Below are 144,179 nucleotides of genomic sequence, written 5' to 3' on the forward strand. Positions count from 1 at the left end.
TGACACCTTAGCAGGAGGAGAGTGACAGCAAACACAGAAACACATGGCCATGGCCTGCGACCACAGGAGGTGGCAGGTGCCAGGAAGTAAAGCAAAGCAGGGGAGAGATGGAGAGACCAGGGTGGGCAGGCGCCCCCTGAGGGCGTCAGGGGAGACCTTTCTGGGAAGGCGATGCTGACAAAGACCTCAGGGAAGTAGGAAGCACAGATACTTTCAAGGTAGGACAGACAAGATCTCCTCATGAACTGGACCAAGTGTATAAGAGAAAGAGGAATCAAGGTGTGTGGACATAGTCAGACCAGGAATGAGAAAGCAATTTACAAACCATGAAGTGCGAAACAGGACCCAGCAAAGGGCCTGGTAGACAGTGACTGTTTGGTGGAGTTTCACTAAATGATCAGTAGTGTTCCCGGAGTCCCCAGGTGCCTGACCCGTGAAATGACGCTGTCGGGCTCAGCCACAGTGATGATGACAGTGATGATGATGATTCTACTCACCTCTATCATCACCCCCATGGTTTTCCAGACACTCGCCCCTCCCCCACCATTTCTTTTCCACAACAGCCTTACAGGTGCCCCCCGCCCCCACACGCCGCGGGGCGGGGGGGGGGGGGGGGGAAGCTATCCCTGGAGCTACCTGCGGGTGGCAGCTCACTGGTGGGGCACTCAACCCTCAACACGGTTTGACCCAAAAATAAGTACTTGCTTCTCCTGTTTTCTTCTACTATTCAAAAAAATATATCACCGTATTGCTAATTCTTCCAATTTGATTTGACTTCAAATATGCACCTAGACCTCCACTCAGTTTATTAGAGGAGAAAAATGTGGGACAATTGACTCCCAGTTGACACCTGCAGGGCCTAGGAAGCCTGCCCTCATTTTCTAGAAAAGCCATGGAAACCCAGAACTCAGGGGCCACACTGGTAGCCCAGCAGGAGCCCACCCTCAATTTCTAACACGTGGGACACATGACTGCCCTAATCCAGTGGTTTTGCCCAAAGAAGGGTGGATGATGTGATCAGTTTAAGGAAAAGTGGTACAACAGGAACAGGGCAGTTCTTCCAATATTAAAAACCACATTTCTATGGGAACCTTTTTATTCCTTCTGCTGGGACCTCTTTCCTTCCTCTTCTGATTTCGTACAGAAAAACAGCACCACAGCCTGTAGAAAAAGCCCTGTCTGTAACCACCAGCATCTAGATTTCATTTTCCATATCTTTCTCACAAATCACAATCCATTTGCCTGCAAAAATTACTCTGAAAACTTCAATTTTCTCCCTTGTTTATTTCTCCCCATGTTCTAAAGTCGCATTTCTTGTTGTTAATAAAAATGGTTAAACCATTCAGTTAACTGTTTTATTATCAATTTCTATTTATTGTGAACAAGACGGGTTATTATGTTATTCAAAAAGCATTTGGTAAGGTGCTTCTGAAAAACAGCTCTACAAAATAGTTTATTAGTGCATTAATTATATGACTTTTGAACCCCCAAACAAATGTAATGTTAATACGAAATATGTCAGCCTGGTTTGCCAAATGCAGAAGCCTGTGATGTTTCTTATCCTATGTGCCAATAATATAAATAAGTTTGTTTTGTTAGGCAGGCATCTAACTAGCATATTCACTTCCAAATAGCCTTAATATTTATTATAATGCCAAAGTAATGTCAACATTATTTACAGATTATGAAAAATAATTTAAGGCTTGAGCAAACTTGCTGTTGGACTATAACAAGTTTCCTGATCACAGAAATATTTATTGTGATGCAGTCGGCACACACACTACTGCTTTCAATAATGAGCAAATACGATGAAACTTTAACTGTTTGAAGTCTTGTCAAAATATTTTTCTGTAGGACTGGAATCTTCCGATGTACCGAATAACACTATTGATTATATTGTGTAGTTGGTATAACCTCACCTTTTGTATCCAAAATTTTACAGTAAATTGTTAGCTTTCCCGAAGAGCAAATAAATCATTATCCTAAATATAGGCTGTCAGGCTAGCTCAGTACTTAGCACAACCTTAAAAATTAGGCGTCTTATCTGTGCTTTTTGTAGAACGACTACTTTATTTAGCAACGCATTAAAATAAAGACTTCTTGATTGGCTCGGTAGGAAACAAAGGAGGTGAAGCCGAGAGATAAGCCGTATGAACACATCTTAAAAATTACACAATGCTGCTCAATAAAAATGAGTTCTGTTTGGATATTTTGGGTTTTCACATTTGGTGCAAGGATGAGGGAAGTGGTCCCTAAGAAACAGAAGAAAACCAGCTTATCTGCAAGGTGGTGTGAATGGCGTATCAGCCTAACAAGAAAACCAACCGGCCAACGTCAGAGACATGTTAGAAAATGTAGTTTCCAGCTTGGTGTGTTTGACTCGCTCAAGTCCACGGAGCCAGAATCTCTTCTGCCTTCCTTTGACTTTCCCATAAGTATTTTCAGGTTTGTTTGTTTTCCTTTTTCAAGTCTCTAGAGTCACATTCCTTAGCATATAGTTTTCATTTGGTTCAATTCTTCTTTAAGACAGTCCAACCTGTTCAATTTTAAAGATGTCTTAATTAGTCTAATCCTGATTGGGTTCTTTCCAAAGCTCCTGTTGGCAAAGTCAGATTTCAATTAACATTCTGCTTCCATACTGCAAATGCCCTTGCTCAGACTTTTTTTTTTTAATGTGCTATTTTGGATGCTACCTCTCTTCGGCTTTATTCTGCCTCAGAAATCAGACGGCTCCTAAAATGTTTCAAGGCACCAGGCACAGGGAAGTGCTCTGACAAGGACTGTTCTTTGAAATGCTCAAGAAACATCCTTCTGTTGACCTGCATCTCGTTTGCGCGATTGTGAGCTTCAAGAGGATGAGGTATGCACATTCTTCTGGGTCTTCAAAAATCAGGCATCAGATCCTTTCCTTTACTGCTGACAGAATGTTTAGACCAAGGATGTGGCAATACAGTCCTGCCTCAGATTTATCAAGTACCCGGTGGATAGGTGTTAAAGGCTTCCAAACACGTTAATGTGTTCAATGCCCACGTTAATCCTATGAGGTGTGATTAGGGCCCATTTTACAGATGAAAATGCTTCGAATTCAGAGTGTTTAACTGACCTGCCCAAGACTACAAAGCCTATCAGTAGCCACATGAGACTAGACAGTCTTCCACTTGACCATACCGATGTGATGAAGTAAACACCCTTAATAAAAAAAATTCAAAGAGGAAAGAGGAGTACAGTGGTGCTATGCTTATTCACCAGCAATTGCTGATGAGATCTAGAACTGAAGATAATGCCAAAGCTTACTTCCATGTAGCCATTCTCTCTCTATTCTTGACTCAGACAGCCTGAGTTTGAAGCCTAGCTCCAGGACCTTGGACAGATGCACCTAACTTCTCTAGACCTCAGTTAATTCATCAGTAATATGGGGATGCCAATAATGCCTATTTCATAGGGTTGCCCTGAAGATGCCATGAGGCTCCTCACACATGCCTGACACATAATGAACTCCATGGCCCCTTGAACAAACGTTAGCTGAACACCACTGTTTCTCAACCTTAGCACCAAAGACAGTCTGGGCTGGATAATTCTTTGCTTGGAGGACTGTCCTATGCAAATGTGGGATGTTTTGCTACATCCCTGGCCTTTACTCACTAGGTACCATAGCATCTCCTCTAGTGGTGACAACCAAAATGTCTCCAGGCATTATCAAATATCCCCTGGGGGACAAAGGGAGTACTACTATGATATGACACCCCAAAACTGCCCAGTCCAGTACGGTAGGTAGTCACTAGCCACATAAGGCTATTGAGCACTTGAAACGTAGCTAGTGTCACAGAGTGAAATCATAGTCTGATATACTGGGTTAAATAGGATATATTATTAAAATAATCTCACTTGTTTCTTTTAACTCATGTCTTTACTAGGGCCACGAGAAGTGTAAAAATGACAATTGTGGTTTGCATTAGACTTCTGTTGGACAGCGCTGTGCTAAAGGCATCAATCCCAACTGCTAGGAAGACCACTTCTGATGGTTATCTCAAGCTCTGACCCTTATTTCTACTTGGCCGTCAGGCACCTCAATTGTCTAACAGCTCTGTGTCAGGGTGAGCAGAGTCGCCACAAAACTCATCGTCTTTCCTCCACGCCACCTCAAGTCAATGGAGTCACCTTCATCCTGCCAGGTGATCAAAGCTTGAAGACCTGATGTTACTCTCAGCTCATCCCTTCCACTCATCCCCTCCCTCCCAACCGAAGTACAGTATTCAATTTTCCAGTCTTTCTAAATCTGAAAAGGGAATAACCAAAGCTCGTGTTTACAGAGAAAAATTGGAAATGACCTAATTGCCAATAATAGGGGCCTGGTGAGTAAATAACAGCCCATCTCAATGATGCAACACCATGCGGCAATTAGAATCACAGGTAAGAATATTTAATAGCACAAAACACATTTAGGATGCACACGCAGAAGGGAATAGATTAGGACACAGTATAAAAACATGATCTTATTTTTGTAACAAAAGTGTATCCATCGCTACTCACCAAGATGCATGCATAAAAAAGGCTAGATCTCTTATATGGCAGTTTATTGATGGCTGGTGAGAACACGGATGAATTTTAGTTTGATTGTGTGGTGTGCTCTGCTCCCAAGTTTTACAATGAACACTTATTACTCCTATAATAAGAAAAGAAAAAGTGGATGTTCCCCTCTTCACTGTTTCGAGGTATAATCCCCGTCCCACTCATGGATTGTTGTAGTGACAGCATTACGTTTGTGAAATCTTTTAAAAATAGGGGCTGATAAATGTCACCCAGGTATTGGAATCTGGTGGTCAACAAAGATGCTCTCACTCAGAGGACATCCACAATTCCTGGAGACGTTTTGGTTGCCACAACTGGAAGAGGCATGTAGTGGGGGGCAAAGCCAGGGATGTGGCTTAACATCTTCCGATTGGCAAGAAATAGCTCCCCCAAGCAAAGAGCAATCCATCCCCAAATGCCAAGAGTTGAGATCACTATTGATCAGTATCACTGCTGAGAGACTGTAGTCTATAGCTAACCCTTGGTCAAGGGGGCTTGGACCATGTGGCCAAACAAAGAAGTAGTTACACATGAGCTACAAGCCTGCTCAGATCCTCCAAGTGTCTCTGACTGCATCTGCCTGACACCAAAAATCCCAATTAAAATCAAAACTAGATGACTTATCCAATTACTAACTTGCGTGAGGCTAGACAATCTGCCTGGAATCGCGTGGTCACCCACAGGCAAGATAGTGAAAGGGGAGTAAACAGGAATTGCCTTTTCACACTGAGAGGCGATGTCTGGGCGCGTGCAAGGCTGGGAGGGCAGAGCCATCTGCCGAGAGCGGCCCTGCTGGACCTGTTTTGTCGAGAGTCTACAGTTTTGAACACGGTTTGTCTGACGCCCTTCACAAGAACTATATTAACTTGCATTCATTTGAAATTCATCATTTCCGAAGAGATATGAGACACTGGAGGCTTGGTTTCCAGGATTTTAAATGTCAGGCATCCAAAATGTGTGGTGGGCACACAGCAGCTGGAAGACGATGTTTTTGAAATTTATCTACAAACAGAAGCAGCTCCCCGAGCCGGGCTTTAAAAAAAAAAAAAAAGCATTCCTTGGAACACACACGACCAGAACCCTGATGGGCATCCTGCTTCCAAAGACAGAAGAGCTCAAGTGAAAGAGGAAGTGTTCATTCTCGGGCTGACCTCTCAAAAGTGCGAGACAAGCCAACGTTGAGCAGAAGTATGCACCCAAAAAGGAATCTTCCTTCCACGCTTGAGGAAAAATTAAATGTCGGGCCCCAGCCACACCGGCCTCCTTGCTGGTCCTCAGACATTCCCAGGACACTCTGGACTCATGGCTTGTGCCTGGGGTGGTCCTTCTAGAATGTTCCTCCCCCAGATAACCACATGGCTCCCACGCATAGCCCCTTATGTCTCCCTTCCCTTCACGATGAGGCCTGCCCTGACTCTACTCTTTGATATTGTGACCTAACCCACACCCCTCCCCCCGCCAGCATTCTCCCCTCCTTACCCCATTCTGACTTTTCCTTTTCGTAACACACTACACAATCAAATTTATCATGTGTGTCATTTATTGTCTCTTCCTTTGAAGAATACAAGTTCCAGGAAGGCAGGACTTGTTTTAGTCACTGGTGGATCCCAAGCTCCGAGAAAGGGGCCAAAGAATTCACTGAGCATCGTCTCTGGGCTCAGTGTGATACTCACTGGCGGAGGAAGGACTCAGCACAGGCGCCTACTGCCGCGTGTAAGGAAATGACAAGCCAAGTGAGTGAAGGCAAGTATCCGGGAGGCAAAGGTGACTAGAAGATGCTTAGACCCGCTTGAGTTGGTGTCTGTTGCTTGCAACCAACAGGCATCTGAGCAGTAGTAAGACCCCCACTATCATTGCTGGTTCTCAAGGACTACTGCGGGAATCTGGGGAGAGGGTGAACGTGAGGGTGGGTTGGAGCCAAGTCTTTGTGGAGGAACCATGCATTCTCAGGCCGTGAAACAGCCTGGGAGAACACCAGCCTCCCATTGAATGCCCAGATCTCCACCTCCATTGCACCACCCAGCACTTGATCAGCTCACGTGACCCAGTCCTCTGAACCTGCTCCAAGTCAACACTGCCCCTTGAGACGTCCGGTGCCCAGAATGGAAACGCAGAATTGCAGGCAGAGTCTGGCCATCACCACTCTGGGGCTACAAAAGGTACCTCATTAATGCAGCCTGCACGGCATACCTGCAGCTGCAAGTACCCTTCACCAGCACCAAGAAGATCTGCCCAGAACACTGAAATGATTCACTGAACAGAGCAGACAGGTGAGACCCTTTCCTTCGAGGAAAATGCAGCAGAGGCACAGCAATAAGCTCAGAGCTTGGGCTGAGGACCGTATGCCAGAAAGCCACAAAGCAGCAGGACCCCAAACATCAGGAGAGCTGAGGCCAAGAGCTTGGAGGCCAAGGGCTCGGAGGCAGCAGTGGGGGCTAGGCAGGTGGTTTCAGCCCCTGAGCATCAGTTCCCTCCCTGTCACATGGGAATTTTCACTGCGGTTACCCCCTAGGGTTAAATGAGATAATACGCACAAAGCCAGAAGCTCAGAGTGAGCACCACCTATGACCAGCTCTTCCTGTGATCATCACGGTGGGGGGGGGGGGGGGGGGGTCTGTGGTAGGAAGCTTAAGAGATAAAAGCTACATTTTAGGGAAAATAACCAGACAAGTATAAAGAAGAATTGAGGAAGAACTGTCAGATGAGAAATGGTCGGAGATGTGAGTGACAAGGGTGGCCATGACCGTGGGGGGAGGGAGGGGTAGAACTAGAACAGAGGTTGGGGACAGATTCGATGTTAAAGCTGAAGGAAAGCACAGAGTTTGGAGAAACAGCAACGCCAAGATTCCTTCCGTCCCCTCTGTCCAAAGCATATCAGCATATTAGCTCATTATCACCCTAGTCTGGCTCCTTCAGCAGGTGAGCTGCATAAAAGAAGAAAGCTACCCTGTGTGTGGCCAGGTTCCTGCCTGGCAACCAGCAGGTGCTCCGTAAATGCTGTTGCGTGGATGCTGGAATGATTCATATATCTGTGTGCGCATATATTCATGTATGCATGTGTATATAATACATATGTATAAAAACACACATAACCATGTACTATATATAGTTAGCATTTATACATATATACATACAAAAATACATATTTCACTTTCAAAAGGATTTGAAGCTGTTTGTAACAAAAACACACACATGGGATGGGACAAAACAAATTAAAAGAGAGTATAAAGGTTCTGCTTTTAGGAAAAAGTAATGGGCCAGGAAGCTCCCTCCTTTGGTGACAGCGTGTATTTCTGAGCTTCCCACTGGCCAAGGTGATAAAGGAAATCCACTGTGTTACTAATTCCGTTGCTCCACCAGTAAGCCTACAAATTAATCCGGAAGAACAAATGTTATCTTGAAAACATCCGGGGCACACATAACTCAGCTCTTTGCATGAGGCATATTTGGGCAGGATGGTGAGCAACTTCACCAAGAGTTTCAAAAACTACAAAAATGGTCTGAAATTTGATTTCTTTTTTATATCAAAATCTCTACAACTCAAGGGTATCGCAGGAAATGAAACCTCGGCATCAGCCATTTTTTCCCCTGATCATGGTATTTTTAAAAATCTTGAACTGGATGCATTTCCCTTGCTGCTGCCTGTGATTTGAAGCTCGCGGGCACAGGTCATCGCCCCACTGAATGCCAGCTGACAACGCCCTTCCCCGGAGGAAGCTTGAGACCTTTTCCCACCCTTCATTTTCAGTGTGCTTGGGGGCCCACCTTCAGTTACTAGAGTGAGCAGCACCTCACTGGGTGCAGATAGGCAACCCTGTATATCCCGGTGTGTCCGTGCATCCAGGACAAAATTTGTCAGGCACTGAGTATAACAAACATTGGATAAGATCTACCACTGACCTTCTATTGTTTTGTGGACTCTTTTGTGGTCTCATTCGGTAGTCAACCACACTGCTGATCTCCAGCGAGGTGGCACAGGCACCTGGGGTGCCGAGTGCTTGGGGCAGGGGGACCTCTGTGCCCTCAGCTCGCTCACCGTCTAGACCGAGATGGGAAGAACGTACAGGAACACTTGCTCAACAGAGGTGCAGGCAAAGCCCCGTGGGTGCTCCTAGGGGTAACACGATACCCCACAAGGACCGCTCATCTTCCTGCAGATGCCTATGAACGAATACAAAGGTCATTCCCACCCGCAAGCTCGCCCACTGACAGGAGATGTCTCCACAGGCTGGAATGCCACCTCATGTAGTAGAATTAAAAGAAATAGCAAAAAAGTCCTTGCCCCCCTCCCTTGAAAATCAGAAACCCAGACAGCATAAATAATGACAAGGAGTGTCTTTCAGGCACCAATGACAAGTGGGGAAGTTGTGCTCCCAACAAAGGAGGCATACAATGGCAAGCTCTCGGATGAATAGGGACAGCGTCTGTCTAACTTTGTACAGCACGCCACAGACTGCCAAGTACCTGTGGGTGCTTAATAAGTACCTTTGACGGATGATGAATGCCATCATTATTAAATCTGCCATTATATTTTTTAGTGAATGAACCTTCCTTATCAATCTTTATAACCACGATTTCAATGGTATTAATTCAGTCATTTCCCATACCAAGTGCTTTTCTAAATTCGAGTCCTCAAGCCTTGTCAAAAAACAATGCGTTTGGTTTTTGCAATGTCACATGCCAGTATCCAAGGAAATTTAACTTAGATGCTATCTGCTCCAATGGTTATAGCAGAATGTGGCTCCTAAAGAAGATAAAAGAATTCTTTTCCAGCTTGTGATCTACAGCAGTACCTTTAGTGGAGACTCCTTTCAACATGTGAGTGATTTTAGCAATACATGATTTTTGAACACAAAGAGCCATTGTTTCTAGGAGTGGTTGCTTAAAACGTAAATACTTGGATATTGCTTGTGAACTGTCATCATTTCCATTTTATTTTTTTTAACACTCCCCACATAAACCAGGGTGGGCACAAAACTGAAAAACACAGATGCCTTGTCATAAGCACAAAACAGGGCCCTTCCAATTCTCCTGGTCACTTTCCAGTCGAGCTACCTCGTTAGCTTTCCGAGTCAAGCTGAGGACCCTTCTCAATCCAGCCCAAATAATCTCTTTCTCCCCCGAAACTATACCACCTATTATTTTTAGCATTCATTTGTCAAAATACAAGAAGTCCTCTCTTCCTCTCCCCCCTTCTCCCTCCCTCCTCCCCTCCTCCTTCCGTCTCCCTCCATGGTCCTTCTTTTCCCCAGAGAAGGAAAAGGAGACCAACTGGGTAAGCATACATCAGGCTCAACATTCAGCAAGATGAATGGGGATGAGGCTGAGTCCTCCCAGCAAAGTGCTCACTGTTGCATGGGGAAGACAGAGCATCAGGCGAAGTCTAATCCTACGTGAGGGGAGCCAAAACAGGCTGAGCGGAGTGCCAGGGAACGGGGCGTGGGGCGTCATCAGTTGTCGGGGGACTTGGGGAGAAGGGGCATTTGAAGGCGGTGGCAGAGGGAGGGGGTGGAGGAAGCCTGCCGAGATGGAGCGGAAAGCGCAGTTAACGAGGACGTGGGGGTAATCAGGGCACAGTGTTTTCGGGAAAGAGTAAGAGCCCAGCTGGGCTCCAGAGAGCACTGAGGCCAAAGGTAGGACCTGGTCAGGTTATGAAGGGGGTTACATCCCATGCTGAAAGTCTGACTGTTACTTGGTACAAACTTATACACCGTGTGGCTCCTAGTAGGTGCTTTGCTTGGAACACATGCACACAATGTGTGGCTCGTAGTAGATGCTCGCTGTTCAGAACACAGGGAGTCGTGAAATATATTTGAGCCCCACAGTGGCATAACGGGGGCAGAGCCAGGCATCATGAAGCCTAAAGCTTAAAGTAGTTCAGGGGGAGTGTGGGCGGCCGGGGTAGGGGGTATAGGAAGGCTGGGTGGTTCAGTTGGTTAAGCGTCTGCCTTCGGCTCAGGTCATGATCCCAGGGTCCTGGGATCGAGTCCCGCATCGGGCTCCTTGCTCAATGGGGAGTCTGCTTCTCCCTCTGTTTGCTGCTTCCCCTGCTTGTGCTCTCTCTCTCTCCGACAAATAAATAAATACAATCTTAAAAAAATAAAGTATTTGGGGGGAGGTCTCTAGGAAAATGAATTTTTAAATTTTATTTATTAATTTTTTGAGAGAGAGAGAGAGAGAGAGAGAGAGAGAATGCATGCAAGTAGGGGGAAGGATGGAGGGGCAGAGGGAGAGAGAGACTCTTATTAGGCAGGCTCCTCGCCCATATGGAGCCCAACACAGGGCTCGATCTCATCACCCTGAGATCATGATCTGAGCCAAAATCAAGACTCAGACGCTTAACCTACTGAGTCACGCTGGCGCCCCTAGGAAAATGAATTTAAAAACATACGACCCCATGAAGATGTTGAAGGAGCCTGTGCCAATGAATGCCCCCCCCCCACATCGGGCTCCCTGCTCAGCAAGGAGCCTGCTTCTCCCTCTCCCTCTACCTGCTTCTCCCCCGGCTTGTGTTCTTTCTCTGTCAAGTAAATAAATAAAATCTTAAAAAAAAAAATCCGGATGCAGTCGAGGACAACAGTGCTACAACAGAGAGGGTAAAGGGGCATGAGGGGGGGATGCAGCTAATCCCGGGGGTCAGGGAGGGCTGCAAAACGGAAGGCTTGAGCTGAGTGTTAAAGAATCAACAGAAGTTCACCAAGCAGACGAAGAGGAAGGAAAAGCATTCAAGACAGAGGGAACAGCAAGTGCAAAGAGAAAATTCTAAAAAAACCACAGCCTGTGGTTTCATGCTCTGGCAAAGCCACCTAAATAGGCCATCACTTGTACCTGTGAGGGGACAGGCACGTGGGACCTTTCTGGAGCAATTCCTCCAGGCAACAATTAAGAGATCCAGCAGGGAACTGTGGCAATGAGGAAGTGAATGGGGCGGATGTTTCCTTTGAGTATAATTCTTCAGGAGCCCAAATGAGGCTAACAAAAGAGAAATTACACACAATGCTGTGTCGTGGCACTTTGACATACGTGTCAACTTAGAATTTCAAATAAAATTAGAAGATTCTTCTAATAATTATATAGGATGGCAAATAAGGTCCAGGGGCAGGCACATGTGGCAAGAAGTGACTAATCATATTTTGCAAAAAAGCATCTGGGGCTGACCCTTCTTGGGATAATATCGCGGGGAAGTCAGACCAGAGGAAAGGTTGCCAGTGGTTAATGTTAAATAGTAATCCATCCACCACGCACCCGCTCCTCCATATTCATAGACAACTACCCTCCATCCATATTCATTACCCTATAAAGAGTTTTAAAGTAGCAAATGCAAGCTTGGAAGATTTCAGTTCTAATAAAAGTGTTTCCGGTGACGGACGCCACAGTCTTCCCCCACCAACCTCAAAATTAAAGTCAACTAATAAAGGAGGCTGGCAGGTGGTAAGGCTAGGACATGCCCGGTCTTCCTCCAAACAGCAAGAAATGCCTCCGTCCATCGGGTGCTGGCCGGGTGCCAGGCACTGTGCCCAAGAGGTTCCAAGTGCAAGTGCAGGCTCTGGGCTCAGATAGCCTGGGTTGGAATCCCACCTCCACGGCTTAAGTCACGGGGCCAAGCTATACCAACACACTGTGGCCCTGTTTCTCCTATCTCAACTGCCCTTAACAGGTTGTACCTCAAATGAGACCATCCAGGCAGCCACCCCTTTGGCCCCGTGCTTGTCAGAGGGACGGAGGGCTCAGCAACGTAAGAGTCTTGGTGATTCTTGTCTGGTGCTTTAACACAAAATCAGGTGCCCTCGGCCCCGCTGTAGAGACGAGAAAAGGCACAGTAACGCGCACAAAGTGGTTCAGCCAGCCAACAGCTGCAGGTGGGTCTGCTCCCCCCCATGGCGCACCATGCCTTTCAACATGAGGAAGTGTTGGAAGTTCTTGAGGAACTGAGATGTATGTAGGGACGTGCACCCCGTTCCGCCACCAGTCTCAGTAAATGTCCAAAGGCTTCGGACTTCATTGTAGAAGTAGCTTCTGAAAAGACCAGAACGGAGTTAAAACTCTTCCAAGAATAGAGGTAACTTCGAACATCCCCTCTGCCAGGCACGGTGGGGTTTTGGCTTTTCATTTTTAATTTAATTTTGGCTTTTCTGTGAGATCCCTTCATTCTTCCACGTGTATTGCACACCTACATTCATCATAGCTGGCCTTACCTGTATCGCTTAAAACTGGGTGATTTCCAGGTTTTCAAAGGGCCCACAAATGCATGAGCGTCTGCTGCCCTCATAACAACCCAGGTAAGTGTGTAGTATTGTTGTGTGTGTGTGTGTGTGTTTCAATTTCACAGAAAAGAAAACAGAGACAAGAAAAGTTAAGGAATTTGCCTAAAATGTCACAAGACAGTGGGAGATTATCAATCCAGGATTTTTGACCTGGGGAAGGGTGAGCCTCTAAATTCTGCTTCGGAGCCTGGCAGGGGATTTGGGGAAGATCCTATGGAGCGATTGTAGCGGTGCTAGTTAAAGTCGAGCTAGAGTAGACAGCCTTAAAACGTTTTCTATCCTACATTCTCTAAAGATCCCAAGGGCACATTGTCTGTTTGGCTATGAAGCCTGACCTGTGGACAAGTGGGAGGTGGTGCAGGATAGAGGTGCAGGCTCATTGCTAGAATCACAGGAGGCTGCCTGGAACTGTAGAGCTCAGTACAGGGAGGAGAGCTTTGTGGCCCCCCGGGGATCATCAGGCTAGAAATATATATATATATATATATATATATATATATATATATATATATATATATATATATATACACTAAAGACAACTGAAACAAAGGTCTAGGCATCGTGGAAGGACATACTGAGGACCCAGGACACTGACCTTTCTCTCCAAGTGGTGTTTGCCAGGGTGAAGTAAATCCCGGCCAACAACTCGCTCCCCTCCTCACCCACACCTCCCAGATTTAGACAGAGGAGGGAGAATTTAATTCACTTTCACCTGAAATGAAACCCACCCCCGTTGCAGAGTGGGTGGGAAGGCAGGAAGCTGCGATTGCCCCGAGATAAAGTACAAGCAGTGGCACTGGCAGATATTGATCTGGAGACGCTTCTCCTTTGTCATCTCCCCTGCGGCCGGCCCGGGCGTCCCTGCAGCGGCCAGAACGCCACCGGCGTCTGCGCCCGCGAGCGCTCACCTGCGCCTGGCCCGGCGCCCGAGATGGGGACAGATTAGGGGCGCGCAAGGCGGAAGGGCGGATTCGGAAAGGAAACGCAAGAAGGGTGAAAAATGGTATTGAATTCAGCTCAACACGCGGGAGAATAAAAACACACCTCGCTCAGAAACAGAACACAACAAAAAAGAACTCCAGGGCCTCTGGCCACGGCTGTGCCCCAGTCAGGCGCACAGGCCTGCAGTTCCGGGCCAGCCTCGGCGTCCCCCCAACCCCCGCTCCCCGGTGGCAGGGTCCCCAGGGCGGACGTGCGCCCGCCCCACCCCCACTTCCCGGCAACTCCGGGTCTGGAGACCCCGACTGAGTGGAGAGGAGAAAGAATCTGGTCAAAACAGGCTGCTCTAAAGAGAGAGAGAAACGTTCGTAGTTGGGAAGTTCTCCAATCTGGGCAGATTTCGAAGGCGCGCAGGGGCGCTTCCCGGGCAGCTGGCCTGAGCCGGTGGGTTCTGTCCGTCTGGGCTGTCAGCGCAGGACCCGCGCGGCCCCTCGGATGTCACCCCCCAACCGGCAAGGCGGCCTGGCGCTTGTTCGCGTTTGCAAACCCCGGCGGGGGAAGAGAAGGACTGCCCCCTGTCCAGGGGACCAAGCCCCTCTGGGGGTGGCTGCTCGCGCTCCCCACTGGCACTGCCCCGGTGGGAGAGGCCGCGAAGCCGATACAGCCTCGGGGCCGCGCCTCCGGAATCCTGCGTACTTCCGCTCCGGGGAGGGCGCGCCACCCTGGCCCAGCCTGGCCTTCCCCATGTCCCCACGCTGCAGGGTTGACCCGGGTGAGCGCCCTCGTCCCCACGGTTCCGCCCCGCCTGGCCTCCTTTGTTTTTGTGCGTTTTTTGTTTTTGGTTTTGGTTTTTTTTTTCTTAATGCATTGTTCTTGTGGTTAAGTTCTGAACAGCCACGAAATGAGAGAACGTTCCGATCCGGGCCGGGGGTGGGGTGCCCACCGGGACCCTCCGCCACACCAGCCCTGGGGCCCGCTCCCCAGGAGCCCAGGAAACTGTTGCAGCCCCTTTGCCTCCGCTTTCGCCCAGTCTTCCTTTCTCCACTCAGCTTCAGGGTTGCAAAGGCAGAGACTTTCCGCAGCATCCACAGCAACAGGTGGCTGGAGGCATGGGCTCTTAAAGCGGGTCGCCACCCCGTCCCTTTCTCCGCACCACACCACCGTACCCTCCCAAGGGCGGAGGACGTCCTTCTTGGTTGTCGCTGCGCACTGCTGGGTGTGCGTGGCGTCCTGCGGGGTGGCGGCTCCTGCAGACCAGGGCAGCGGCTTTCCAGCTTCCCTGAGCATTTTGTTGAGAAGGGGCGTGAGCCGGCTTGCTGACATGACATAAAAACGCCACCGTGATGGGGCGCTGGCTGGTTCGGTCAGGGGAGCATGACACTCTTGATCTCAGGGTCCTGAGTTCAAGCCCCACGTTGGGTGTAGAGCTTGCTTAAAACAAAACAAAACAGATAGGAAGGGGAAAATGAAGGGGGGGAGGAATCGGAGGGCGAGGGGAACCATGAGAGACTATGGACTGAGAAAAAAACTGAGGGTCCTAGCGGGGATGGGTGTGGGGGGATGGGTTAGCCTGGTGATGGGTATTAAGGAGGGCCCTGGGTGTTACACGTAAACAATGAATCATGGAACACTACGTCAAAAACCAATGATGTAATATATGGTGATTAACATAACATAAAATAAAATTAAAAAACAACAAAACAAAACAGAAAACCACTTTGCTTTGCAAATAGATTCATAAAACTGGAAGAGCTTGAGGGTTTTTTTGAGGGTCTTAGTATTTCTTTTTTGAGAATGCTGAACAGGTACCTCAAATAACAAAGTAACCTCCTACACAAATAAAGCAATGGGATGAAACTGCGCAGCTGCCAAAGTAATTAAAAGATTTATAATAGGTAAATATCCGTGGTGTGTTTCAGGCAAATGACTGCATATTGAACCACAATATACCATGGGATGAGCAGTACCTTTTCATCTTGACAGTGACAGTGGATCCCCGTTAGGTGAGATGCTCAAGTCTACTTTGAGACCTGATGCCCCAGGTCTCCTCCCCCAGCGCTGAGGAAAATGTCAGAGGTCAAAGTTCAACTCCTTCGTTTACAGAATGGATAAACCGAGGCCCAGAGAGGTCTAATGTCAGTCTTGCCCAGGGCAGTTGAAGTGGGGTGTAAGCCAGACTTAACTGTTCTCTGGTCACCTCATGGGTGCAGCTTGGAGAGCACAGTGCCCCACCTGTGGGTAGTTCTATTCTCAGTCCCATTCTACAGATGAGAAAACTGAGGAGCAAGGAGGGTAAGGGACCAGATCAAGCACTCCCGCCCTGCAGGCGTGGCTGCGTCTCTTCTGCCCCAGCTGCAGGTCTGAGAAATTCCCTCTGTCCTTCCCATCATCGGACCAGGGTGGGTTCAAATTTGCTGTGACTCTGCTCAGACCTCCACCGCTGTGGAATTTAAAGGTGGACTTTCTCAAATTTGATGAAATGCCATGGAATTTTTTTTTTCTTGTGGCCACCTCATCTCCATAAGTGAAAAACAGCTCCAGAGCAGGGCTTCTGCGAGAGGCAAGTTGGACCAATAGAAGTTCAGTAGGCAGGTATATGGGTCCTGGTATCGAGTGCAAAGCCACAATTCCTGGATCCCCTGAGACTTATTATTTTAAGAGGTAGAAGTTCACAGCTTCCTCCATGGAAGCCTCTTCATTTTCTTGGAGCCAAGCTTAAATGCCTCTAAAAACTTGGCCTGCCATTATCCTGTAGCTGTTAATTAAGCTTTGAAACTTTACATTATGTTTACGGTGCACTGTGTGAATTGCAAAATAAATTAGAACCCACAGCAAAGAAACTGGAGTTTTCAATAAATGGAACAAAAATTAAGGAAGAGTCTCTTTTTAGCTAATACGCTCACTCTGCTATTTCTTCTAAGGGAGAAAATGGACTTTTGAAACGAACAAGTTAAAGTAAACAACTTTACTTCTGAAAAATAAAACAAAACACCAAAGGGTTCAAGTTTTCCCCTCGCATGGCAGTCTGCGTTGGGTAATACTACACAGACAAGGTAGTGACGAAGAAAGGAGAAAATAAGTGGAATGCACGAGAAAGGCATTCCTTCGCCATATAAGAAACTAAAAACACAAGATGGTATAAATCATTCAAACAGTTAAAAGCAACAACAGAAAACAAAATTATAATATGGCTTAACGCAAGTTCTAAAGCAGATTCCAGGTAAATTTTATATTTGCATTTGATTTTTTTAAGCAACCTGTACTAAATTCAGGAGGCCAAAAATAGATTTAAAAGAAAGGCGTAAACAAAACCCCACACAAGGATAAGCAGCTGATGTTTTGCAAACTTCTAGCCTAGAAGGCACTCTTAAAATACAGTCTTTAGAGCCTTATTACTCCATTTTTAAAATGAAATATGTATGCTTTCTTCCTTCTGTAAATTTCATTTTTGGGGGGAAAACAGGGTTTAAGAGGCCTTGAAGCCTCGCCCTGAAGATTATTGTTGTAAAATGGAGCAGATAAGTAAGCTTTTATGAACAGAAGAAGGAAAGCTTGTGTTTAAATCAGATAAAGTCATTAAAAAAAAAGAAAATCCTGCCAAATCATTCACAGCAATTTGATTCTTAAAATTTTAAGAGATTAAAGAGCAATCTTCAATCCAACTTCTTGAAATATTTGATAATTTGTTTTAAAATTAGGGATTTGACGTCTGCCTTCTCAAAACAGATGCAAAAATGTTATATGTTTTAATCCATCCTGGCAGTCCAAGTATACTACTTCTCCGTGTCCTGTTATAAAAGCTGTGAGTTAATCTAAAAATAGCGAAGAAAAGAAAGACTAAAAAAAAGTTGAAGAAGAAGTGTCTCTTAAAATGTATCTGGTTTAAATCTGCATTAATACAGTACGTTTCCTAGAATATCCTCCTATAAATGGCTGTTGACAATATAAATTACCTAATTCTGCCCCTCAAAAAATAATCCTATTGTGTTTCCTAGTTTTAAAAACCTGGCATTTCAAAACCTTTCTAAGAATTCTAAGCAATATGATACATATAATGAAGGGCCATTGAAGAAGAGGCTTAACATGCAGGCACTTGGCACTTAGCAGACCCTTGCCCCATGCACCCCCCACCAAAACCAGGAACATAGAGATGGAGATAGGCCCGAGCCCATGTGAGGCTTTGTGAAGAGCAAATAAAGAAATTACAATTCTTGCTTTTTCTTTCTTCTTTCCTTCTTAAATTTCTTCCTTTTTTTTCTTCTTTTCCTTTTTTTTTTTTTCTTTTTAAAAATTCCCATTTATTTGAGAGACGGTGTGATGGAAGTTGAAAAGACTCACGTTTGGAGCCCAGAGTTTTGAAGCCTTGCACCAACTCTTGGTTCCTAGCTGGTCTAGATGCCAAATGTCACTGAAGACTTGGTTTCCTCAGATGAATGTGGATGTGGACATGAATATGGATGTAGATGTGGACATGGATATGGATGGGAGTATGGATATGGATGTGGATGTGGATGTGGACGTGGATGTGGACGTGGATGTGGACGTGGATGTGGATGTGGACATGGATGTGGATAAGATAAAGTTAGAGGTATAAATAGACAAAAGTATAGAGTGAGATTTAGGTGTGGGTGTGAATACAGACAATGGAAAAACATGGCTATGGAAATATGGACATAGACATAGGTACAGAAAAAAGACAAATACAGGCATGAAAAAGAGAGAGACATGGAAATAGAGATGTACATAGATAATGTGGTATTGATATTAGTGGTATTTACCTTTCCTGCCTCAAATGCTCAATGTTGACTGGAGGAAAGAATGCACGTTATTGTTCTTTGCAAATTTAAAGCGTGAGGAATATAAACAGCACCTCCACTTGGATGGCGTCTAGTGCTTTTTCAATGAATTTAGCGATCTGAATGCTACGTAAGTAAGAGGGTTTGGGGAGAAAGTATCATAATTGGAGTTCACCCCTGCATTCATTCTTCCACACATTATTCACTCCACAACCACTTATTGAGTGCTTTGTAGGCAGGGAAGGGAGTTTGTTTTTCTCAACTTGCTTTTAAGTATAGTTTCTAATGGCCAGCATTCCTTAAGCACCTTCCCTCAGCCAGACACGCTAGATCACAAGCGGCCACCGACTGCTTGTCATCTCAACACCAGAAGACTACATGGGATTTGCCCCGCGTGGCTGATAAGGAAACTGAGGCACAGAGAGCAGGCAGAACCCCACTGCTAGTGAGAAGGGAGTATGGATATAAGCTCAATCCTCAGCAGCCTTTGTCCTCCGTGACTTTTAAGAAAAAAATAGAGAGCACAAAGATCGGGTGCCTTGATTTGTCTGCAGGCAGGCATGTCTCCAGACAGGGATGAATACCCAGCTAACAATTCCTACACTTGCAAAGGATATTTCACTGGCAGAGGTAGAGGGGGAAGGTCTTCAGGACGGGGATATTGTAGCAGCTGCATCATTCTCATTAGGAACACCCATGAGCACAGTCAAGGGGGAAATGGCTATGTGCACCCCAACTCACCTTGAAGCATCTGTGCGCAGCAGACTCATTTGTCGTGCCAGGCAGGGTGTCTGCATCATCTGCCCTGCCCTTCCATTGGACAGAAGAAGAAATTGAGACACAGACACATCGAGACCTCAGGGTCACGCAGCAGGCAGATGGAGAAGCCCAGACGTGGACCCGTGAGCCCTGGCCTTGGGTCGGAAGTCGATGCTGGCCCATTTTCTGAGCACAAACGGAAGTTGGAAGGGTGGAGGAGGGGCAGTTTTGCTTGGATTAGAATCAAGAATTGCCGAGCAGGAAGAAATCCTACAGCCCAGGGCTCCCTAGCCTCTGATTTCACAGGCTCCCTCTCTCAGGAATGGAAACAGCCTCCTATTTCCTTGCTAGTGAGTTGAAGGATGCACCTCTTTGTCCTAAGACACCCAACAGCACCCACATAAGTTTGTCCACTCTGCTAATAGTGCGGCCCTGGTCTGTTTGCCGCCTGCGTTTGGTGGTTCCCCGTTCTTTCTGTCCCGTGGTAAGTGTACGTTTTCTGCAGTTCTCCTGTGTTCACGGTGCTGTTCTTCAGCACACATGACTACAGATCAACTCCAAGCAATGCTTCTTCGTCTTCCACACGGGCTCCAAAAATGTACGTGACCTTGTGACTTGATGCTTTTTGACCTTTGACACCGGCACACCCTTGAATAAGAAATATTCTGAATTCTCCACTAACAGGAAGAGCACGAAGAAAGAGAAAAGGCCCCAGGACCATGTCGTCATCATCCTTATTGGTTTGCCCAGGACATTCTTTCCATCCCCGAGACCACTGGGACCCACCCACTGACACTTTGAATGTCAATGTTCCTTTCAGTAAAACGAGTGGAACAAACTTTAGACTAGACGCTAAGAAATGTAGGTCTAGCCCAGCCTCCGAGGCATGCGTATCTCGCTTTCTTCATCTATGAAGTAGGAAAATAAAAATCTGCCCTGCCTGGATGCACAGCAGCGGGGACGATGATGAAGAGGTAGGCGATGGCTAGCATCTACTGCATGCCTGTTTTGTGTTAACTCCATCTTTATACATTTACATGCAATTCTCACCATTACACTGTGAGGTAGAATCTTATCGTGATCCCCCAGCTCACAGAAGTGGAAACTGAGGCACAGAGAGGTCAAGTTACTTCTCCAAGCCACAGAGCTGGTAAAGGGCAAAGCCTTGGATTTGATTCTAGGTCAGTTTCACCCTGAGCCTTTATGAATCGAATTTGAAAGCGCATCTAAAAATGCTTCTGCAAGGTTGGGGGAAAAAAACGCATCCAAGTGCTGTAAGTTCTAAAACACATTAAACTTTTTTTGTTGTTGTGTTAATTTATAGTGTTTTAGTGGGGTCTGGAGAGCTGATTGTAATTTTGTCTCAAGTGACTAACCTGGGCCTTGTGAGCTAGAAATCGCCGAGATCCCTTCCACCTCTGAAATTCTAAGTTTTTGCAAAATACAATGCTGCTATTTATTGGCCCAACCCAGAGAGGAGGGCAGGACGAAGGTCTGAGGGAAGCCCAAACGCCAACTTCTGAAACATCACAGCTCCTCACGGCGCCCACGGTGACTTTGGGCAAGGTCACGGTGCCTCGCCCCTTAGCCCCAGGCCCTTCACCTCCAAACCAGGGGATCTAAAACTGCCCATCACACCAACCTGACGGGATTGGATTCAGAATGCAGGGAAACAGCAGAAGGGAGAGAAGACAGCTCTGGAAACACAAGAGATTCCTGTGTTCAGTGTTTGTTCAGTGATTGTTCTGAGCGCTCTCTCCTGGTTGATTCTCCCTGGTTTTCCTTTAGGGACCATATGCCAGAAAGGCAGGTGTTTCTCTGGACGGTGGGCAGATTTCAGCGCCCTTCATCCTCTCTGTTGATGAGTGTGGCTCTTAGAACTGAGCTCTGCAGGCACCTTCCCTGCATGCTGTCCCCGCTCCCCTCTCCCCCAGGACCCTGCGCCTTTCAGAACAGATCTGGAAAAGGAAAGTTCAGAAAGAGAAAGCACAGGCTTTCTTTCGGTGGCTTGTTGTGTATTCCTGATGACACTCCCACCGTGTTGTGGTGAAAAACGGCATTATCAGCCATCTGCACAGGGGAAAGGAAAAAAAAAAAACAACCCAACCTGAGTAGTCTATCACTTTTAGGTTTTAGGGTAATAGCGGTTTTTACCTTCTTACTTTGATTCATTACCTTTGCAAAAGCGTAAATCTGTCATTTTGGCACTAACTTCTATCATATGCATATTAATAAGAATAATATTCACAACATCAGTGATTTGGGATTTTATAACTGAGTTATTTTCCTTAAGCGCCAGGGCAGAGTTGGCCAGAAAGTAGCACGGATTTTGCAAAGGATCGTTCCTTGGAAACACATTTCAGAACTTTACAAACATTGTTTTCGAGTAAAGCGGGAGTATGACTCACAAAACTTGCCTTTTCTAAACTCGGAATCACCCCTACTAATAAAACAGTACCACATCTCCCTTTTCTGGTAGCCTCTATGAAGCCCAGAGCGATCTGCTGAGGTTGGAACCAACCCTTCTCCAAAAGTAATCAGCCACACCCTGATTAGGAGTCACATTTTAGCAAATACACATATTTCTTTTTATTTAAAATATTTATAAGGTGCCTACAACGCACCCAACGCTGGGCTAGGACTTAGGGACTCGAAGCTGCTGCATCCGATGTGTCATGGTATGAAATCATCTCCAGAGTAGTTCTCTATTAACGTTTGTTTTGTAATATGTGCAAGAGTCTTTTTTCAGGGCAGTGAAACAATGTTTCATTAATGATGGAGACAAATTAGTGTGTGTGATCCCGGCAATTTTCACTTTAAACATCAGGCCTTCTCTTGCCGAACATTCTTACAGCAAGCTGATCACAATTTGACATGCGTACAATTTAGGAAGATTGATTCATTATACAATTTTTAAAATTCCAGAATTGCAATTGTCAAATAGCGATTGTTCAGCTAAGGAGTTTTGATGTTCTGAGAGTGGCCTTATAAATCCAGCCGACTGCATACGCTTGCAAAAATTTCAAAGCCAAATAAAACATTTGGCCCTGAAATGCGATGTTTATCATAGAGAGTTAGTATAAACTCAGCATGAAAGAGTTACATCGGATACTGATCCTACTAGCCATTAGTACCAAATAATACAAATTGATTTGTCTTTTCGGCGTGAAAGGGGCTGTGAAGAAAGAGCGTCAGGGAGAAAAGATGAACATTTGTTGAATGTCTTCTGTGTGCCAGAAAGTGGGTGAGGCGTTTTCATATTTATAAGCCACGTAACAAGCAGATAATCCCATCCCTATGTAAGGATATAGAGGAAGGAAGTATTAACTCAGAGGTGTCAAGCTACTTGTTTGAGGTCACACAGCATTAAGTGGCTAAGTTAGCTATCATAGGCTAATCCATCTGACTCCGAACCCGTATTTATCCTCCCTTCTTCACCCACGGCGCTTCTTATCACAAATCAACTTTATTTTATTTTATTTTTCTGGTGACACAATAAATGCACAAGCATCTTTAAATATTGGGGAAAAAATAGTCAAAAGGAAAATTTCACCCATAATTCCAAATGTCCATAAATACTAACACCTCTTTCCAGTCTTTTTTCTATGTATTATTTCGTGTTTTTTTAAGATTTTATTTATTTATTTGAGAGAGAGAATGAGAGAGAGAGAGAGCAAGTACATGAGAGGGGGGAGGGTCTATGTATAATTTCATCATGATCGTGCTGCATTGCAGAATGAGGAATGAGCCCACTCACAAAGTCTCAAGACAACTATAAGTGTGCATTGCCTACAATTTTTAATTAAAAAGTCCATATTTTTAAGTAAAAAAAAAAATTGAAGTAAACCTCCAGACCACACTGGGCAGCAGATTTTAAGCGCATTGGAAATCCTAACTCAGGTGGGCTCTGAGGGCCAGAACGGTTCAGCCCTTGTGGCCTGGGCCATGTGGTCTGGCTCACCCTATTCAGTTTTTCCCTGAGCACCACCTACACCCTGAACACTTCGCTGACAATCCTCTGCCTTTTCTCCCCCAAACACAATGGAAAGTTAATTGAATGTTTCATGCCTTCGCAATATCAAAGAAATGAAAAGAACGTAGGTTTCAACCATATTTCAATAATAAGTGCATTAATTTTTACCTTTTAACTGACACTTGTACTAATTTCCTTAAATGCTCTCTCTGGTTCTTTTTTGATCTGTCTGGCTTTGTTGGGCTGATGATGAAGGCTTACTTCAAATGCAAAAAGATTAGCTCTCTTTTCCTTAATAGCACAATTACAGATTGTGTGATGTCTCCATCATGAAAGAGAGCAGGGACAGACTTTTAAAGTCACACGAGTTTATTACAAAAGTGGCAGTAATAATTTTAATTACTTCACTCCACAAAAGATATCAAAATTGCCCTAATTGTCTAGTGGCATTTAGGAATCATTGTGGGTAAAATGGGAGAAAAGCATTTAGTAGGGTTTTCCCCCATTAATTAGACTTGGGTCATTGTTTTAATAAAGTACTGTGACACATTTTTCCTTGAGCCCAAATGTCATAGACCCCAGGTATGCGACAGTCCTAAAGAATGCAGAATAAGTTTTTCCACATAATATTAGAAATGAACTAGAAACGATAACTCTAAGTACTATTTGTGGCTTACTATTTAAAGCCCAGGAAAAACAAAGAATAAAATCCTTTAATTTTGTCAAACGCGTACAATGTTTAAATTCAGCAGTGACTACAGTTCAAAAGACCAGATGTTCTTGTGTATTTATATAATTATTTTGCACAATAGTTTACCACTGGCAAAAAAAAAAAAATCAAAGCATATTGTTGTATTTGGCATTTCTATGCTTGATAAAAAAATCTAGAGACTGCATTATATTCAATTAATTCTAATTTTATTAAAGCCGAAAAGAGAGAGAACCAAAGAAGAGACAGTCGTATTAGTCTTATACTAAATTAAGTCCAAGAATAAGAAGCAACATTGATCTGAGAATAAAAAGCTTCAACTCTAATGCATTTAGGTTCACAGGGGAGAAGCCGCAGCAGTTTGACCCATTGTCAGTCTATTTTAAGATGAACATTTGTTAAATTCTAATGAAAAAATATTGCACTTAAACTCTGGCAAAGAGACAATTAGTGCTTCCCCCAATCTTGCCAAGACTCAAAAAAAAAAAAAAAGAAAGAAAGAAAGAAAGAAAGCCCCAGAATTTAAAGTTAAAAAAAAAAAAAACCTATGAGAAATAAGCACTTTCAAAATAATCTTCTGGAGGATGCTATGTTGTGATAAAATTAGATGCTTCCCACAAAATTACCTAAAACTAAGGAGGTCCTGATTTATGCTGTGTGTGGATGCTCAGATCAGAAATGAGACAGGTTCCTGTAATAAAGGACTTTTCTGACAGTCAATTTATTAATTAAAAAATAGGCTTTTTTCAATAAAAGCTACTCACCTAAAAGGAATGATTCTGGAATATAATAGAATGAGTGTTCTAGAGTATAATGCAGTTAAAATATGAGTGAGGTGGTTAAATTTATATCTTTCTCACTCTTTGTTCACATGGATGATCAGTGTGAAAAATGTTCTGGGAGGAGGAGACCTGATGTAAATGAATATCACATCATGAAAGGAAAGCAAAAACCTTTTCTCATTTAATATTATCCAGATTTAGTAACCTATTTTTTTTTTTTTTGGTAGACCAAAAGTAAAAAAGAAAGAAAAATTTACTTTTACTCAAGAGGCAGGCGAGAGAACCAGGGGCTCAGAGCTGCTGTTTACTTGAGAGACAGGAAAAGGGTCTTTTGTGGCCTCTGGGGACACGTCATTGTGTCCGAAGGAGCAGACTGGCAGGGGTGCTGGGTTGGATCCTGGAGAAAGAGTTACCTTCGGAGGAAGTTAGCATTCGGGCTCTCAGACTGGTCAACTGGACCAAACCCCTTTGTCAACTACACCGTCCGGTGTTCAGACAGGCTCTTTCCCTTTGCCACTTCGGCTCCTAGGTGCTGCTTTTCCTCACCGTCAGTATTACCTAGCGGGAGTTGAGGTTATGGGGCTCTGCAGATGCTGGTAGGCTGTGGGAATGTCACCCCATGAAGACTGGGACTGTGCTCTCCTTCCTCATCGCTCCCTCCTACATTGCTGGACACACAGGAGGCTCAGTAAATAAATACATACACAGCGGAGAGACAGATGACACAGACGTCATCCTATCTGGAAAGATAATTCTCCCAAAATGCTGCGCATACAATGAAAAGCAATGCATCCCCAGAGCTAGGTCAAGGGCTGACTGATCCTTTAGAAAGCTGCTGCAGCATTGGGGGGCAATAAGAACCACCTGGCCTTCTTCCCTGGCCTCCTGAAGCCTTGCATGGATGCAAGGGGACGGTGCAAGCCCGAAAGCATTTTGGTGAGCCTGGACACTCCCTGGCTCACCCTGTGCTGGATTAATAACTGCTCCGGAGACGTGCCTGTTCACACGAGCGCACTGTTCCGTTAGCAGTTTGCACTTGGTGGGAAAAGATGGCTAGGCAGGCGGCTCCGTCCTTGCCAAAATCTCGAATGTGTGACACCGCAAGAAAGACACCGTCAGGAGCAGTTGCTAATTTATTTTAAGTGCCCCCTGAGTTTTTAATTTATCTGGAAAAATAAATAGATAAATCCGAGGCGCTTCCTGCCAACCCGGCCCAGCACCGGCTCTGCCAGTGGCGGCGGAGGTTTGCGGGTGACAGGGACCGGAGCCAGCAAGAGGTGTCGGAGTGCTCAGCCAACAACGCAGGGCGAGCGTCGACTATTCCTGGTTGCATTAGAATAGGATCTATCACATTTGTATAGGGCTGACCTTTCCTTTTCCTAAATTGGCTGCCGGCACACATGCTAATTTTTTTTTTTTTTTTTCCCCTCTTCAGATAGTCTGCAATTCCAAACAGTACCGCAGGCTCCTCCAAGCCCGGATTCAGTGGCAAGTCTGGAATGCAATCAGCCTAGTTTAGAAATTCATTATCCAAAGTGAGGAGCCCAGCGAATATTATAGTTTCATAAATATGCAGATTTTGTTTATTTAAACATTTTTTTATTACACTTTGTGTTTTCCTAAATTGGGTCATCATTTTAATATAATTGGAATCTGATGTGTGTCCTGTTTTCCTTAAGAGCCATCTGGTTCATTTTCAACGTTCAGAAACCAAATTATTTGCAGTAATATTGGGCTTTGCTCATTGCTCCTTTTGAACCAACTCATGGTTTCGGGGTGTTGGACCAAGGAAGCCCAAGGCCATTTTGAAAGGGACAGCCTCTCCTAAAGGGCTTCCAAGCTGGACTGCTGAGAACCGTGTCATGAATCTGTGGCAGACCCAAGCGAACAGCAATCACCTGAAGAATAGCAGTGTCCACAGGACACCATCTTGGATGGAGGGCAAATGACTAACAGTTACCTGCGTGGTTAAGAATGTAAAATGTAGCTCCTACATTCTGTTCTCACCAGATCACCAGCTCTCTGAGGGCAGGAATCTTATGCTCTCCACACATCCACTGCTCCACCTTTCCAAGGACTGAGCACCTACTAGGTGCTGAAGCTGTATTTATTGATTATGGGGGATTCCAGAACCTCAAATAACAATAAACTAGTGTGGTGTATTAGTTATCCGCTGCTGCATAACGAATTACTCCAAAACTTAGTGACTGCAACAGACTGCAGAGTTCCTGTGGGACCAGAAATCCAGACATGGCTTAGCTGGGTCTCCCACGCACCGTCTCTACAAAAGCAGTCAAGGTGGGGCACCTGGGTGGCTCAGTCAGTGAAGCGTCTGCCTTCAGCTCAGGTTATGCTCCCAAGGTTCTGGAATCGAGTCCCGCATTGGGCTCCCTGCTCAGTGGGGAGTCCGCTTCTCCCTCTGCCCCTGCCCCTGCCCATGCTCTCTCTCTCTCTCTCTTTCTCTCTCAAACAAATAAATAAAATCTTAAAACAACAACAACAACAAAGGAACAAAGAACAAAAGTAGTCAAGGCATCTGCCAGCTCTGCAGTCATCTCTAGGGTCACCCTGGGCAGGATCTGCTTCCAAGCACCTGAGTCCTCGTGGACTATTATGCTGAGGGTAACCCTCAGTTCCTCACTCTGTGGACCTTCCCAGGGGGCAGCTCACAATATGGCAGCCAGCTTCATTGGAGCAAGCAAGTGGAGACCAAGGGACAGTGCATGCAAGATGGAAGGCCCAGTCGTCCGCAACCTAATCTCATCCCATCCCCTTTGCTGTCCTTACTGGTAAGAAGAGAGTCCAGCCCACACTCCAGGCAGGGGATCACACAAGAACATGAGTCCCTGAGAGTCCGGCCAGAAGATGCCGGTCTATCCATATATGTGTGTATATGGTAGTGCTTTAGGTCAGGTTTAAAGAACGAATCCACCAACATAGCCGAGCCTTGATTCAAGACAAGAAATTAAAATGAAACGACCAACTACGCAGTCTAAAGAACAGCTAAACCTCCTACTAAAAGCTCACTAGTAGCATTCCCTTATTCATTTATTTAGGTATATATTGAAGAATAAGATCAACATTTCTTCTGAAGTCCACCAGTAAGAAAATCTTTGAAAGTTTCACATATAATCCGTGTATCATTTCTTTGACCAACAAAAATTTATTAAACCCAAAGCAGAGCAGAATTCCGGGTCAGTTAAGTGCCATTGGTTCTGGTCCAGGCGACCCTGCTCTGCATGCCCACCAGTCACCTGTCTGTAGACATGTGTGGCTGTGACAAATGAGGATAACAATACACCTCTTTTAAGGGGCAACTGTCAGAATGATGGGAGCCGAGGGTGTTTTGCAAACCGGAGGTCACAAACCATTTGTGAATCTGAAATCAGTTTAGTGCAAGGCTCAGCAAACTTCTCCCTGGGAAGGGCCGGGTGGTATTTTGTTTAGGCTTCGCGGGGATAAATATCTCTGTCACAACTCTACTTTTGTAGTGCAGAAGCCACTATAGGTAATATGTAAATAAATGGGGGTGGCTGTGTTCCAATAAAGTCTTATTAGCAAAAACAGGTGGCAGGTTGGATTTGGCCCAAGGGCCACAGTTTGCCAACCCCTGGCTCTGTGGATTACAACTAGCATTACAAAAAAAAAAAAAAAATTAAGGGTCACCTAGGTGGCTCAGTCCTTAAATGTCTGCCTTCAGCTCAGGTCATGATCCCAGGGTCCTGCGATCGAGTCCCACATCGGGCTCCCTGCTCGGCGGGAAGCCTGCTTCTCCCTCTGCACCTCCCCCTGCTCGTGTTCCTGCTCTCACTGTGTCTCTCTGTCAAATGAATAAATAAAATCTTTAAAAATAAATAAATAAATTAAGTAGAATAGAAACATCAGCGTGCATTGCATATAGGAAAGATAAGTGCGGTTTTTTTGAAATTTTGATCCATGGTGTAGATATAGATACAGTTGTGTTTACCTGCACATGCACTTCATTTACCAGGTTGAAGTGTGAGATGTATTTGTTTCTGTAGTTTGCGATTTAAAAAAAAAAAAAAGAACAAGAAAGCCACTAAGTTGATGCATATGCAGTGTCCTTTGTACAGCCCCTGGTCCATAATAGAGGCCAAATAATGTGAGCTGCATAAAATTCCATGTCGTCAAGGAGGGCACCATCTGAAAGAAGCCAATAATGCTGAGGACACTGGCCCTCCAAGAGGCTAACTTAAGCCTGTCCAGGGAAAGAGGTGAGAGGCTGGTTCACGTCTGGCACAGTTACAGAGAACCCCCTAGGAGGATGGGGTTTTCCTGACTGAGAAAGAGATGAGCTCCAAACTAGCCTCGGAAGTTTGGGAGGATATGGATTTTCTTCTAAAGATTAATTTCTTTATTTTAGAGAGAGAGAGAGAGAGCAGCAGGGAGGGGCAGAAGGAGAAGGAGACAGAGAACCTCAGGCAGGCTCCACATCCGATGTGGGGCTCGATCTCATGACCTTGAGATCATGACCCTGGGATCATGACCCTGAGATCATGACCAGAGCGGAAACCTAGAGTCAGACACTCAACCGACTGAGCCACCCCCATGCGCCCCGGGAGGATATGGATTTTCAGCCCTAAAAGTGTCGTCATAATTAGCTGGCCAACATCAGTTTGATTCTTTCTGAGAATTGTGCTTATTAAAGCATTCATTCATTCACCAACAAACACCTGTGGAGCAATTATCACGTGGACGCACTGTTCTCGTACTAGTGATATGGAAGCAACTGCAACAAAATCCCTACCCCAGGGAGTTTATATTCTAGGGAGAGAGGCAGAAAATAAATGAATAAGTTCATATATTAGTTGTCAAATAGGGTAAGAACAGAGAGCTGGAGGCCTGGAGGGGGAACATTTGAGAAACACGTGACAAAGCCGGGAAGTGAAGCTGTGAATTCCTGGGGGGAGGGTTCCAGGCAGGGAACAGCCAGTGCAAAGACTCTGACCTGTAACAGCAGGGCTCCCCCACCTAGTTGTGTGCAAAAACTCAAACAAGGTGAGAAGAGCCTTTGACTTCCAGAAGCAGGCAGCCTACCTCTGCATAAGCCCCTGAGGTGCAAGTCAAGGATTTGTGCTCCTTGTCGGGTATGCTGATTAGCAGTCTCCAGGGAGGGAAGAAACCTGGTCAGAGCAAGAATCCTGCTTTTCATCTGCAACTACTCCAGCAACTGTAATTGTAGATGATCACATAAATAAACCCGGAAACACTGGTGATGGATTTCAGACCAACACATTCCTGCGCACGGAAGGCCGGTTGAGGCTATACTAGAAGTAGCTCTCATTGGAGCACTGTGAACATTGCAAAATTATGTGATTTTCTTTTTCTTTGTGTTTTAGCAATGCTTTATGGAAGTTTTTTTCCCTCAAAATAAAATAAGTGTATGTCTTTCTAAGCAGCACTTATACCCTACGTGTTGGTCACATTTTCTCCCTCGTTCATGTCATTAGTGTTTGAATATGATTTGCCTTGAATGATGTATTTTGAGAATTTCAGGGAGAAATTAAATTCAATTTGGAATCTCTCCTTCCTATTAGACTGCCTTCCCCCCGCACCATGCTCAAACGCATACACACACCCATGCACAAACGTTATGTGGACACACATCGAGGCCCCTTCTCACACACGTAAGCACTCCCACAGGTGGGTCTGGTTACAAAGCCTTTGTTTGCTCCCATCTTGGTGCAGGTGAGAGTCACATAATTTTAATGTCCAAAAGGAAGCAAAGTATTTGTCAATGAGCCAGCCGTGACCCAGGTTCTACCATGTGCCACGTAAGCCCTCCCTCTTTCAGGAAGTTCAAATCTAGCAAGGGAGTCCACACTCTGAGGACCTATTTGGGCAAAATGTTCCCTGAGCTTCAGCAGTTGACACATCTCTTGGGAGGTGTGTTAGCATGTGGGACACTTGGACAACAGCACAGTATACCAGGGTGTCAGTGTTTTCATCTCCTGTTTATTGAGCACCTACTACACTAATAAGAAGTGCAAGGTCTTGGGCACTTGCTATTCATTATCTCATTTAACCTTGCCATTGCCCTGGCGTGGGGTACTCTGATCCCATCCTACAGATGGGGGGATGAGGACCTGAGGGTAAATTGTTTGACCACTCATCACCTCAGGCTTATTAAGTGTACATACATGTAGGAGCTGATTTTGAATTCCAACTCCTAAACTTTTTCACTATATGACCTTGGCAAGTGGCTTACCTTTGTTTATTCATCTGTAAAATTAGTATAACAAAAGTACCTTCCTGTGGCACAGACCATTGGTTACCTATCTAGTATCCACCCTACTCTTCATTCTTACCAAATCAACCCTGGGATTACCAAAGGCAGCAATGTGCCCACCTCTCTTGAAGGCAGGGATGGCCAAAGAGATTTAGGTGGACATCATCAGATGGGGCTCCCGGAGAAAATTTTTAAAGGGAGCCAACCAGTCTATGAGGTTCAGCCTCCTGCCTTTGTCTTAGTTTTTCTTCTGCTGCCTGGAATGTGGGCATGATAGCTGGGGATACAGCAGCCATCTTGCAACCATGAGACAACCTTTAAGATGGAGGTAAGAGCTAAGGATGGCAGAACAGAAAGTTGGAAAGATTTTGGTCACTATTGCTGGAAATTGGAAAGATTCAATGTAGAGTCAACATAGCAGCTCTGTGGATCCCATGTAACATGAAAGAAAAATAACATCTAAAAGTTTACAGACACAGTTATTTTGGGTTATTAACACAGCTGAACACAGTACCTAGCTGGTATAACACCTTATAGATTTGTTGAGATAATGTAAAATAATGTGTTGTTTTTTTCTTTTCTTTTTAGTACCTGGACTACAAACTCCATAAATTTGAGATATGACTATTGTTGTTAGTCGATGCTTATATGTGCATAAAGTCTGTATTTAAAAAGCCTCAAGAAACCTCAAGAAAAAACCTCAAGCAATCATCTGTTCTACTTACTTCCATCCCCATTTCACAAAAGCAGGTAAGGTGCAGAGAAGTGGAAGGACCTGTCCCAGGACCCACACTGGAGAGCCTGCTGGTTGTAGGATGGGTGTTGAGACCAGTTTCCTGTCCTCAGGGCAGTGACTTTCTCATCACACAGTTCCACCTCTATTTCTCCCCAAACCAATAAAGAAAAAGAAGCAACATGACCATTTGGGGCACTTTTAGCTCAACAGTGGTGAATGGCTCGTTATGTTGTGAGCCATGACCTTCACCATGGCCATCAATCGTAGCCTTTTCCTCTTTCAGTGTTTCAAGGAACCACAGACGGGACTACAGAAGAGCTCATGGAAAGGGGGTCTGGGATGCTGGCTGCTGTACAGTTATGGCTGGAGGTTATAGGGGTATCAGGGCTTGACCTCGGGTGAAGGGCTCATGGCTGGGCTTCACAGCTTGTAATTGACATTAGCATGTGGTTGAAGTTGGAAGGCCCAAGGGAAGGTGGAGGGTGATTGCCCAGACATAGCCAAGAGGCTGGCTGATGGAAGGGGGCAAGGGGAGGGGAAAGATGGCGGAAGAGCCCTGGGAACATGTGGGCTTATCCAAAGGAGACAATTAACTTGTCTGAAGTGAAAATCCAAAAGCAGAAACTCCCAACACCATTTATATCAGTAACTCCAAGCTTATCATTTAATTCAAACTTGTACACAAAGAAATATTCACCTGTGAACTCCTAGTTCGTGCATGGCACATTACATTTACCAAATGCCTCACTACAAAGATCTCACTGAGGCAGGATAACAATATTGCTTCCATCTTGCAAATGACACACAAGTGGCTGTCAGAGACCCTAAATGATTTGCTCCAGGTATCCCAGCTAGTAAGGGAGCCAGGGGGGATGTAATCCTGAGTCCCTTAACTCATTGCTTAGCGTGGCCGGTACCCAGGATTTCCCCAGACAGTGGCTTGACACATGCCAACATCAGATAAGGACAGATGTTCCCAGACAGTGCCACGAGCTCTGGCACGGGACGAGGGACAGAATGGCATGGATATATAAGGTCATCTGGGGGAAAGAAATGGAGGGGAGGCAAGGTTTGAGTTCAGAGTCATTGGCTTACTGTTTGGACTAAAATGTCCTGTGGACAACTCTATGAAAATGGAAGAGAGGTCAAAATGTTCCTACATTGACAATAAAGCTATGAGGATAAGCCCTTCTCCTTTCTGCCCAGCTAGAGCTGGCCCAACTCAGCCCACCCCTGCCTGATCACCCCAGCACATAATGCTCCCTTTCCCTGAAGTATAACTGCATGATGAGACACACAGCATTTCATAACTGTGGGCTTTCTCTTGTCCAAATTAATACTGGATCTGTTGCCATTCCATAAAGGAAGTGCATAAACTTGAGTCTGCTGTATTGGAATTCCAACTCTGTCTCCCAACTTTTCAACCGAGATCTTTCACAATGTTCAGTCCGTAAAATGGAGATCTTTTAAAGTTTACCTATGGATTGTTTTGGTCATTAAATTAGAAAATAGAAAGTCGCTAACACTACACCTGATATGGAGCCAGTATTTGGAAGTTCCATTTTTTGGACTTCTCTCACTGGAGGCTTATGAGGATAGGATATCAATGCCAACTAAAGGGACTTGTTATTGAAGAAGACACTTAGAGATATTTATTGCCAATTCTCAAGATCTGACAAGTTATTTATAATTTAATTCATTCATTTATTCATTCTTCAAAACAAACATGTTTTCCTTTAAAGATGTTAATCAAGTGTCTAAAAATGTTTATAGCATTTGGTTTGGTAATACCACTCCTTGGACTCTAGCCCACTGAACATTTCTAAGTACAAAAATACCTGAATAAAGTCCACTGAAGTATTATTTATGGTGGTTGAAAACTGTAAACAATGAAAATGGCAAAAGTTTAATCATATTATGATACCTTTGCACAATGAAATATTAGATTATCTGTTATAAATTTCATGGAGTGTTTATAATGACATGGACAAACATGAAATTTGTACGTGTGTGTATGTACATATATACACATATATAAATAATCACAAAATATAGAGAAAAAATTTAAGCACTTAAATATAAAATAATTCAGAATTGGTCAACATAATTATGGTACAGACATAAGATAAAATACTGCACGTGGTATACAAGACTATTTAACACTCCAGGGGTGCTGGGGCGGCTCAGTCAGTTGAGCATTGACTCTTGATTTCAGCTCAGGTCATGACTTAGGGGGGTCCTGGAATTGAGCCCATCTGGGTCCATGCTCAGCAGAAAGTTTGCTTGAGATTCTCTCTCTCCCTCCCCCTCTGTCCCTCCCTCACACCCCCACTCACTCTCTCTCTCTAAAATAAATAAAATCTTTAAAAAAATATTTAATACACCAGAAGACTGTCTATGCTACATGAGGGAGAAATAGTGGGCTACAAAGCAGGACATACAATAGGGTACAAATACTTTTAAAAATATCCTTATTTTTTGGAAGCACAGAAATAATAGATAAACCCCTAAACACCTGAAAGAGTGGCAAATGAATAGTGGCATTAGAAGAGGCTTTTACTTCTTTTGTGCTCTTCGCGGTTCACAAATATTGTACCATGGAATCAGGAGAGAATCCCTGGACTCAGGACAGCACCCCCACCCACTAGTAATAACGCACAGGTAGGTATGGACGCTGTTCACCAGACATTTCCGGTTCCTGTGAGGGGGGGGGTGTCCTGGGGCCGGGAGGAACCACGTGACTAGTTCTGGCCAGTGAGGTGTGAGCAGAAGTGAAGCGGGTCACTTCCGGGGCAAGAGCGCCAGATTGTCAGTGTGAGAACCCCAAGCTTCCTCTCTTTATTAGGAGGTGGGATTTAGCCAGTGCTGGAGAAATAGCGGTGCCGACTGGCACCTCCAGGTCTCTTCTCTTTCATAAACTCAGAAAGGTGGGGAACAGTTGGCAAAAAAATAGTGAGCCTCCTTCCTAATTTAGGGTGTTCACATTCTGATCTCGGACAGACATGCTTCAGGGAAAACCAAAATGGGGGATCAGAGTTCTTTTTATTGTTTGAATTTTAATCACGAAGCATTAACATCCATTTATTAAATATAAATAGAGCCTTAATACCCCCATTGCCTGATTACGGCATGACCCTAAAAGGTAGAGCACATACGATCGTGACCCTGACACAGGTGAGACACGTGAGTCTGAACACGGATGCCTGATGGCACTTAGCCGCAGTGCGGTCGGGTCAGGATTTGAACTCGGATCTGCCTGCCCCCAGGTCTGACCCTGTCCCGGACCCACGGGGCTTTCAGTTTATCATCATGGCCTCTTACTGGGGTAGTCATGTCATTGTTAGGCTTATCAGCTAGATAGATGCTTTTATATTTTCTCCAGATGAAATCAACTTGCCACACAGTAGACATCACATCACCCTGGAAACATGGAACCCTTATTTCCTGAAATTAAAAAAAAAAAAGCCATTTTTCTTTCATTCTCATCCTTATCCCTTCCCCAAACACTCTGCGTTATAATGTTTCTGTGCATCCTCCCAGGTTCCCCATGTGTTTCAGTTAGGTGTTAAAGAGAAAGAGAGAGACCAACAGAGAGGAGTCGGGTGGGAAAGGGTTAAACATTTTATTATTCTTTCTGCATTTGTAGTAAATTGTGTAATAGTTTTCATGTCTTAATTACTTAAATTTTATATTGAGCTATAGTGATATTATCTCTCTTTTTGTCTCTACACAATTGTATTTTATAATAGCTTTTATTAGAACCTACATGAATGGAATTTAAAATGAACACATCATTTCTGCTACTTGGGCCGTATAGAAAAGAGAGCACTTTTCTGATATTTGGCATGAAAAGTACTTTCCTTTGTATTTTATGACACATAGCAAGTTATATTAGGTGGGGACATATTTTGAACAGAATGGTAACTAAGGGAGACTACAGAACCTCTTTTTTCTGCTTTTAGTAACTTCTTCAGTGAAGAGGGGTTTGGGGTATTCAGTATATCAAGAAATACACCCCCACAAAAGAGTCACCTAATTATAGTAAAATGCAAATGATATATATATATATTTTTTTTTAACTGAGCTTTTCTTTTAGAAAAATTGGACGTGGTCTACATATTAGAAAATTGTTGGAAAATTGGGTGTTAAATTGCAATATCCAATTTCATCTGTTAATGTAGTAGCTACATTTATTTTTTTTAATCCAATAGTTAATATTATGTGTAGCAAATTACACAAATTGTGTCCCACTCTGGCTTCTTTTAAAAGACTGTGATCTCTCCAACATAGAGGTTGCAAAATGAACCAATCACTTGGATTCAAAGAAATGCAGCAAGGGCCTCACTACAGAGCTGAAAACGGGTTTTGTTTATTTTTCCACCTCTCCCCATTTCTTTTTTTTTTTTTATAAAATCAAGTGTAGAGGAATCTGTAAATCAAAAAGTCTCTTGCACATAGAAGCTCAAATACAAAGGGGAAGAAACTCAACAAAGGATTCAGTGGGTACTTGAAAGAGACGGCAATAGAAATAAATGTGAAGAAATATTATAGATGCATATTTAATATTGTTGTGTTTATTGCTTCATTTATAAAAGTCAACCAGCTAGAAACTATGAATGCATAAGCTCCGCGCAGGATAGAAGTTAGAAACGGTGTAGGGTGTACCTCCACTCTTACCATTCCCAAGGCAATTAATTTAGAAAATCATTGCTTCGTTATAATGAATGCAGTTCTTCAGGCTGGAAGGAAGAAAAAAGGTAAAAGCAATGGGCATTTGTTCTTGGTCTTTGGTCTGCCTTTCCAGTTACTATGCTCCCCCAAATAAATCTTCTTCCAGGACCAGCGCACATTACCTCCTCTGTGAAGCCCCTTGGGCTTCCTTGAAACATTTGTTCACTCCTTATTTTGGCTTGCACTGTGCTTTAACTCTCAAGACAGGCTAGCTGTAGATCCATAACAGGCATCCCTGCCCTTCCACTAAACGGGAAGTCCTTTCCGGGCATGGACCTTGTCTGAATAGGTTTCAGTCCTAACACCTTCCCTATTTCCTCTGTCATGCTGGATGTTTAAAAACAATGCTGGTAGCATGCAGCTGAATGATGCCAATGCCATGGCCCCCTCCTTGGTGCAGGGCTGGGTTTTGCAATCCCACCCAAAGCAATTAACACACTACCTCTGCCTTTGAGAGAGTTGAAACTCTATTGATTAAATAAGTCATAAAATAATTAGATGAAAGGTGATAAAGGGTAAATTTGGGGCAACAGACTAGATTTTTTAATAATCATCAGAGGAGAAGCTCAAGGGATTGGACTCGGGGCAGGGGTATGGGGGCAGTATTCCAAGAGGAGAACATTACTCCATAGGGCCTGGCCCAGCATATATTTCTGAAGACGGTTGCACTATCTCCTATGACATTCAGACGGTCACCATGTTTTACATAAAACCATATTTCACGTGGAAGGAAGGCAAGGAGGGAGGGAGGGAGGGAGGAAGGGAGGGTGGGAGGGAGGAAGGAAGGCAGGAAGGAAGGAAGGGAGGGAGAAGGGAGGGAGAAGGGAAAAGAAGGGGGGGGAATACAAAAGCATCAGACTCTCAGACTCTTGGCTTCTTTACACGTATCTTTCCATGATTTTCCAATTACCAACTCCAGTCCATTTCCAGATGCTGATTCTTTTTAAGCTGTGATGCAGCATCCCTCCCTTTACTGGAATAGACCCTCTCTCCAAATCATTGCCAGCCCAGGTCTTCCTCCGTCTGTCCTGCCCAGTCCCACACTTCCTTCCTCGCGCTCCATAAATCGCCAATTCCTGCTCTGAGATCTGGTTCCTCTCACTCACACCCCTACCTTGCCGCACTACCCCCACATCAGTCCACTTTTATTTCTCTCTTCTTTTTATTAACATGTCCACACTGTTACTAAACATAAAGGGCTTCTTGAGGAACTAATTTCACCACATTTGTTTGGGTGTTATATGGATGTTCAGAATGGAGATCAAGAGGCACAAAAATAGATTTTGTTGATTTATGAGACCTGGCTGTTTTCAATTCCCCATCAGTATGGGCAGGCATGATGCAGTCAAGAAATGAAGCATCTGCTTCCCCCACGTTTCATTTGTGAACTTTAGCACCAGATGTAAATCATTCATAAAATCCCAGTGTTGGAAGGTATCCGTCCCTCGTTTTCACAAACATATACTCCACATACTGTAACCAATGCTCTCTCTCATTTGTTACAAATGGTAGGAGCAGAATTTTAACGACAACCAGAAATAAATTTTCAGCAGCAGGAAAACAAACAAACAAACAAACAGGTAGTTCTGGAAAACCTAACATGTACTCATTGCTTGTCAGAGTTCTGGAAACAGAAAGGTGTTCCGTTAGGTTATCACAATGCAACATCTCCACCCGTAAGACTTTAAGGGAGACAAGATATATTGGCTGGTCGCTGTTCTTTTTTATTCTTTTTGGGGGTGTCAGATCTGTGTTAATAAAGCATCTCTCAGAGGCAACTGGAAAGGGCATTTGCTTCTGGTTGGACAGGGACCCCAGCTCTCTCCTTGACCATACCTTCTACATTGCCATGACTCCATTCAGACATTGAATTACATTTATTGAGGATCTGAATAAGATACAGCTCCTCCTTTCAAGATGTTGGTAGTCTTGCATGGGGCAGAGAGACTGAGGGAAGACATGTACATCAACAATGACACTGTGGAGGGCTGGGGTGGACTTCTCCCAGGTAGCTTGTCCCATGTTCCGGAAATAGCAAACCTGTTTCCTTTGCAAGATCTGGATGGGAAAGTCCATTGAGGAGCTCTGCCATCTTCTGGCCAAGGAAAAGGCAGGTGACCCAAGCAAGTTCAGATACTCTATGGAGGAGAGTGAGGGCAAGAAAGACAATGCTCAATACTGATGCATCCCAACAGGTCTGGTTCCTGCTCCTGTGCCTTTGGGGTTCTCCCAGGCCCCGTCCTTTCAAACCCCAGCGGTTCAGCCTTCGCTCTCTGACTTTGGGCTGTGTCATGCCCTTAAAAATCAACTCTTTTCCACAAAACTCATCGAGAGTCACTTTCAGTTGTTTGCCATGAAGTTACGCTTATGGATCTCTCTGGAAAACATTGTGATTATTGAAGAAATGTACAGAATTCAAAGTGAGCACAGAGAATCGGTGGCCCGGACATGGTAGGAAGCTATCAGAGAAAGCTTCATGGAGGAGGAGGAGGAGGTGTTCAAAAGATCATTAGAGGAAGAATTGGAGTATAAGCAATGGACTTCAAGCCCCTTTTGCAAAATAAAGACCAAAGTTGTGAGACTAGGGGCTCCAGCTGTAACGTCCAGAGGGATACAAATCCACCAATCAATATCTACTGAATACATTCTTTGCACGAGGCTTCTATAAAATACATATTCTTTCCTTCGATCCTCCCAACTCTGCAGAGCATCGCAACTGGAGGCTCCCAAGTCCCAGCTCCTGGGACTCTGCCCGCTGCCTCCCTTGCTCTCTTTTCAGCAGCAATCCTCTTTTTGATTCCTCACAAAAAGAAGTTCTATAATTCCCCAAATTCTTCCATAATAATTATGGGTGGTGAGCGGAGTTTCCTGGGTGGCTTATCCTTGATATTCTCCCTCTTACAGAGAATGGAATAAATGGCAAGCATATGTGAAGGATTTGGAATCTCTGCAATAACATTTCCTTCTTGCTTTTAGGTCAGCTAGAAGGAGAGGACCCGCGGGATCCTGCACTTAATAGCTGAATTGAAATTTTAATGAGAAATACTTATTTTATCTCTCCGAGAATTCATCCATTCATTCATTCGTGCATCCATTTGCTCATTTATCAATCAACTCATTCATTCTTGGTTATCCACTTTAAAGATTCATCATAGGGGAGTAATGTTATAGAAACATAATGAAAAGCGTACTGAATGTTCTCTCTGAAATTCCAAAAAGGTGATATTCTAAGTAGAAAATACATTGGTCTGGGTGTCCTGAGATCTAAATTCAGGTCCCAACGCTGTAACTCACTAGCTCTGATAACTAGCCCCTATGCCCCTCCCTTCTTTAAAAAGGAATGTGTAATTTCTGCTCTGTCTACACCCGAAGGTTGTCAGAAAGACTGCAAGAATTCACGGAGCCACCAGTTCTTTGCTTTCTAACACAAACTCCCAGGCACATGAAACTATTGCCTGGGTCCTAGCTTCCAGCTATTAAGGAGACATGTGAGCTTATAAAAGTCATTTCCACTGTTTGCAACCCTCTTCCCTCCTCTGGGATACGGCGGCAGGGTTGGAATACCCGATTACAAATATTCTTTCCAGCTCAAAACGCTTGTGAGTATATCAAGTGATTTTTCACTGTATATTTCAAGGGGTATGATTCAAGACATTGGTCCACCTGGCTAGATTATTTCATCTTTCTTACACTGGTGTTCCCCTCACCGACTGCACCTCTGCCCCACCTGACATTTCTATGGGGCATGCAGGGCGGCCACAGACCCACCTGTTCTAATGGGCCTTTCACCTTGTGGATGCCCACGTCAGGCTAAAGAGACAATGAATGGCCCCTGACTGAGGGCTCATGATGCCCAGATACTGAATTTGTGCCCACCCCTAGAAACGCTTAATTAATCTTCTTGTCCCATAGACTTCTTCCTGCACAATAGAACCCTGCATATGATTTTCCCAAAACTCTTGATGCCTTGCTTGACTTTTTTTTCTTCCCTAAGACAACCAGGACCACTCACATCTGCCTCCACATCTCAACTCACTCTCTGTTTTAAATTATTAGTAATAGCAGCTAACCCCTTAGGAGAGCTTCCTCTGTGTCTGCCACTCTGCTGGGAGCTGTGCATGTCTTATCTCAGGGAACTCCCACAAGAACATTAGGACAAAGCTCCTGGTACTATTCATCGATAATTTAGGACTCAGAGACATGAGGTGACCTGCTCAACATTACCTGGCTGGTAGGTGGTAGAGCTTGGGGGAACCAAGCCAAGCCTAGAGCCTAACTCCTAACGATGGGGCCTGCTGCCACTCTTGAAAATATTTTCTCCAGGTTTTCCCCTCTTTGACTGTTTCTATCCTCTCCTTCCCTTTATGCACCCACATGCGCATGCGTGCACACACACGTGTGTGTTCACAGGCTCGTGGGCAGATAAGAAAATGCAAGAGGATGCCACTTGATCTATCTTGAAATCTAATAAAGTCACTTGTCCTCTCTCGGTCTTAACCCTCAATGCCAACGTCTTTAAAAGAAGGTCACTGTATCTCCCTGAGACCTGAATTTTTAGCTCATTTTTCTTTCAAGATTTGATCTATTTATTTGAGAGAGAGAGAGTGCAAGTGAGAGGGAGAGAGAATCAAAAGCAGACTCCACACTGAGCACAGAGCCCAATGTGGGGCTCGATCCCACGACCCTGAGATCATGACCTGAGCCAAAACCAAGAGTCAGATGCTTAACTGACTGAGCCACCCAGGCGCCCCTCATTTTTCAAGTTAAGAAAATTTACTCCAAACATCTGTATTATAACTTCCATTTCTACTGTTCTGGTTTCTTCCTTAGAAGGTGCAATAATTTTTTTTTTTTTCTGTTATCGGTACTTACCTTGAACCTCACATTGGTTTACCTTTTTCTTTGCTTCTTCTTCCTAGAAGAAGTCTTGGGTTTGTCTTCCACATCACTAATTCAAATTTCTTTATGTCAGTTTTCCATTTTCTACCCTAAAATTAGTGTAGACTTTATTATCCTACCGTGTGTCTATCCCCTTACATCATTTGCTCGCTTTACCTCTCTATTTTTGCGTCTCTGCCATCCTGTCAGCCAGCTTCCATTTTTTCTTGAGACTTTTTGCTCCTTTTCTAGAGCCCTTGTTTTCCTTAGGCTATGGGGAATTTTAAATGTGTTTGGTAGCTTAGTTAGGTTTCCAGGTGGCTGCTTCCACCTCCGTCACCGCCCACTCCCCTCAGCGCCCACACTGTCTTCCTCCAGGATGATCCGGTTCTGGATTGAGTTGCTCTGCAGGAAGAGTGAGGACGCTCAGCAGCGGGGACTTCACAGGAAGCTTGGCAGGCTGCCGCCCGAGCCATAGCACAGGGAGTTTAGATGTCAAGGTTTAGGAACTAAAAATACGAAGTGAATACGCAATGGGCAGATGCACGGGGGCTGATGCTCCCAGTGATTTTGCTCCGTAACCCACCAGAACCTGACAGAGGAAACAGTATGCCCCCCAATGCCAATCACCCATCAAAGCCCTGAGGCAAGCGTAGAACACGCTTTTCCACATTTGAGTCTTCCTTGTGCTTCCTTTGGAAGGCTGGAGAAAAACAGGCAGGTTCTCCTTTGGAAGCTCCAGTCCACTCAGTGAAGGAGCCAAATGGTCCCCCTCATTCCGGGGTCCACACATAGCTCAGAGCAAGGGGTTTGGCCATCCGCTCTGGGGATGACTCAGGGACCATTCTTCCTGTTTTAGCTGATGCTGTGTGTAATCCAGGGTGACTAGTTTCTCCTTGTGATGAATCACACAATCAACTACGGGAAGCAGGGCCTTCAGAAAAACATGGTTTAAAAGGAGATTATCTGGGTGCCTGGGTGGCTCAGTCGGTTAAGTGACTGCCTTCGGCTCAGGTCATGATCCTGGAGTCCCGGGATCGCGTCCCGCATCGGGGTCCCTGCTCAGCGAGGAGCCTGCTTCTCCCTCTAACCCTCCCCCTTCTCATGTACTCTCTCACTCTCTCTCATTCTCACTCTCTCAAAATAAATAAATAAATCTTTAAAAAAAATAAAAAAAATAAAAGGAGATTATCTGTGTGGCAGGGGCCGGGGGTGGAGGGTTGCTCTTCAGCCCCTTTGCAACTATTCCTTTCCCAAAATCCCTCGGCCAGTGTCAAAGTTCCTCTGAGTTGTTTGAGGAAATGCTCTTGGTTCACATGGCCATGGCCCTTGGTGGCAGGGCATGTTGGGGAGACTGTAGGAAGAAGACAGGAGGGTATGTTCGTGAAGGGAGCCTGGTCTTCTTAGGTGTTGATCCTTTGTCCCTGCTGTTTATAATTTGCAAAGGTGTTGACTTCACAAGCAGACCTCAGCTTCGGTGTGATCAGAATACCGGAGTGGATACTGCGGTCGCCTTTGTAGATCCCAGGGTGGTCAAGGTTGGGACCTGGGGACCAGCTACTTCAACCCCATCCTTTCCAGTTGGTGAAAGCCTGACCCTCAAGCTCCATGAGGTGCCCCATCACTGGGCTCCCTCCTTAACCCTTTGTCAGTGCACCCGTCTTGTGTCCTTGTGATCAACAGAATGATGCCCCCCAAAGATGTTCACATCCCAATCCTCAAAACCCGTGACCAGGTCACCTTACATGGCAAAGGGACTTTGCAGATGTGACAGAGTTAAGTAAGATCTTGAGACAGAGAGGTGACCCTAGACTATCCAGGTGGGCCTGATGGTATACAATGGTCCTATAAGAGTGGGGCAGGAGGGTGGGAGAGAGGATGTGACAATGGAGGCAGAGGTTGTGGTGGCCACAAGCCAAGGACTACAGGTGCCTCCAGCAGCAGGGAAAGGCAAGGAAATAGATTGTCCCCGGGAGTCTCCAGAAAGGAACACAGCCCTGCCCACCCACTTTGGACTTGGGACCTCCAGTACAGTGAAATAATAAATCCCTGTTGTTTTAAGCCATTCTGTTTGTGCCGATTTGTTACAGCAGCCACCAGAAGCTCATACCATCCATTTCTCTTTCCCATCAGTCTCTGGCTTGAGACAGAGCATAGTCGACAGCAAGAGCTGTGCCTCATCCATCCCTGTGACCTAGCACCATGCTTGACCCATAGTAGGTGTTCAGTACACATGCCTGAGATTACACGGAGCCCTCAGAGGGGAGATGGCTGGTCCTAAACCACAAAGGAGCAAAAGCAGAGCCGAGCCTGGTACCCGGTCTCCCCTACCGCTCTTTCTTCTGCACTTTCCAGCTGATGGCACATGCCCTGCATCTTCAGGACACACCCTAGCCTCTCCACTGAGCAGCCTGGCCCATGGCAGGCAAAGGAGCCAAGAACAGAGATGATTGCCACCCCAGTCCTACCTCTTGGTCATGACTCTGGCTTCAGTTCCTCAAATGCGCTCTGTACGCCAGGCACTGAGCTAAGCCCTTTGTCTGACCTAATGTAAGCCTCACAACTACCACGTGGGGCAGGTTTGTTATGATCCCTGTTTTTTAATATGGGAACCAAGGCTCAGGGAGGGAAAATAAGTCCAAGAAAATAAAACACCCCAAGTCTGTCAGACTCCCAAGTCCTGGCTGTTAATCTCTGTTAACAGGTTGTACTCAAATGGATTAAGAAGATGTGGTGTGTATATATATATATATATATATATATATATATATATATACACAATGGAATATTATGCAGCCATCAAAAAAATGAAATCTTGCCATTTGCAACGACGTGGATGGAACTGGAGGGTGTTATGCTGAGTGAAATAAGTCAATCAGAGAAAGACATGTATCCTATGACCTCACTGATATGAGGAATTCTTAATCTCAGGAAACAAACTGAGGGTTGCTGGAGTGGTGGGGGGTGGGAGGGATGGGGTGGCTGGGTGATAGATATTGGGGAGGGTATGTGCTACGGTGAGCGCTGTGAATTGTGCAAGACTGTTGAATCACAGAGCTGTACCTCTGAAACAAATAATACATTATATGTTAAAAAAAAAAAGAAGAAGAAGAAGACAGTAGGAAGGGAAAAATGAAGGGGGGGAAATCGTAGGGGGAGACAAACCATGAAAGACTATGGACTCTGAGAAACAAACTGAGGGTTTTAGAGGGGAGGGGGGTGGGGGGATGGGTCAGCCTAGTGATGGGTATTAAAGAGGGTACGTATTGCATGGAGCATTGGGTGTTATATGCAAACAATGAATCATGGAACACTACATAAATAAATAAATAAATAAATAAATAAATAAATAAATAAATAAATAAATAAATAACAAAACAAACAACAAAAGAACCATGTTGTACTCATCCTCTTTGAAACTCCCTTCCTCACCCAGTCACATAGACACTAACACCCATGTCAGGGAGTGTTGGGACCACACTCATTCACTCACTCGTTCATTCAGGAACTTTTATCAGGTATCAGTTTGGTCCTAGACCTCATTCTGGGCCCTGGGAATGCAGCGGTGAACAGACTCTTTCTCTGCCAGAGAGACAGGAGGAAAGCCATTATACACAAGTAAATCAATGTGCAACATAAAATACCACCAAGTAAAGGTTACGAAGGACGTTTCCAATTAAATGAGACAAAGTTAGAGAAATGAGCATAGTGCCCAGCACATAGGAGGTGCCTGAAAAGTGTTTGCTGAATGCCTGTATGACTATAAGGGCACCAAACTGATTCCCTCACTCGGAAACATCCACTGTCCCCAAGTACCATGCTAGGTGGGCTGGGGACAGGGCGGGGGAGGCACCCAAGGGGACCCTTGTCCTGAGAAGTGGAGGCTGAGGCACCATTGCTGGTCTCCTGAGAATCAGGCCCCAGGGACAGTTAACTTGTGGTTGGCGCCAACAAGGAAGAAACCACCAGTAATAACCGTGCCCTGCATTGTAGCAACGGCCCCCAGGCTCTTCCTGCCTCTCCCTCTCTCGTCCACCACTCTGTCCCGGGGGGAGTCCTAACCCTCAACACAGACCAAGTTCATTTCCTCCATTGTCCAAGGGGGAGCCTCACGCTCTCAAGCCTCACACTCACAGGCAGGAACAGTGAAGCACGTCAGCTGTAGAGGACATTAGGGAGGTAAGAACGGGGGAAACTAATTTTTTTCCCCGAAAGAAATCGATAGTTTTACTTTCAAAATTCCCCGGAATTTCTTGATGTTAGTAATTTAAAACATCACCAGCCAGGACAACAATTTGCCCTATCTGAGGTGATGCAGTCCCGAGCTTGCCACATAGGTACCAACATGTGGCCAACCACGGTGGTAATAATGATGATGAGTGTGACACAGAGCACAAGCCCCCGCCTGCAGGGTTTTGAGTGCTTTACAAGTAGTTAAATGCATGCTTCTCCAATCTAGTGATCTCCATTTTCAAGATGGGGAAACAGAGGCTCGGAGGACTAAGCTAGTTTTCTCAAGATCCTGCAGCTGGTGGGTGGCACCCATGGCAGGTGCCTCAGTGGGGCGCCCTCCTACCCGTCAGCCAGAGGCTGCACAAAGGTGAGTGGGGCTGCACGAGGCAATGCTGAGGGAGCCAACAAACTTCACGTGCATGCTCCCACCAGCCCTGGGTGTTGGGACGAAGGCCAAAGATGGGGAGCATCCTGCAGGGGCAGAGGGTCCCTGGTCTGGGGCCTGCATGAAGCAAGCGAGGGCTGATCGTGCCCCTATTGACTTTGCTTAATGCCGCACCCATTCGTTTTATTCAGAGCCCTGTATGTGTTTGAAAATATTCCTCTTCATTATTCATATTGTGGCACAAGAATGATATATTTGAAGAAATCATCATGAATAAAGTGGCCAATTTAGCAGGGAGATTTACTAGGAAAATACTCAGTAAAAAATAGTCAGCCACCACATTTTCTGAAAGAGAAAAAAAAAAATGCTGTTTGGGCCTTAATAGTTATAGAACAACGCTCATAGCTGCGGGATCCTATTCAATAACGTTTCATTTGACAATCCTCGGACAAAGAAAGAAAAATTTATTTTTAATAATGATAAAAGAGGAAATAAAGTGGCTTTGATTCTAATTAAACCTAGTTGCAGAAAAAGAAAGCATTCTCTTTTCCCCTATCGCTCTGAAATAGTTTCAGGGAAGGGCAAACACGTGTGTCCATTAAAAATAGAATTGTTAATAATCCTGCAAGTAAATGTTCTGGGTTTGGGAGGCCAGATGGCAGGGCGGTGAGATCGAGAGTCAGAAGCCCTTCTTGGTTCACTGCTCATTGGCTCTGCAGTCCGGGGGGGGGGGGGGGAGGGAAGCGAGCTAGCATGCCTGCACCCCCATTTCCTCACCCCTGCAAGGGGGTTATTCTCATACCCAGCAGAGATGGCCGGCTGCCCTCCAAGGTTCGTGTGCCCCTTCCATCGGGCACCATTGTCCCTGCGTCACCGTCATTGACATTGCACCGGTAAACCACCTCACCAAAAACAGATGGAAGTGTTTGCCGAATGCTGTGGTGTAAATACTCCCACTCTGGCCAATTTCCAGCCCCTGACCAACGTGGAGTTGGGAAGGGATGTGCACAGACAGTTCGTGATGACCCAGGAGGGCAGCAACCCCACACCACGTTCCCAGCCAGCCTCCCGTGCGGCACCTGGGTGTAGTCCTGTGGCTGCTGGTCCCCAGTCAGTGTCGCTTCCCCTGCAAGCTGTTATGAGGCGGGGCTGCGACCTCCACGTTCACCTTCACGCTCACCTTTCTTCCCCCTGCAGGAGGACCATCTGGCCACAGTGGGCGCACAATGTAGAAGAAGCCTGAGTCCCCAAAACACGATGTGGAGGAAGCTGTCCCTGGACAGAAACACCCACCTTGAACTGCATCATGATTCGAAAATATCCTTTTGGGGTCTTTTTACAATTCGGGCGTCTAATCCTATTCTAACTAATGAACTGGCTTGTGAGGGTGATAATCCTGATCTCAAAGAATTCTGTGGAAAGCACTTAGCTGCATGCCAGGCACATGGGGACACCAAATGTCCTCTCTATTACCAGCAAGGCAACAGAGAGAGCATAATTAGAGTCATTTATTATTATACAGACAGAAGCCATCTTCTTTTCTCAAATATAAATATGCTGCTGCTAGCAGAAATCTACTAATTAATTAAGCTCATTTATTGAACATCTACTACTTGCAAAGACGAGGAGGTCATCTTTTCCTTCCAGGAGGCATATGAATTCCAGTGGGGAGAGAGTCTGTGTCCATCTATGGCCATGTGAGATCGGAAGGGCGAGGCCTCCAATGATGACAGTCATTCAGGAAAGCACTCGGTAGCCTCTAGGCACTTACATAAGCATTTACCCTAGGGCCAGTTGTGTGGTTATCCCCATTTTATAGACAAAGAAACTGAGACTCGGTAATTGTCAGAACCGGGATTTGAACTCCAGCAGTGCAAGTCTAGAGACCGAGCTCCGAGGCACTGCATGGCATCACTCCCTGAACAGGGCATCAAGGACAGCACAGGGGTTTCCAGAGATGAGGTGTCTTTGAGATGAACCTTGAGGGAGAGGTGGGCCAGGCCTCATGAACGTGACGGCCAGCGCGGTCTGGGCCACAGGAATTTGGAAAGGAAGTGGGCTCCTGAGTGTGGAGGGCCCCAGATGTCTGGTTACAGAGTTTGGACTTGACTCCGAAAATCAAGGAACTTGAAAATAAATTCAAGACAACCAGACAGGGCTTGGATTATTCAGCTTCCCTGCAAACGACTCCCAGGCTTTAACTCCAAGTCGGAGCGATTTCTCTGATTAGCTCAGATTCCATACACTTAGCAGTTTCTCTCCAGGACTCAGATTTATTTAAGTTCACCATTAAAATGCAAGCTGGAATCTGCTTTAACATCTCCATAGCAATGAATGTCCTTAAAACCAGTGCCAATTTTAATGATTAAATTATCTTTATTTTATTCTCAGGCCTTATATCTCCACTTTCCCCCACACTTTATTATACTTTGACTAATTCAATTGTGCGTTGCCAACACCGCCGAGGTGAGACCCTCCCCAAAGAGATCTATTCCAGCTGTGAAATATACATAGTTAGGACATTTCTAAACACCGTAATTTTAGTGGTGGTTATGGGGTTTCTTATCACAATAGTTTTAAATCACAATTTATAATCGGGAATTATACAGAAAAAAAACTCTTCAGCCCAAGGAAGTTCTATGTTTACAACATGATTGCAGGGAGTGGTAAATAAATGCCATTTCGAAGAAATGCTTTTTCCCCCCAGTGTTTTGCAAAATATTTAAGAGGAATTAATGCTGTTTTGATTGTGGTTGTGGATGGGGGCAACCTCAGGAGCTACACATCACTGAGTGAGCCTAATGTTATCATTAACATAATGTAGATTGCAAAATAACAGCCACAGATGGGCCTGTGCCAGGTTATCAATTGATAAAAGCTTTCCCAACACTCAGAGGGTTTTGACCCACTCCCAAGGTCAGATGCCTGCCTCCATGGAATCGCACTGTGGAAGCTCAAACATTTGGAAGATATTTTTAAACCTTACTTTCTTCACCTGTTGAAAACTTTCTGATCTGACCATGCCAACTCTCATTCATTCCTTTGGGTAGCAGTGTAGACATGACCTCCTCCAGGAAGCCTTCCATGCATCCTACCACTGGGACACACCTGTCTGCTCTGGGTTCCCAGCATTTTTCCCAACCATAGCACTCTCACTGGGAATATTCTAGAGTGTGTATTTTTCACAGTGGGTTGTAGCTGTCCACTGAACTACCCATCTTTCTCTCCCACCACCGGGGTTCTGACATCCAGCTCAGTAAGTGCTGGATGGGTGACACTCCTCCTCAGAACTGTGGTTCTTGAGGGTCCCAGGTCCCGTGGAACTCCAGGCAAGCTGACCGGCAGGGGAGGGTGTCGGAGCCCACCTGGCTCTCTTGTTACTAAACCCCAAGTCATTTCTGTGTCCCCTTCATTCTCCCCCCGGGGCCTCGAGGGAGTCAGCCGCCCTGATGGGGGCTTAGCTCCACTGGAGGTTTCTGCTTTGCTAGTTTGAAGGGCAATTCCCTTGGGACGAGCTGATCAGTTGAATCCAGCTGGGAGTCTTGCACCTTCCTCCAAGGTGGGGAGGGAGGGCACAGGAGGGACGCAGACACCCCCCCAACGGTCTGCACGGCTCCTTCCTCTCCACGGAGGCTTCTCCCGAGCCAGGCATGAGGTGGGGGCTATGTTTTGCCATTGGAAGGAAAGGATGAAGACCTTTTCCTAAAATAAACTAACCACCCTGTGAGGAGAAATAATACTTCTCGTAAGCTAACTCTCTCACTCTGTTGTTTACTTCATGATCATTTACTAGAACTTCACTATGAGACCTTGGGAAAAAACAAGAGAATCTGATATAAATACAATGGACACCTTATCCTAAAGAGTCAAGGGAAAGACAAGAGATTAAAAATAGAGCCGAGGGGCGCCTGGGTGGCTCAGTTGGTTACGCGACTGCCTTCGGCTCGGGTCATGATCCTGGAGTCCCGGGATCGAGTCCCGCGTCGGGCTCCCTGCTCGGCAGGGAGTCTGCTTCTCCCTCTGACCCTCCCCCCTCTCATGTGCTCTCTCTCTCTCTCATTCTTGCTCTCTCAAATAAATAAATAAAATCTTAAAAAAATTTTTTTAAAAATAAATAAATAAAATAAAATAAAAAGAGAGCCGATCTTGACAGAGTTTGTTATATGTCAGGTACTGTCCTAGCATGACTTTATCTACTTTTCCTATGAGGGGGATACTTCTCTTATCCCATTTACCGGAAGAGGAAATTAAAGCACAGGGCCACCAAGTACCTTGCCCAAAGTCATGGCTACTAAGTGGCAGTTCTGGGATTAAAGCCCAACAAGCCAGGCTCTTATCTACTCCTTTAGGTAAAACTGTCATCCATTATGATATGATGGGCTCATCGCTTTAGTAAGGTATGTATAAATATGGATTCTGCAGGAGCACTTAAAAAAAAAAGATCAAATATGTAAGTGTGGGGCAATCAAGAAAAATTTCTTATAAAGATAAGTCATTGTGTTAGGGTTTTGAAGGATAAATAGGAGTTGGCCTGGGCAAGCCGTGGAGGAAAGGGCATCCCATGTTTGAAGACTAGAAAAAAGTCTGATATGACTAACGTGTCGGGGGTGGAAAGTGCAAAAAAAGAAAGGCTAGAGAGCTAATCTGTAGTCAGACTGAGAAGGACCTTGTATAAAATGATAAGAAACGAGTTATTCTACCAAAAGTAACAAGAAATGATAGCAATTGGTGTTTGGGTTCTTACCTCTTTTTCTTTCCTTTCCTACCCACCTCTTGTAAGCATTAAAGAAAGAACTCTGGAAAGCTGCAGGGATGTGGCAGGTCCATTCAGATAACCCTGGCTGTGGACCTCAGGCGTGAGGAGGTGGGAGGCATGGCACTGCATCAAAGAGCCCCCAAGCTGGACAGGGAGACCTACAAGGACAGAGGCCCTGCTGCACAGTGCGGGCAGGGATGGGGCAAAATCATCTCAGATCTAAAGACTTAGTGTCCCCATTGTTGATAATCAGGAAACCCCAGAAGCTCAGATAATCTGTAACCTAGATTATGAGTCTTGAAATAGCACAGTGTTATTCTTCCACGAAGTTATTTTTAAAACGTACTCATCAGATGTATTTATGCACTGCATCTTTCATTTAAAAAAAAAAGTATTTGAGGCAGCTTACACAGCCAATATGAAATAAGATTAATAAAATAGAAATAGAAATAAGAAAATGTGGCTTTAACAAGCAAGGGTCAGCACAGTTGCTGGGACTGATTTAGAACCAGGCTCTGAGTTTCCTGGTGACCAAAGCAAAGAGGGAAACTCAATGTTATGTCTTGGATTGTCCGAAAGCAATGCATGATGCCAGCTCCCTAAGGGAGACAGACTCTTTCCTGGTTCTAAACCCTGAATGAAACATCGCAAATTAGATGATTCCCAGGAAATGCAGAAGGAGCATGCTATAGCTCTTTGCAAACTTGCACAAAAGTTAAGAGACATGACATTGACAACAAGGTGCAGGAGGAAGGGAGAGTGGTCAGCATATGGGACTTCTCGGGATGACCAATTTTCATCCTGCATTTGTCCATCCCTCCACTAACAGTTAGTAAGGGCTATTAAAGGCTGGGTTTTCATCCAGGCCCAGGGAAGGTGGGGGAACAGACCACAGGAGGAAAAAGATGCCCCTTCAGAGGGGCATCATGTGGCTCAATCAATGCTCGAGAAATGAATAGCTGCTGGTGAGCAAAAGTGAGCACAAAGACACTGAAATGTGCAAGGGCTTTTCACTCTCAAGGGACAATGTGGGCCCGTCCCAATGTCCGGTTGTGACTGTGGACTTGCAGGACATGTCCAGAAGGCTGAGCACAGTCCCGGCTCTGATCCCACCCCATTGTGGGACCTTTGGCATGAGCCTCCCAACCTTCTCTGTGCCAACTTTACTCCTCTACGGAAAGACAGGACTGACCCTAGAGGATTCATCTCTGTCTCTTCCTGCAAGAACATTCCGATTCCGTGTAGGTATCCCCCAGCCACAGGGCAGGACTCCGTGTGCCAGTGATCAACAAATGAACCCTTTGTGTTTAAAAAGGACCCAAGGTGCTGAGCTCAGTCCAGCCCTCCCCCTCAAGCCGTGTAACCACCTCGATGGGGAGTCTGCCTTCCCGTATCAGATGTCTGTATCCAACAACCAAGTCCTTGGAGATAAATAGTCCAGGAGCCAAAATATATACTTTACATGCTCACAGGGTGACTTAATATTGAATCTAACCCACATATAATTACATTGTTCAACACTGGGGTTGTTTTCCCACCACCAGGATAGCCATCTATCTTCCTAACGAGATAATTTCATCAGTTACCAATTAGGAGTTTGCCGGCTGTCCATTTAGGGGCTAAGTGACCTGCAGTGCAATCAGATGAACACAGCTGGGCTCCCTGAGCTCCTGGCTCAGTAAGGACTCCACCAGCCCTTTGGGATTTCCGACTTTATAGCATGGTGAAGGCATCAGTGCATTTTCTGGGCAGGGGCGCCATGGTTTTGGTGACATGGAGACAAAGACTAAGTGTCTTTAGGTTGGATGGGACAGAGCCAAGATGGAATTTCAGTGGGTGCCACGTAGGGCGGTCCTGCCACATAGCAGGCACTCAGTAAATGATGTGCTGTTCTTATCACTGCCTGACGGTTATGCACCAGCTCAGGCGTGTCTTCATATCCCCACTTTTTACGCTTCCATGATTTAAAAACTGCAGATTCAGTTCCCAGTGAGAGCCTTCCCTCTCGTTCGTAGATGGCTGTCTTCTCTCTATGTCCTCCTGGGGCAGAGAGAAGCTCTGGTGTCTCTTCCCCTTCTCGTGAGGGCACTAATCCTATCACAGGGCCCCACCCTCATGGCCTCATCTATCCCTAACCACCTCCCAAAGACCCCACCTCCTAATGCCATCACACTGGGGATTAGGACCTCGACATATGAATTTGGAAGGACATAAACAATCAGTCCACAACACGGGGTCAGCACTGGATTGGGGGCAGTGCCTCGGGCTGCTGGAAGAGGAAGGATGAGGTTGCCCGGACCCAGCAGGGCCTCCAGGCACATAATTGGACACATAGAAGGTTCCCAGATGGATTAAACATTGACTGGCTGCTTAACCAATTAACCTATGTCTTCCTCTGCATTCTTGGTTTAAATGAGTAGAAACTTAACTCTGGCTGATTTCTGCCCAAAGGCAGAGAGAACTTACTGGCAAAATGTTGAGGGTAGACAGATCTGATGGGAGGTGGAAGACCAGGCTTGGGGGGACCCCAGGGGCAAACACAGCATCAGCAACTATCCACGGCCTCCCAGTAGCCACCACGGGCAAAAACTGCCTCTAGAGGCTGGCCTGAAGGGCTGAGCCAAGGTCATGAGCCTGCCCTCTGGCTACACTACCCAGCTGGCGAGAGAGGGATCTGGAAGGCTTGCTTTGAGCTTGGGAAGGGAGGAGGCAGAGGGAAGTGGGCACTCAGAACTGAGTCAGCACAGAATGCAGAATTTCCCCCAAAGGAAGGGAAGCGTAAGTACAGAGGGCAGGGAGATACAGCAGCCAGAAAATTAAACGATTCTTGTACTCGGCGCCTCCAACCCTCCTTTGGCCATTCTGATTTTGTGCACTTGGCATCCACCCTAGCTAAAGCAGCTCCCACAGGAAAAGTGTCATGGGCACCACCGAGAACACACAGGACCACCACCATGGGTTAACCCTGCAGCCTTCAGCAGTTGAACCTGACTGGTTCAGTCATCTTGTAAAGGGTCACAGCTGCTGCATGTCTTTGGCCTCACATGCCTGGAATAGTATGGCTTGTCCTTGCTTTTGCATATGAACTTCTTCCTTTTACTCAAGAATTTTTAATGTATATACTTTTTTTGCATAAAAGCCATTCTCCTGAATCTTGCACCTAATATTATGTCATAACGTTTTTATAGAGTCATGGAAAACCCGCTGTAACTCATTCATGCATTGATTCAGCCATTGGTTTGCTCATTCACTCAGCAAGTTGCCAGTCATCTGGTAAACCCATCCTGAACACCTGCTCCGGGCCAGTTTCTGCCAGGCGCCAGGAACACAGCGATGGACAGGCCAGATCTCGGATCTCGTGCCAGAGAGGCTCCCGAATTCCTACACGGGAGGGACTTGGGTGGCCATCTGTGTGGACGAGGGGCCTAAGGGACTTCGAAGTTGAATCACGCTGGGGGGACAGGGTGCTGATAGAGTTCTCAGAGGGAGGGCATGAAAGCCTCCAAGCCATGCCTTCCAGTTAAAATTTAAAAAAATAATAAATCAATATGCAAGGTGGCCTAGCTCTTTTGCACCTGAATAGAGCCCAGCCCTAGGATGGAAAACAGTGACACAAAGCATGCCTTTCTGACAGGGTAATGGGAAAAATGCAAGAGGCCCAGTTAAATTTGAAGTTCAGAGGCAAGACAAATAATTTTCTTTTTAGCGCCTGTCCCAAATACCACCTTATCTATGTGTGTCTGAACTTCAAATTTAACTGGAGGCCTCTAATTTTATTTGCCAAATCTGGCCACCTTACCTTCTGAGCTGTCTCTAGATGGAACATTTCTGATTCCCAGTATGCCACCTTGTGACTCGAAGGCTTGGCTTTTCACCCATGGGGTGTCTTTCCATCTCCAACTCGACAATAACCAACTTGGGACATTTTCTGGCTAAGGTGCCCCCAGGGGAGCCATTCGAAAGGTAACACTTCCACGGAGCTTGGGTCCTTCTGGGGGCTTTCTTGCCCCTTCGCGGCGCTGGAGTGCGGGGCAAAAGGGCCTCCTCATTTCGGGGCTCTTTCACTGACAGTATTGAGAAAAAAGGAAGGGAAGGAATTGACAAAAGAAATCTGGGAAGAGCTATGTCAGGAGGGAAAGGTTTTCCAGGGCATCGAGAATGACCCAGAAACCAAGGCAGCCCCGCCCCATCGCCAACCTGGAGATGAGCCCAAGAAATAATGTGAGGCATAGGAAATGACCCACCTCCCTGCCTCTGGGGCCCCCAGCTCCTACCCCACCGAGGCCCGACAGAGCTGCCCTCTCCACCCCCACTCTTGCTGCCCACCTGGTCCCCGAAGGGAGGAACTGGATTCAGACAGCCCGGAATCCACTTTCCACTCCCTCTCTGAGTGCAGAGGGACAAGGTCATTGTAACTCCCGGTAGAAGCAACCTACAGGGTTAAGTGGGCAAAGGAAGGCAAGCTGTTCTTCCTGGAGGACCACACCTAGCAAGGTCCCTAGTAGGTGCTCAGTAAATCTTTGCTCCATCTGAACCTGAAATGAGGAAGCCCCGGGCTCCGTTATCTGTGGCGTCCTGATTATAGGGATAAATAAATGGGCTTTTCTGCAACGGCAGACACCATTCACTACTAAATTCACTTTGAAGCACAGGGGGGAAAAAAAAGGCCCTCCGCATCCCATATCACCACTGAAGAAAGAGATAAGGCTTATACTCAGAATGAATTCCGGCTTATATTTATGTAGAGAAGTAATCAGACCATCAAAGCAGAACAAGAAAGTGAAAGGGTGTTAAGACAAATGAATTTAAAAGCACACAATACCCTGTCCCTGATTTGCTTTCCCAGGCAATGAAATATTTCAGAAGATTAAAAATGGTTATGTAACACCCAGAATCCACATTGTCAGAAAGATTTGTAACTCAATGTTTTCCTACCCAGGTACCAAATGAAAGAGTTTCATCTAGGTTTTTGATCACGGCAATTTTTTTAAAGATATAAAATATATTGAAATATTTAAATTGCTTGTCAAATATAAACTCGCCTATGTCCTGACACTTTTTAAAATATAACGTGGCTTCAAACATCACTTCTTCTGATAGGATTTTTTAAGTTGTTTTATAATGCATTAATAGTGAAGATCAGACTCCAAAGACTACTGTATTTGTAATATTCACTTTTTTTTTTTTCCCTCATCCCCTATAATTTCCAGAATGTAATTCTGCCCCCAGCTGGTTAAAACATCTCTGACATCAGAGAAAAATGGGATTCTTCTAAGCATGTCCCTCCATCAGGCAGTGCAGTGGGGAGGATCAGGGCATTTGGTGTGCCAGAAGTCAGCAGCTGACCCCCGGAATGAGATTTGCCAACTCTAGAGGGTTTTGTTTATTTGTTTGTGTGTTTGAAGCAAGTGCACGGTATTTCTCTTTGCACAAGCGTGGAAACCTAGGAAAAGAAGAAAGCCTTTCAGAAAGAGGCAGGTTTGCAAGTCCTGCTCAAGAGCTTGCCATTAATGAGGTATTGATTGCTTGGCTTTGATAATTGTCACTGCAGATCAAGCACGACGGAAAGTTAATAAAGATGGCTATCAACACCGAGGCCCGCGTCCGGAGGCACCCTGAGAACTCGGATTTGTTTTCTTAATGTGCGCGTTTTTGCCTTTTCCATTAAGTTTGCGAAAATTTATACCAGCTTGGTCATGTCCTGTGTGAGCTGCATGACGGGCCTCCCTCGTGCCACCCAGAGCTCCCCGTCTTAGCAGTGCGGGGGATCGTCCTCGGCCAGGCCTGCGGTGAGCAGCCGGGTCAGGGCCAGATGCCCCAGAGGCCAGGCAAGGCCAAGACCACGTGTGGTCTGGGGTGGGGGCCGGGGGCACTTGTGTTTATATAGCCTGTGCCTTTGGCCCTGCTGCTCCCTCAGCCACGTTCATGGTGGAGGGAGCGGGGTGTGCCTTCTATAGCACCTGTTCCCACAAGGGTCAAGATTAAAAAGATAACAGTGTGCAGAAAGTGCGGACACATTCCCTAGCATGGAGTAGGGGTTTGGAGAATATAAACGTCCATGCTTAGCCCAGGATTTAAGACGGGGACCGGCACATGTCTTTTGTGAAAGGCCAGAGAGTAAAAACGTGAGGCTTCACAGGCCAAGGAGCAGAGTCAAAGATACCATGTAAGTACTTACCGAACAAGAGAAGGAAAAATTTTCCTCAATTTTTATCGATGAAATAAAAAGGATAATAATTGAATCTATTTTTTTTTTGTAATACAGTTCTCCACCTGAGAAGAATCTAATTTTTTTGAGATAACATCTTATTTCACTGGCATTCAAAGTGAGTTTCCCTTATCCTCAAATCAATAGCAAATGTTCATTGTAAAAACCAGTCTTCGCTCGCGAGCCACCGGCTGGATTCGACCCCAAGCTGTGGTTTTGCCGATCCTGGCTTAAGCCAAGCAGGCAAACTCAGAGGGCCATTCCCTCTCTCGCCCATCTCTGCCTGGATTCTCTGATGCCTTGCTTTCCTGAATCAGAAGGTTTGCCTTCCCTTCCCTCACCACCAAGACCCTACTCCTAGGTCACCTCCCCTGGGAAGCCTTCCCTGATCCAGCCTTGCATGAAGTAGGTGATAGAATGAATGACTATGGCCTCTGCTCTTAATACAGCCTCCTGTGGTGGACCAGCAGGAGCCCCTTGTGGGCAGGCCTTTGTTTTCTTATTCAGCTGATTCAGTAGGTGTATCCCCAGCACCCACAGAGTTAAGTGCACGTCACTGGGGAAGGAAGGGAGAGAGGAAGGAGCTAAGTCTGGACCAAGCCAGGGTGGGAAACTTGCCTCTTCCCAGCAATAGTGATCAATAACAATAATAAGAGCTACGGCGTTCACTGCTAGGTACACATTTGGTCGTATCACCTCACCTACTCCTGACACATAAATGGGGCACATACTGTTGTCTCCCCATTTTACAGATGAGAAAAATTGAGGTCAGATAGTGCAAAGTCACAGGGCTAGTGTGTGGTGGAGCCAGGATTCAAGCCTCTGGCCACCTCCCCCCTACCCCCCAACCAAGCTCATCCATTCAACCACCGTGGCCGCTCCTGGTTCAAGGGCAGCTAGCTCTTCACCTGGCATCTGGCCCTAGTCCTACAGCCTGGTCAGCTTCCCAGAGATTACTGCCCCACGGCCGGTAATCCTCCACGGTTAAGAGCTTGAAGCCAGCCTGCAAGTTCATGTCAGGGACCAAAGGTGATCCTGATGCTGCGGATTGCCCCTTGCCGGGGGCCCGGCCAGAGGAGGTAACACTGTGGAGCAAGTGCTGACCAGCGGTCCTGGGGGCGGCCTCAGCAACCAGACGGGGACACTGAGGCCCAGAGATAGGGGGCCCGCTCCAATCTACGATGGTAGAAGCCAGACTGGAAGAGCAACGGAAGGAAGAGACAGAAGACTCACCCTATGGCAGGCCGTCTGCAGGAGAGTTGATCTGGGTTAGCGAAGTCAGGCCCACAGGAGGCCAAAGCGCCGGGTGCTGTCAGAACATCTTCCAGAAATGAGGCTAGCTAGCTGCTGGTGAGTGGACATGCTTAACCACCTGGGCCCCGGCCAGGCTGAGCCGCATGCCCCTGGGGGGAGGTGGGTGTGCTGCCCTGGGCCACCTCGGGATGCAGGGTGGGGGCCCCAGCTCTGTCGTTCGAAGCAATTTCCACCAAGCTGAACAAGCAGTGTCAGGAGACAGAAACTCCTGGCTTCGCCTCTTCCTGTAATTTGGGGCAGGCCACCTCGTCACTCGCAGACTTGGTGTCCTCTGTGAAATGGAGTTAATGGCAGCTCCCCGGCTCTCGAGCCGGCCTTCAGACCCAGAGCTGTCATTTCCGCCATCACCCTCCCCTGAGTCACCAGTCGGGCCCACACCCCGCACGGTTCCAGACTTGGCCCCAGCCTCTCTTGTCCCCTCCTGGGCCTAACTCATCTGCTGCGAGGGGTGGGTGAGATCCCTCCCGGACTGGGCTGGGGCAGGATGCAAGATGGCCTTGCCTGTCACGGAGGGGTTGCATGCGTCCCCACATAGGTCCAATTGCGGGAGAGTGGCCAGCGACACACAGGGAGGTATATCCTGCCATGGAAGAGCAGAGAGGTTCTCCACATGCCCTCCTTCTTGCTGGCCTCTCCCAGAGGGGCTTCAACGTGTGGATGACGTGAGGTGTGGGAGCTTTACATCTGGGTCTCCAGAGCTCTGCCTAGGCCTTTTGCTTCACTCTTCCTAATCTTTGTGCTTTATCTAAGATCCATTTGACTGGGGTGGGCACTACCAGGGAGGGGTTCCTTGCAAGACCGTGAGCCAGAAGAGATGGTGACATGCTCCATCATGCCTGTGGCTGTGTGGTTTTGACCGAGTCACCTGCCCCTCGAGCCCTGTTTCCTCATCTGGAAAATCAGTAACTATCATCTGTCCAAGGGGCCCCATTACCGGGTCGTCAAGAGCCACCGACATGGACAAAAGAACTGTGGGGAATATAAATTATTAGTTAAAACCTCAGACCTTGTTATTATGGTATCATTAATTATTATTAATGGGTGTGCCCAGCCCCATCTGACACTGGAGGGCAGGGGCAGGGGGCAGAAGGAAGGATGAAAACATGGGTGCTCAGCTTGGTGACCCACTGGCTCATTTGGCCCTTCACCTTTTACAAAGAGACGGAAGCCCAGAGAGGTGACATGCCCTGCTCAGGGCGACACAGCCTGAAGTAACAGAGATACGATTTTGTATTTGGTCTCTCCTCTCACTATGTCATGTGTCCCGGGGGGGGGGGGCAAGCTCCTAGAACGTGACTTCTCTCTGGCCCTTAACGTGTTTACAATGACATTGAAAAGTCAAGATGGACCTCATTCATTCGTTGATTCATTAATTTGCTTCTTGGTTTGTTTGTTCTTTTGTTCATTCATTCATTCACGCACTCAGTAATTGAGCGTATTCTCCATGCAGGACTCTGTGCTAGGTCCTGGGTATGCAGGATGATACCAGGAAATACATAACAAATGATGTAGTGTTTGATAAGGGCCACAGCTGATGGTGAAAACCAGCAAAACACTTGGAGGCTTGAGGGCAAAAATATCACTGTATGCTATTCCCAACCCAACTGCACTCAAGCTACACTGAATGGTCTTAGGGCCCTCTTCTTCCCTACTGCACACTCTCTCGCCCTGTGACCTCGTCCAGTGCTGCAGCCTTGGATGTCTTCCCTGACCCCCAACAAATAAAACAAAGACACGTCCAGTCATTCAATCTTAGTAGGTGGCAGCTCTAAAGGCTTTTGCCTTGGTATCATCTTCCTAGTGTCTCATCTTCTCCTCCAGGCTCCATGTCCAACTGCTCAATGAAGACTTTCACTCTGCTTTCAAGACAGATGCAGAATCTGGCCCCCTTGCCCCTTCTCCTCTGCTATGGCTTTGCTTCTAGCCACCATTCTTGGTCACCTTGGGCCCTGCAGCCATGCCCTGCCTCATGGCCCCACCTCCGCCCTCGCCCAACACACTAAAGTCATTCGGCAACCAGGCGATGCCATTCCTCTCCTACCTACCCTTCCATCTCAGAGTCAATGCCAAATCATTATAAGAGCCTCCAGACAGCCACGTCCACCTCGCCAACGTCCACCCCTCTGCTCTGCCCTTTATCCTCTCAGCCCCAGACACTCTGGCTTCTTGGCTGTTCTTGAACACATTGAGCCAACATCTACCTTGGTCTTTGCACTTGGTGTTCCCCCTGCACCTGTGTTGAATGTCCCTCCTCCATACATCTGTGTGGCATGCTGCCTCATGTCCTCTGAGCTCTGTTCACATGTCACCGCATCAGAGTAGCCCCTGATAAAATACCACCTCCAAAAACATACTCCACGCTCATGATTCTCTTTACCCTACTTACTTTTCCCCTACTGTCTCAGAACCCTTGTCATATGATAAGTATTTCTGTTAGACACCTGTCTTTTTCCACTGCAACGGAATGTCCTTGAGGCAGGGAATTTCTCTGCTGGTTCACTGATCTTGATGCAGTGACGAGAACAGTGCCTGGCACAGGGTGGGAGCTTTATAAATATGCTTTATGAATATGAGTTGCAAGGAGAAAGGAGGGAAGAAGGAAAGAAGGAGGGAGGGAGGGAGAGAGAAGGGAAGAAGGAAGGACGGAGGGAGGAGGGAAAAGAGGAAGGAAGGAAGGGGGAGGGAGGGAGAGAGGGAAGAAAGAGGGAATGAAGGGGGGAGAGAGGGAAAAGAAGAAGGCAGGGAGGGAGGAAGGGAAGGAAAGGAGGAAGGAAGGCAGGCAGGAAGGAGGGACGGCGGGAGGGTGAGCAAACAAGGTACTGCAGCAGTCGGGGTCCCAGCAGGACTCAGAATTCACCACTGATGACGCAAATGAAGAGGCTGGTCGCAGGGGCAAGGGTGTTAAGGGAACAAAGGAGGAATGGTGAGGGGCCCTCAGAGACAAGCAACGGCAGGGGGCTGTTAGCACCCCTAGGGCGGAAGGGACAAGGCCAGAAGAAGGGAGGTAGCCTGTGCAGCAGACACCAGTTGAGAGCCAGGCTGTGGGGGAGAGCTCTTACCAGAGATGCAGAAACGGAAGGAAGGGGAAGGAATGTCTAACCTCACCCCCGGCCCACCTATCTTCTTCTGGTGCCTTCTACGCTATGGCCCCTTTGGAAGTTACCTGGCAAGAGAGCTTGGGTGTGAGTGGAGGCAAAAGGCCATGGTTCAGACCGTGGAGGCAGCGTGTGCAAAGGCCCTGGGACAAGAATGAGCTTGAAGGAGTGGGAGGAACTAAAAAGGCCAGTGGAGTCAGCACGCCAGGCCCAGGAGGGGCCAGAACTTGAGAAGAGCCTGGAGAAGAACGCCAGGGCCAGACCATGCCAAGTGGGCCTTATGGGCATGTGGACTTACCTCCTGCTTTACCTGGGACAGTCCTCAATGCCACCTGAGCTGGAATTAGTAATAAGCCCTCCTGTGCCGAAGGGCCCTGGTTTGGACAGTAACCTGGGCTGGTTGGCCTTCTGCAGAGTGTGTGGAAGAGCTAGGTCTCCACTCGAAGAGCAGGGGGGACTATGGAAGGGCTGTAAGCAGTGAGCGCACTCACGGCCCAGATTCACATTTGTAAAGAGCGGTCAGGTTGCTGGGAGGCAGATGAGTTTTAGGGGACCATGTTACAGGATGACTAGAGATATTGAAGCCATCCTGGCCACCCTCCAAAGTAGGTATGATCACGACACCAGCCTTTACACCCCCGTGGGCTCCAGATGAACCCGAGGCCCCTCTCCCTTGTCATCTGGCCCACCCCCTTCCGGCTTCAGCTCCTGCCAGCCCTGGCCAGGCATCGCGGACTGAGCGCCTCCCTGCAAACCCTTCCCTGCCCCCAGCACCCGTGCATGCCATTCCCACTGGCTGGACTGCCCTTCTCCTCCCTGGCAGCAAAGCCCCTTCTCCGGCAAGACCCAGGCTTCTCTGATGCACCCGGTGTTCTCATTTAGGACCTGCTCACGTATCGTTCTGTCCTTATCTGTCTCCACGATTAGCCATGAACTCCGGGAGCATGGAGGGCTTGTCTTCTTCACCAGGACATATAAGGTATTTAGCTGTAGCTTGGTGGGGAGGAAAGATTGTAGGCATGAGGGACAGAAGAGAAAGGGAGAGGGAGACAGGAAGGAGGGGAGGGCGAGAGGAAGTGAGAGAGGAAGGGGGAAGGAAGGAAGAGAAAGAAGGAAACGGGAGGGCGAGAGGAAGGAGAGAGGGGAGAGGAGGGAGGGAAGGAGGGAGGGGAAGGGGGGAGAGGAGAAGGAAGGGGAAGGAGGGAGAGGGGAGGCAGGGGGTAGGAAGGAGGGAGAGACGGACGATGCTATCTGGGCTGCTCCTTTGCAACTTGCCAGGAATCCTGAAGCTCACTTCTAAGACCTATAACTCTTCCTTCCACGGAGCTCTCTGTAATACTTTCCCTTTGTTCTGATTTTCCCGGCAAACTTTCCACGTCCCACACTCTGAGTCAGACAGAAGCACACTCCAGTGCAAAAACTTCCACTTGTTGTCTCAAGCATCCCAAGGTTGTATAATAACCAAATGTCTTTGTTCTCGCGATGGGAGTATGCATCAAGAATCAAAGAAGCAGGAGGAAAAGGAACGTTCCAAGCTATTACTGTAACAATCCAATTACAATGCCTATCAAACTTAACTTCACAGGTTATAGCTCCTAATTGCCTGACAAAAATTGACACTTCAGTCGCAACAGCATAATATAATCAGAGTCCAAATTAAATTTGATCGTGGGCAGAAAACGATGCTATCATTTGAAGGCATGGAAACAGGAGATCAACTAGCATGATACCAGGGATCAGAAATGAAAATTATTCATTAATGGCAATGCGTTTCTGATAATGGAAATGACACAGTTCAGACGGCTTCGTAAAAACACTATTAATTAAAAAGATGATAGACCTAACAAGCCGTATAAACCAGAGGACTTTTTTTTGGGTGTGCTTGTTAAGGTGAAGGATGACAGTAGGTAAGAACAGAAGTTGATGCACTTTTGCTAGCGCCTGAGCCCAGTTTACTGGCCGTTCCTCTGTGAAGCGACTTCCTCCCGGGACCCATGTTCCAAGACTATAAAAAAGAGAATCTGTGGCCATAATATGGCTTTGCAGTAAGTACAAATAGTGCTGGCTATAAAACAGAAGGGCCCAATTCATAAAAGAAATGCACAGGGGAGTTTTGCATACAGTAAAAGAAAAATACAGGAAGAGACTTTGCAGTGTGTGTGAGAGTGTGTGTGTGAGTGTGTGTGTGAGTGTGTGTGTGAGTGTGTGTGTGAGTGTGCCCCCCACACACACACACACACTGTACTTCCCATCTTGCAAAGTCAGTGTGATTTCTAGGTTAGGGGGTTGAAATACACAGCAGAAAACCAAACCTAAGAGTATATCAGGGTTTAGGGACAGAAATCTGAATTACCTGATTTGGTTGTAAAAAAAAAAAAAATTATAAGGAAAACGTACCTGTAAAGAAGTGTTCTCTTTTCACCATCCGATCACGCCACCAAAATTTACTGGCTGCTTTCACAGCACTGGGGCTCATACTAGATCGAGGGGTACAGCACTAAGCAGATGGATACTGTGGCCTGTGGCCGTTCGTTGGAACTATGCACTCCGGCCAGAATGATGGGCAGTGGCCGAGTTAGATGTGTGATAAGTCCTGGAAGACTTGCAGGAGGCTCGTCAGTAAATGACAGCAGGACTCTGTCAGGGAAGCCAGGAGGGCTTCTCAAAGGAAGCAACGTTCAAGGTAAGGCCTGACATGGGAGATCGGTGATGACGGGGGGTGGGTGAGGGAGAGTTCCAGCAAAGGACATGACATCTTGGGACCTTCGGTTGCATCTGTGGCAGCAACAGTGATAAGGCTCCCCAGATGCTCACAGGGGTACCAGAACTGGAAAGGAGAAGGAAACAGTTCAACTCCACTTCATGCTGTAAAGACCTTACCTGGAGGGAGACTCTGAGCTCTGGGTCTCTTATTATTAAAGATCACATGTTCCCCACGCTGCTGATTTCAGGCATGGCAGGGTGACTTGCTTTGATCAATAAAATGCAGGCAGAATTGGCATCAGCCGCTTCTGAACAGAAGATCCAAGAGGTGTCACACCGTTCCACAGTGTCTTCTTTTTCCTTCGTTGTTAAGACTGGCAGGGCCTGGGCCAGCCTGAGCTCCAGGGGGAAAGCTGCTCCCCCCACCCCCGCTGTGTAGCCTGAGCGAGACATCAGCCTCGTTCCTGTATAGCACTGAGGTTTTCGGGTTAGTTGCAGCCCGGACAAGCCCATCCTGACCGAGGTGGCAGCCACCTAGGATGCCATGGATGAGGAACCGGGTGGGGACAGACATCTTGGCAAAACAGCTAAAGGAGCAAGGAATTTGGAGCCTAAGTGAGAAAGGACCCAAATGGGTGATGTTTCAGGGAGAGATTCCGGTTCCAAGTAAAGAAGAATCTTCCAAGCAGACTGACAAGCCGTCTTTGTCAAATGAGCTGTTTTAAGGGGTAATGAGTGCCCCATCCCCAGAGGAGATCAAAAGCAGTTAGGGAGTGCTTATGACTCATCTTTAAGTGCCAGGTGTCGTGGAGGAAAATCCTGCATTTGATGGCTTATGAGGTCACTTGAAACCCTGAGATTTGGTAATTGTCTGAGTCTATGTAGGAAGCCAAGTGTCACCTGCCCGAGGACCTCCAGTGGACGAAGTATAGAACACTAGAAACTGGGCTGTTCGACCCAATTAGATTCAACCTGGGCCAACACGAGGGTGGTCTCCAGGGGGCAGATGGACTGATCCAACGTAGCCCTGCAGCTAGACTGTGACCTGGTTCCCCCAGAACCTCACACAGCAGGCGTCTGAGTGTCTGGGCACTTGGTAGCCGATTCCTAGTGAGTTGTTTGGAGCCTGGGACCCACCCCGGGAGGGGGCTTGGCAAAGCGCCTAATGGTCAGGCTCACGGCTCTGCACACGGGTCTGACGAGGGGCCAGCAGGCCCTATCAGAAGGAGGCTGATCCTCCTCCAGTTTCCGTAAATGGCCTCCCCTTCATGGCTGTGTGCTCAAACTGCCTCTGAGCAGAGTCCAGGGCTCTCACAAACAGCTTCCGCAGGCAGCGGACCCCGCCTGCCATGTCCCCAGCACCTCCTGCCAAGACCGAGGCAGGACCAGGGCTGGGAGCTAACGTGGGTCCTCCTGGGAGTGCCCATGCGGAATATTTGTCCCCGTTTCACAGATGAGAAAACTGACTCTCAGCCAGAAGGAGGAGTTTTCGCAGAGTCAGGCAGCTGGAAGGGCAGAGCCAGGATGCCAAAGAGTCCATGCTTTCCTCGCGGACAAGAGCTAGGTCAGGCAGTCACACCTCCCTCCCTCTCTGTGTCTCTGTCTCTCCCTCCGTTCAACAAACATTTACTGAGCATCCACAACGGGCCAGGCATTCCAGTGGTGAACAAGACAGGCACAGCCCCTGCCCACATGGAGCTTCTATGCCTAGTGGGTAAACAGATCATAACCCCATAGAGAAGAATCAGGAGAGAGAACTCGGTAAGGTAAGCTCTCCGGAAATAAGCAGGTGCTGAGCCGGAGAGTGGGTGCGTATGGGTGCAGGGAGACAGGAGGGTCTCTAGCAGAATGCACTGTCAGACCCCACTCCACGCGGAGCCTGGGAAGACTGTCCCAGGCAGAGGCCAGCAAGGAGAGACCTGACTGTGTCTGAGGAGCTCAGTGCCCTTCACTTGCCACTGGACACGAGCTGGGCCAGAGCGGATAAATGAGGGAAGAGGCCTTCCTGGACCCACCACCTGGAGAAGGTTCTCTCCAAGCCCCGGCTTCTCCATCACAACATCCCACTGGAATCCTGCCACGCATTTCTCACAAGGCGCCCTTGTTTTCCAGCTTGTTTTTGTTTTGTTTTTTAGGGTTTATGTCCACCTCTAAATTCTTCTAAGTTCCATGAAGCCAGAGACCTTTTCCAGCTTTCTCTCCATGATATCCCTCTAAAAAATGCACAGAAGGGATGAGTGAAGGAGTGAATGAGGAGAGAAGCCTGAGGCTCTGACAAAGCATCTTGTCCGGTGGTGGGTGGGAACGCCAGGGGTGGTAGCCCCCGGCGTGAGGCGGGGACTTCTCAGTCCGTGCAGGGTCAGGGGTGCTGGGCGGCAGCTGGGCCTGCTGCGGTCCCTCCTCCTCCCTTTGTTCCAAGGAACCCAGAAGGAAAGCAGAGTGGCCGCCTCAAATACCAGCAGCAGTGAGCGTGGGAAACAGCATCTCACTATTGTGCCTGCATTGTTCCTGCCAGGTGGAAAGGCTCCTCCAAGATCACCCAGGGACATGCTCACAAAGAGAAGGCTCGCTCCCCTGACTGTCCCAACGAGGGTGGAAACTGAAGGCAAACAACGGACAGCTTCCAAAAACAGCCCCCTGGTCCCACAGCAGCCTGCGGCCCCACAGTGCTAGAGAAGGGGTATTCATTCTTCTCCTCTTCCGGGTACTGGCGTCTGGGAGGCCTCGCTGGATTTCCATGGTGTGGGTTACACTTCTTGGCCTCAGAAGCCAGGAGGGAGGCAACACCTGTGCTAAGATGGCAATGAGATCTTGGCAGGAGAAACCTCATTTTTTTGTGATTTAAAAAAATTACAAGGCTATATCCCCAAAGCATGTGCTGCAGAGGGTAGAATGTCAAGAGGCTCACAACCAGAGTAATTGGAAAAAGGGCAAGTCGGATGGTACCTAACTCTGCACTATAGCCAAAATAAATTCTAGAACAAGTTAAAAAAAGTTAAACGTACAAACGGAAACCAAAAAAAAAAAAAAAAACCTTGGTAAATATTTATGTAACCAGGGGCAAGAAAAGTCTTATTTACCATTAATGTCTATAAAACTAAGGAAGAAGCCATGAGAAAAAATAGCGAGATAATCTACACAGAAAATTTTTGAGATTCTGGACATCTAATACAAGAATAAGATGAAAGAGTAAGTCTCTAACCAGGACGAAATCTTGACAGAGATACAAGGAGTTGATAGCTTCAATGTAAAAAGAGCTTTCATAAATAAATATAAAGATGAAAACCCCCCCACCCCCATAACCCATAGGAAAATGAGCAAATGACATGAACAGACAATTTATGAAAGGAGAAATTGAAACAACAAGTAATCCTGGGGGAGGAAAATCGACACATCATGTAATCAAAGGGGTAAGAGCAACACAATGAGATACCACATTTCAGCTATTCAAATTGGCAACAATTTATATTTTATGGTAGCACTCAAGTTGGGGTAGTGCTGAAATGTAAATAGTAAATAGCGTGTAAATAGTCACACCACTTTGGGAGGCCAGTTTTTACTAAAACCTTAATTTTTGCCTTCATGCTTGTGGGAAACACAATGATTACCTCCCAAAGATGCTTACATCCAAACCCCAGACAGAATCTGGGAATAGGTTATATGGCCAAAGGGCGCTAAGGCAGCAGATGGAATTAAGGTTGCTGACCAGCTGACTTCAGGATTATTTATTTATTTATTTATTTATTTGAAAGAGAGAGAGAGAGCAGAGCAAGAGAGAGCACAAGTGGGGGGGGAGGGGCAGAGGAAGAAGGAGAAGCTGACTTCCCGCTGGGCAGGGACCCCGACGTGGGGCTTCATCCCAGGACCCCGGGATCATGACCTGAGCCGAAGGCAGACGCTTAACTGACTGAGCCACCCAGGCGCCCCGCTGACCAGCTGACTTTAAAATAAAGAGATTATCCTGGTACGCCTGGAGAGTTCAGTCTGTTGAGGGTCCAATACTTGATTTCTGCTCAGGTCATGATCTCAGGATCCTGGGACCGAGCCCAACGTCGGGCTCCCTGCTTAGTGCAAAGTCTGCTTGAGATTTTTCTCTCCTTCTGCCCCTCCCTCCTTCTCTCTCTCTCTCTAAAATAAATAAATAAGATCTTTACAAAAAAATAAATAAAGAGATTACCCTGGGTTGGCCTATCTGGTGGGCCCGATGTGATCAGGAAGCAGGAGACAGAGGGTCAGCATCAGAGTACTGTGGTGTGAGGACTGAACCAGCCCCTGCCAGTTTTCAAGGTAAAGGAGGGGCCGCGAGCCTAGAAGGCAGGCAGACTCTAGAAACTGGAAGAGGCAATAGGAATTCTGTCCTAGCACCTCGGGAAGGAGCACAGCCCGGCCACACCTTGATTTTAGCCCAACGAGACCCATTTGAGACATCGGACCTCCCAAACTATAACAATAAATTTGTGTTATTTAAGACACTAAACATACGCTAATTTGTTACAGCAGAAACATAGAGAACTAACACAATCATACTCTTTCCACCCCCAAAAATTTATCTTCAAGGAATTTATCATATTAGAAATATTCAGAAATGTAACCAAAGATGTATATTCAATGATGTCTACAGTGGCATAATTTATAATAGTGAAATTTTGGAGTCAATTCCGTTGCACATGATGTACATGGCTCATAAGTTACACACATCTACAATGTGGAATACTATGCAGCCATTAAAATCATTTTGTGAATGACAATTTGTTTTCATGGGAAAATGTCTGTGATATATTCGTTTAAACCCTATAAAACAGTATATACAATAGCATACAATCTTTGAAAAATTATATGTGTCTTTCACATATCTATTTATACCAAAATATTAGCTGTGATCCCTGGATAATTCTATTTTTCTTTTTGTGATTGTCCCTGTTTTCCAAGTGTCTAGCAGAAAGCCTGCAGGACCTAATGCAACTTTGAAAAAGTACTATTAAAGTGGATTACAGCACAATGACATCACAAAATAGCATGCTACCGTGAAAAAAAAAAAAATCAAATCAGAGAAGAGTATTTGATGACGCTGGAAAATACGGGTGACGTATTACTAACTGAGAGCATCTCTATAGTGGTAAGCACATTATGATTTATATCTGGGTTAAAAGAAAAATATGCCTAGGCACAGGGAAAAGATGCACAGGAAGCCCACCAACATGTCAACAGTGTTGGGATGAGAGGTTTTTATTGTTTGCATACATTTTCTGTAATTAGGAGCCAACGGGGCACTTTTGTTGTGGTCGATGTTTGGCAAAGCACCCCATCAGGTCCCCCTGGATGAAGGTCATCATGGCTGCAAGGTCAGCGGAGTCCTTACTGCCTCCCTGGTAGAAGTACTCTGGCCTTGGGAACCAGGGGCATTAACCCATAGTCAGGAGGTGACAAGGACAGAGGGCGTAAATCCCCAGAGTGAACAATGTCTGCCACATCAGGCCCTTTCTCAGCTGGTGGCTCCTCAGTCGGTTCCTTCCTCCTTCAAGGTCCGGAGCCCCACGGCCGAATGGTCACCCTGAAATCTGGGCTAGAGAGCTGCTGGGCCCCGAGCTCCGGGGGGGGGTGGGGGAGAGGGTGCAGAATCTTCCCTCCTTGGAATCCGCAGCATCAATACCTTCAGGTGTCTCTGGGCTGCTCAGATCCCCCAGAAAAGAGCTGTTCAAACTTCCCCCCGGGAAGGAGGCTCAGAGTCCCCGACCATGGAGCATTGCCCTCCCTCAGGTTTGCAGAAGTGTCCCCATCTGCTCCCCAGCTCCACAAGCGCTGCTGTGTCCTCTGCCCCGCCTTCTGTGTCCTTGTGGGTTGCGTCTGCTCGTGGGTCCCCTTGTTGTTTCTCGAGTGGATTTGAAGAGAGAGAGGGGCTAACAATGTGTGCTCAATTGCTATCTTTAAGCCGAAGTCCACCTTCTGGCCTCCCGGTGTATATCCACCACATTAAACTGGATGACAATGACACGGAGTGTGCAGGCATTATTACGATACCCGCTTACTGATGAGAAAAAGAAAGAATCACAGCAGAGTTATGGCATGCACTGACCCCTCAGCGGGGAGCCTCGTCTGAAGGCCAGGCCGCTGTGGGAAAGGCCTTGCTGGCGAAGGCATGCACAGTGGCACAATGGAGGTGGGGGAGAGATCAGGCCCGGGGCCAGCCCGCAAAGGTCATGTGAGCGGCGTGGCCGTGGGGGAGAGCCGGGAGGAGCCCACAGTGAGCGGCGCTGGGAGGCACTCACGTGGCACCAGGAGCAAGTAGCACTCAGGGGGCACCTTGGATGTTCTCAGCATCCCCCTCCTTCTGTACCTAAGCCACCACCCTCCCGCGTCTGGGACCAGGGCTTGGAGTTTAGGGCCTTATCTGTTGTGGATGGACTGTCATTCCCCGGGCCCAGCCCCAGCCCAGGCGGGGCTCCAGCAGACCTCTCCCGGCTGAGGAGACAGATGGGGATCCAGGAGATCCAACCTGTGGCTGAACTGATAGAAGGTCACGCATGAGGGACACAAATGTAGTAATGAGATTTCTGCAGCCCCATTCTGAGCAGTCACACGGAACTCCCAAGCCTGCTTGGACCCACGCTCATCTGGCTGTGCTTTGGGAGGTCAGATAAAGGCCTTTTTGTTAGTTCCCGAGGATGTCGGCGTGGCGGCAAGTCCAGCGAGGGGCCGATCCCGAGCCGGGCCTCTTGTGCTCATCCTCTGGCTCCGAGAGAGACCAAGGCCATCGGATGCCCAGGGGTTGACGTGATAATCAAGCACCAAAGGGATTTGGCAGTCCTAGTGCAAACACTGAGAGATGCCAAGATCATTTGGCGTGAACGAACTTTCAGGCCGGCCTGGACACCTGCCAAGTAACCAGGGGCAACCAGAGCCTCCACCTCAGGTTTCCAGTTTTTCCAGAAGATGCAGTGTTCCAGTCAAAAGTGGAAATCCACGTGGACGGCTCAGGCCCATCCTCCCTCCTACCAGTAGCCCCTTCCCTCATCACCTGGGCAGGCGTCTATAAAACTCTTTCCACGGGCCTTCTGGTGCCTTCCCCTCAGTGCTGGGGAAGGACAGACGCAGAGGGCATAAACTCAGGGCAGGCCAGGCCTGGCTCGTAGAATCTACCCCAGAAACTGGATTCAGAATGTTAAGGTTGAGTAGTAGGGACACGAAAGGCCACTCATAGATGCCGATGGTAAACGTGGGGCTTCTTCCCCCCATGCCTAGGGAATGGTCTGGAAAGTACTGTGGACAAACCCGTTACTAAGCTTACAGGCCGTTGTCCTTCACAGCCCTCCCTTCCCATCATGCCCCGGGGGGGAAATCCAATCAGCAGGACCAAGGATCTAGATCCTCCGAAACTCTCACTAAAGCTGCAGGGCTTCGGGTCAGCTCACCTGCCCAGCGGCCCTGCGCCTCTGCCTTTGGCACCCAACGTGCTTGATATGAAGCTTTGAAAAGTCACATGATGTGGCCTCAATCTGGGGAAAGGCAGTGCTGAAGATGCCCGATTTGTTTAAATTTCAGTTTCTGCTTTGCAATCTCCATTCCCCATCTGCAGCTGAAAATTTCTAACTCGATTAGATTGGCTTCTTTGTGTTTCTAAAAAGAGATTCTGTTTCAAGGACCACATAGGGAACGAAAGGAAAGAAACATTTCGGATTTCAGTGAGCTTGTCTTCACTTCCATAGGATGTTTTATAAAAGTATTTGATTAAAAAGAAAGGACAGACAAATATAATGATAGAGAATCTTAGTTCATTCACGAGCACATTGCAGCATCAGCTCCAGTCATTCTTGCCAACCTGGAGGGCATCCCGCCTGCACCATTCTCTGCCCAGCACATTCCTATGCATCCCTGCAAACCCTGACCCCCTGCTTCTTCGAATATTACCTAACCACACTGCCCTTTCTCATCTCTAGAAACAACTGAGTGCTTCTGCTCTGATGCAGTCCCTTAGCTCTTGGTCTGTAACCTCTGTCCTGTGACCTGTATTTATAACCTCAGTCTGTATTTTGTCTGCCGTGTGTGAAAATTCACATCTAAAGATCTGTCACCCACTGTTACAAAGGCAGGGACCGAGCCTTCTACAGTTCACCATGGTTGTGGAAAAGGGTCAGGAACTCAAATGCCATCCCTGTGAAGCCTTCCCAGATTCCCTGGGGCGCAAGGAGATCTCCAGACCAGTGATCCAGACTCTCCCTGCTACACCCCTTCTCCCAACACGGATAGTGTGCAGGGGCTCTCATTCCTTCCCTCAGCAAGGGCAACACTCAAAAGGACACGAAATCAGAATTCTTTGTTGTCCACATCGTAAGATGAATGAGGAGCCACACCATGTGCTTCCCTCTCAGCAAAGGGGCTTGGAGGACCACTCCCATCTTATGCTTTGGGACACGTGCCCCAACCATGGGCTGGTCCCCTGAGCCTGGACCCCAGCCAGAAAATGGGGGTCCTGGGAGAGGTGCAGCCTGCCGGTTCCGGATCCAGAACACTGGGGTTCAAAGCCTGGGTCTACCGCTCCCAAGCTTAAATCACTTAAGCCCTCGGAGTTCCATTCTCTCATTGGTGAAGTGGGCACAACGACAAGACCGAGTTAGAGGACTATTGTAAGAAATAACTGGGATGAAAGTGTGAAGGGCTCAGAATACAGTGGCTCAAAGTGGGAGCGTAACAATGCTGCTTATTCTGATTTTTTGTTCCATAGATTATGAAAAATGTCAGCATACACCCTATCCCCTCTCCTCCTCCAGTTCTTAGAGCAAAGTGAGAAAGTTTTGCAGAGTCCTGGGGGAGACTTGCTTTTTCCTGTGTGTTCCCAGGTTCTCTGCTGTTGCATGCCCATCCCGGGGCCTATGGGAGGGGCTGGTGGCCCTGGGTCGAGAAGGAGGGACCCCATACACACTACGGCCACCACCTCCCCCTCTGTTACTTGTATCTTGACTCGCTCTTTTCCCTCTGGGGCTAGAAAAAAATGTAGAAACAGCACAGGGAAGAGAGAAAGTGCTTCACATAGGCAAATCGTGTTTTTAAACACACCAGACCTCAGTCTCATAGAAAGGAATATGTGGTGACAATTTCACAATGTGTGTAAATCAAACCACCACATGGTACGCCTTAAACTTACATAGCGACGCCTGTTGATTCTTTCTGGGGTGGGGAGGAGAAGTATGGCAAATTCTCCACCGTTACCCACGTCCTGAAACAGTTTCTATAGCATTAGGCCTGTTACTTGGGGCTTGAGTGAAAAAGGACTATATAATCATAAAAAACAAAAAGGACTTTGGACTAAGAGAAAAGACGCTCCCCCAGCCTAGAGAGGCAAGCTCGACGCACCTCACCGCTGCCATCACCGGGGCGGTTGTGGACAGATCAGCTCTTCTCCAGCTCCAAGAGCCCAAGCCCAGCGCCCGGCACGCAGTGGCAGCCTACCTGTGAACTAATTGAAAGCAGCTAAAGAAGATACCCGAACAAGTTCATCTGGGGCTATGCCTAACCTAGAGATGGGACTAAGAAGACATTGATAACAGACCTTTGATAATTGACTGCATCCAAATTGCAAGTTTAGTTAGATGAAGGGATTTGGACAACGAATCATCTTTAAATAAACGAAAGAAGGCATGCAGAATACGGTTCTCAGAAGTTTTCCCATTTTAAAATGGGAAATCATCTGGGGGAGATCATAGGATTAAGATCACCAGCAAAAACTAATAGTAGCTAATTTTTATTGCTCATTTACTAGGTGACAGTGTCTTGGATGCTTCACGAATTCCCGACAAATCCCTACGAAAGAGATGCTATTCTCTGGATGACCGAGTGGAGGTTTATTTAACGAGGTTTACCCTGTTCATAGGACCCCTGTGTGGTGGAGCCAGGATCTGAGTCAAGATAATCTGCAGGTGGGTGTAGAGTTCCTACTACGAACGTTCTCAACCTTCCTGCGCTGGGACATGAGAGTGAGAATCACGGCTCTGTCCCCTGAGAGTTTATAACCTAGTTCTGACACCAGAAAACACCCATTCAATTTTTCAGTAGCCAAATAAGAGTTAAGTTGAAATGCAAAAAAAAAAAAAAAGAGAGAGAGAGAGAGAAGGAAAAGTGGATGTGGTGTATCCTCTGTAGACACGGTGCTGCCCTGGCCCAGTCTATGTGGGCACCCAGCAGTTCAGACGCTCCTGTCCCTCCACCGTAACACGCAGTGTGGCCTTGGTCACACGCGTCACCTCTCTGAACCTCAGTCTTCTTAACTGCAACTCAATCTATAAGCTGTTCTCGGGGTGAACAGTTTGCCAGGCCCTTTGTTAGGACACAAAGGGAGGCTTTAACACCTAGGACCGGGTCCCCTGGACTCCTGCCCTCAAGATGTCCCCTGCCTGTGAGTGGAGAAGGTTAGACCAGCACACGGAAGGCCTTTAATTATAGTGGTTGCTATTCTTTGTGAATAAGGCTTCATGAATCAGAGTCTCAGGATTGCAATGGGAGGCCCCTGAGAGGTGCTGTTAGACTAGCGGTCACGCGTATGAATGTGTAAACCTTCCCAGGGACATCCATGTCTCAAAGACTTCACAGGCTAAAAAAACAATGTGTAAATTCCAGCTGGCAATCTTCAGAAAGCCAGCCTCTGCCTCCATCCCTCTCACTCCTCCTCGGTACTCCCTCGAAGGCCTGCAGCATGGAATCGTGGAGCACTGGGCTGGAAAGGGTAAGGTAGGCTAGTCAGACCATGGCGGTGGAGCCTAAGCCGTATGTGCTGATCAGCCAAACCAAGAGACCTGAGATCCTTAATCCCTGGTTCTCATGCCACTGATGCCCTTTCTCAACCACATTCTTTTGGGCTCTGTTTCCTGGAGAAGGACCCCAAATCTCTTCCCGGCGGACCCCCCCCCATCCAACTACCGAATGCAATGATGCTCAATAAGAGTTAAGCTGTCACACTAAGGACCAAGCTGTGTGACCTTGGGTTAGTCACTTAACCTCTCTGAGACCGTTTTTTCATCTATAAAATGGGTATAATATTACCTGCCTCCAAGGGGCTGTTTGGGAATTAAAGTAGACAGCGGCTCCTGGTCCACTACTAGGAAAGGGAAGCTATCGACATCATTGTACTTCAGGCTACGGTGGCCTCTTGAAGCACTTGAAACCCAAACACAATGGGGCCAGAGGTCCAGTCTCTGCACAGAACAGCTTTTGAATAAACAATGGATTGGCAGCCAAAAATAGGTAAAAGGAACTTAACTCTTTTGCAAAATATCTTTTTAAAAATTTTTTATTTAAATTCAATTTAATTAACATATACTGTATTATTAGTTTCAGAGGTTAGAATTTAGTGATTCATCAGTTTCACACAACACCCAGTGCTTATAACTTCAAGGCCCTCCTTAATGCCCATCACCCAGTCGCCTCCCCTCCAGCAACCCTCAGTTTGTTTCCTATAGTTAACAGTCTCTTATGATTTGCCGCCCTCGGTTTTCATCTTATTTTATTTTTCCTTCCCTTCCCCTATGTTCATCTATTTTGTTTCTTAAATTCCACATATGAGTGAAATCATATGGTATTTGTCTTTCTCTGGCCGACTTATTTGGCTTAGCATAATACCCTCTAGTTCCATCCACATTGTTGCAAATGTCGAGATTTCATTCTTTTTGATGACTGAGTAATATTCCGTTGTATATATACACCACTTCTTCTTTATCCGTTCAACCGTTGATGGACATCTGGGCTCTTTCCACAGTTTGGCTGTTGTGGACATTGCTGCTGTAAACATTGGGGTGCAGGTGCCCCTTCAGATCCCTATGTTAAATACCAGAAGTATAATTACTGGGTCATAGGGTAGCTCTCAACATCGCTCGGCATCAGGGAAATGCAAATCAAAACCACAATGACATGCCACCTCACACCCGTCAGAACGGCTAAAATGAACAAGTCGGGAAACGACAGATGTCGGTGAGGATGCGGAGAAAGGGGAACCCTCTTACACTGTTGGTGGGAGTGCAAACCGGCTCAGCCACACTGGAAGACCGTATGAAGGTTTCTTTTCCAAAGTCTCTTAAAGAACACTGAAGGAAGTTCAGGTCACAATCCGTAGCAAATCACCTTAAAATTATCGTCTCCTCCTCACCCTGCTCTCAGGCTTCAGCTGACCCCACATGTGCCCTACAAGTCTTTCTCCTCCTCCCATTTCTACTGAAGACCCCACAGCACATGATCCTTCTTCTGCCTACCCCAGACTTCTGGCTCTACCTTTCTTCCTTCTGGGAATCCACTCCACTCTTAAATAAAGTGACCTTCCTGGCCTGTCAGGATCCTTCCAGCTCCGCTGATCTACACTCATTTTACTGCCCAGCTATAGGAGGGTTAAGACCAAGCCGGAGGACGTGAGTCTTACAGAGCTGGTCGGGCAGAGCTGCTAAAGGCTGCAGATGGCCCTACATTAATCAGGCTTGTTCCCACTACACACTGGCAATTTGAATCCTTTTACAGAGATGCACAAGATACAGGACACTCTTTGTTGCTAGCAATGACTCCGAGCTTCAAATGCTTACCTGGAGAATATCCTGGACCCCGTGCACTCCTAAAGGAACTTTCTCAGCCACTGAACATAAAAGGCTAGAAAGAAGCCAGAAAATCCTGTATCAGAGTTCCCTGGCAGGCCTTTTGGACCTTGCAACCTCCCGTGGGAAAGAAGAAAGAGAAAGAACCAGATCAACTGCCTGTTTCTTCCCCACAGCCTTGCCCTGTTTGACCTTCTGATGAAGAGGGCATCTCCCTGACAAGCCTGTCATTCGCCAGCCACACAGGAGGGAAGATCACGAGAGAAAAATGCACGTTGACCCAAAGGTGGACACTACCTGTGCTCTTTGCTCTGCTTCCATTGCTGTTCAAGTGGCCTTGTGGGGCATTTTCAAGGTCTCTGTTTTGCCCTTGACATCAGAGTGAAGGAACAAACCTTGAACTCCCTCTAGAAGAAAGAAAGAACATAATCTGACCCAGTCTCCTGCAGACCTTTGCTAGATAGAGTCTTTGTACTTGGAACTGGCAGAGAGTCCACTAAAATGCCTGAAGCTCAACTCAAGAGTGCAAGAGCATGACCCCCGAATCTGAGCAGAATGCCATTCCCTCTTCCTTCCAAGGAAGGCCCATCACTCAGCAAGCCCCTGCAAGAGTCTGCAGGTCCCGACTAGCATAACACTATTCTCTGTGGAAAGTGATGGCTGGTTCAGTGCATGCAGCATGGGGTGGGTTTGGTTTGTCCGTGGAAAGGGGTGCCTTAGTGTGATCACTGTGCTGGTGCATGTCATGGCACTGCCACAGACCATAACAACAACAGGAAATGATCTTGTGTGAATGAAGAGTTCAGTTTGTGTCTAGATTTGGTTGCAGTGTCTTGTAAAGGTGTGCCAGGGGTCACAGCTTTGCACTGTCCACACCAGCCTCCTGACACCCTGCCAGTTCTGGGGTTGCAGTGTCAGACCGGCAGGCTGACGCCCTTGGCTACAGGCAAGCTTTATGTTTGTGGCCTCGATGGAATCACCACTGGAAGTCTAAAAGTAAGTTTAAAAATGACAATAGGGGCATCTGGTTAGCTCAGATGGTTAAGCATCTGGCTTCAGCTCAGGTCATGATCTCCAGGTCCTGGGATCGAGCTCCTCGTTGGGCTCCCAGCTCAGCAGGGAGTCTGCTTCTCCTTCTCCCTCTGCCTCTCCCCCTGCTTGTGCTCTCTTTCTCTGTCCCTCTCAAATGAATAAATAAAATCTTTAAAAAATAACAGTAGGAGGGAAGGGGGACACTTCCTGCTGTGTTCCAGGAACGGAATTATACTGGCTGGTTAATTAATCCATTTCCCCTCTAGGCTGTGGCTCTTCAAGGGTGAGAACCACATCTCATTCAATTCTCTTCTCCCAATCCTGGTAGATACTGGCACATAATAGACGCTCAAAGAATGAATGAAGGGCCAAACTTAGCGTGACTCCAAGTTTGGAGGAATGAAACTAAGGTGAATAGCATAGCTTTAAGTGGGAAAAAAATGAATGGCACAACCTTAGCATGTTACACTACAATATCACGTACTCACTAGAAATAATGATGGACTCATCGACAGATGAGCAGATAAAATGTGATATATCCATACGGTGGAATAAGATTCAGCCTTAGAAAGGAAGAAAACTCTTGACACCTGCTCCAACATGATGAAGCCTGAGGACCTAATGCTAAGCAAAATCAGCCAGACACGAAAAGATAAGTGTTGTACAATTTCACGTATATGAGGCACGAGCGTAGTCAAATTCACAGACGTGGAAAATAGCATGGTGGTTGCCAGAGGAGTGTGGGGAGTCGGGAGAATGGGGAGCTACCATTTAATGGGTACAGAGTTTTGGTTTTACAGGATGAAAAGAGCTCTGGAGATGGAGGGCACTATGGCTGCGCAACCATACAAATGTACTCGATGCCACCAAACCATACACTTAAAAATGGTGACGATGATAAATTTTATGGTGGACATATTTTGCCATAATTAAAAACAAACATGTAGAAATGGAAAAGTGCAGAAGGTTAAGTGCAAATAACAGAATTCAAGACGGCATAGGCAATGAAAACACACATGCATCTAGAAAGGCACAAGCCAAAGGGAAAGCCACCCCATGGTGGGTAGCAGGATTATAACCATGTCGTCACTTTTAAACATATTTAATAGTCTCACATTTCTTTTTCAAAATTCTTAACAAATGACAACAATAAAAAAAAAAAAAACAAAGATGCCAGAGGAATATCTAGTGGTTGAAACTTCCAAAAATACCAATAGATCTGAATGAGATGGACACAAGAGCTATAGTCAGGGGGGCCACTAAGGTTCTTGATGTAGAAGGATTCAGAGCTCAGTTAGTGGCCTCTTAATAAATTCCTTTCAATGAGGATGATCCAGTTGGACTGGCTAACAATGGATTGGATTGGAAAGACCTCGACAGCATAAAGTTGATGCTACAACAGGAAGGGAAATGGAGCATCTCGATAGAGACACAAAGATCAGAATTGCTCTTAGCACATGCATTTGGCCATGAATGCTGGGCACGGAGGTGCCTACGTGTGTATCAAGGCTGAACTGGAGACCATGAAGCCTGATTCCTGACAGACCATGTTAGAATCACTTTTGTTCTTTCTCCGTCTGCAGAATGAGAGTCTGCACTCAGGAGCCTCTAAGCAACCTTTTGGCTCCAAGTCTGCAAAAGGGTAGGAATGAAAAGTCATGAAAAAGGGTAGGAATAATCCAACATTGAATGTCTAACAAAACCTCCTGTCACAAAAGGATTTCCATGAATGTTATTTTTAAATTAATCGGAGGCTCATTGCAATGCTCGCCATAAATATATGAATACAAACAAGAGAAATTCATGTAAATATATATTATGCACATTATATAAATATCATATAAACTCTGAGAGGGTAGAAACAAACCATGACTACAGATAATCATGAATAAATAACTGCTATGCCTAGCTGTTTTGTGAAGCACAAGGTTTGCATTATGGAAAATAACTTCTGTCACCCCTTCTTCTCTGTTGACTTTTATGTGGATCTTACCCACCACAGAAACCTAACAGTGGCAAAGCAGCAGTCATTGCGATGGGATATTTCAGAAGAAGCAAAAATACCAGGTCTTCTGAATTCGCATGAATGTGTCTGAGTAGCATGCCGCTGTACCTGGATTGTGCCAAGGGGTGAATGGAGAGGGGTCTTAGAGGACCCTGAGAGTACAGTGGACAGAGGCAGGAGAGCAAAACAAAATGGCGACCATTTGCAAGAAATAACTGAGATGGGCTTCCTCAGGTGCCATCAGTGAGGTCCTGGTGACCGTGCGTGCCTTAACGACAGCCTTGAGCTCAGTGAGGTTCCGTGCTAAGCAGGAAGTTGGAGCAGTCAGAGGCTGTGTGAGGACGTAGGTACCCGTGCTGGCTGAAGAGAGAATTCAGAGAAAACCCTCCCAGATATTGCAGGATTCAGGCGATGCCAAGAAAGCCAGGGAACTAAGGAAGCTGAACCAGGCAAGTGCATCTCTAGGTCTTGCGAGACTCTTTAGGAAAGAGAATGGCAGCCGTTGCAAGTCGGGGAATGGCTTTACAAGCTGAGGTCACCCACAAATTCTCAGTGTGCCCATTTGATGTTGGACCTTCGAAAGGGTCCTAGAGCCCGTACTCTTTATTCCGCATCATATGACATTGTGGGAAAGTGATGGCTCCATTCTTCAGAGATGTTCCCAGAGGTTGGGAAAGGCCAAGTGCCAACCAAAGAGGGGACAGTCCCTGACTGTGGTTCTGTGTCAGGCTTATTGGTTAACAACTGATCAACTTATGTGAAAAGTTACCTGGTTTTTTGGACACTCCATGCCAAATAATTCGTCTTATCACATTGGCATAACTGGTTCTCTAGGAAGGGAAAGGTAAAGCTTTAGAGGAGATTGCTATGGACCGAATATTTGTACCCCCCCCCAAATTTATGTGTTGAAGCCTTTATCCCTAATGTGGTATTTGGAAGTGGACCTTGGGAGGTAATTATGTTTAGATGAGGTCCCTGAGTGTGGAGAACCTCATGATGGATTAGTATCCTTATAAGAAGAGGAAGAGTGAGCTCCACATGTAAGGGTACAGCGAGAATTTCTAATCTCCACAACTATGAGACAATAAGTGTGTGTTGGTTAAGGCACCCAATTTGTGGCACTTGGCCATGGCAGTCCTGGAAACTAAATCAATGGTGCTGATGACGATGCCTACACCAAGGCCAACACCAGTGTAGACCACGATGGTGGCACTCCCAGGGCTTCAAGGCAGATGAGGACAAACCCAAGACTTCAGGGAAAGACCAGCCTTGGTGGTGACTTCACCACCACCATCTAAGTCACCTTGAACAGGTGGCTCAGTCTCTCTGGCTTCAATTCTCTTGTCTCTAGCACAGGGATGACATAACAGCTCAGAGGGTTGCCACTTGCGACACCAATTATGCAAAATAATGTACACAAGTGCCCAGTCCAGGGCTGGGCCCCTCGTCAACGCTCCGCAGCCAGTAGCTGTGATGTTTGCATTCTCGGGCTTCTGCTTTATGAAACCCTTGGCAGAAACACCCCCTAACCTTCCCAACCATCTTGTCCCCAGCTTGCTTCTATTATCATATTCCCCTCACTGCAAAACATAGACAGAGAGGCCAGCCTGGTGCCTCCTAAAATAGGGGCACTCAACCCAACCTGGAGACCCCCAATTTTTCTCAAAGCGCTTGAGGCTTGGCACAGCCTGGAAAAAAATATGTGCTCCACTTAAATCGTTTAATGTGTGGATTTTATACCCTAAACAAAGATAACACTAATGAATTCACAGTCAACCTTTTCAGCCCTGTGATAGCAAAAGATTTTCAGTCACTTTAGCCTGAGCTACATTTGCACCCAGGGTCACCCAAAGAAAAGGACAACACATTAATCTTTGTCCTCCTGGTGTTGAGTGACCTCTCAAATAATCCATCGCACGGCACGGAGTGAAACTCAAAACCTTAAAACGCCATCTATCTGGTCCCCAATTAAAACATAATCTTTTTAAGCTGCCAATATCCACTGACCAGAATCAATAGAGGGGACGATTATGAATGGCGTTTCTTAGTGATCTGGTCCGACAGGGAATGGATTACTGCTGTCATATCCAAGGGAGCTGGTCAGCTTGGTAACCGCCAGATGGAGGGAAGGGTGGCAGATAACCTGGATTTTCCCCTTTGGTTTATCTGATGTGGGACCCATGTCTTATGATTATGGGCCATGAAGGTGATGTACATTTTTCAGGAGATGAATTAAGCGTCCATCCGTGGTATAGAGGAATTAAAGCGTCTACCCAGGAACCAGGTGCTGGGTTGGGGTGGGCCTCAGGGCCGCCCACAGGACAGAGGTGGGTAACCACATCGTTGGAGCCCCAAGACGAGGAAGGTGGTTTCACTAAGGACACATTTTGGAAGTGTGTTCTCTGAACCAGGTGCTGGGCAGAAGTGAGAAAAGCTGTGAGGTTGGTGCTCAGTAAGTGATGTTTCAGAAACCACCGGTTTCCTCCCTTGCCACTTTTAACACACGAGAAAGTAAGGCTTAATCGTGGTGTGGGATTGCACACAAGTAAAAAGAGTCTGCACGTGGGCTCAGGGCTCCTGCCATGAAGATGGTGGTCCCTCCTTCACCATCCTTCAGGCATGGAGGCTAGTTCAACCAGCTCCACACCTCGTACCTGCTGGGGCCCCTTCACATCACGGACCCAAATGGCCCCTGAATCTAGCAACATCCACAGCCCACGGTAGCCTGGGACTTCACCTGCCGGGTTTGCCATGTGTGAGACAAGACTTATGGCCACAGCGCAATTCCCAGGAGGTGCAGAGAGTGCAAGGCAGGGTCAGCTTCTGGAGGACGGGCTCTGGATTCTGTGACGAAGAATCAGGGAGTGAGAAAGGCCCAGAGACACCAAGAAACCCAGGGGATGACCTCAGGAGAGTGCTTTACAAGGAAGAACCCTTCAAAGAAAGGGTGAAAGGGGAGAGAGAAGGGAGAGAGGGCAGGAGTGGTCAAAGCAAGCCTCCTGGGCTGGGAACAAAGTGTCCGTGTCCTCTCTCACAGAGCTGGCTCTGCGGAAGCGTGGCAACTGGGGAAGAGAGAACATGGACCATGAGAGCCATTGGGGGGATGGAATTGGATCATTTTCTATGTTTTCCAAGAGATGCAAGCTCAAGATTGGAGTCATTTTCATTACTTCAGCTGTTCAGATTGCTAATGTCTTTGATTGTGATTCTTTTCATGTGGATTCAGAATCAAATAGGTTCTGTCTGTGGGTGGGGATGGGCCTCAGGGCCGCCCACAGGACAAAGGTGGGTAACCACATCGTTGGAGCCCCAGGAGGAGGGTGGTTTCACTAAGGATGTACCGGCAGAAGTCTAGGACAGCGACCCACCCAGGGTCACACCGGACAGATGTGGCCAGGCTAGAATCCAACCCCAAGTCTGTTCCTTCTGAGACCTCTGCTGTTGGCCTTGGACAAGCTGCCTGCCGTCTCTGACCACCATGTTTTGTACCAATACCAAGGGGAGTAAAAAGACAACATCCTAGCGGACTGGAGAGAGACCCATGGAGTCCGAGAAACAAAACGGAGGGTTCTAGAGGGGAGGGGGTGGGGGGACGGGTTAGCCGGTGATGGGTACCAAGGAGGGCACGTACTGCGTGGAGCACTGGGTGTTACGCGCAAACAATGAATCACGGATCACTACGTCAAAAACTAATGATGTCATGTATGGTGACCAACATAACATAATAAAATAAAATTAAAACAAAAAAAGAGAGACCCTTGAGAGACCGTTTCATACAGAGGACCGTATGCCCCCCGTGGCACCTTGTCAATGGGGGAGCACCTATTTGACAAGTGAGGTTTGGGCAGTCAGGAGAACTGAGCTTGACCTTGGCTGGGGAGACAGATAAGGAAGCGGCAGGGACCATCCCGATGGGGGCAAGGATCGTAGGGAGTGGAGGTTGGATAAAACTGGAAAGACAGGTCATGTTCAGGATAGTAGGGCCTTGAGTGCCAAGACAAGGGCACATTCCCACAAGGACGCTTCCTACGAGGGACAGGCTCCGTTCCTCGTGCTTAAGGAAGCATTCAAAGTTGAATGTCCGACATGCCACATCCTGCTGCAATTTGGTCTCTTGTCCTGACTCCCTCGGAACAGAAACTGTCTGATAAAAGTCTGCTTCCAACCTATAGGACATCAGAAATCTTTAGAAGTCAGACTTGAGAATGCAAGGTCAGTGATCTTCTGATGCTTTCAAAGGTTGCTCCTCTGTAGAGGACCTTCCTAATTCATTACATGGGACATCATTGAGAGGTTCAAATAGATCTGAATCTAAGAGACTTGTAGCCAGAGGCTGGAGGAAGACTTGCTTTTCCTGGGTTACCCTTGGCTACCGGTCTTCCCTCTCCCCTCCTTCCCTCCTCCCTCTGTCTCTGTCTCTATCTCTCTCTTTCTCCATGAAAAAAGTGATTTTTTCAAATATACATACCCTCAGGACCAGGGTCAATAAATACCAGCGACATTTTAACACCATATTTTAAAACAACTTAATCCTATTTGAATATTTTGTATGGTTTCCATTGAATTTAAGTCTAGTTCAGTGGCAATCAAGAGAATCAGAATAAAATGATAACCATAATCGTATATAACGAGACAACCAATCATGTTTCATCTGCATGAATAAAAATAGCAACATGCCATCTAGGATGTAGGAATGTCTACGGCGAGCCCAGACACCCTTATGCAGACCATTTTATAAGGAATTGCTCCATCTATTGAAAACCAAGTGCAGTTGTTCCCTCAAGAGTGAAGGGGAATGTCGGGTGGGAAGAGGTACCCAAGCTCTCCTGCCCACATTGGGCCTTGCACCCCAGAGCCTGTGATGTGGGTACGATGGGCCCACTTTCCAGGTGGTTTGCCAAGACCCAGTGAATCAGTGAGGATGCTTTGGGCTTCAAGGAACAGAAACAGGTCTGTATCTGTTTAACCAGGAAAGAATGTTGTTGGTCACTGGCTCCCAGCTCTTTTTTTTTTTTAAGATTTTATTTATTTATTTGAGAGAGAGAGAATGAGAGATAGAGAGCACGAGAGGGAAGAGGGTCAGAGGGAGAAGCAGACTCCCTGCCGGGCAGGGAGCCCGATGCGGGACTCGATCCGGGGACTCCAGGATCATGACCTGAGCCGGAGGCAGTCGCTTAACCAACTGAGCCACCCAGGCGCCCCTCAGCTCTTTTTCTTATCTGTCCCCTGGGGCTCAGCCTTCCTCATGTGTCTCAGCATCCCTCAAGGACAGATAGCTGCCAGCCGCCATGGGATGGCAAGCTGGCTCATTCACGGTCAGAGGGAAAAGAGGAACTAGTTCTCCCTTGCTCTCTCTTAAAAACAAGGAAGCTTATTTCCCAAAAGACCTTGGCACGGCCTTCTGGTTGCATTGGCCCCAAGTGACTTAAGCCCATGGGGCTGGTTGTGAGGATGGACAGGATCTGGTGGCATCCCCAGCGTCCACTTTGGGCACTCTGCTGAAAGGTGTCTGAGGAGGGCCTCAGTGTTGATGAGTCACCAGAAATTAATGATAAAATATGTAACAGATGCAGCAATTGCTATGTACGCTGCTGAAGTATCCAAAAGCATCCAACTCTTTCACTAATAGGATTTTAAATACTGTTTTCCTGCCTCACAAACTGACCCAGGTTAGACATAAAAGAAAGTCTTAGACCTTAAAGAAAATGCCACACACACACACACACACACACACACACACACACACACACACACACCATTTAAAGCTCAGAAAGAGACCAAATTTATATTATATTATAGGATTTTTAAATGAAAGCAGAAGCAAAGGAGGCACTAGTAATTTTAAAAATCATAATTTAAAAACCCTCACAACCAATATTACACAACTAAAACTTAAATAAAAATTTTTAAAAAGCAAAAACATAAATAAAATAAAAATCATCATTTAAATGGCGACACCAAAGAACCCGTAACTGTTGAAACGCCAAAGTGTAAAACATGAAAAATTAACAACATGATCATGAAGACGTTATTTTGCTCAGCTGCATTTTCTAATTTTTAGTGGGGCAGATGTCTCTCTTAATAATATATTGATTAAAGGCAACATTTATTGGGAGCTCAGGAAGTGTGGACATGGGCCCGGGTGCATCGGCTGCATCAGCTCCTTTCCTCCTCACACACCTGGGAAGAAGGTGCTATCACATTTATGAATTTAAAACTACCCCCATTTATGAATGTGTTTAAACATTAAAACTTAAGGAAGTTCCTTCAATTTCCTAAGACACCCAGGTAATGAGATGTCAACTGCAGGGTGGGAAGGTGCAATCACTATGACGGCGTTCTTCAAGGCCCCTTGAACTAGACTTGATTCAAGGATTCATTCACTTATTCACTGGCTTACGCTGAGTGCCTTCCATGTTCCAGCCAGGCACCGTGTTAGCTCACCAGGAACCACTTCACTGGAGAAAAAGCACAGGCACAGTGGAAGGTTTTGTTCCGACATTTCATTTTTCCAAAGGGCCCGCAACTCAGTACATAGTCCATGGTCTCACCTGTCAAAGGAAGTCACCGCTAATGTTGCCAAGGATTTCCTTCTGTCTTTTACATGTCTCTATTGCTGGAACAACTCGATAAGGTTTCCTGGGGGTCCTAATCTTATAATAAGTATTGTTTTTGAAAAAGTCTATTTTTTTATTATGTTATGTTAATCACCATACATTACATCATTAGTTTTTGATGTAGTGTTCCATGATTCATTGTTTGCGTATAACACCCAGTGCTCCACGCAGAACGTGCCCTCTTTAATACCCATCACCGGGCTAACCCATCCCCCCACCCCCTCCCCTCTAGAACCCTCAGTTTGTCTTTCAGAGTCCATCGTCTCTCATGGTTCATCTCCCCCTCCGATTTCCCCTCTTCATTATTCCGCTCCTGCTAGCTTCTCTTCTTCTTTTTTTTTTTTAACATATAATGTATTGTTTGTTTCAGAGGTACAGATCTGTGATACAACAGTCTTGCACAATTCACAGCGCTCACCATAGCACATACCCTCCCCAATGTCTATCACCCAGCCACCCCATCCCTCCCAACCCCCCACCACTCCAGCAACCCTCAGTTGTTTCTGAGATTAAGAATTCCTCTTATCAGTGAGGTCATATGATACATGTCTTTCTCTGATTGAAAAAAGTCTTTCTACTTAAAAAAATGTTAGTGGGCCACAAAATACGAGTATATTATAATTTGCCATATTTGGCCATTTTTAGAAATTTATGTAGCTTTCACAAATTTCATGTTCGAAGTACATTGCATTAAATATATTTATATATAAGTTTTGACTACGGTTCTCTAGGTAGGAAATATACCTAGGAATTTGCATGCTGAGTTGTCCGAAAGTCACAGATAAGCAGCCCAAATGGGTGAAATCTCAGGACTTAAAGTCTTTGAAATTTGATGTCACGGGGTCTCCGTGGGGCTTTATTCCAGGGTTCAGTTCCAGGCATAACCCCTTTTGAGTAATGGCAATTACTGGTATGATGACTAGCACTTTCTTTTTAGCAGGTCACTGACCATTGTCCACCTAAATGTACTCACATTGCCATGCCAGCCAGGTCATTTGTCAGGAGTGAGTTCGAAGAACTTCGAGGTAACCGTTGGCCAGGGTGAACTGAGAATGGCCAAGTCTATTCCTGGTCTAAAACTTACAGACGTTTCAACTTTTCAGGAGCAGTTTCCACTTCTCTTCTAGTGGCCAGGCTATGGAAAGTGATAAATGTTAAATTAACCAAAAAAAAAAAAAAAAAAAAAAAAGACATTTACATCACTTTAACATCGATTACAAAAGGGCTTCAGAATGACAAAAATCATTCCGTAGGCCCCACCCCCGCCTTTGACGTTTATCAGGATCTCAGGTAATTCCGTGGCACCATGGTCCTCCCCGAGCCAGCGCCAGCCACGGAGCAGATGCTCAGAAGTATGTGACGAATTGATCAACTCATAGCTGGGTCAGAACACTTTACTAATGTCCAGTCTTCACTTGCAAAAATTCTCTATTTTCAACTTTAAAACAGAATTACTGGACAGCTTCCTATGAACCTCACATTTTTAAAGAAGGCACTCTCTTGAGCTACTGCACAGAGCAGGGATCAGCACCACGGCCCAAGGGCCAGCCCCGCGACCCCCCAGCCTGTCTCTGTGTGGCTGAGGGCTAAGAACGACATTTACATTTTTAAGTGGTTGAAAAAAAACAAAAAAAAATTTCATGACATCTGAAAATGATATGAAATTCACATTTCTGTGTCATAAATAAAGACTGGTTGGAACGCAGTCCCGCCCCTTCATTCATGTCCTGTGTACCCCAGCTTTTGTGCTACAACAGCAGAGTTAAATAGTGGCAACAAAGACCAAACAGCCGGTAGAACCTAAAATATTTATTATCTGGCCTTTTACACAAAGAGTTTGCTGACCCCTCATATAGAGAATTCGTCTGGCTTAAAGTGTATAATAATTGAATAAAGAAAAGTAAAATATAAACAGAAAAAGTTTGTGCACCACCTCTCAATGAATAGATAGATGATAGAAGGAAGGAAGGAAGGAGAAGAAAGAAAAGAAAGAAAGAAAGAAAAGAAGAAAGAAAGAAAGAAAAGAAAGAAAGAAAGAAAAGAAAGAAAGAAAGAAAGAAAGAAAGAAAGAAAAGAAAGAAAGAAAGAAAGAAAGGAAGGAAGAAAGAGAGAAAGAAAGAAAGAAAGAAAAAAGGAAGAAAGAAAGAAAGAAAGAAAGAAAGAAAGAAAGAAAAGAAAGAAAGAAAGAAAGAAAGAAAGGAAGAAAGTCCTGTGTCATTAAAAATCCATCAGACATCCCTTTTCTTGATTATTTACTCAATGTTTGACTTTAAAAAATATACATGTGCCAGAGATTGCAGAGGGAGGGAGCAGTTTAAAAAAAAAAAAAAGCAAATGCTAACAAATTTCTTTTTTTTTTTTAGCAAACAAAGCAAAACAAAAACAGAATAATAATTTTAAAATTTATAAAAACTGCTGTAATGATCCCAGACAGCAACTGGGCTAAAGTCAGTTAGGACGCAGGCTCACCTCACTGGGCTGGAACTAATTCTCTAATGAGAGAGGTGGATTGACCTTCAGGAGGGATTTAAATGGGCTGCAGACACCAGCCAGCGGGCCATCTGCCTCCAAACACGAGCACGGCCCCTCCCACCTCCCCCTGTGGTAAAGGTTGCCCCTCAAAGTCAGCAAGTAACTTACGGTAATGGATTTCAAAGTCAAGAATCTAATGCAAATCTAAGCATTTGCTATACACTCTTGGAAGTCTCGACAGATTAAGTTTGAAAGTATTTTCATAGATCATATCTACATAATCTAATAGAGGTGATTTCAGGAATACAGAGGATGCTTCCTGCAACGGACTGGCCAGAGTGCTACTCCACCAATAACATCAATAAGGCGTGCGTTTTCATTTGAGTTCTTTTTTTTTTTTTCATCCAATTTATAGAACCACGTTGAGGGGTTTTGCATAACCTGCTTCTGTAGAGAGGTCTGCGTCTTGGCAAAAGTATGGGGGAGAAACGGGTAATTCCAACGGGAAGGGATCCTCATCTCTGCTAAGTTTATGTAACGTCATTGACTTTGTTAAAGGACGCTTGGAAATCGTGTGATTTACGTCCCAGGAGAGCTTAATGCATCACCCACACAAAGTTCCCCTTGTTTAAATATTTCATTTTAAAATGTGCAGCTGGCTCGTGACTCCATCAGCACCCAGCCTTCCCGGGCTGGGATGGATTCTGAAGCCCACTCGGTACGCCCATGCCTGTAAGCAGATGAACCCCCTTCACCTCCTCCTTTGACAAGGAACTGGTGCTGTCACATTACCCGTCTCCATCAGGTTACACGAGGCCCCGGGCAGATTTTCCCAAGCTAATGTCTTTGTGGGGTGTTGGGGGGGGGGAGATTAGACTCTTAAAACTTCAATTTTCCTAACATGAGTCGCTTTTTCTCACGTAAAGCGTGTCCACGCAGGCAGAGTCCTGCGGAGGGGACATGACAGCGTCGCACATACTCAGGGGCAGGCTGTGCGGACATTGTAGCTCCCTCTCACTCAGTTCCATTGCTTATCCTCTGTGTGATCTTGGATATGTAGCTTGACCTCTCTGAGCTTCCCTTTCCTTTGGTATAAACGTAAGCCAATACGCCAGATGAGGGGCACCAGGCTCTGCTGGGACCTGGTGTCACAAAGACAGCCAGCTCATGTTCTAAAGGGGCTCCAGGGAGTAGAGCTCAGGTTATGGGGATGACCCAGGCCATAAGGCAGCCAGTGGGCAATTGAACCGGACACGGCCAGAGCACGCGAAAGCCTACGAAGAGAATCAAATCGGAAGACCCAACAGAGAGGGCTGGTTGAGCAGGGTCGGCCCCACTGACCATAAACCTGAAGGAAGAGAGGAATCCTCCAGGCACAGGACTGGGGGACCAGCACTCCAGTTAGAGAGAAGAGCAGAAGGCAGGGAGCCAGGGCAGGTGCAGCACTGGGACCCAGGGGGAAGGAGAGGAAGAGCCGAGACAGGTGCAGGTGATGCTGTGGAGTGCCTTGGGCCTTGGAGAGGGCTTGGATTGTACTCTTAGGATAGTGGGAATCCGCTTGATGGCTTTAGAACAGAAATGACACGAACGAGTCAATGAATGAGTATGAATGAATGAACGAGACCCATGAAAGAACGTCTTTAAAACATTGTGCAAATACAAGCCCCAATACAAGGGACAGTTACGTCCGGGACAGCTGCGGTAGACCGGAATGATCTCAGTCAAGGCTAGTTCCGTGTTGGGTACTTAGAGGTCACCTGGGAACCAGGCAAAGAAAAGACACGGGGATTTCGTCATCCCTTCTGCAAGCATGAGCTTACAAGGCGAGGTGCTGAGTGTCATTCTAAAGAAGCCCTTGAGAGACCATGTCAAAAACACAGCACAGATCACAAAAATGCACATACAGGACAATTTGTATGGCGTTGTAATATTATGTGAATGAACCACTGTGGCCTGGAACACACCTTCCAGGGGGACAGACGAAAAGGGTGCTGCATCCCCAGCTCCTTAGGTGGCCGTACCTCCCAGTGTCAAAGGAATGATGTAAGCTTCAAGTAACAAGTAAGTATCATGTGTAAATAATATGCAAACTTTCAAGAAATGCAAGACAGCCGAAAGAAATGTTATCTAATTACTATTTTTGTTATTCTGTCTTAAGTACATGTTAGTAGATTAATAAATCAACTATCCCAAGTTCATTTTCCAACTGGTCAAAACACATTTGGGGGAATCATTTCGTTGAGAAAATAAGAGAGGGCCTTGTATCTGGGGTCATCTCATTTTTAAGCATGGGCAGCTTACGTAGAAACTCACCAGCCTGTTCTTGTTCGACTGTTTCTTGTATGAGAATGCTTGGAAAGATGTCAGGACAGAGTCTGGAGCAGGCAGACTAGACAGTCTCCTGTCACAAGGCTACCCCCCACCCCGACCCCTCTGTTCCCCATCCCCCTCCCCCCACCCCATCGTTGTCTCTAAGCCCCCCATTCTCCACCCCTCCACCCCCACCCCGCTCCCTCCTGTCCCCCATCCCCCCACCCCCACCCCATCCCTGTCTCCAAGACCCCCGTTCTCCACCCCCTCCACCCCCCCCCTGCTCCCTCCTGTGCCACTTCCTCCATGGCAGAGCCTGATGACTGGAAGCTGCATTTCCCAGCCGTGTTCTAGAGCAGGTCCTCGAAGCTGGAGGCACTTGTGAAGGATCTGGAAGGTGAGAGAAGCAGGAGCTTCAGGTGCCCGGCTTCCGCAGGCAGCAGTTTTCACTGACCTCAGCTGAGTGCTGCCAACTGTGCCCCAATTCAGCTCCTGGGTGCCTAAGCTGGACGGCGCCTCCCTGATCCTCCCGACACCACCTCTTCCGTCTTCCCAAAGCCGCAAGTGCCCTGCGTGCTCTAAGTCCGTTCCCACCTGACACACTCGGGGCCCAGAGGCTGGTCTGATTCTAGCCTCACTGATAGAGGATGCCGCTAGCTCCCTCTGAGCCCTGCTTGGGCTGGTCTTGACCCTGGGTCTTGGCTTCTGTGGCTTCTCAGCACCCATCTGCTCCCTTTTGGTAAAACACTGGAGCTGCATGAAATAGATCCGTGAGTGGAAGGAAGAGTTCCCCATCACTGGTGGTGTGCAAGCAAATACCAGAGGGTCACTAACCAAATATGTGATGCAAGGGAGTCCCAGGTCCATGCGTTAGAGGGCTTACCCCACCTCAAGAACTTGGAGCCGGAAGCCAGAGCACCCGAGGAGGTTCGGTGCCTAGCCCGGGACCCTTTCCAACTTTCTCCCCTGAATATACATTTTACTGCAGTTCTGGAAATTAACCTGTGCCTGCTGGCCTGAGGCGAGTCCAATCTCTGTGCCAGACCAACTCTGCCCGTGGGCACAAGGAAAATAGGCCTGAAGGCAAAGTAAAAGGCACCCAGGAGAAAGAGAGCTGGAGTCTTTGTAGCTCTGGCTTGAGGCAGGGGCCAACTCCAGCTCAGAGGATCTGGGCACTCACCAGTCTCCCATCCCTGTCTGGCTGGCTAACTTTTTCAGGAAACCTCATCCCCTGGGAAGCCTCTCTCCTCCGCTGCCACAGCCAAGCAGGGCTGGGTCTCCCTGTTGTAGCACCAGCTCCTTGGGGAAGTCACTGTCTGTAGAGCAGGTACTGTTCTTCTGCTGTAGAACAAGAAAGACATTGTCCACTTCTCTGTATTTCCAGAACTCACCTGAGTCTCTAGTTTGGGTCTATGTTAGTATAGATAAGCATAAGCTCAGTGCTAGGACAGAGTCCCCCAAATGCTGTCCCAAATAAGAGGGACATTTATTTCTCACTTACATGATAGTCCAGAGCAGGGATGGAAGCTCTGGGTATCCACCCAGGGGCCCCCGCTGGTGGGGTGTCCCGGTCACCCTCAAAGTGTGGTGTCTGTCTCTGGATCTAGGTCAGGTGCCCCACCTAGTCTCAGCCTTGGTTCTGACATTGCAGATTTGGGAGGGTGACAGCAACGTAGAGGGTACACAGCTGCATTTGAAGTATGAGAAGCAGAAGGGCACTGCCCTTGACCTCAGATCCATTGTTCTCGGGGGAAGGCTGAAAGAATGCTCCTCCGTGGAAGTCCGTGTCTTCCCCCCAAAGCCTATGACATGTACCTCTCATAGCAAAAGGGACGCTGAGGATGTGAGTTAGGTTAGGGACACTGAGCAGAGGAATATTCTAGATTATCCGGGAGGGCTCACAGTAATCGTGTGAATCCTTAAAGGTGGAGAAGCTTTCATGGTGGTCAGAGAAATGTGACTGCAGAGAAAGGGTCAGAGACGGTGACTTTGAGTGTGGAAGAAGGGAATGTGAGCTGCCTCTGGAAACTGGAAGGGACAAGAAAACGGATTCTCCCCTGGGACTTCCAGAAAAAACATAACCTGCTGCCACCTTGATTTCAGCCCAGTGAAACCTGTATGAGAATTCTGACCTCCAGAATGGTAGGAAAATAAAATTGTGTTGTTGTAAGCCACGAGTCTGTAGAGTTTGTTATAGCAGCCACAGGAAACCAATACACCTGGCCACATGGCCCTACCCAGCTGCAAGGGAGGCTGGGAGACGCCATGTCCTGCCCTGGGGTGGGAGCAGCTCTCTCCTGTACTGTCTAGGCCACAGGAAACCCAGGGAATGGGCTCAAGGCTCTTCTGCCGTCTGGGAGCAATTCACAAAAACACCACTCTCCAGAAAAGCAGTCTGCAGCTGCAGAGATGCAAGACGAAAGCCCACCTTCACTGCAGGGCTCGGAGCAAAAGACCCACCAGAGGCCACCTCTCAGGCCACCGGCTGGAAAGGGGGCACCAGCACCCTCTTGTCTCAGGTCCCCCAGTTGATCGAGAAGGTCCATCAGCTCCCTCCCACGAGGAAAAGCTAGGTCAGGTGCCCCACCTAGTCTCAGCCTTGTCACCCTTCTCCAAAATGCCCCGCACCTAGCCCTCCTGCATCCCCTCTCTCAGCTGCCGCTCCGAGGATCTCCATCCGGGCTGTGTGTGCGATCCTTGAGGGTGGCTGCAATTCTGCAGCACCGAGTCTGTTGGGGCCTTGGTGGGCGCTCAAAGGAAGTTTGTGGAACACACGCACACAGCGAGGGCGGCCAGACAAGGCCCGCAGCCCATCTGGAAGCAGAGGAAATCGAGACTAGACAGGTTACACCATGAGCAGAGGCGGTCCCTCAGCAGGTGCTCATACCTCGGCCCTTCGGCTTTACGGTGGGATTGAGGGCAGCCTTCCCATAGCCAGGCTGGCCACTCTCTGCGTGGGGGCTGCTAATCCTTGAGGATGCACCATGCAAGTCAGAGAGCCTGGACTAGCGACTGGGACCCCGCCCCGGTCTCTCCGAGGTGGGATCATCCCAAGGCTCCAGCACATGGCGGAGCAGGCAGCAACCACACCCCTTTCCTTCCCTCTGTGGCCTCCTCACTGCCCTCCTTGTGCTCCTGACCACCCAAGTCGCTGTTCACGGTCCACCTGGAAGGAAACCCAACCTCAGTAAGATTCGTGACTTGCCAAAGGGACAGGGCTGGTGAGTGGCGTGGTCAGAACTCAACATGATGCCTCTGTGGACATACACTCAAAGTATCACCCGCCCAGCTTGGGAGATTCCAGGATCATTGCCTTCTGGCACTTTCCTCTCCATGACAGGAAAATAGCACCCCTCCACTCCTCTTGGCCAAGCAGACTCCTCTCTGCCCCTGAGAGCCATCCCCCATATCTGGCATCTAATTACATCACTGGACATCTACCCAGACCTCTGCTATGCACCAGCCCCAGAAGCTTCCAAGAAAGAGAACAGTCAACCTGTAGATGCTCGCGTTCTGGGGAGAGGGGTGCAGCCTGGGAAGCCAGTAAGACAACAGCTACCACCGTCTCACCTAGGGCGACCGACATGAGGAAGGCAAAGGGGACATCAAGAGCCCACACCTCGGAGGGGACTTCTGAGAATTAAATGAGAAGATGTATATGTTCAGATTCTGGCTTCAAGGAGGCAAGCTGTTCATTTTGGCTCCCACCAGGATTATTTGCATACTCACTCATTCCTACATTGATGCAAAAATAATATGTCACAACAAACTACAACTCTGTTACATTGCTCCCATTGTACGGATGGGGGAACTGAGGCCCGGAGAGATTGATGATGTGCCTGAGGTCATGTTGCTGCAGGGCTGGGCTGTCTATGCCAACTCCAGGTTCATGTTTATTCATCACCCACTTCTGACATCCCTAACATCATCCTAGGAATGCCAGCTGAGACCACACCTGCAAACCAGCCTCTAGGTTCTACCAGGTAGATGGGGCAGCATGATTTGCTGTCGCCCTCTGCAGCTATTGAGAGGAGACATATCAGGGAACTATGGATGGTGACAAGCCCTGAGTCCCCCGTGGTCCCCACTCCACCCAAGCAAGCCAGAAAACACCCTTGTGCTGGGCCCCTTTGCTCCCATCACCTCCTCTGGGAAGCCCTCTGGGTCTATTCCAGCCTGCACCATCCATGCAGCCCATGCCTTCTAGCTCTCTTGCTGATGTCGTCTGGTACAAGCAGTTCCTTTGCCAGGGGCTTCTGTCATCTCCCCCAGGAAGCTCCCTGAGGACAGGATCCAGAGCTCATGCTTCTGGATGTCATCACCCAGCAGATAGGGCTCAGCAGACAACAGGTGCACCCAAAGGTATTTGCCGATTGAGCGGTGAACTCCTATGCATCCTTCAACACTTTGGAGTCACATGCTCCGGGAAGCCTAGTACAGAGGAGATTATGGTGCTGAATGTGCAGAGCTCTTGTTGTCAGGCCTTTGACTTCCGCCCCCTTTCCTCTGAAGTGTGCGATGGACACACATGGTAGTAAGTCCTTTTAGAGAGGAGCTGTGTGTGTCTCCCTGACACCTCTGGTTGCTAGCACACAGCAGTGCTCAGTAAATACTTGATTACAGAAGGGCTCAATGGAGGCGTGAGTCCCCTCTTTCTCCTTCTTGGCTTCCATTTACCTATTCAACCAAACTTGAGGAGTCCCTCACTCAGCCCAGCATTATACTGGCCCTGAGGACAAAGGGGGCTTCATTCTCTCTGCCTTCAAGAAGGGTAAACGGAAGGAAAGAAACTAATGGATAGTGAGTCTGCTTTTCTTCTTATTATTTAATCCTCACAAGTGCTTCCTATGTTAGGTAATCTCATTCTGTTTTGCCAATGAGAAAAAAGGATTAGACAGGCAAAGTCAGTTGTCCAAGGTCGTAAAACTAGTAAGTAACGGGGCTTCTGTTTGAATCAAGGACGATCTGGCTCCACAACCCATTCCACTGGGCTTCCTTACGAGGAAAGAGTTAAAACAATTTTAAAGAGAAAACAAATAAGTAATAATAGTAGTAAGTGGATGGGTGTGAAGCTACAGGCAGGAAAACAAATTTCTGTCATTGATCAGGAAAGGGACGGGTCACTGCTGGCTGGGCCAGGGGACAGATACCAACTGGCGGGAGAAACCCAGTGACCAGACTGGTCTCAGGGGAGGGCGGAAGCACAGCCAGCACCTAGAGGGGAGGGACCAAGCCTGAACCTAGGATTGTTCGGGGTGTGCAATGCGCAAGGTGGGGGACCGCGCCAAGGGGGCCCTGTTCCCATTCCAGACGATGTCCGCTAAGACAGTCTTCCGACAGATGGAATTCAAGTGTTCTGTGGGAAGGAGCATCTTCTCCTCATTCACACAGTGGGGCTGACTGGACTAAGGGCAGCCCTAGCCCCGACTCCAATTCCAGTCCCATCAGGACCACGGGACTGAGGCACAGCCCGGAGAGTTCACAGAGAAGGAAGCTCAGCTCTCGGTTCAAGACAGATTGGAGCTGGTGTGTGGTGGGAGTCCGGGGTCTTAACAGAGGCGCCCATTGTTCACTGTTACTGCTTCGGCGATCCCAGAGAGCTGGCCGAATGTCCAACTGTGGGGAAAGTTCTGATGAATCACCACACATCCCCATAACGGAAGCCTCGACAGCCGTTTTTTTTTTTTTTTAAATCATAGTTTCAAAGATAACTTAATAGTTTCAGAAAACCACCATGCCGTAAAACAAAGCAGGGGAGAACAGCAAGGTGCAAAATTTTTTATACACACCTCCTTGTGTGTGTGTGATTGCATGTGAATGTGTACATCTACACACATATAAATCTGTAATTTCAACGTTTTCTATCATGCACAGGTAGTGTTGTTTTAATTAAAGAAAATCTAATTTTTTAAATATCTAGTTTCCAGAGGATCCGGGACTCTGTTTCCGTGCCCCCAAGAGCAGCATGGGGTCCTTGTCTCTGACCTGCCTTTGGAGCTCTGGCAGCCCCATCCTAGAGCGAGTCCAGGACCCAGGTCCCTTGAGACCAATCGTGCGTCCAAGCTAAAGGCCCGTGGTGCGCTCCTCCACGGTGGCAGTGTGGGCTCACGGGACTCACACAGCTCCTAGGACGTCCCCCGCTCAGATGCGACATCACGATCAGCTGTGGGGGAAAGGCACCCCCCACCGCACCTCAAATGGCCCCGTGACACATGCAATGTGCCCTTCCCCCTATAACACCACTGCTGGAACCTGGGCACCTTGCGTTCTAGAAAGCTGTGATGGTGGCAGGGCTAATGTGATGCAATTACAACGGGCTTCAAAGTCCCTGAAGGGGGCAAGGAGGAATATCTTGCGGCCCCTCTAGTGGAGGCTCCCAAGATGTGGCAGGTGGCAGGAGAAGAGCAGGGAACCACAGGGGAAGACATGAGAATCTCGGCGCTGGGAGGGGCAGGAGCGGGGCGTCCAGGACCATGCCCCCCACCTCCCGCCAAGGGGGACAGTGGGGGCACACCCAGGGACTTCCATTTCCCGTGAAATTTCCCCCAGCTACCAGGACAGAACTTTCCACGCTCTGCCTAGCCCACTGCCTTTTCTTAGGAAACTTCATTTTTTTTTTTTTTACTGACATTTCTAGTAGCAAATCTCTTAAAACTGTATTTAAAGATTAGAAATTTCCATCTCACCCCCTCACCCCTCCTCACAAAAGCCATCATCATCCCGTCTTGCTTCCTTCGGATTCTCCACATTCCGGTCCCTCTGCCTGGCCACTGCCCTATTTTCCTTTCCCACCTGATGAAACTCTTCTTTTTGCAGCCCGCACCGAAGGGCTTCCCCACAGCGGCCTGTCCTGCCCTCACCCGGCGCTTTCGGGGCCCTCCAGGGGCTCCCCCAGTTTCCGGCACACACTGTTACCACCTCTGTCCTGCCTCCCCTGCCTTCCCGGGTTGGGGGGGAGGCTGCTAGAAGGCGGGGGCCACGTGCATTCACTGAACACCTCCTCCGCCAAGCACAGACCCAGGCACCCCTTACTGGTGAGGAGAGAAGTATCTAAACTCCCTAGAACTGTGGCATCATGGATATCCTTGCAGCCAATTTTTTGCTCAACGTGCAATCAGTCATCGTCTGCTTTTCAACAAGGTAAATTGTGCTCAGTGGCTGCATTGTACTCAACCCATTCCCCACTCCACACACATTTGCGGAGCATCTGCTGTATGTGAGCACCCTGCAAGGCACCGAGAATCCAAAGGCACATACAGTGTGGTTCCTGCCCTCTGGCAGTGACAGCAACACCCCAGTGTTGACAGATTCGGAGGATCACGAAGCGTAAGTGAGCACCTGCCCCTTTGACAGATGAGAAAACAGAGGCACCGAGGCCCAGAGCAGGTCGAGCAGAGCCCTGTCTGGTCCCGGGAGCCCAGCCCCCCAGCCCGAGGTTCTCAACAGCCCTCTCCTCTCTCCAAGTAACAACAAAAGAATGTGCTCCCTTATTAGTTTGACTTCTGCAGAGTTCTAAATCAAACCAAAGCATTCAAAATTTTAAAGTTTGATCAGCTGAGAAATAAGGATATTAAATATGATTGCATTTGAGGGTACAGACTGTTCTTCCATTACCTGCTTTGATTAAAAAAAGCTATCTGGGCTCTGAGGTAGAAAAGTTAAATGCAACCAGAAAAAAAAAAAATAACGCCTTCGAGTTCGCTGTCGTTCCTAATTTCTGTAAGAAAATAGTGTTGTTTAAGATGTGTTCGTCACCACATCGAGAACACATGAGTTAGCATCTGCAGTTACTATCCCCTCTTCCTCCTTAATTGCTAAAAATGAAAGCAATTAGGAAGAATAAAACGTTATTCCTATGATTCCTTAGGGAACAGAAGAAAGGCTGCATTTTTTAATGGGACATAGACCAGCAGTTCTGATTCCTAAGCTGAAATTCAATCGGGGCAGTAGCATAGTTTAAATAGTAATAAAGTTTTTTGTCATCGGGTTATGAGGGGAAAACTATAAGGGAAAACTATGAGGGAAAACCATAAGCCTTTTTTGGGTAATAACATGTTAGCTGCCACCCCGGTCTGTCATGTTGCAGAGACCCTGATGGTTACTGCCCAGCTCGTTGTTTCCACATTGCTCGCATCTCCTCTGAGCTCTGCGAGGGGCAGAGAACCACAGGGGACTTCTCAGAGTAGCCTGGACAGGGTGCAGATCGAGATGGATCTGGACAGAGCAATATTATGGAGAAGTGCAAGCAGGCTCTTTTCAGTGATGCCAAATGTCCTATTCTTCAGAGAGGAGATAAATAACCAAATCGTAATAATAGAGAGAGAGAGAGAGAGTGTGCATGCATGCCCGGGTACAGTTCACTCTCTCCACCTTCTACATGCAGACTCAAAACGTGGTGCTGACCCATGTCAGCCCTCGGGATGCCACATCACCTCCAAGGGGTAACACGGCAGTCACAAATTAGCCTCACATTCGTGAGGGTTGAGGATGTCATGGGAAAAAGCGGGGGAAAGGCTATAAAATGGTTTCTGTCAAAATCGTTCAAAAGGATTGGGGCGGAGCAGGATGGTGGAGGAGTAGGAGACCTGGATTTCGTCTGGTCTCAGGAATTCAGCTGAATAGGGATCAAACCATTCTGAACACCTACGAACTCAATAGGAGATCGAACAGGAGAGTAGCAACAACTCTCTGAACAGAGAAGCGACCACTTACTGGAAGGTAGGACGTGCGGAGAAGTGAATCCGAGGCGATATTCGGGAGGATAGACGGCGGGGGACGGGGCCTCTGTCGGCCGCTTCTGGCAAGTGCTAGAGCCGCAGAGCACAAAATCGGACCTTTTAGAAGTTGGCTTGGCGGAGGGACGTCGCTGCAGTGGCTAAGCGGGGGTGGAACCCTCGCGGGACAGTGTGGTCTCAGGACCCTTGGGGTCACAGAGAGACTGGGGGTGCCTGAGTGCGCCAGAGCTCCCAGGTATCGGAGCAGGGAAGCCGGCTGCAGAGACGGAGCCGAGGCGCGGGCTCTCAGCTCGGGGTTGCCATAAACTGTGATCCGCGGCCCAGTCGGGCCACTGCTCCTGCAGCAGGGACCCAACAAGCGGCAGAGCCGGGGAGACTCCCCTTCCTCCCCCGGGAGGAGCGGCGCGGGAGCGCACCGCGGGGATCTGCTGGGTTTGGAGACTCCACACGGGGTCGGGTGCCAGAGATAGACACGCTCGGTCACAGGCCGGGTGAGCACGGAGCGCGGCCGGGACCGGGGACACGGGAGTGACTGCTTTTCTCTGGGGGCGCACTGAGGAGCGGGGCCCCGAGTTCTCAGCTCCTCCGGGCGGAGAGTGGGAGGCCACCATTTCTGCCCTGGTCCTCCAAAGCTGTACTGAGAGCTTGCAGGGAACAAAAGCTCCTGAGAGCAAACCGGAGCAGCTTCCTTAGCCCGGACCGACAAGGGCGGGGCAATTCCGCCTCCGGCAAAGACATTTGGAAACCACAGCAACAGGCCCCTCCCCCAGAAGATCAGCACGAACAGCCAGCAAGCCAAGACCAAGTTTACCGATCAAGGAGAACGGGAGAACTCCAGTGCTAGGGGAATACTGCACATAGATTCATGGCTTTTTTTTTTTTTTACCATGATTCATTATTTCATCAAAGTTAATTTTTGTTGACTGTTTTTTTTTTATTTTTCTTTTTCCCTTTTTCAACCAACATCTTATCAATCCCTTTTTAAAAAAAAAAAAACATTTTTTATTTTTCATTTTTAGAGTCATATTTTATCCCTTCATAGTAGTTACCCTTATTTTTGGCACATATATATAAGTTGTTCTCTCTTTAAAATTTTGAGGTACAGTTTCTTCTAACAGATCAAAATATACCCTAAATCACTAGTGTATGGCTTTGTTCTAGTCTCCTGCCTGATCACATTCTCTCCGTTTTTCCTTTTTTTTTTCTTAAATCTTCTTTCTTTTTTCAAACAACTTATCTTACCAAGTCCTTTTATAAAATCTTTTATAATTTTCATCTTTACAGTCATCTTCCATCCCTTCATTGTATCAACCCTTATTTTGTACATATATGTCTTTCTTCCTTTAAAATTTTAGGAGGCACTTTTTTCTAACAGACCAAAATACGCCCAAAATCTAGTGTGTGGCACTGATCTATGCACTAGCCTGATCATATTTGATCATATTCTGCTTTTTTGTATTGTTTTGTTTTTGATTTTATCTTTTTTCTTTTTTTTTTTTCTCTTTCTTTTTTCTTTCTTTCCCTTTCCTTTCCCCTGGTTTCAGGTCTTTTCTGATTTGTATACAGTATATTTGCTGGGGACGTTGTAAACCTGTTAGCATTTTGTTCTCTCATTCATCTATTCTCCTCTGGACAAAATGACAAGACGAAAGAAATCACCTCAGCAAAAAGAACAAGAGGTAGTACCGTCAGCCAGGGACCTACTCAATATGGACATTAGTACGATGTCGGACCTAGAGTTCAGAATCATGACTTTAAAGATACTAGCTGGGCTTGAAAAAAGCGTGGAAGTTATTAGAGAAACCCTTTCTGCAGAAATAAAAGAACTAAAACCTAACCAAATCGAAATCAAAAAGGCTATTGATGAGGTGCAATCAAAAATGGGGGCACTACCTGCTAGGATAAATGAGGCAGAAGAGAGAATCAGCGATATAGAAGACCAAATGATGGAAAATAAAGAGGCTGAGAAAAAGAGAGAGAAACAACTACAGGATCACGACGGCAGAATTCGAGAGATAAGCGATACGATAAGACGAAACAACATTAGAATAATTGGGATCCCAGAAGAAGAGAGAGAGAGGGGGGCAGAAGGTATATTGGAGCAAATTATAGCAGAGAACTTCCCTAATGTGAGGAAGGAAACAGGCATTAAAATCCAGGAGGCACAGAGAACCCCTCTCAAAATCAATAATAATAGGTCAACACCCCGACATCTCATAGTAAAACTTACGAGTCTCAGAGACAAAGAGAAAATCCTGAGAGCAGCTCGGGAGAAGAGATATGTAACCTACAATGGTAGAAACATTAGATTGGCAACAGACCTATCCACAGAGACCTGGCAGGCCAGAAAGGACTGGCAAGATATCTTCAGAGCACTAAACGAGAAAAATATGCAGCCAAGAATACTATATCCAGCTAGGCTATCATTGAAAATAGAAGGAGAGATAAAAAGCTTCCAGAACAAACAAAAACTAAAGGAATTTGCAAACACGAAACCAGCCCTCCAAGAAATATTGAGAGGGGTCCTCTAAGCAAAGAGAGAACCTAAAAGCAGCAAAGAGCAGAAACGAACACAGACAACAGACAGTTAACAGTCACCTTACAGGTAATACAATGGCACTAAATTCATACCTTTCAATAGTTACCCTGAATGTAAATGGGCTAAATGCCCCAATCAAAAGACACAGGCTATCAGATTGGATTAAAAAACAAGACCCATCCATATGCTGTCTGCAAGAGACTCATTTTAGACCCAAAGACACCCCCAGATTGAAAGTGAGGGGGTGGAAAACCATTTACCATGCTAATGGACACCAAAAGAAAGCTGGGGTGGCAATCCTTATATCAGACAAACTAGATTTTAAAACAAAGACTGTAATAAGAGATGAGGAAGGACACTATATCCTACTGAAAGGGTCTATCCAACAAGAAGATCTAACAATTGTAAATATCTATGCCCCGAACATGGGAGCAGCCAATTATATAAGGCAATTAATAACAAAGGAAAGAAACACATTGACAACAATACAATAATAGTGGGGGACTTTAACACCCCCCTGACTGAAATGGACAGATCATCTAAGCAAAAGATCAGCAAGGAAATAAAGACTTTAAATGACACACTGGACCAAATGGACTTCACAGACATATTCAGAACATTCCATCCCAAAGCAACGGAATACACATTCTTCTCTAGTGCCCATGGAACATTCTCCAGAATTGATCACATCCTAGGTCACAAATCAGGTCTCAATCGGTACCAAAAGATTGGGATCATTCCCTGCATATTTTCAGACCACAAGGCTTTGAAGCTAGAACTCAACCACAAGAGGAAAGTCGGCAAGAACTCAAATACATGGAGGCTAAAGAGCATCCTACTAAAGAATGAATGGGTCAACCAAGAAATTAAAGAAGAATTTAAAAAATTCATGGAAACCAATGAAAATGAAAACACAACTGTTCAAAATCTTTGGGATACAGCAAAGGCAGTCCTGAGAGGAAAGTATATAGCAATACAAGCCTTTCTCAAGACACAAGAAAGGTCTCAAATACACAACCTAACCCTACACCTAAAGGAGCTGGAGAAAGAACAGCAAATAAAGCCTAAACCCAGCAGGAGAAGAGAAATCATAAAGATCAGAGCAGAAATCAATGAACTAGAAACCAAAAGAACAGTAGAACAGATCCACGGAACAAGGAGCTAGTTCTTTGAAAGAATTAACAAGATTGATAAACCCCTGGCCAGACTGATCAAAAAGAAAAGAGAAATGACCCAAATCAACAAAATCATGAATGAAAGAGGAGAGATCAAAACCAACACCAAAGAAATACAAACAATTCTAAGAACATATTATGAGCAACTCTATGCCAGCAAATTAGATAACCTGGAAGAAATGGGTGCATTCCTAGAGATGTATCAACTACCAAAACTGAACCAGGAAGAAATAGAAAACCTGAACAGACCTATACCCACTAAGGAAATTGAAACAGTCATCAAAAATCTCCCAAGAAACAAAAGCCCAGGGCCAGATGGCTTCCCAGGGGAATTCTATCAGACATTTAAAGAAGAATTAATACCTATTCTCCTGAAACTGTTCCAAAAAATAGAAATGGAAGGGAAACTTCCAAACTCATTTTATGAGGCCACCATTACCTTGATCCCAAAACCAGACAAAGACCCCATCAAAAAAGAGAATTACAGACCAATATCCTTGATGAACATGGATGCAAAAATTCTCACCAAAATACTAGCCAATAGGATCCAACAGTACATTAAAAGGATTATTCACCATGATTATTCACCAGGGATTTATTCCTGGGCTGCAAGGCTGGTTCAACATCCGCAAATCAATCAACGTGATACAACACATTAACAAAAGAAAGAACAAGAATCATATGATCCTCTCAATAGATGCAGAAAAAGCATTTGACAAAGTACAACATCCTTTCTTGATCAAAACTCTTCAGAGTATAGGGATAGAGGGTACATACCTCAATATCATAAAAGCCATCTATGAAAAACCTACAGCGAATATCATTCTCAATGCGGAAAGGCTGAGAGCCTTTCCCCTAAGGTCAGGAACGCGGCAGGGATGTCCACTCTCACCACTGCTATTCAACATAGTATTAGAAGTCCTAGCCACAGCAATCAGACAACAAAAAGAAATCAAAGGCATCCAAATCGGCAGAGAGGAAGTCAAACTCTCAGTCTTTGCAGATGATATGATACTGTATGTGGAAAACCCAAAAGTCTCCACCCCAAAACTGCTAGAACTCATACAGGAATTCAGTAAAGTAGCAGGATATAAAATCAATGCACAGAAATCAGTGGCATTCCTATACACCAACAACAAGACAGAAGAGAGACAAATCAAGGAGTCTATCCCATTTACAATTGCACCCAAAACCATTAGATACCTAGGAATAAATCTAACCAAAGAGGCAAAGGATCTGTACTCAGAAAACTATAAAATACTCATGAAAGAAATTGAAGAAGACACAAAGAAATGGAAAAACGTTCCATGCTCATGGATTGGGAGAATCAACATTGTGAATATGTCAATGCTACCTAGAGCAATCTACACATTCAATGCAATCCCCATCAAAATACCATCCACTTTTTTCAAAGAAATGGAACAAATAATCCTAAAATTTCTATGGAACCAGAAGAGACCCAGAATAGCCAGAGGAATACTGAAAAAGAAAAGCAAAGCTGGCGGCATCAGAATTCCGGACGTCCAGCTCTATTACAAAGCTGTCATCATCAAGACAGTATGGTACTGGCACAAAAACAGACACGTAGATCAATGGAACAGAATCGAGAGCCCAGAAATGGACCCTCAACTCTATGGTCAACTTATTTTTGACAAAGCAGAAAAGAATGTCCAATGGAAAAAAGACAGTCTCTTCAACAAATGGTGTTGGGAAAATTGGACAGCCACATGCAGAAGAATGAAACTGGACCATTTCCTTACACCACACACAGGAATAGACTCCAAATGGTTGAAAGACCTAAACGTGAGACAGGAGTCCATCCAAATCCTAAAGAAGAACACAGGTAGCAACCTTTTCGACCTTAGCCGCAGCAACTCCTTCCTAGAAACATCGCCAAAGGCAAGGGAAGCCAGGGCAAAAATGAACTATTGGGATTTCATCAAGATAAAAAGCTTTTGCACAGCAAAAGAAACAGTCCACAAAACCAAAAGACAACCGACAGAATGGGAGAAAATATTTGCAAATGACATATCAGATAAAGGGCTAGTATCCAAAATCTATAAAGAACTTATCAAACTCAACACGCAAAGAACAAATAATCCAATCAAGAAATGGGCAGAAGACATGAACAGACATTTCTCCAAAGAAGACATCCAAATGGCCAACAGGCACATGAAAAAGTGCTCAACATCGCTCGGCATCAGGGAAATCCAAATCAAAACCTCAATGAGATACCACCTCACACCCGTCAGAATGGCTAAAATTAACAAGTCAGGAAACGACAGATGTTGGCGGGGATGTGGAGAAAGGGGAACCCTCCTACACTGTTGGTGGGAATGCAAGCTGGTGCAGCCACTCTGGAAAACAGTATGGAGGTTCCTCAAACAGTTGAAATTAGAGCTACCGTTCGATCCAGCAATTGCACTACTGGGTATTTACCCCAAAGATACAAACGTAGGGACCCGAAGGGGTACGTGCACCCCAATGTTTATAGCAGCAATGTCCACCATAGCCAAACTGTGGAAAGAGCCAAGATGCCCATCGACAGATGAATGGATAAAGAAGATGTGGTATATATACACAATGGAATATTATGCAGCCATCAAAAGGAATGAGATCTTGCCATTTGCAACAACGTGGATGGAACTGGAGGGTGTTATGCTGAGTGAAATAAGTCAATCAGAGAAAGACATGAATCACAAGACCTCACTGATATGAGGAATTCTTAATCTCAGGAAAGAAACTGAGTGTTACTGGAGTGGTTGGGGGTGGGAGGGATGGGGTGGCTGGGTGATAGACATTGGGGAGGGTATGTGCTACGGTGAGCACTGTGAATTGTGCAAGACTGTTGAATCACAGATCTGTACTTCTGAAACAAATAACGCAACATATTTTAAGAAAAAAGAAAAAGAAGAAGATAACAGGAGAGGAAGAAAAGGGGAGTATGTCAGAGGGGGAGACGAACCATGAGAGATGATGGACTCTGAAAAACAAACTGAGGGTTCTAGAGGGGAGGGGGGTAGGGGGATGGGTTAGCCTGGTGATGGGTATTGAGGAGGGCACGTTCTGCATGGAGCACTGGGTGTTATGAACAAACAATGAATCATGGAACACTGCACCAAAAACTAATGATGTAATATATGGTGATTAACATAACAATAAAAAAATAAAAAAAGAAACTAATGATGTAATATATGGTGATTAACATAACAATAAAAAAATTTTTTTAAAAAATCGTTCAAAAGACCTACAAGCCATAGAAACCTAGAGGTGACTGTCAACCCCTACATTACTGCCAGAATTAGAAACCAGATGTTTGCAAACTGCAAAAATTGGACTCAGCTTCCAAGTATACCTGAACTTGGCCTTGGCTAATTACTTTGCAGCAAATGTCTGGAATGTCTTTGTTCCCCCGGAGTTGTGACGAGGGAGACATAAATCAGGGACTTTTGTAGCATCCACTACACCCAGAGAAGTGTCAGGAGGTAAGGTTACCAGATCTAGCAAATAAAACTACAAGATGCCCGATTAAATTTGAGTTTCTCTTAGCATAAGTATGTCCCAAATGTTGTATGGGACATACTTATGCTAACAGAAACTCAAATTTAACCGGGTGTTCTGTATTTCATTTGGCAGCCCTAGGCAGGAGACAAACTGTGTGCCAACCCTCATCTTATCTTTCCTGAATTTGTTCCCAGGGTCCCTATAGCTGGGTCCCAGAAGACTCGGGCTGGCCAGGGTCTCAGCAGGAGGAGGCTGTTAATATGAGCAGGTGGGAGGAGCACAGGACCTGTTTCCAAGAGCATAGTCTGCAGTCCTAAGGCAGAACCTTCCAGAGAGTACTTCAATGTTTAGATGCAGAAGAAGAGCAGACGGTCCTTGGGTTTCCCTGTTTGGAGTCAAATGATGGGTACTCATTGACTGCAAGGTAGCTCTAAAGAGCTCAAGCCCTGGTACTCCCCTTTGGTTCTTAGGCACCTGCTACCAGGTAAGTAACATTGCTTGCAAAGAGCCCAAGTGAGAGGTTACCAAACTTGTGTGTACAAAAACATCCCTGGGAAGCCCTGCTAAGAATCCAGACCTGGACCCCATCCCTCATAACCACTAATCCAGTAGCCTCAGATGTACCCAGTAATCTGCATTTTTAAACAACCCCCCCCACACACACACACACAAAAACACCAGGTAATCCACATATAGTAGATTCTCTGAAAAACACTGACCCAGGTCTTAGGCTCCTCCCAAACACAGGTAAAGAAAGGCATTACTTTTTAAATACAATATTAAAAGCATTTTCTCCACAGATCATATCATTCTTTAATTTGGCATTTCAAATTTGATTATGGATAATTTCTATTTTAACAACATGAAGCAAAAATCAGAATAAAGAGAAATACTTGTGCAAATGGATCATTTTTTGGGAAATCAATTTTCTTGTCTCAGCCAGTTTTTTTGTCTCTAAAACTCAATATCATTTTCCCCATGACGAGGACCAATTTGAATTATTTATAATAGTTTAATTATAGGCATATATGTTACTTCTGTGCTTGCAAGACAAACATAATTACAGAATTTTGAATTATAATGTGAAACTATAAGATGAAAATAATTACAGAATTTTAGAATTATAACTGAAGAAGAAAGTCAGTGACTTAGAAAAACCTAACCTCTCTTGAAAGGGCATTTTCCTGTATTTTGTCCAAAGTAAGTACACAAGAAATACATTGTTAATACATGAAGTACATTCTTATACTTAATAATATGTAACAATAGGGATGTATTATTAAATTCACACAGAACGTTATTAGACACACCAGTAATAATTGCTAACAGAGGATATTCTCATCAATGGATCTATGCTAGAATATGGGAAGAATTCTTGCCCTCATTATTTGGAAAGTTCAGTATGACCAAGGTTTTTGGTATCAGAAAAACACAGTATTTCCCCCCAACTTTAAACATAGCCTACGTAGGAAAATCCTTATTTTATATTTTAAAAGTACACGAAAAGTAATCTCAGGGTACGGAGAAAGTTCTTGGGCTATTTTAAGTAGAGCACTTACATAACAACATAAACCTTTGTCTAGAGCAGGTGAATTGGAAGCTGTAATGTGCGGTGTTGTGGACTGAACTGTGTCCCATGACAGACACGTTGAAGTCTTGACCTTGTTTAGAAACAGGGACTCTGCAGATGGGATGGAGTTCAGGGAGGTCACCGGGCGGGCCCCGCTCCAGTGAAGTGTCCCAGGCAGAGGGAGGTTGGAGCCAGACCCGCAGGGAGGGGAGGGTGTCCTGTGAGGACGCATAGTAAATCAGCACGGGAGGAAGAAGGCAGAGACAGAAGTGGTGTGGCCAAGGGCACCAGAAGCTGGCCGAGGCCGGGAAGGATCGTTTCCTAGAGCCCCTGGAGGGAGCGCAGCCCTGCCGACCCCTTCCCTTCAGACTTCCTGTGCCCAGAATCATGAAAAATGGATTGTAAGCCTCCCAGCTTGTGGTACTGGGTCATGGCAGCCCCAGGAAACCAGCACAGGCAGGGTTTACTCCAGGTACACGGAAAGCGTTTACTTTTCGCTTCGCAAAAGAACAAAGTGAAACGGTAAGAACTGTGCATCAAATCGTAGGAGAGGTTCCCCCCAGACCTGATGGCAAACGGTGCCCCTGGGTCGGCCCAGCCTATGATCGGGGCTCCCATGGCCTGCTTGCAGGGGTTCCTCTGCACCTGGCAGAGTGCTGCTATTTATTCTCCTTTGTGTGTCCTTTCTCGGAGAATCCCTCAGTCTGCCCCCTGCCCCACCAGGGGACTGTCACTTCTGACGTCCCCTTCACCCCTCGGACAGTGCGCACGCAGTGGCCTTTGGAGCACTGTGTCCAAAGACATCCCCTGCCTCTCTCCAAGCCCCTTGATCGGGTTTCTCTCACTCAAAGTGGTCCACTGCTCTTTCTGGCCCAGCTCCACGCGAATCCCCTGCTCGCCAAATATTTCTCAAAACAGCCGGAGCTTTTATTCCATGACCATTTCAGTCTGCCTGTGAAAAGGCCACACAAACCGCTACTTAGTAGGACCCTTGGGCAGAAAAGAGCAGTGGGAAGGTCAGAGTTGGAAGGAACCTCAGCCTGCCAGCAATTATTTGCCCCAAATGCCCCCCACGGCCTCTCTTTCCATCCCTCACCCCCCCACCACCACGTCTTCGGATCTCGGGCACCTCCTCCAGGAAACCTTACTGGGCCCCCCTTGACTGGGTCAGGGTCCTCACCCACAGGTACCTTCCACACTGTTATATCAGAACTCCCTCTGCCCCTTGCTTATCTATCTCCTCCACAGGTTTTGGAATTCAGGGCAGATATTGTTTGGAACTCACGTGGCTGAGAAAGTCCCTGGATCAGGCCGGTGCTCAGTGAATCACTGTTGGGTGATGGAGTGACCCTTTAAGCCTAGCTCTTCAGGCTCTATCGCTATGCCCTTTCCCTCACCAGCAGGTATTTCAAGGAGAGACGCCAGGGCCACACCAGCCAACACTTGCTCTGTTGTCCTTGGAAGGTCCTCCTTCCCTGTTGGAAGAGGTTGCATTTCTTGGTGTTGAGCTGAGTGTGGAAAAAAATAAAAGGCATGCCACCCATTGGGTAAAATGGCCACCTGGAAGGAGACTGGGAAGGCTGGCTCTAAGAAATCTTCTGAGCCTCGGTCAGCCTATGGGGCTTGAGAGATGGAAGAAGACAGAGGTCTGAAGGCAAGCGCGGACAGTTCCTCTGCAGCAGGTAGCCATGCACATGGCCACCCACCAGGCAGGGGCCCCAGCACCAGCCTGGGAGCCAGCAAGGCACCCCTGAGGCCCATCCCAGGTGGGGGGGCCCCATCTCTACCTGCAACGTTCTCTGTACTGGAAGCGGAGCAAATCTCCTTGGTAGGCAGCTTACACGGTCTTTGTCACAGCTTCTCAATTTTGCCGTCGTGCAGGTGGGTGCGGCCGCGACTCGTGTAGGGCAGTGGGTCTGGCTGTGTTCCAGTAAAATGCCGATCCCAGAAGAAGGGGGCGGCCCACCGGCTCTGGTCGGCTGACCCCTGATCCACAGTAAGACCAGGACAACGCCAAAGTAAGAGTGGGCTGAACACTTTGAGTACTAGAAGGCCCAGGGCTGATGCTAGGGTTGCCTCTCAGGGGACACGGGCCCATCTCCGGCGAATCCTTGTCTGGGGTCATGTCAAGCCCTCTTGGAACTCTTCCAGGTGGTAAACAAGGCTGATGAAAACGGATGCATTTTAACCAAAGGGGACAAACTGAATATGCCCCTGCTCCCAGTTCAGAATAATAAGAGGTTGTTGACATCAACCCCTCCATGTGGCAATCGATCACTTCCATCAATTGAGGACAAGGACTTCCTGACTGTGCGCACACATGCACACACACACACACACACTCACATTCACACACACTCATACATAGTTACAGACACGCACACGCACACGCACTCATGCACTTACACAAAAAAGAAAATCGGGTGCGACGCCTGCCTAGCGGATATTCAAAATGTTACAATTAGTATTTCCGTCCAGTTAAAGAAGCTCCTCCATAAACGTACAAATGGCGTTTGGACAATAAAAGTGATGGGATTATAGAGTCAAGTCATCACCCTGTCCGGGTTCCCATTAAGAAGCTCTGTTACTTTGATGCAGAGCTATGGCCTCCTGCTTCTATTATATTACCTCCCTCTCCCGTCTATCCATAATCATGCTTCATATCCACATTACAACATTGAAAAGGCTTGGCTCGTAGGCATCCTGTATGACGAGATCATCCATTTTATTTATTTAAAGCATGGCGTGCCCAGATGGTCTCCAGAGATAAAGCATCTTATATTCATGGGGGTCCAGGTACTGTTGGAAATGCATTCATTCCAATATCACTGCCATTGAGCCAAGGCTAAAAGCACTCTCTCAGACATAAGGAATCAGAAAATCTACAATGGGAGCATAATGTTAATATCGCCGTTAAAATAATATCCAATGGCTCTTTCAAACAAGTATATCAAATGGGTGCTTCTGGAGCCATGAGTCAACTAGCTTCATTCATCAATGGTCAGGGCGGGAGGGGAGCGAGAGAAGCCTTCATCGTTCCTTCTTCAAAGTGCTCTTTGCAGTGATGAGGCTGGACAAAACCGTTTTCTCTCAGGTCCTGTTGCTTAAATAATTCATACAGTCATGCAAAGAAAGCTCAAAGTACACAGAAAGGAGCAATAAGGACTTACTTTTGGTAATTTAGCCTCTATGCTCCTTCACCAAATACTCAATGCGCGTGAACTGTGTGCGGGGGGGCAGTCTAGCCCTGCAGAGGTAGAGAGAGAATGAAGATACAGATTCTCTCCCCCAGTCTTCCCAGGGAAACAAGAAATAAACAAGGAATTTTAATATAGAAAGAGATAAAAAGAGTATGATAGAAGAGGTTCATTAAAAGGTGCTGATGTCAGGAAGATGGGGGAGTATGGAATTGGCAGGCTGATGGAGTCGATATTTGAGTTGGCTGTTGAAGCTTAAAGAAGAGTTTACAAGATGAAGGAGAAGGGAAAGTAAGGGAGGACTTTCCATGAAAACAGTGGATGTTGCCCCTACAGAGAATGATGAGTGGTCTGCATGGGGATGTGACGAAAAGGAAGCAGCCAGAAATGGGTCTGGAAAGGTAGTTTGGAGGTAAGTTGCAAAGTCTTCATTGGCCAGGCTGAAGGATTTGGACTTTGTCCCACACACGAGCCAGGATTTACCAAAGTACGCTCCACGAAACAACAGTTTCCCAAGATGCCAACAGGTATTACAAAGCTAAGTGTGTAGAACCTCGTGGTAAACACTGCAGGACTTCTCAGAGCCTTTAGTGTTTTCATACACATTGGCACTTCCAAGAGAGAATACAGAGGATACACTGTGTCCCATATATTTTAATCATAACATCTTGTTTCAATTTTACAAGAGTTATCTCACAGAAATGGTATTCCAGAGAACTTAACATTAGGAAATGTTATTAAAGCAGCACAGAGTTGTGGCGTGCTTGGTTTTGTTACTGTGTTTTTTAACCAAGGTATAATTGACATATAACATTATAGTAGTAGTTTCAGGTGTTGTCTCCTGTAATGATTCATGTGGGGTGGTTTTGAGTAGAGCAGGAGAACATGCAGATTTTTAGGATGGAAGCCTAACGCGGGCAGCAAGAAAATGTGGAGTAAGGCCGGGGGGGTAACGGATAAGACTTGGGACCAGTTTCACATAAGGAAAGAGGAGCCAGAGATGATGTGCGGTTCTAACTGTGTCACTGGGAAGATGCTGCAGTGAGCTGGGATAAGGAGGGACCAGGGAGGAGGTACAAAACGAGGCAGGGCGGGCTGGGACGGGTTGGTTGGGACGGGTTGACCCGACAGTGGCGCTTCCCAGCCTTACTCTGAAGACCAGCTACCGATAGGTCGCAACATTATTTTAAGCTCATTTTCTTCTGAAAAATCGAGAGGAGGGCTTAGTTTTTAATGGGATGCTATGAGATGCATGTTAATTATTGCCAGGACTTGAGCCTTTTAGTGAAATACATATTTATAAACCTTTGTGGAGCATAGATCATTTACCTAATAGAGCAAGACCGCTCCGAAGTCGTCATCCTAATCTATCAGGTAAATATCCATTTATAATTGGTTATTTAATCCCCGCTCTTTTCCCAATAGGTCAGAATGGCCCTGGAAGGCCGCTCCGCTCCTCCGCGGAAGCCCGCTATCATCCATCAGAATGTCAATAAAGACGTACGCACCAAAGGAATTATGAAAGTTACTGCCGGGGACGAGAGCTAACATTTCGACAGAGAGAAATGCAAAACTTAATGAAACAGCTGCTGGGGAGTGAGGACTAGAGGATTTTTCATTTTAATAACCAGTTACACTCCAGTACAGAAGGGACAAGAAGGGAAAGATCATAGGGCTGAGCTGGACCGTGAGTCTGAAGCTTTCTGTCCGTCCTGATCAGGCTCCCAGAGAGAATCCCCTCCCCTGAAAGGAGAGAAAGGATGTATTCCGCTCCCCTGAACCCTCACTTTGTAGCACCCCAACACACACACACACACACACACACACATTTATATCTTAGGGATCTCAAAAGTATTGCACTGACTTACGGGACCTCATTTGCAATCCTAACAATCTTACCCTCCCAACATCTGAGTGCTGTTCTACTGCTAAGGAAATAGAAGCCTGGGGAACGGAGGGTCCATGTCAAGGCCCAGAGCCAAGAGTGGCAAAGCGGGGATATGAACCCGGAGCCCATGCTCTCACTTACAGCTGCCTTTCCCACCAAGACTGGTTTTGGCCCAGGAGGCACTCCAGGTGCATTGGTTAGGATGAGCCCCTGGAGCTGGGAGCGTTTCCCCAGCCAAGGGAGATCTGGGAGCAGAACACTTAACAAAGAGGGGGCCAGAGGATTTTTGAGCTCCAAGATGGGAAACCACCCCCTCCCTCTCATGGCAGGTATCCTAGAGAGGGACCCTGGTGGGATTTAGCTGTTCCCTCCTGCTAATCTAACTGACCCAGAAATTCAGCTTTGCAAATGTGTGTGTGTGTGTGTGTGTACGTGTTTGTGTGTGCGTGTGTGCGCTTTTTGCAGGAGCCATCTTGTCAGTCAAACCCCTAGTGGTGGGATTCCGCTAGAGAAGTACATCAGGCACAATTACTATGGCTACAGTGGGGTAGGGAAGCCTGGACTCTGGAGCCCTGCCCCCCAGCACTCCACAGAGCCCCCCACCACCCTCCATGCCCCCGGCGGCCCCTGAGACACGCCCATGACCTCCCGGTCTAGGAGACCAGTGGTCGCCACCTCTGGAAACCACAGAGTGGGACTTGCATGCAAGTGACCTGTGCTGGCTCTCCACTGAGGTCTTGACCCTCAGGCATGAAAGCCATGAGAGGCGAGGGGATCCTAAATGTATATCAGCCCGGTTGATGTCCACTACCTCTTGGTGCAAAGGTTTCCAAAACTTGAAATCCCTAGTTGTATGCCCTGTGAGATTTATAGGCATCTGTAGAAAAGGTTATTCTAAAACAAAAGACCAGGCGTACAGAACAAGAGATTTTGCAACTGCCCTGGGAACTTAGCTCTGAATGCTATCCGTCGGACCCCTGGTGGAACCACCACTTTCCCGGGGCCCTGCAGTAGGAATTGTTCTCTTATTAAAGAGGGAGAAACTGAGGCACAGGGATCCCCAGCTCCTGCCGCCAAGGACGAGGTCACAGAGCTACTGAGCGTGAGAGGCTCTGGACAATCGGGACCCCATCTGTTTGTCTACACAGACCTCTTCCCCTCAAGTCCCACTGTATAGAGAAAATACGGTAAAATCTTACTTCTCTGACATCATGAGAAAATGAACTGTTTCAGCAAGTAGATTTTCCAGGTAACTGAAACGTATACCTTTGAGCCCCAAAACGTTTTAAGATTTTAATTACTTTAATGGAAACATTTCCTCTGTTCTTAAAACTGCCTATTCAGTGTGATTAACCTTGTCTCGCTGGCTCAGGGCCATCGGCAGGAACTGTGGCTTTGTACTGTGATGTAACCCAGTGATAGAGCATTCCAGAATCTTCCAGAGGCTGGTCATCCACTGCCTGGACCACTGCAGCAGCTTCTGGTCTGGCCCCCTCCAGCCCATCCTACCCCCAGGCGCTTCCTCCCAGCAGCTGAAGTGCTCCTTCCCAGTGCTCAGTGCTCCCAACCCCGCCCTGACTGACAGCCCCACTGGCTTTCCATCACCTGCTAGCTGAACCACGGACCACCAGGCATCCGGATCCTCCCCCACCACCACTGCAGGGGCCTTTCCTGCCATTCGCGGTCTTTCCCAGTGTGCTCTGGTTCTGCTGAGCTGTGTGTTAAGTCAATCCCCGAAAACTCTGCTCTGTGGCCTGCCTCCCTCTGCCTAGGATGGCAGGTCTCAGCGTGTGGGCTGAGGACTGCTGGGGATCCACCAGAGGTCCTCCCTTCTCCTGCTTCCTATCGGTGTGAGACCAGATTCTCTCTCACAGACATCAGCCAAAGATCATATCGCAACAGACTGAATGCAGAGCCAGATGAGAAGGTCCGGCCATCTCCTACCAAGCGAGGCGTTAAAGGTGTTTGCAGAAATGTGAAATGAGGCCATTTTTCTGTGGCCTGCGTTTTTCTTTTTCAGAGTAATTTTTCATAAAAAAAAAATATGTGATTTATGTTCGCATATAATGGGTTTATTATTGTTACTCTCAAATTAGGAAATATTTTTTAGAGATTTTATTTACTTATTTTATTTGAGAAAGAGAGAGAGAGAGTGAGAAGGGGGAGTGGCAGAGGGAGAGAATCTCAAGCAGACTCCCCACTGAGCGTGGAGCCCAACCAGGGGCTCGATCCCAGGACCCTGAGATCATGACCTGAGCCGAAACCAAGAGTCAGATGCTTAACTGACTGCCACCCAGGTACCCCCAAATTAGGAAATATTTTTATAGTTTCTGTTTTAAGTTCCAGCTGTCAACATTGGCAACTGTAACCCACATGACGAAAGCTCTTTGGGGTCTAGGATAATTTATATGTGTATAAAGGGGTCCTGGGACCAGAAAGTTAGAATCACTGGCCTAGACCATGCAGGCATACCTCCTTCTCTGCCTCTCTGTTAATCCTTTCTCAAGCCTCAGGACCCACCTCCCCCTGGTGGAACCACAGGCTGAGGCAGGTGCCCACTAACATATGACACGTACCTCCCCTCCACCTGGTGCTGATCCTGCACAGAGCCCGTCTGTCTTTATATCTGTCTGTAACACTAAATCACAGTCCCCTGGAGAGAAGGGACTGGCTGTGTCTTCCTTGACCTTGGTACCCTCATATGCAGACGGCTCTCAATGCATGCAGGCAGGACTTCACAAATCAGCGTTGGGGCATCACCGTTCGGGGCTTATATGCTCGCTCCTCTGATTCACCTGCCTAGGTAAATCTCCTAATCTTTTTAATCTTCAGTTTCTTGGGGAATAAAAACAATATTAATATCCCCGGGATTAGTCGAGTCTTAGGATCCGTAAAACAGCGTGTCAACTTGAAAGCACACGATGGCGAGTTATTGTTGCTGCCCTGCATCTCGCGGCCCCGGGAGCTCTCCAGTCTGTGGATCGCCTCCAGGCAGCTGTGCTTCTGGTTTCCAAGCCGGTGCCTTATGCAGGGGTTTCTAAACGGCCTTGCAGTTGAAGCTGCTGCTGGCCTGCTTCCTTGAGGCTGGGGCGCGGGCCTCCAGCAGCATTGAAACCGCTCCCCGTATTGCTTCTGGTCTCACTAATCTGGGCTGGAACACCAGAGAGGCCAGATCTCTAGAACCGGGGTGTGTTCTCCTAGGGCTGCTGTAGCAAGTTACCATAATGGTGGTTTCAAACAATAGAAATTTATTCTCCTGCAGTTCAAGGAGGCCAGGTACTGGCAAGGCCATGCTGCCTGTGCAGACGTCTCTAGAAAATAAACCTCCTTGGCCCCTTCCTGGCTTCAGTGGCTCCGGGCAATCCTGGGTGCTCCTTGGCCGCATCACTGCAATCTGTGTCCCCCCTCCCATCACATGGCCTTCTTCCCTACACCTGTGTCCTCTCCTCTTCTTAGGGGGACACCACTCATTGGATTGTGGGCCCCCTCTAATTCAGTATGACCTCACCTTAGAATAGCTCATTACTTCTGCAAAGGCCATAATTACAAATAGGTCCCATTCCAAAGAACGGGAAGTTAGGACTTGAACATCTCCTTCAGCGAGGCTGGAGATGGGGAGGTTGGAGAGACACAATTCACAGGCTTAAAACAGAAGGCTCTAAGTGAAGACCCAAGAAACATCAGCAGTGAGGGGATGTGCATCAGTTTCACAACCCATCTTTATGATGGCTTTTTCAGCTCTGGAAAGACTTGTTTACCTTGGGTACATGAGAATGGTTTGCAGGGCTGGGATGGTCAGAAACCCACCCCACAGGGAAGAAGCATGGGGCAGCGCTATGGGAGAAAAGCAGGGAACCCTGGGTGCAGACCAGAGGCCCCCCCACCCCGCATTTATAAGTCCTATGTTTTGGGGAAGGTGAGCCTCAGTTTACTTATGGAAGAGAGGGACAATTGTACTTTGAGCGCTTTCGAATGATTAAATAAATCCTACAAAGTGTATATTCTAACCTACTTGATAAATGGAGGCTCTTGCTATTGTCATGTTCCTATCACTCTGTGGATTTTCCAGTCCAATCAGTAAATTTCATCCAATCAGATGAGATATAAAATTTAATTTGCGAGGGTCACGTGGAGAAACCATGCCATATATTTTGGGGGTTTATGGGCAGGAATGCAAAACCCAACACCTAGTGAGCATTATCTAACTCTCTCTCTTCCCCCTAGGTACTGATTTTGAAAACTAATGAACCCCATGGAATCAGGGCACATACAGCTTTGCTCATCATGTCCCCCCCCCGCTTTTATCCCATTTCACAAGACTCCTACAGTCCCAAGCGGCCCTTGGGACACAGGTCCAGAAGAGGAAAGAGAGAGAGCACTCGGCATGTGCCAAATTCTGTTTGCAATCATGGTATCATTTATTCAGCTATTTAGCAAATACTGATCAAGTGTCAACTCTATGCTGGAATTGGGCTGGATTCTGCCTGATCAGCAATTAACAGAATGACATAGACTCTGTGTTATGAACTTCACATTCTACAGGGGAAAACAAACAAAACCAACCAAAAAGATGGGAAATACAAATTATAATAAATGTCATGGAAGAACAATAATTTATCTACCACTGTGATCCTATGAAATAACACAAATTATTCCTGTTGTATAGACAGCAAACTGAGGCTCAGAGCAGTGAAATGAGTTGTCCAAGATGACCCTGAGAATGGGTGGTGACAGAGGACCTAGGCTCAGGTCTGTCTGACTCCAAATCTCCACCCCTCTACACATCCTGATGGAGCTTCTGCTGATAGGAATCAGGAGCTGCAGGTACCGCCACTAAGTGGCTGTGTGACCTTGAGCGAGTGTCCTAACCTCTCTGATTCTTCATTTGCTCTGTTTTTAAGAAGGAAAAGATAAATACATGTGAAACTCTTATTTGGCACAATTTCTGTCACTTGGGAAACACCCAGAAATAACAACTACAATTATCATTAGAGTAAGTTCTATGCAACTACTGAAGTGTCAATGAGTAGATTTCCAGAAGGGGTCTGCATCCAAGAAAACGTGATCCACGTGCCGCTTACAAATGTGCCAGTCTCAACCAGTGTCTCGGGTGAGCTGCTCCTGCCACTTGCAAACATGTTTACATCACAGAAGAAAGGAAAGGTAAAATCCAATGCAATCCCTCCCCAAGTGACCCCAAATTCAGAATGATTAAATTTTGAATTAATGAAGACTCAGATCACATTTATTTGACATCTCAATAACAAAATACATAATCAGAGATGGGAGTGCCCACACCTCCCGCAGAGGTCCCCAGATGAGCCACTTCTCCACTTTAGGAGGAGGGCTGTAGATGAGTCTGGCCTCTGTACAATGGCAGCCTCTGGAAGGGGTCCGCCTGCATCTCAGGTCAGCCGCTGGGGGGCTTACCACCATCTTGAGAGATTCTGGGCCCCTTAGCCCAGCCTCATTCACCAAACGCGGGCAAACATTCTGAGGGTCTCCAAAAGAAAGAGTAAGACAAAAAAAGTAGAGGTGATGAGTCAATAGATTATGCTCAATATGCTGAATCAGAAAGATCTCTTCAATAGTTGGAGCTGTCCAAGACCTGGATGAGTTCCGTGGGTGTTAGTGAGTTCCCCATCATAGGAGACATTCAAGCAGAGGCTGGATATCTACCTGCCATGAGACATTATTCAAGAGTCCAAGCACCAGTCAGAGCTTGAGTAGCCGTCTGAATCTCTGGCCAGGCCTGAAAGTCTGGATGGCACACTTCACAGGTGCTGATCCAGAAATGTTTACACTAAAGTCTAGTTCTTGTGTAGAGTAGAGAACATGGGTCTTAGAAGAAGAGAGCTATGGACATGGACCCTAGCTTTGTCACTTATTAGCTGTGTGCCTTTGGGCATGATATTTATCCTCTCTGAACCTGTTTCTATTTTTGTAAAACGGGGATAACACTACCTACTTGACAGGGTTGTAAGAATTCAGTGTGGTTATGTATATCAGATGGTTGCACTGGCAAGTATATTCATTTCTTATTGCTGCCATAACAAATTACCGTAAACTTAGTGGCTTAAAACAACACAAATTTATTATCCTACCATTCTTAGATGTTTTGTAGGTTAGACGTTCGGACATGGTGTTGCTAGACCACCATCAAGATGGTGGCAGGCTTGTTTGCCTTCTGGAGGCTCTAGAGGAGAATCTGTTTTCTTACCTTTTCCAGCTTCTAGAAGGCACCCACATTCCCTCATGTATGGTCCCTTCCTCTGTCTTCAAGGCCAGCAATATTGCATCATCCACCTCACCGTTATTCTCGTCATATCTCCCTCTGACTCTGTTGTTCTGCCTCCCTGTCCACACTTAAGGACCCTCATGATTCCATTGAGCCCACCAGATAATTCAGGATACTCTCCCTATTTTAAGACCAGCTGACTAGCAACTTTAATTGCCCCTTTGCGATGTAAGGTAACAAATCCACAGGTTCAGGGGATTAGGACATGGATGTCTGTGCGGGTCCTTATTTTGCCTTTCCAACAGCAGTGGGCCATATAAGGTACTCACATTGTGTAATTCGTAAACCAAATAGGCTTCTGGGGGGTCTTCAGGAGCTGCCAGGTGCCCCCCACCATGCGCGCCCACAGTGGGGCATGCGATAAAATATGGGCTCAGCTCTGACTGTCGCTCCTGGGGGCTTTATCATGACTCATATGAAGCCAAGGCACATTTAGCGCCTATCACTCTAGGACCTCCGTAAAAGACCCGTGGAAGGACAGAGCACACTGTGCCCTGGAGAGCACTGTCAGGAACTGATAGCCAGCGGCCACACCATGCGTGGAGCAAGGGCCGAGCAGAATCTATGCAGATGCAGGAAGAGCTGGTTTTCAGGGCAGATGTTCTCAGAGCACACGAAACTACGGTAACAATCTCTTCCCCAGAATGTGCGTGGCTAGCAAAACCCAAGCTGCTGATGAGGTTTCAATCAGAACGGAGTTTAAAGATGATGATGAGGGGAGGAAGAAGGGAGCCCAAGCTTCTGAGATGCTCGCCTGCCCCAGGAACCGCCTGTGGATGCTTTGCATAAACTCTCGGTCAACTGTCGGGGCGTGGGGGGGGGGGGGCGGGGGGGGAACCTCCTAAGGAAGGATTACAATCCCTGCCTTTATGAGGCTCAGATTCAAATTACTGAGCACATAGGTGATGGGGACAAGAATCTAAAGCAGGTTCTATGGCTTGGAAGGCTTTGCTTTTACAACAGGCTGCACAGCTAGGGCAAGAGAGTATCAGAGCTTTCGTTTGGCATCCTCAAACTCATTCAGCAGGTGGGGATGAAGAGGGGCATCTGGAACATACATTTGGGTTTCTCACCTCCCAAGCTAAGGCTGCCCCTATGCACTGTCCCTAGGGGGCTCCCTCTAAATAAGGCTACCATATTAATTCACATTCAATGTAAAAAAAAAAAAAGAAAGAAAGAAAAGAAAAGAAAAATTGAGAAAAGCAGAAAGAAAAAAATTTAAATGACCCATAATGTAATCATCCAAAATTAGACACTATCATCATTTTGGATACATCTTTCCAATATAGTTTCTCTATATACATATTGCTCTGTGATAAATTGACATTTTTCTGTTCATAGTAAGTTTTGCTTGATGGTTTATTTTTCACTTTACAGACCACAGACATTTTCCTGTGTCATTACCTCTTCTTCAAGCACATTTTTATAGCTGCATATGGATGTGACGCGATTTATTTAAAACACCTCCTACTATTGCACCCTTACATTTGAGGGGGGGGTTGTTTGTATTATAACTTCACTATAAAATCCTGGGGGATAAAACTGCACATATATAATTGAGAGTTTCCATAAGATCCATTTCTAGAAATAGAATGGACTGGGCAAAGCATAGGAATATTGGTAAGGTTCTTGATATGTGCCAACAAAAGGCCTTCTGGAAAGAATGTACCAACATTCCTCTGAGCTGTGTATGAAAGTTTTCTTCCCCTACATCCACGGCAATGCTAAATTTCACCTTTTCTTTCTTTTTTTTTTTTTCTAGACTTATTTGTTTCAGGAATTGCTTTTATTTCTATTTTTTATTATTATGTTCAATTAGCCAACATATAGTACATTATTAGTTTTTTATGTGGTGTTCAGTTTTCACCTTTTCTTTAAAAATATTTGTTTCTTTGAGCTTATTGGTTTTAAGCAGTTCTCATTTCACATCTTAGCATGAAAAGAAACTGCTTTGCAATGGCTCTTTTGTCCTATGATTTAACATAAAGCGTCGATGGACTTTTTCTGTAAGGACCAGACAGTAAATATGACCCGAGGCCATATGGCCTGTGTGGCAACTACCCACCTCTGCCATTATAGTACCAAAGCAGCCACACACAATATGTAGATAAATGAACAAGGCAGTGTGCCAATAAAACTTTATTTATGGACGCTGAAATTTGAATTTCGTATAACTTCCATGTATCATGAAATATTATTCTTCCTTTGAATCTCTTTCCAATCCTTTAAAAATGTAGAAACTATTCTTAGCTCATGATCAGATAAGACTAGTGGCAAGCGCCGGGGCGTATTTGGCCCACAGGCCTTAGTTTGCCAACCCTCCGATTTAACTAAAGCCTCCATCCACACAGGACTCTTATCCTTTTAAAATTCTCTGTGAGAGAGGTTTCTTTCTAAATCTAATAGTTTTCAACCCTGGCTGCACATTATAATTACCTGGAAAGTCAAAAAAAAAAAAAAAAAAAAACAGTGCTGTGCCCCACCCCAGATGAATTCAATCCGGCTCTTTTGGAGGTGTGCATGGCCATGGTGCGTGAAAATCTCTCCAGGTGACCCTAAAGCTCAGCTCGAAGAGCACTTCAATTAGTCACAGACAAACCCAGCTCAGTTCTGCTGGGACCCATGCCTGGGCCACCTTAGCTTGGGATCCGAGGGGCTGCCAAGAAGCTGGGAGATCTGGGAGGAGGAGATGAAATGCTCTGCATGACAGTCACAGGTCTCCAACTATTCTCCGGAGGTGTGACAAGGGCTCCTGCTTCTGACTTTCTTCGGGACTCACCGCCAACCTGCCTAAAAGAACTGACACGGAGAAGGTTTAAGAAAAATTATCCTGGCCACAGGTAGCAACACAGGCTCTGTGGTTGGAAGACCTGACCCCATGAGTGGCTTAAGCCTGCAGGAGTCAGGGCACTGCCTGGGCTCCTGCCCTTCCCGGCAGAGTCACACATTGGTGCCTCGCAAGCCCAGGTCCAAAGAGACCGCCACATCGCCTGCTTTCTTCCGCCCTGCCTCGTTCTGCCACCCACCGACGCAGACAGCAAGAGAGCGGATGTTCAGTCCACACCCTGCCTCTCTCCTTGGGTCCTTCCCACTCTTTGTTTTTCTTTGCAGATTTCAAGGTGATGACAAAAGAGAGAACAGTCTTAGCATTTGTTAATACCCACTTGACCCACAAAAGAAAATTCACCAGCATTCCGCAGCTTCTAATTTAAAAACCATTAGACCGTTCCGCTTGGCGGACCAGATCTAAATATTCTTAAAGGGGTGGTTTAATTTAATGATTACCTTAACAAGCCCCCTTTTAAAATGATGATCCGCCAAATTCAGGGGATTTGTTTTGGAATCTGATCCAATAAGTGGCTTTGTACAAAGAGGAGCAGAACAGAATCTGATTTGGTTCAGAACGCGGTGAAAATCATGGAAATTACTTTGCATATTTAATCACTGTGGAAACATGAGTACAAACTACTTTCTAGAGATTACCTTAGGAAAAAAAAAAAAACAGCTTCAGGCTTTGCAGCCAGCATGCCAAGTACTTTGATTTACAGGGAATTATTTGGATTTTATAGAACACTCAGTGTTTCAAAGACTTCAGCCTTCTCAGCCACTGGCAGAAAGACACATTTCAAATGGTGGAGCAGAAGCTGGGCTTTGGGAATGGAAGTGACAGTGGCAGGACCCATGGTTGGGGCCTGAAGGGTGGCCTGAGCTTCCCCGCTAGAGGTGAGTGGTAGCTGACCAAGATCGGGTGGGGAGAAGAGAGGAGGGTTGGTCTCCCCAAGAAAAGCCCTGGGTGGGTCATCAGAGACAGGGGGCACATGGCCCATCCTAGGGAAGGAGGCCTTCCATCCGCCTCAGCAGCACAGAGCAGGCAGAGAGTTCCCTCCCCTGGGTGCTGGGAGGAGGCAGTACAGGGAGGTAGAGCTTTGGTGAGATCATGGCTGCTTCTCTCCACCACCCCCCTCCCCTGAACTGATCTTCTCTTCCACTGGGTTTCTGCGAGGCCCTCTCTGACCATCCCATCCAGAAGAAATATGTCCCTGACACTTTCTTCCCTCTTGCTGATCTTTAATCTCCTCCACTCCACACACTTGCACCTGCAGTATTTTCTATTAACGTGTTCAGGCTCCGCCCCCTCCTAGTAGAAGGAGGCCAGTGTGTAGTCTGCTCTGTTCACTGGCTGTTTCCCCAAAATGTAATGCAGTGCCTGGCTCAGGACATATTTGAATCAAAGAATTCATAAGACCCACCTTGCCATTACTTATTTGAGGACAGAATGCAATAATAGGTGTGTAGGTACTTAGCAAAGCAAAAAAGAGTTGTACACGGAAAAAAGAAAAAAAAGCCTTTGTAAATAGATTTTAGGGCAGAAGAGGCCTGTGTTGGACCCCAGATACATTCTCCCTCTGTGGTTGGCCAGGTCGTAGAGTTGCCTTTCTGAGCCTCATTTTCCCATCTGTAAAGTGGGACAACACCTAGTTGATGACATCGCGGTGAAGGTTCAAGGGGATGCATGTAAAAGGCCCAGCGCCATGCCTGGCACATGGTGCGCGGTCAAGAATCAAGACTTGGTGATGTGATTTCATAGTTGTGATGGTTCATCTGATCCTTCAACTTGGCCGGGCTGTGGGTTGTCCAGATAGTTGGTTAAATGGTTTTTTCTGGGTGTCCACGAGGGCCTTTCCAGAAGAGGTCAGCATTTGGATTGGTGGACAGAGTAAAGTAAACGGCCCACCCCAAAGTGAGTGGGCTGCAGCCCATCCAGTGAGGCCAGAAAGAACAAAGAGGTGGAGGAAGTTTGCATTTGTTCTCTGCCTGACTGTCTGAGCCGGAACACCCAACTCTTGGCTCCGCACTTGGTTCTCAGGCCTGCAGACCTGGACTGAAATCTACATCACTGGCTCCCTGGCTCTCAGGCCTTCAAACTACCCACCACTGGCTTCCCTGGGTCTCCAGCTTGCAGATGGCAGATGGTGGGACTTAGCTTCACACTCCCGCGAGCCAATACTGTATAATAAATTTCTTTCTGGAGAGAGATATATACATATCCTATTGGCTCTGTTTCTCTGGAGAGCCCTGATGAAGAGATGGGTAAGGAGACAGCTTTAAGGAAGGTGACACAGGAGGACATCTGTCCATCACGGGGGACATTCGCTATCTTGAGTTTTCCTTCCTGCCCGACATCGCCTCTTAGGGGAAGTCTGAGCCATGTTCCAGAGGAATCGGAAAATAGATGGGTACTTTAAAAAGCTCTCCAAAAGTGCAACGTTTTTACATGGGTCCCAAGTTCCAGTAGCTGGCGGCCGGTTCCCACTGTAAAACACTGGTACGCAAGCATCCGTCTCTATGTGTACACATTCATCAAGGCGCAAACTTATGCAATTGCTACACGGGGTGCAAGATATATATACGCTCTTGTGAGTGTGTGTGTGGGTGTGTGTGTGTGTGTGTGTTTGGGTCTGTGGGTTTCTGAAATGGATTGTAGAGACCAGATGTGTGTACCACACGTGTGTGTAAATAAAGATCGTGAGATGTACACACCAACGTGCACACACCTGCTCCCTGGGCTTTCTCCTTGTGGATTCCTTGAAGCTTCCCAAGTTTCAGAGCTCAGCAGTCAAGAGGTTAATGAACGCGCTCTTTTTCCCATATGCACTGAACAGATAATTTTCTTTTACTCTTTATGATAAGTTGAAAAAGCATTTGAGTGACAGGACAATTTGTCAATCAACTGCAAAGTAGAAGGGGAACCTCCTCTGCATAATTTCACACCCGGAATCAAAAGTGACCTCTGGCTGTACGCCAAGCCGGGACAGCAAAGGGGGTGAGTCTGACAGCACCTGTCATATCCACACCTATTTCTAGCTCCCAGGCCCGCCTCCTCCCAATGCACCCTCTGAACCTGCTCAAGAGGATTTGCCAAAAGGCAGAAGAGTTGATGTGGCCTCCCTCTGTAAAATCATTCCATGCCTCCACCCTGCCTTGAGCCAGATGGCAAAGGTCCTTTCCCATCTGGACCTGCCGCATCTCCGTCCCTCCTTCTGCCCTGTGCCTCCCCGCAACCCAGCTGGCTACTGGCTGTACCCGGAGATACAGCCACCATGCTGGTCCTCCTCCTCCAAATCTTGGCTTCCTCTCTGCCTGCCACCTAGAGCACATTCAGTCCTTCAGCAAAACTTGTGTGGAAAGCCTGCTGTGAATCAGGCATTGTGGCGAGCACGGAGAGACAGACACAGCCCCTGACCTCAGGGAACACCCATCCTCTGGAAGGATGGCCACCCCTCCTCCACCTCCTGCTCACCTGGAAAGCCCTCACCTCCCAAGGTTGGGCTCAAGTGCCCACCGTCTGCCTACCCCAGGTGGAACCCCAGCCACCACTTCCTTTCCACCTGCACAGTGCCCAGCAAAGAATTGTCCCTGTCACACCTGTGTCCCCATTAGACTGAATCCTACGGTCTCATTCAGCTTCAGACCCCCAGTTCCTCGCACAGAGCCCATGGCACACACTCTGGAAAATATCTGCAGACTAAATGAACCAGTCAACCAACGGATGGGAGAATGTAAGGATGAGTGAAGAGCGAGGGTGTTTGAATGGCCAGCGAGGCCCTGGAGAGGCACGGCCCGGAGACGGCCTCTGAGCACCTGCATTCAAGGCCCCTGGATGTCGGAGAAGCAGCATCATTGTTATTAATTCATTATAGTCCCATTTCGGCTTTCCACTTCATCCTGGATATTTATAAATCTTGTTTCGACTTTTCATAACAACTCCGCAGAGTGAGGATTATTATTACCCTTGAGTGTCAGCGGGGTTAGGCAACGCCCCCGCGCCGGGGTCCCCCAGCTAGAAAGAGGCAGAGCCGGGTGAGACCTCTGACTGTGCGGGATCCAAAATCACTGCACCTCCCGTCCCCCACGCGTGCCTGTCTGCGTCTGCCCTTGAGCTCCGGTGGTCATCTTGGGTCTCCACCAGGGACCCTCAGCTAGCTGCCTTCCTGGCTAGTGCGACTTGTCTTTCTCCAAGAGCCCAGCTTCTCGGGCATTTGTCCTTTCAGGGGATGGCTCTGCTAAAACCTGAATTATGGAACTAGGTTGTCAATGACCCCGGGATGGCTGTGTAAAAGGATTACTGCAACAGTCACAGTGAAAAGAAAACTTTATTTTCACCACTTTCCAGTAAAAGCTAATTCAGAATAACTCCATTTAACAGTTATTTTATGCTGAAATACTGAATACCTCGGGGAGTCTTTTAGGGATTTTAAAGTCTCTTTATTTATAAATGATTCATGCTGCATTTTCAGAAAAACCTACAATTAGTGTGGGTAGCACCGAAGCTCCTTAGGGAAAGGTAAAAAAAAAAAAAAAAAAAACAGAAAAAGAACATATACATGCATTCTCTGCACCCTTTTATCCATTGTTGTTTTGCAGTGGACTATAAAAAGAGAACAGAAGAAAAACGGCAAGGAGATATTTTGTCTAACCTTTTACATACATGCCCCGCTTGACAGCATTTGTACAGTAACTGTTCCCGTGATCTGCTCAACCCACAAAATTCTTTTAATGCGTGTTTCAATTTGGCACACGCTCTCCCTGCCTGCAGAAGCTGAAAGGCATCAGGGATGCTTTGGGAAGACCCCCTCTTGGCAGCATCTGAAATGAGCCTCCTGGGAGAGAGCCTCGGCTTTGGGGGTCACCCTGGGGGCCCAAAGGGACAGCAGGGGAGAGCTTCCCGGTTCCCGATCTAAAGCCAGCCAGGAGGCAGCCTGTGCAAAGCAGCTCCGAATGCCCTGCCCTTTCTGAGCCTCTATTTCCTCTCCCATCCAGTGTGGCGTATCATACTCCCTTCGTGGAGTTCCGCCATTCGGTCATTCACTGGATGCCCCCTTTTGGGACACCTGCTCTGGGCTGTGTGCAAGACAGTCTCTGGGTCTAGAAGCACATGGTCTGATGGAGAAGATGGACAAAGAACAGCGTTGAGGGTGCGACAGAGGCTACGCGAAGCCCAGTAAGCACAGAAGGACAGGGGACCCAGATGCAGGAGTCAAACAAGGCTTCCTGGAGGAAGTGATGCCTAAATCAAAATGTGAAGGATGAGCAGACACAAAGGGGAGCAAGGTTATGGGGCTGGACCCATGTACACCCATGTGTACAGCAATCCGGGGACCAGAGAGAATGAAGCATGTGCCTGATCCTGTGAGCCATTCAGCCCTGCTGGAGGAATCCAGCATCAGAAATAGGAAGGTGATAAAGATGAGCTTTAGAGGATCCACAGGATGATTATTTCAATAAGAGGATTTTGTAAACTCTGGGGCTATAGAGCCCTGCACAATGTAAGTTATTATCTGACATTATTACCTTCTGGACAGATTTGGTGGGGGGCAGTGATCAAACTTAGAGATGGAGCTAGAATTCGCCGATGTTACTAACAAAGGATCTGAATCCTTCTTTCTCCAAGTGTTCTTGCCTAGCGCATTTATTACCACATGCAGTACTGACAGAGGCTTACCTCAGCCATCCATGCATTCATTTGTATGTGAAATCAGATGTTTTATTTTTGTGTGTGACTGATATTTTGAGTTTATTGGAAGTAAATCTAGCAGAACTCAGAGTTGTTGAAAACCACAGAAAAAGAAGAGGAAACAATTTCCATCCCGAGCAGCCTGCAGAATACATGCCCAGGATCCCTCTTCCCCCCACCTGGAAATATCTCATCCCTGTCATTTATACCTGTCTCTCCTGAGTCAGCAAATACAGGGCCGATGCAGGGGAAAGACTGGTCTATGCATGTAACTGAATGAATTATTTTCAATTAAATGAGTATTCTTTGAATCTCGGCTATGTGCCCGGCAGTGTGAAAAATGTAGCAGTGGGGTGCCCAGGTGGCTCAGTCCATTAAGTGTCATACTCTTGGTGTCAGCTCAGGTCATGATCTCAGGATCCTGAGATCGAGCCCCGCATCCAGCTCCATCCCCAGTGGGGAGCTTGCTTCTCTCTCCCTCTCCCTCTGCCCCTCCCCCTGCTCACACTCTGTCTCTCCCTCAAATAAATAAATAAATTTTAAAAGAAAGAAAGAAAGAAAGAAAGAAAGAAAGAAAGAAAGAGAAAAATATAGCAAGAAGGCAGAAATAAAAGAGACCCAGTCCCTGCAGGGAGATGTCACACGAAGCTGGGACAAAATGCATGGCTGTCCACAGGGACAGGTGCGGAATAGGTCAAGGTCCGGAGGCCAGATCAGATAAGGGGCATGGTCTCAGGGGAAGGTGGGTTCTGGCACTGAGCCAGAGTCAGCCAGAGTGCGAGGGACCTCACTTAATCCACTCAGTTTCCTCATCTGTAAAATGGGGACAACAACCTTACTATGCCCACCAATGAACTGATCAATACATGTAAAGTGCTTTGAATAGCATCTAGCACAAAGTAAATGCTCAGAAGTAGTTAACTAATCTTATTCTCATTTTCATCATCATAACGATTATCATCAGTATTCCAGATTGGTTAGTAAATGATAAGCACAGAAAGTCAAGTTGTGGAGCCCCTCCTCGCTATACGCCCAGAGACATGAAAAAGCACATCCACATGGAACCTTGGGCAGGAGGGCTCACAGCATCATTATTCCTAAGAACCACAATGTGGAAGCAACCCAATGGCCACCAGCTGATGACAGGGGACACAGAAGGTGCTACAGCCACACAGTGGGATACCGTACAACAATAAAAAGCAAAGAAGCACTGATACACACTACAATGTGGATGAACCCCAAAAATACGATGCTGAGTGGAAGCAGCCAGTCACAAAAGACCACATGTGGTAGGATTCCATTTATACGAAATGTCCAGAATAAGCACATCTCTAGAGACAGAGAGTAGATTGGTGGTTGCCTAGGGCTGAGAGTATGTGATTGCTAATGGGTGGGGGACTTATTTTTCAGGTAATGAAAATGTTCTTAACATCCTTTGTGAGGATAGTTGCACAAGCCTGTAAATAAAACCATTGAATTGTACACTTTTTTTAATTTAAATTTTAGGTAGTTAAGATACAGTGCAATATTGGTTTCTGGTGTAGAATTTAACAATTCATCACTTACATACAACACCCAGCGCTTATTCCAACATATGCCCTCCTTAATCCGCATCACCCATCTAGCCCATCCCCCACCCACCTCCTTCCATCAACCCTCAGCTTGTTCTCTATCATTAAGAGTCTCTTCCGGCTTGTTCCCATCTCTCCTTTTTTTCTTTTCCTCCTTCCCATATGTTCATCTGTTTTCTTTCTTAAATTCCACATATGAGTGAGATCATATGGCATTTGTCTTTCTCTGACTGACTTATTTTGCTTAGAATAATACCGTCTACCTCCATCCATGTCATTGCAAATGGCAAGATTTCATTCTCTTTGATGGCTGGGTAATATTCCATTGTATGTATATACCACATCTATGGGTGAATTTTTTGGCGTGTAAATTATTTCTCAAGAAAGGGAGAAGAGGAAGTGGAGGAGATGTGGAGCCAGAAACCAAATCTCATATAAAATGAAGAGACCAGGAAGCGGCATACCTGGAGGATGAACACAGAGATCAGTGGTCACATTCTTGGCATCTAACACCACGTGTCAGTCCTTTAAAGAACGAAAAGTGAGAGGGCAGTGGACAGGCTTGAAAGCTTTGACTGCCCATTCAGTCAGTATTTGAGTGAGCCTACTGATGTCCCCAGCTACTCTGAGTGCTGGGAATGTAGGGGGCCAAATGCAGGGAAGTCCAGGCCCTTGGGAAGTTCACAACCAGTGGGGTTAACCAATACACCCATGTCAAAATACGTAAGGTCATTTCAGAAAGCACCACGGTCAATAAAGCAAAGACATGTGGGGGAGAATGACTGCAGAAAAGTGGTCAGAAAAGGCCTCTCTGAGGATGTGATGTCCAAGCTGAGACCTGACAGTAAGGAGCCCATTATGCCTAGATACAGAGTAAGAGTGTTCTAGACAGGGGAACAGAAGTGCTGAAGCCCTAACAAGATCGTAAAGCAGAACCCACGTAAATTCCTGACTGGAAGTTTAGAGAGCTAGGGAAATGAGAGGAGAGAGATCCATTTGCGCCAGAATCATCAGGGAGGGCTTCAGGGAAGAGGCAGACGTTGAGCTGAGCTTTAAAGAATGGGTTAGATTATTCCTTGGCCCTCTTTGTCCATGCAAAAAGTAGCAGTTTCTTTCTTCATGAACGGGTCACTGCAAAGCAAAGGCAGTGGATGTACCAGTTAACTACAGCTGCATAACAAACAACCATTTGTGATTGCCCACACATCTGCAGGCAGCTGGTCTTGGTTGGTCTGGACTGGGGAAGCTCTGCTCCATGTGTCTCTTATCCTCCTCCCAAGACCAGAGGCCATATTCCTCCCATGAAAATGGCAGAACTACAATGGCCAAGTAGAAACATGCAGGGCCTATTGAGGCTTAGGCTTCAAAGTGGCACACTGTCATATCTACTTTATTATATTGGATGAAACAAGTCAAATGGCTGAGCTAAAACTGGAGGGGGATGGTCTTCTTTGCTTTTGTCAAGGGTATCTCAAAGGACATAATGAAGGGCATGCATACTGAGAGGTGGAAAGACCTGGGACCAATAATGTCTCCTCTGAAACAACTAGGTCTGGTGGGTCCTTGTTGAGTACGTGTGGGTGGGTTGGAGGCAGGGAGACCTGGAGAGCATCTAGGCATGTCATCAACATGCCAAGGGGGAACATGGCACTTGAAATAACATCTTTACTGTGTGATAGATATGCAAAGCTCTTTCATATATTTTATGACATGGGAGCCATAAGCCATTCAGTAAGATTTTCATGAAAAAATTATCTCTCCTTCATAGACGAGTAAACTGAGGCTCAGAGAAGCAGAGTGCTGGCCCAGGACCCCCTCATTTATAAGTGGCAGGGAAGGGACTCAAATCCAGGATCCTGACTCCAAGCAAGAGGCTGTTTGTTCTCCACTCTGTGGCTTTCTCCCTGTTGACATACCATGGCTTTGGAGGAACCAAAACTACAGATGTGAGACCTAGAGGTGAACGTGAGCAATGACAGTGGAGATGTGCTGGCCTGGAATGGGGCTCACCAACATACTCTGGGCTTTCCGCAATGACCAGGTGATTGGCGTAAGAGGGTATCAAGCATCCGTGGCCCTTACCCCCTCCACAAAACCAACTCAAAGTGGATCATAGATCTAAATGTAAAACTTAAAACAGTAAAACTCTTAGAAGAAAATATAGTTGAAGCTCTTTGTAACTTTGGGTCAGGCAGAGGCTTCCCAGATATGACACCTAAAAGCATGATCCATGAAAGAAAAAAACTGAGACAGTGGACTTCATCAAAACTAAGCCCTCTGTTCTTCAAAAGACACTGTTAAGAGAACAAAAAGACCAGACAGAGACCAGGAGAAAATATTTATAAATCATGTATCTGATTAAAGGCTTGCATTCAAAATAGATGGAGAACTCTCAAAATTCAATACTAAGAAAACCAACAACCCAACTTAAAAAATAAAATGGGCAGAAGATATGAACAGACATCTCACCAAGAAAATATAAAGATGACAAATAAATGCAAGAAAAGAAGCTCAACAGTGTTAGTCACTAGGAAAACACACACCAAAACCAAAGTGATATGTCACTACTCACCTGTCTGAAAGGTGAAGGTTAAAGGGGGAACATGATCCCAAGGACCCACAAGGATGTGGAACACTTGGAACCCTCCAACTTTGCTGGTGGAGCAGCAACATGGCAGAAAACACCTTGACAGCTTCTTCCGAAGTTAAACTTAACACTTACCATCCAACCCAATGATCTGATTTCCCAGCATTTATCAGAACAAAATGAAAACCTATGTTCACATAAAAAGCCTGTAGGAGAATGTTTATAGCAGCTTTACTCATAATCACCAAAACATGGAAAAAATCCAAATGTCTCTCAACTGGGGAATGAACAAACCAAGTAGTACATTCATACATCGGAACACTATCCATCAATAAAAAAGGAGCAAACTAGCTACTCATACATACAACGACCTCAGTGAATCCCAAAGTCATTACACCAAGTGAAATAAGCCAGACTCCAAAGTCAAAGTTCTGTATGATTCTGTGTATTGTCGCAAAGTAACAGTAACAGATCAGAGGTCACCAGGGGCTAAGGATGGAGGGGAGGGTTGGCAACAAAGGGACACAGGAAAATTTTTCACCTGGTAGAAACTGAGCTCCACATCTTTGGGTGGTGTTGACACCACTATCTACATTTGCCAAAACTCACGGAACTATACACCAAAAAGGATGAATTTTACGTATGTAATTATACCTTAATGTTAAAGGAAGGGGGGAAGATGAAGTCATTATTAATTTTTTAAAAATCCATAGGAAGGGGCCCCTGGGTAGCTCAGTCAGTTGAGCATCTGCTTTTGGATCAGGTCACGATCTCGGGTTCTTGGGATCGAGACCCATATTGCGCTCCCTGTTCTGTAGGGAGTCTGCTTCTCCCTCTACCCCTCCCCCAGCTTCTGCTCTCTCTCTCTCCCCATCTCTCTCTGTAATAAATAAGTAAAACCTTTTTTTAAATCTTTTTTATTATTTTTTAAGATTTTTTTTATTTATTTATTTGACAGAGACAGCGAGAGCGAGAGCAGGAACACAAGCAGGGGGAGTGGGAGAGGGAGAAGCAGGCTTCCGGCCGAGCGGGGAGCCCGATGTGGGACTCAGTCCCAGGACGTTGGGATCACGACCTGAGCCGAAGGCAGACGCTCAACGACTGAGCCACCCAGGCGTCCGATAAATAAAATCTTTTAAAAAGGGGCGCCTGGGTGGCTCAGTTGGTTGATCAACTGCCTTCGGCTCAGGTCATGATCCTGGAGACCCAGGATAGAGTCCCGCGTCGGGCTCCCTGCTCGGCAGGGAGTCTGCTTCTCCCTCTGACCCTCTCCTCTCTCATGCTCTCTCTCTCATTCTCTCTCTCTCAAATAGATAAATAAAATCTTTAAAAAAAATCTTTTAAAAAAATCCATAGGAAGATACAAAATCACTCCATTAACAGAAGAGCCTCCCCTTCATAAAAGGGAATGGAGTGAGTCTTTGAACATGATGGCCTTTCATTTTTAACATTAGAACTAAAGTTGTAGAAAAACAATAATTTGTGTTGAGACACAAAAACACATCAAAATGATGTTGCATTTTAATTTTTTATAAGGGAAAAAGAGAGAGGTCCAAATATTCCATTGCCACCCAGTCTGTGCCCACACAGTGCTTTATGCCTGGGCCTGGCTTAATTGCACAGGTGGAAATGAGGCCACCACTTAGACTAACTTTCTTCTCCTTGTTTTATAAGTTTTGTTTCCAAAACTCCTTGTCAGGGAGCAGCACGATGCTAATGTTCCTTCCCGTCGCCCCCCTCCCCCAAAATGTTCATAATTCAGTCAGTCAAGTGGTCTACATGACAGCAAACTCTGGGTTGACTGATTTTTTTTTCCTCCTAAATTGACAGAATCAAATGGTTATTTATTTATTTACTTACTAATAATTTATATCCTGTCTCCTTCCAAAAAGGATCTGAGTGCCTCGCTGGATGTCTTGGCATTCCCTCCAAAAAGTGTAAACATCTCGAGGAAGAAAATTACCACTGGAGAAGTGGTCTTTGGTTTCATTCCAGGATCCATGGAGTCGCACAGAAATGCGTAATGAGCCCATTACTGCAGAATATGAATAATGGAGAGTCCGACCCAGCTGCTATGCTAAAGTTGGATCTTAGATACAAAACTACATCTGCAAGGCTGCCTATACAGGTGAGGGAAGGAGAGGGACTGGTTAATTGGGGCCCAAAGACTTGACACGTTGAAGAAATGGGTGCTTTCTTCCCTGAGCAAGTCAATTAAGATAAAAAGTAGCTTCCAACCATTAAATGTCATCTATGGACCAGCACTTCACATACACAGTTTCAGCAACTTGGCAGAGTAGACATTGGGAGCCTGTGGAAAGACAAAGTCTCCTAAGGGCAGGTAACTTGCCTGGAGTCATAGAGTGGGTGAGCAATCAAGCTAGGATTTTGCATCCAGCTCTTTCTGAATCTGGAGCCCACATTCACTTCCTTCTCCAACTTGCTTCTGGGCATTTGAGTCCAACCTGCATGGCTGGCCCTGGCTGTCTGTAATGATCCGGTTTATTAAGTAGCGGTGACACCCTTCACTCTCTTTTGGACACAGCAACTTTGGATTTTCACAGTAGCTCTATGGGTTAGAATGATTTCAGCCATGAGCAACAGCAAGGCCAAATTTAAACCAGCTTCAACCATGAGATGATGGATTACCCCCCAGCAATAGAGGTCCAGACGCGGGGCAGGTTCCAGGCACCATATGTTGGGTATCTGCTTCACTGTTCCAAGATTCCCTCTGCTTGGCCCTTTTCTACGGGTGTGTCTCTTCCTTGGCCAGGCAGGAACCAAGATGCAGCCGTTCTGGGGATTTCTCCAAAGGAAGAAATGGGCCCATCTCCTTAGGTGCAAGAGACTCTTTCCTAAAAGACCCAGCAACTGTCATCGCCTCCAGACTCATTGGGTGGGACTGGGTTACAGATGCATGCACCACGTCACATACCCATTCTTCAGCCACCTACCAACAAGGAAAAGGGGATGAACACGGACAGTGTAGAAGAAACCTGATAGACACCTTCGAATCCACTTTGTCCTGGACACTCAGGAAGACTGCATCCCCCAGCCTCTCCTACAGTTCAGATCGGGTGTATGACCGGTTCCTTCCAAAAGTAGGTAAGGAAAATGATTTCCCTTCCAGGCTCATCCATACAATGTCCTGTGTGATCCTCCATGCTCTCGCATGAGCAGCTGAACACAGAGGACCCAGCAAAAGCCCTAACAGAGGGTAGCACCCTAGGACGTAACAATCTGCACTCCTGAATCACCTGCCTGAAAGCTCACCTCCCAGTCTAGATGTTGAGGATGTGTTGTTAGCCACTGAGATTTTAGGGTTCTCTGTTTCTACAGCTAGCAGTGATTACCCTGACTAATCTAGGTGGGATAGAAGTTGGGGAGTCAACCAGAATAACCACGACGTAGCTCGGGTTACGTGTGTCACCCATGGCAGAGAGGGGCGAGGTCCAGGGTCTCCCGTGGCCAGGGGGACAGAAGGAGATCATTAGTGAGCACTTCTGAAAGTCAGAGTTGAATAATTACAGGACAGCTTTGGAGATTCACGTTACTCTCAGTGTGACCCTGGGCAAGTCACTCCCCAAATCTGAGCCTCGATTTCTCCGGGAGAACATGATGATGAAGGGTCTCTCCAGGCTCCCTGTGTTTCGAGGGAACTCAAGAGGCCCATCTGCACCTATCTTGGGTGGATGCAGCCGAGGCAGACAGTCAGAGAGATTTGGGAAGAGGGTCATTTAAAGAACCAGAGCCCCAGCACCCACTTTTTAGAATCTGTATTAAGAAGTCTCAGGCCACCCAGCAACCGTGGGACAGTAACATCTGTGGGTATTTCTCTGCAGGGCAGGAGCTGCTCTTACTGAAACAATTATATCAGTGTATTTTATATAATTCTTACAAAACATGATTTTCATAACTCTGATCAGGGAGCCAATTAATATAACTATTATTTATTGTGACTGCCTAGGCATAAAAACCCCACAAATCAAACTGATTCCCCAAACCCACATGGATCCCCGCATTGCTAAGTAACATCCATTATACTGTTTTATAGTCACATTTGTATTTTTTATTATTAATGGTGTCAATACAATATTTATTCACCATGAAATAGCCTTCCACTTACGAGGGAAATATCTTTATTTGTAAGTGCTCCTAATGATCTCATGCTACATACACACTGGCTGGGGTACTTATGACTGGGACACGAACCATTTGAGTAAAAATAATGTCTGCCAGTTACTGAAGGCCTACAGAGTGCCGGACTATGCCATACCTCCGTTGTCTATCCCATTTATGCAATGCAACGGTGGTCCCTCACAACCCCATTTTACAGAACGGGATAATACTGAGGCTCAGGAGGGAGACGTAACTTGCCAAATACCCCACAAACCACCAGTGAGGAACTAGGTCTTCTGCTCAAGGACTCTCGATTTTGACAAGATGCCAAGTGCCTTCCAGTACTGAGAAAAAAAAAGACTAAAGTAAAGTGCTCAATACTGCGGCACAAAGAAGCATCTTGCTAGCTCAAACTGTGGATGTCTTCAGCTCCCCTCATTTACTCTTCACCCAGAAATTGCCAACATATCCATTTCACTTTTGTGGGAGCTGATGTGGGACTCTGGACCACAGGAGCAATGGCAGACCAACTCCACACGCTTGGTAGACTTGGGAGGACCTCCCATCTGTGACCTCTCGCCATGTTGGACGACACCAACATAGTCACTAGGAAGCAACAACAGCAACCTAGACCACGTTGCTCTGCGATTTCCCAAGAATTTGTAACACTTGAATAGAAAATTCCTTGGTATCTTTTAATTTCTCCATTTCTTACCCCTTCACACCTCAGCCCCTGCCCACAGCCAACTTCCCCCACCATAGCCACCCTTGGGCAGCTCAAATAATGTCAGCAATGCTAGCCATAAGCAGGAAAAAAATAAACCAACAACAAGAGTTGCCAGATAAAATATGGGATGCCCAGTGTCTAGGTCAGCTTGGGCTGCCAAAACAAAAGGCCCTTTTGTGCTTTACACAAAAGACACTCATTTTCTCCATTTTAGAGGCTAGAAGTCCAAGATCAGAAGGCTGGCATGGTCATTTTCTAGCAAGGGCACTTTTCCTGGCCACCTTCTCTCTGTGTCCTCACGTGGTGGGGAGGGGGGGCACTAGTCCCATCATGAGTGCCCCACTCTCAAGGCCTCATCTAAACCTAATGATCTCTTAAAGGCTCTACATCCAAATACCATCACATCTGGGGGTCTGGCTTCAGCATATGAAATGGTGGGGATAGAGCACAATTCAGTCCATAGCAGCCAGTTAGATCTGAATTTCAGATAAGCAACAAATAATTTTTTAATATAAATATGCCCCCAGTAAACATGTCTCCAATTCAAATTTCACCAGGCATTCCGTAGTTTTATTTGCTAAATCTGGTAACCATACCAACAACATTAGAAAGAAAATCTCTGCTGTCTTAATGCCACCTCCTTCTCTTGTTCCCTCTGCAGAGCCCCTCCAGGCCTCAAAGAGAAAGAGATGTTTGATTTGATGAGTCAGACCACAAGACATCCCTGTCCAAATGCCACCAATGGGTAGGGTTGCTCTGTCATAAAGGTCAGCATGCACGCCCAGCCTTTCCTCTGGCACAGACCAAACCCCATTCCAACCCTCCTTGCCTGCCCTGGCGTGGGTGAGACAGGCAGGCCTCTGGGAGGACACTGCCATCTCAGACTTGCCAAAGGTAGTGGGGAACAAAGATCATGCACCTCACCTGCAGTGTCCCACTGCTTTCTCCGACAGCCCACACCACAGGGGTAGCAGTGCCCGCCATCTTGGTGATGGCTCCCGTGTACACGCTTCCTCCACCAAACCCGCTCAGGGAGGAGGGACGCAGGAGCGGGCAGACTGCGCGTGCTGCAGGGTCCTGGCCTTCTGGCATCCTGCGAAGGGGTGTACCCAATCCAGTAACCTCAACACACAGATGTTCCAGCAGCATAACCTCGAGCAGCCTGACAGGGAACAGCGGTCACAGCTCCCTGATCCCTCCAGGCGGTCGGACTGTGTGGGCAAGATTAACAGTCAGTGCCGACACGAGGGGGGCGGAAGTTAGGGTGCAACCTAACTCTACTGTGTTCTCTTCCCGAAACCCACCCGGACCAGCAACATCACCTCTTTTACACTAGTGGACTGGTTATTCCTACATTACAATAGAGGCTTTTTTTTGGTGGGGGGGGGGGTCATTTTCTTTACTTCTTACCGGCGTCCAACCCAAACTCTCTGCTAAGCACTGCAGAGGCAAAGACCTCTATCTGGTGGGTTGTTTTTTGTTTGTTTGTTTGTTTTTAAAGAAATGGCTGCAGGTGCTATGGGCAAAAGCATGGGGGTTCCTCAAAGTATTAAAAGGGGGACTACCGTATCTTTCAGCAGTCCCGCTTGTGGGTATTTATCTAAAAGAATTGAAATCAGGATCTCGCACTCCCATGCTCACGGCAGCGTGATGCACAACCACCAAAACGTGGAAACCGCCCGAGGGTCCGCTGGTATATGAATGCATAGAGGCGAGGCGGTGTGGACACGCGGTGCGGGACGGAAATCCTGCGATATGCAGCAGCGTGGAGGAGCCTTGAGGACATGACACTGAGTGAAAGAAGCCGGTCACAGGACAACTATGGTGTTCCCCCACTTACGTGGGCTATCTAAAATAGTGGCAATCATAGAAGCCAAGAATAGAACGGTGGTGGCCTGGGGCCAGGGCCGTGGGGAGGGGGAACAGGGGAGTTATTCAACAGGTATCAAGCTGCAGTTCCGCAAGATGAGTAAGTTCTAGAGATCGGCCGAGATCTCTGGACCTGTAGACAGCAACACTGTCTCTTAAATATCTGTGCTCTTAAGTATCTGTGGAGCTCGAGTTAAGTGTTCTTATCACAATAAAATAAATTTTTTAAAAAATGGCTCAGTAGCACCAGCAAAAAAAGAAGAAAGTTAAAATTATGCCTGTGTCTGGAGGACCCCAAAACACTGAAAAACCAAAGACAAAATATATAGCCACTGTATAGGAAGGCGGGAAAAAATCAGACCAGTGAGTTATTTTTAGATGCATTTGTCCTTACCACATAATGCAACTTTCAAGTATGGTTCTCTTTCCTCAAGTAGAGTGAGTCCCCAGATACTCCCGTTCCCATACCGTGTGCCTATATCTTAGAAATATCTGCTTCTTGCAGATAACCAACCATCCTAATTAATAACACAAAGTCACAGGGGGAGATTTCTCGATTTCTCACTGAAACCGCAGTGGGGAACAGATAAGAAAAATATACCATAGGTGTGGGATTGTGGGTTTTACTTTTTTTTCTAATTCCCAAATCCCTGCAGGATTCTACTACGTCTTATGAATTCTAGAATAATGAAACATGACATGATATAACCCAGTGTGAGTCATCAACATGACATAAGCAAATGCAAAAGGCTTCATTATCACCGAGCATGTCAGAAATGCACGCGGAATGTTCTTCTCCCTGTCCTGAGCCCTGGGTTACGGAGTTCGGAGGTTTGGATCTAAGTCATGGTGATGGCTATAAATCGAAAGAACAACCCCCACCTTGCTCGGGCACCATCCCGTCTGAATGACGCGCAGGATGATTCCTAAAGTTAAGAACCAGATAGTCACACCCTGAATACAAGGGTCATTTTTGCCTGCCAGGAACCACAAGTGGACACAGTGACATCTGTGTTTGCCAGCTATCACCACCCACATCCCATAATCAGGTTTGCCATTTGAGCTAAAATTATAACACATGGAATTTTTCCAAGAAAATTAGTTACTTAAGATCGTAGGAACTTTCCTGAAAACACCACCATTTTTATAGGGAATGGATATGCAACTGAGTTATATAGACACACAACAACATTTGCCATGGCTCCCTAGTTGTTCAAGGTGCATTTTGCTTATAAAGAGTCTCTTCTGATCCTCACAAATTTCCTATGATGTGGGGTTAGGCCCCTCTTGTGGATGGGAAGACTGAGGCCCTGGGTGGGGTATGGTGTGGCAAGGTCTCACGCGCAGTGAGCAGCAGAGCCTAGAACATCGCAGCCAGCTGTCCATCCAAGTTGGCCCTCATCCGTGCCGATGGTCCAAACACCATCCCTCCCCCATCGGGCTGTCACAGCCCTCGGGAGTGGCAGTCCAACGTTTGAAACACCACAGTGCTCTTGCTTGATTTCACGATGTTGTGGAAGCTCATAAGAAACTGCAACTTAAGGGCCAAATAGGAGGGAATCTCTGCAGACTTCAGTCCCAACCACAAAGAACCCTGCTTCTCATCTCAGCAGGTCCAAAACTGCAATTTGCAACTTCCACTATTCGAAGGTGACCCACAGGCGTTGCTCTTGGGGGTCCCTGGACGCAGGCTCCACTGGTCTGTCAGTCATTCTGATGTCACCAGAAGCCACCAGTGACCAAAGAAGGTCCAAGATTGCTGATTTCAGTTTTTATAGAGAAGCAATTTGGACATGTTGGCAGCAGACAAAGTGCCCTGAAATCAATATATGTCTATTAATTGTCAAAGAAGTTTTCCCAAGACTCCTGGCCTCAGATGGTGCCTTTCTCCAGTCAGACGTTATGCATGCCTTTGTCCAGAAAGGGAGTATGCTACTGGGACCCCACATCAGCAGAGCTGAAAAAGAAGGAAGGAAGGAAGGAAGGAAGGAAGGAAGGAAGGAAGGAAGGAAGGAAGGAAGGAAGGAAGGAAGGAAGGAAGGGCAAAAGAAGGGAGGGAGGAGAAATTACTTCCAAAAGATATTAACATCAATTCTATGTAGAGCTTCATAGTTTATAGACTGTTCATATGAGTTAGCTCATTTAATTTGATCTCCCCATCAACCCTGTATGCTGGTTATGATTTTTACCCACATTTTTCAAAGGATCAAAGTGAGGTTCAGAGAGATGAAGGGGCCTGCTAAGGGTGATCCAGCCAAAAATGCCCCTCCATGCTGTCGACATGAACCCCTCTATGGTCATCCTCAAGGGCCCTTCTGCTTCCAGGACTCTCAGGACCCCACACTTTTTGACTGAAGATGACGCCACCATTCCCTCAATTTTTCCATCAGGTACCATCTTTGCCCTTAAAAGCTGCTGATCTAGAAAGAGGAAGGAAGGTACTGAACAGTCAGTACCAGAACCTTCTGAGCAGAGCAACACTGACCCGACAGGTGGCTGTGACTGTGTGGCCAGTCTTTGCTCCTGCAAAGTCTTCACGTTCGGAGCTCACCCCTCTCCAGCTCTCCGGAAGCTCACACGGGCTAAGTCGTATGCACTGCGTACGGGCTCTGAGTCCACAGTCTCAAGGCTTTGAGCCGTGGGCACCACCTCACAGTTTTGTGATGGAGGGGAGATGCCGAACCACCACCTCTTCTCTGGGCACACAGGTCCCCGCTGGGGTTCCACACTGAGCGACCTTGATTTTCTTCCTCCTGTGAGCTCACCCCACTAGCACTAAAGCAGGGCTGGACTTCCAACTTGCAGATGAGATCAACACAGTTGAAGTCACGCTGCTGGGGAGTAGGGAGTGGGGATTGACATGTAGGGTTTTCTTTGGGGGTGGGGGGTCTTCAGTAACCCTTTACTATATGACCTGCATTCATTTCCTGTGGCCGCCCTAACAAAGATCCACAAACCAGGTGCCTTTAAACAATAGAAATTCATTCCCACACAGTTCCAGAGGCCAGAAGTCCAAAAATCAATGTATCACCTGGGCCACGCTCCCTCCGAAGGCTCTAGAGGAGATGCTTCCTGGCTTCTTCCGGCTTCTGGTGGCCCCAGAGGTCGCCTCTCTCCCACATCTGCCCTCTCTCTCTCTCTCTCTCTCTGTCCTAGCCTGCTCTTATGCATGCACCAGTCATTGGACCGAAGGCTCCCCCAAATCCAGAATAATCTCATTTCCAGCTCCTTAACTAATTACATCCACAAAGACCCTACTTCGAAATAAGGTCACATTCTAAGATTCCAGATGAACATGAATGTGGGGACAATAGTCAACCCACTGCACAATCTCCATAACTGTTCCTTGTGAAAGAGATTTTCAGTGGGCAAGAACAGCAGTTTCATGAGTCCAGGGGCCCAGAAAAATCCCACCATGTAGGCAACTGTCTATAGGACCAAAATGTATGCTAGGAACCGGCACCAGCTACTCACCACCAATGGCCCCCACCCCCTCCAGAGGCCAGAGGAACACCCAGCCCTGTGGGGAGTCAGAACACCAGCCCATTTCTATGCAAATAGCATTATGGAGCCATTCAGCCCCTGATTCCTGCAGATGAATCTGTGCTTGCCAAACGCCACCCAGAATTTTTCCACGGGAGAGACTCCGCAAGATATCAAACAATATCTGACGATACATTCATCTCTCATCTGCACGGAGCACCTTTCCTGTGCAAGGCATTTGCTTTGCATGGCATGATATTATTTCTGATAAATTCTCAAAATTTGCAGCCTCCGTCTAGATGGAGGAAAAAACCCAGCAGGTAGGAGGGTTGGGTGTTGAAGGGGGCCGATCAGCTAGAGCTGGTGGAACTCCAACGCGCACAGACAGTGAACCCCAGAGCTGCTCCTTGGGAAGGCAGCTGCGTGAGTTTTCACCCCAGGCTTTTGCCCCCGTGTCTGAGAGGCGTGTGGTGCCGCTGCACGGGGAGAAGTGCACAGCTCCCCAACTCCCCACGCCGGAATTAATGCCTTGAAGTAGAAACAAACCACAAAATCACCCGCCTGTGCCCTCTCTCACAAAGGGGCCCTTTATATGGAAAGATGTAACCCTTGCTGGAAACCGGAGAGAGCGCCCCTGGGTAGAGTATAAATAAAGGCCCTGCCTACTGGCGCTATTAGTTTCGAACAGGGATGATCCAGGTTATAAATCCAACATTCAGTTTCCAAATAAGCTTTGGGGGGAAAAAATCACATTGGGACGTTAATGTCCAATTGACAAAAACTTTGCAGAAGAATATATATTAAGTGTCTGTGTATATATATATATATATATAAATACACACACACGTATGAATCTATGCACACATGTGTGTGCGTGTGTGTATACAGATATATACATATCAATGGGGGGGATCCTAAATCCTCCACACCATACACCAATGTCACATTTTAATGTAATATCATGCCCAATGCATATTCATGAAATAGAATCTTGGCAGGGGCACAAGAAAAGTGGGATGAAGTGTGTTTGGCGGAGTGCGTCACGTTTCCAGGCCAGTGGATTTTTTGATTAAAGTCCCTTATCCGTTTTATCATGCATATCCACTCTCTGATTAAAGTGATCTGGGGCTGACACTCACAATGTCAGTATGCACTGAGACCCTTCACACAAAACATGGTTGGAATTTATATCCTTAAAAAAAAAAAAAAAGAATCCTGTACACCCAACAACAAAACTAACACAGGGCAATATTCATTTAACTGTAAGTCTATAAGGATGGCTGGGAGGGTGGTCCGTTCCCTAGCTCCAAAAGACTTAACCCA

Source organism: Zalophus californianus, chromosome 6 (assembly GCF_009762305.2).
Source record: "Zalophus californianus isolate mZalCal1 chromosome 6, mZalCal1.pri.v2, whole genome shotgun sequence".
Lineage (NCBI taxonomy): Eukaryota > Metazoa > Chordata > Mammalia > Carnivora > Otariidae > Zalophus > Zalophus californianus.